This window comes from Argiope bruennichi, chromosome 9 (genome assembly GCF_947563725.1).
Source record: "Argiope bruennichi chromosome 9, qqArgBrue1.1, whole genome shotgun sequence".
NCBI lineage: Eukaryota > Metazoa > Arthropoda > Arachnida > Araneae > Araneidae > Argiope > Argiope bruennichi.
The window spans coordinates 6,403,265-6,547,443 of NC_079159.1; the positions used below are offsets into that span (position 1 = coordinate 6,403,265).

Below are 144,179 nucleotides of genomic sequence, written 5' to 3' on the forward strand. Positions count from 1 at the left end.
TCCCAAAGAAAAAACACCAAATCATTGGACAGTATTGTACAATATGGTATAATATTAAATATTATTCGAAATATTGCATAATATTGTTGAATACTGAATAATATAACATCACACAAAATTGTTTAATATTGAATAACAGAATATCGCACAATAGTGTTCGATATTGTGCGACATTTTGTGCTACTTGGGTACGGAAGGAGTTGATGCCTGAGTCAGTGATGTCCAACAGCAAGACTCAATAAAAGCTGAATTCATTAATTTAGCGATAAGGTCTTATATGCTGAATCCATTCAGATGACTCAAGTGCCAACATGCCGGTCACTCAAAGGCTAACAGCAGCGGAATCTTATTTGCAAACACTGAATAGTAGCAAGCTACGAAAGCATTGAATGCTTTTCAAAGTGAAAATGCAAAGTCAATCATATCTTTTTCTCATGTTCCTACGTTAAATTGAAACTTGAGAGGAAGAAAGAATGAAAAAAAGTAATAAATGTTTCATTTAATGAGGCACAACGCCTTGTGAAAGCTAAACAGGAAAGCCGTGCCTCTGTGTCAGAAACAACATTTAGAGACCCAGATGAAAAAACTGTCGTTGTTTTAATCACCAATTCTGAATCGGGTCCTATTTCCTCCAATAATGCCAATATAATAACATGTATCCGAAATTAAGAAAATTCAAGAAAAGGTAATTTATGAAGCCCCGTCCTCTCAGGTTATTATTATAGCAACCCAATCATAATGGCTCCAGATGTTAGATAGACAGGGGATATCGTTTGTAATCATCATTCAATATTATTCGCTAGATGAAGTATTTCGACAACGGAGATGACAAGTTTCTATATAAGTATGTTCGCAATTCTCTTGATATTTGCAGTATTAATGGTGTTGGCAGGTTAAAGGATCCCGTCGCTGATGAAGGGATGTATACTTCTTATGTCGGTTTGAATCATATGCCTCTTAAAGAGACCTGGTTTTCATGGTTTAATTATTCACGTTTAATATGGCCATTTACTATTTATGAATGATCACATGACGAGTACGTTGAGAATGCAATATAATTTATAAAACTTGTACAATCGATTGCCCTTTCCCTAATAATGTGCTAGAATTTAGACGGATTGTTGCGACTTGGTGTTAAAGTATCGAATTTAGGACCGCGGGGTTCAAAGCACAAAACACGATTTTACTCCAGAATCGCTGTGTAAGCGTGGCTGATGCCTATTAAACCTGTCAGGATTAAATACTCTCCCGTGAAATTGAAGCAAAAGTTTGGAGAGTACCGGTTTAGGTGACGTCCTTTTCATTTAATCACGGCTCAAATTCAAGAAATTCTAAAACAATCCTCGTATTGCTTCGGAACAGGATGTAAATTTAACTTAATTAAACTTGTGCCCGAATTTGGGAGAACAAGTGTTTTTACCATTAAAAAAGTTACAGCCGTCAAATATCATATTATCTGCAAGCATGTTCATGATGTAAATGGCATGCCTGATAAAAAAAATCCTTCTTATAGTGAAATGTTAACAGAATAAAAAGCATTAAAAAATATGTATGGCTTGTTCTACGTAAAAAATATTTTTAAGCTAAAAGAAATTTTCCAATAAAATATTTTGTAAATTGAGTATATATTGTTGCAGCATAATTTTTAAATTTAATAGCTTCTAGAAAATTTGCAGATCATAGCAAAAGGTTTGTAAAAATTGTTGAAAAATAATCTGTCCTTTTAGATTATTAATAATTTAAAAAAAAAAGATGATACAACGTTTAATTTCCCTATAAGTAGTATAACGAATAAAATTACTTAAAATTTTATGATGTTTTAATTGAATAAGAATAGAAATATTAAAGATAAAACGTTTTACCCAATGCACTGAAACGCAACTATTAATTACCAAAAAAAAATTAAAATTTAATTCATTGTTATGAAAACTTCCATACAACTTTGAAGAAAATCGAATCTGTAGTTTGGATTTCTATAGCTTACAAATTATTTGCGAATTTTCACATTTCTGTTTGTAGATTAATGCAGATTCCTCTTTATTAAAATATTTTATTATTTTAATCTTAGTAGCTCTGAAAATTAAAAATTCAAAAAGGACGCCTATATTATTGGTTTATTATAGATTTGTCCGATAACAGCATTGTAAAGGACAACACTGCAAAAAAAAAAAAAAAAAAAAATTCTAAAAGTAAACATTTTAAGAAAGTAAAAAAGCTGTATTGGAACATATTTCTTTTTTCCTGCCTGCACTTTCCTTGCTGGACTTCCAAACGGATCGCGAAAGTTCTCTCATTAGTGCCATACTCATTATTTGTATAATTATCATTATTATTACTTCCTCCATTGGAATATCATTTCCACCAACATCATCTCGCTCATTACTTAATAACTAAAATATTGTTACTTTCTCGAAAAGGAAGTATGCTTGAAGAGCATATTAAAAGAGTAGAAAAATGTTGAATAATGCCAGCTTGCAGAGTGACACGAGTTTTAGGTAGATACGTATAGGAAGACAGCCTATTGCAATGGTTCTCATGACAAGACTTCGGAAAAATTCCTTCAGTTCTTCGATCATGGTCCTTAGAACCCAAAACCTTTCTTCATTCATTTGGCTTTTAACTGGTTTGGAATATGTTGTTAGAAATGTAAAAATATCTGATGAGTTCGTAAATGACTCATCTAGTTCAAAGGGGGTGAGAGTGGCGGGGGAAGGGGTGGGATAATATTGCATTTCGCTGTATATATAATATAACTTGCTTAATATTAAAGATAGGAAAATAAATTCAATTAGCAATTAGCGCCTTATTAAGAAGAAAAACTTTTGTATTTAAAGTTTTTCGATAACTGCAATATCTTAGAAGTTAGGAGCTGAAAAATGGTTTTCAAGCCCTAATTTTGACTGTTTCTAACATCAACAATTTATGTTGACAGATAGTTACTTAGATGTAGAGCCTTCCTCTACCTTTGCCTTCCAGCTAGCTGAGGCTTTTTTGGGTTTTTTTTTATACATTTCGAATGAATGAAAAAGTGAAAAACAAATATGTGAGAATCAACCCTACTCTGATACACAAAACATACGTCATATCTGTTATCTAATGTATCATACATTTCTATATCGCCATTTCTTTTTATTGCCGTAGATGTATACTGTATTTTGTTTTAGGTGACCGTTAAAATATACTGGTGTGTAATGGGAAAATGGGTGAAATAATAAATATTCTGGATGTAGGTTCAGCATATCTTTGTTGATTTTTCACTAGCAAGAATTGCAGTATAAATCTGTAGTTTTTCAGCCTAAGCCACTTTTTATTGTTTCTACCATTACCTCCTCAGTCGCGTGGTCTCTGGCGTGCTTTCCAGTGAAGTCATAACAAGACCGCCTCCACCCAACGTATACGCAGTCAAAATAGTGTAATTGTTCATGGTGTGTTGTTTAAGCAGCCGTAGGTAGCCGGGCATAAAGAAAGTGGTGGGACGTAGAAGCAAAAGAAAAAAAAAAAAAAAAAAAAAGGAGCTTCTCCTCCGACAAAGAAATTCGAACCCCAGACTGCGGGGCGGCAAGTAGGAAGCAGATGGTAAAGCCTCAAGGTCAAAGAATGCTTGGCTGCAAGTCAAGGATTCTTACCTCAACAATTCTGGAATTCGCATCCGGATGACTGAAAATTGTTTAGTCAAATAAATCGCACCCGATATCCGGTATTAAGTCAATGGGGCTTCCTAGTGCGGTTGTTTGGAAATTGCAAAAAATCGAAATATCACATTTTCGTTCAAAAATTTAAAAAGAAAATTGTAATGTAGAGTTGTAGAAAAACAGCTAGACCGTTTTTTTTTTTTTATAAAGTTTATATTTTTATATTTACATGTTTTTCTTAACCTTTTCACTGACATTTTGTCACAACATATGAACTTCCTCTTGAATTTTTCTGGATTTAAATTTGCGAAATATCCTTTTAACACTATTCTCCATTATGCTTATAGTTTGTTTTTGGTTGTTGTATGGTTTTTATATTTGGCCAACGAATTGCTGAAAACATAAAATTCAGACAGTGAATAAGTTAGTAACTTCGCGAAATTGCGAAAACAAAATATAAATAGGTTTTTAATAGTTATTTTAATTATAATTTTTCCTTCGCATTTAGAATTAATTGAAAATATGCTTGTATGTAGTAGACATGTATAAGTGGACATGAACAAGTTTCAAATTCATTCAAGTCGAAGCCAAATAGGGAAAGAGGGAGGCCACCGCGAAGCAACCAACCGGTAAGAAAGCAACAAACAAAATCTATGATGGACAAAATCGAGGATCGGTAATCAGCTCATTTGTATTAAAGCCATTCTGAATAGGTGTTCATAAAACTTTACAAGTTTTTATAAGTTCACACACACACACACACACACACACACACACACACACACACACACACACACACATATATATATATATATTTATATATTGTTGTTGTATTATATTAATATTATTTATTTACTTTGTTATTATTCCTAGTAGTATATACATATATAATTTCTAATCAAGTTTAAAAAATAACTTATCACTTGAATTCCGGCTTTACTTTAACTTCTCAGTTCCGCGGGCATTGATTTTCCCACAGTGATCAACACTCGGTATCAGCGAATTTCTTTCCAAAATTGTGTTTATTTAAAGTACTTTCTCACTCAATTCTTCCTTCTTATACGGTACGCTGTACCGTCCCCATTATGGATTTGAGAAGGAATTTTGATTAGAGATGAAATTTGAATTATTTCCTTAAAATTATGATGAATAAATATTGTTAAAGAGAGCTACGCAAGTTTCTCCAAAGAATATTTTATATATGTATTTATATGTTGCTAGTTCATTTACTTCCCTTTTGATAGGTTAGTTTGTACATACTGATATTTTATATCAGTACATACAAACTTTGCAGCCTGGGAAATGAAAGAGAAAATCCTTAGAAATGTCATACAGAGGAACAAAATCAAAGACAATAAAAATAGAAAATGGAAAAAAAAGAAAAAAAAGGAAAGATAGTAAAATTAGAAAAAGAATGTTCATAATTATCATTGAGTAAATATCGTTAAATCTTTGATCAATAGTTTCTCAACAATCAAAAGGAAGAATATTTGACAAGTTCGAATTTTGATAAGATTTTGATTTTGATATGATTTTATTTGATTTTATACATTTGATACATTTAGAAGACCATTATACACTTTGATCATACCAAAGCTCATAATAATTGTAATTATAGCGATAATAATTAATTATGTGATGAAGTGTGCTCTTTCATAATACCATACGGAATCTCATCCATTGCTTTCTCAGTACCACATGTATCATCTTTGCTAAAAAATCTAACCTGGCGAGTTTTAAAAGCGCCAAGGTCATTGAGAATTTGGTTAAAACTTTTGCTTCAGAAATTCTCCATCGGTCTGCCTTTTGTGAATCTTGCCATCCACACAACCGCATCGCAGTTCCATTTTGAATTGTCTACATATTTTAGAATGCACACCGCTGAAAAAATTCATTTACAATACCCATGACAAAATAAACTCAGATAAAAATAATATATGAAATACACACGAATAAAAATATATATAAAAATCAAGAATAATGAATTATAAAATAAGCATATGAGTATCAAATAAAATAACAAATCAATCGTTAATGAATTTAAAAATTTAAAAAAAATAACATTTAACCTTAAAGAACTTTCAAAAACATAAAGAAAACGTCAAGATCAGAATATTTATAAAATTTTCGTAAGGAAAAGTGATCAATATGATTAAATTTAATAAAAACATTTAGGACTGGCAATGAGTTTCTGTTGGATATGGCAATACAAACACAGTGGTGTGTTTCAGGGTATCAAATCATTTCATTAATAATTGGCGATACCATATGGTGTTGCCCATGAGATGAAGAATGTCGACAAAATCGAAACCACAAAGACATCCAATAAAACTATCATAATAAAGTAAAAAATAATATCTTTTTACGTTTTTTTTTCTGTCGTAACAGTAATATAGTCTGATGAATTATCAAAGATAAAAATCAAGACAAATAACTGAAAATGAAGATGCGCTGAAATGAAAGAGAGAGAGAGAGAGAACGAGAAAGGCGATGAAATTAAAAATGAAATGCTGCAATTAGAAGCTATTCAGATTTAAATTATATGAAACCAGCTGGAGTGGTCTCCACAAAACGTTCTCACATATTCTCTAATAAAGATGAACGATTTGCATGGCATTGGCGCACAATAATGAAGAAATATCAACCTTTGGCGAGAATTTAGCACTTTTACTGAATTTATTATGCGATCCTTGGCGAGTGTTTTGGCGATGAATGCTTGTGGCATGAGATCAAAAGTATCCAAAAATTGAATTGGGTTTCAGAAATGTTCTTTATAACCGAATGAAACAAAATATGATATAAAACTACACTTAAAGTCACAAAATTACGTGTCAAATGTGATATATTGAGTAATCGCGTTTACATGCTTCTGAAAGTACAGACCTACAAACTGTCAGCCGGTGTTTGGTTTTCGATCAAAATTTAATAGGCGTATTTAATAAAAATGTTAAATCTGTATGCTGAATTTTATCGATCTACCACTCTTCGTTTTGTAATTATTATGCTAACTTATATTTGAACGGCCGGACAGACAGACTTATTCTGAACAGATTTTGCACAAAATTTTATGGAAATCTACAAATTTAGCTTAAAGCCTGCATACGAAATTTCAAACGTCAAGATCAAAGCGTTTTAGAGCTTTCTTTGTCGCTGGCAGACAGATGAACATTATCCAAAAAATGTGTTTTTCGAACTCAAGGAAATCTATTAAGAGGGAGATTCGTCAAAAGCTCGAGTTTGAATTTTTTGACAATTACTATACTTTCTTTGTATTTCATAAAGATTCGAGAAAGTAAAAAATTCCTAATTCTTTGTGTCGTAATTTGACTCTATGCAACTCAGCAAAGAGACTTCAACCCAAGGAGTGTATGTTTTCGGCCGCAGATCTGCGAAGCGAATCTTTGAATAAATCAAAATAATAATAATAATTAATTAATTAAAAATCGATGAATGAGGCATATTTGCATGAATGATATTTCTTGTTTTAAATCAAGGAAAAACATTCGGAAAATATCCTCAAAAAATTTGGTGACGATAAAAGAATTCAAATATCAGATGCAGGAATTTTAGGTTTAATTCATAAAAATTCTTCGAAAAAAGGATTAATAAAATTTTTTTTCACAATTCAGAAATTAGCTGAAAGGTGCAAAACAAATTTTTTGAACGATATTTGTTAGTTCTCTTTGATGGCGAACAAAGTATTTTGCACAATCATTTGAAGCAATATTACATTCAAATATACGTAAAAATCGTAAAAAACAACCCAAAACATTAAATAAAAGTTTTCTACATTAAATTTGAAAATTCAGGTGTATAAAATCCCCATTAGGATTATCTGAACTGAACTATAAACTTACTTGAACTATGTACTGTATTCTGAGTTTCATGACTGTAATGAATTTACTTGAAACTGCAGATACTCAAGTGCCGAAACATTCCTTTTTATTAATATAGATTTTTATAGAAAAAATACAGATTAGTTCAAATTACATCGATCTTTATTCTACGATAGCTTTCAAATTTTTGAAACAGAGTAGTAAAAACGAACGGAATTTGTAAAATGCCACCGAGAAAAATTCTTGCGCCAAGAGGTCAGCAACCGTTGATCCAACAAAGAAAGGGAATGAACAAAATCCCCCCTCTAATCTCGGATCAGAATCTTTTCGCGAAAACTGGAGCAAGAATTCATTGTTCGGGGAGAGCCCTTTAGCAGGGGCGGTCCCTCGGATGCAGATCGCCCAGATCTAAGCCACCCACGATGACAATGGAAGCTTAAAAGTGAAGAAAACCCGTAATTACTCCAAATTCAGAACGACTTTCTTTTTACGGATTGGACTTCTTTAGTGGAAAACGAATTGGGTTATGAGGGAATGTGAGATCTTTTACAGTTTGTTGTTAATGCAGTAAAATTTAGTGCTTCTAATTCAGATTATTGGCGAATATGAGATTTAAGAATAAATTGAAATTGACCAGAGCATGTTTCAGGTTATCATACTGACAATAAGATGTTTCCAGAGCATGTACTTTGATTATGAAGATGAATATGTGCAGAGCATTCTAAAATTAAGGAACACATTTTAAGAGTAGGTAATATATTTAGACTCAAATCATTTTTACAATCCCTACTAATAATAAACATGGATGAGTTTAGTTTAGTTAGATTAACGTCCCGTTTGAAGCAACACAAGGACTATTTTGGGACGGACCTCGTCATTTTGAACCGCGGTCAGATGACGAGGACGACACCTGAGCTGGCACCCCCGCTCCGCACCACACCACACCAGCGGGAGGACGTTTGGTCATGACGGATTTAACGTGCAACAGACCCCCTTACACGACGGCTCTTCGGCGGAATAGGGTCTCGAACCTGAAACCCTCCGGCTCCGAGCCGAGACCTTACCACCAGACCACCGCGGCCCAAACATGGATGAGAGTGTTTCTTGACGATCTACAGAACTTAAATATTTGGTCTACAACTGCCAAATTGGGGACATATATACCTTGGAAGGCAGGAATGGGTGCATGAGAGTGATTTATTTTTGAAAATTTGATTGTGATTTTAATTCATTAAGAATTTAACCAGGGTTTTGGTGTTTTTCCAATATAACTTTCAAAAATAAATTTTACACCACTTATAAATTTTTAAAAATTGTCTTTTTACTGATACCAATTTAATAATCGTATAAATTTTTCTGGATTTTGACTTTTTTAAAAAAAATATTTAATTGCCAATAGTAGATTACATCGTTGCCTTGAAATTCAAATCATTTTCATTGTTTCATCAAATAGGAATCATGTGATTTTCTCCTGCTGTTGAAAAAAATGAAAGTTTAATTTAGTTATATTAACGTACCGTTTCAAAGCAACATTAGGGCTGTTTTGGGACGGACCTCGCAATTCTGAACCACAGTCAGATGACAAGCTGACATCCACTCTCCAAACTTCCACACCGTACCAACGGGAGGAGATTTGACCCTGACAGATGTAACATGAACCAGATCTCCTTACACGGCTGTTTTTCGGTGGAATCAGGTCACGAACCTGAAACCGAGACCTTACAACCAGGTCACCGTGGCCAAACTGAAAAAGAAGGAATCTGATTAATATCTGTGTAGTTTGCAAGACGAATAAAAAAGTGAAGTTACAATACCATGAAATTTAGTAGATACATGAACAAAATATTTACGTTTCTAAAAGTGCTATGATGTCATGGAGCTTATATACGGAGTCTCCATTATAAAAATTCCTTCTGCGAAATTCAGAAGAGAGATGAGATGCGCTCACTTTTACATTTTTAATAGTGCTATGGTACCTTGGTACCCGGTTTCAATTAGAAAGGTTCATGTACAGCATAGGCAATTAAATGAACATAGTTGTAATGTCAAAAAAATTGGATGGAATCATTTACATAAAATTATATCCAAACAATTAAAATGAAATTAAGTACAACCAATATTCTCGGCGAACTAGCTGATCCTCAAGGGCGACTCATCTTCACTAATAATAATGAATCTCTGTGTATGCTGCTATTCTATTGAACAAACTTTTTTACTTGAAGTTACTGTAAAGTCTCGATCCAATAACAGGTAGCGTTATGATCAAATTCTTTATTTATAGCTTTATTACATAAAAACAACTCTTTCTCATCTAGGTTAAATGAATGATGCTATTTATAGCACGAAATTTAAACAAGAACAGTTCCTCGAACAAATTTGGAGAAAACGCCTTCACAAGAACAGCTAACAGGCGGTTGGCGTCTCAGGCTACTCCAGGGTTAGCTCTAGGAATCCACCGAATTTCCTTCGGGTTGAATTTTTCTCAGAAGTCCACTTCATACCAAGCTCCTCTCTCCCCCTTCTTCCCAAAAATCTCACCTTTTATCTTTCTCTCAGACTCCACCTTTCCTGTCCACACCCTGTTACCCAATCACTGTTCAGAACAACCTGAATCGTCTCTGGTCACCCGTGCTAAATGTCCATTGATGATCCACCCTCCACAATGGGAAAAATGAAGGACATCTGGAGTGTTTGACACTCTCGCCTTTCGAAGACACGATTTATTTCCCTGGGAAACGCACGTGTGGTTCTTTATCTGGATTAGCACTAATTGGCCAGACGACCGTACTTAAAAGGAGGGTCTTCCATTTGGCAATCTGGAGGAACTTAACACTGTGGGAGTTTCGTTGATGAAGAATGGCCCGGAATGTAAATTATCGAGTGTGGGAAAAAGGAATGTCACAGTGGTCACCCATGGAAGAAGCTGAATCATTACACTACCAAACTTCGTATTGAAATACCTTGGAGGGTTGAAATAGTATCTTTTTATTATTTTTTGTAATTCTAATTAGAATTTTAATGAATTAAAAATTAAGTCAGATTTTGATATTTTCCTTCATTAATTCCCAAAAGTATTTTTGTTCAAAACTAATATTTAGCCATTTTGAAATTTAAAAAATTGTCATTTTAACGATACCAATTTAATTGTTGTGCGGAATTTTCCTGAATTATGACAATTTTTGAAAATATTTTCTGCATATTTTTAATAATAAATTATATTTTTGTTTTGAAATTCAAATTGTTTTCACTGTTCTCTCAAATATTTAATCGCGTGATTTACTTCTATTCTAAAAAATAGGGAAGAAAGATTCTTTTTAATATCTCTGTGGTTTACAAGAGGAATTAGAAAGTGATGTTTCAATATCTTGAATGTTAGAAGATGGATGAATAACATTTACGTTTTTAATATTACTTCATTACTTCTCAATGAACAGAACAAATGTAAGGCTTTTAAAATAACGCGGCTCTAATGTATATCACAGCTTAATACTTCAATTTTTTTTTTGACAGAAATATCAGCATCAAGTAAGAGATTTAAATGAAAATGAATATAATCAATATTCCCTACTGGCCAGCTGGTCGCCAGTGATGGCTATTATAATGTAAGTTTTCTAAAGGAAATGGTAAACCTATACTAAGCTCTTTACTAGTAAATTTAATTAAATTTAATATAAGAAAAGGATGACGAAGCAAAATCCACAATGTAAACTTAATGAAACATGAATTCACAATAACTTAACTGCCCAAAAAAGAAACACCACTGAAAGCTCATAAGCAAAAGAAAGGTGAAATTTCAAATAAAATACAATATAAACAACAAATCTACGGAGTACTATAAATACTATGTAAAACATGAACGAGGGACGCTTCATACGTTAATATTCTTCTGAAAATGCAGTAAGTTATAACTGCATTTTCAGACGTGCGTCAATTCAAATCTTTCAGTTATTAAAACAAGAGGAGATATATAAATGAGCAAAATGATTTAAATTATTATTTTATTTAACGAAAAAAATTTCAGTTTGATTATAGATTCTGGGGACAAAAATCAGACAAAAAATAATTCATCTAGAACTAAATGGCAGGAGAAATTCTAGATCCAGCATCAAATATTAAGAATGATTCTAAACAAGAATGATTCCGGATGCCGAAATGTGTATTTAAGGAGATAATTTACATTTTCGGTTGTGCTGTAGATCCTGTAACTGAAAAATAAAATTATTTTATATGATGTTTAACAATCCAAGTAAGGCAGCGGTATCCTTATATTAAGGTCGTGATTGTAGAATCCCAGGTTCGAGATCCAAATCCACCTGCTGATAAGTAGGCTCAGTGCACGTTTAAACTAACTACGAGGGCAAAACGCCCTCTTCGAGAGAGGAGCACCATGTATTGATTCATCATTTACCCAGGTTTCAGAATGACGAGTTTCATTCCCAAACAGTCCTTGCGATCCTTCAAAATGAGACTTTAATTTAATTAAACTAAAGTAGCTTACTTCTTCCAATTTGGCCAACTTTGATTTGTAATACTTTGAATAATCCATGTCAAAGTTTCACTCTATCACTTTGTCTAGTAAATGCATGAATCAAAACTCACAATAAAAAAATGACCTAAAATGACTCATAATGACTTTTGTAGAACTTGCATAATATCAGATGTATTAGGTTGTATTAGTTTCTAAAAATATGTAGCCTTCCAAAGGCCTTAGTTTCTATGTAGCCTCCCAGAAAAATTTCAGGGAAACTGGCCCAAATTTATACTTAGAGAACTACAAGGAAACTTTGCATTTGCTCTTTCAACACCTACGATAGCCTGCTTAATCCTTTGATTTTTCGAACATTTAATAGGCCTTCTTTATCAAAACATCACAGCAAGAAGGAATTCTCAGCAGCCAGCTTAACCGCAACGCGCAATTATGTGATAAAGCGCTTGTCTGTAGCTCAATAAAAACATTGTGGACTGTAGTTTTTTAAACAATTTATTTTAAACCTCAACAAATATATGCTAATTAAATTAATAAAGTATTAAAATATTGGATCACACCCTCGCTTAACAGAAGGTAAATGTGAACAATAGTAAATCAGAGAATTTCGTCTCCTGCTTAGTAGAGGAGCATCCATCTCTGGGTCCAGCTCGCATGAGAACTGAGGGGTTTTCTCTTTCGCCACACCAAGAGGGGCTGCCCTGCAAGTGAGCTTGAACAGCGCCCTTTGATTAAAAATTCATAAATGTTTAAGAGTACAGCCAAAGAATAAAATAAATAATCTTCATCCTTCTTTCATATTCCTCGGATTCGTCTTGAAGATTTGCAATTTGAGAAATAGAACACGGAGTTCTTAACTCCGGCAGTAACATAGTATTGAAGTTATTTAGCAAGTAGTTGTGCATCAAGAAAGTGACTAGTCATTACATTGGGCAACAATATTAAACTATTAACATATTTCAAGACAAAATAAAAAGGCAAAATTTTATGTAAGAAGTTTTTGGCAAAATCGGTCCAAAATCGTCTTGGCATCTTGAAACTAAATTTGGACTTTTTATACATGGATAAAACAACGAGGTCTCTTGACGTACTTTAGAAACCTGGGGTCGTTCAATTTTTTTAATAGCGATATTGTTACCTCTATCCAATCTATCAAAGAAACTTATTGATAATTTTTTATAAAGATCTTTTAATGTAGCAACTCTGAGATGTTTACGAACTAAGAATAATTTAACGATGGAGACTGTCACTGTTTCTGACAAACCACTGCATGTTACTCATTTATCGAACCGTCACATTTTGTAATCTTTTGTATACTATAATGTGAGTTTTTTGCTGTAGTCACCTAGATAGGTTATACTTAATGCCATTAGGTTTTTGCGACACGATTGTATTGTTTTTAAATGCTTCTTTTCAAAATAAACATCATTTTCAGTTTTTTTATTCAATTGTTTTCGCTCGAATGGCATCTGTAAAAATCGTAAATATATTTTTTTGAATTATTTTGTTGTGTTCCGAAAAGTTAAATATGCAATTTATTTTCTTTCCACAAGGAAGCTTCTTTAAATTTGGAACTATTTTTTAATACTTGTGATGAATTTTACTATATAATCATCGCTTAGATTCTGAAAAAGAAAAAAAGTTAAATATACCAGCTCTATGATGCGCAGAGTGAGGAAGGAAATGAATAGCCGCAGAAATGTTTACCCTTTCCTAACCAACCAATGCGTGTTCCCCGAGCACTGTTTATTATCTATTTGAATAACGAAGATGACTCAGAGTTTTGTGATAGTTATCTATCTCTTAAACTGAAGGTCACCGAACTTTTCAGAAATAGCGAATTTGCCTCTCTGAACAATATAAGCATTCAAGAATTTTCAAATTTAATATAGAAATCTTTTAATTAGAGGTTTTTTTTTTTGATTTTTCTACATATTTGAAAGTAATATCGCTTCAAATGATTGTAGAAAATATTCTATTATTCTAAAATATTCTATTATCAAAGAGAACTAACAAATATCGTTCAAAAAATTTGTTTTGCACTTTTCAGCTAATTTCTGAATTGTGAACAATCAAGAAAAAGCATTTTTTTATGTATATAAGTAAATAAACAATATGATCAAAAAATAAATTTTTATTATATTTTTATTAACATGTGGAAAGCCTTGTTTATTGATTTTAAGTAATTATTTAAAGCAGTGTTTTTTAAAAAAAATTTAGCCGTGTAAACGTTTGTTTCTGAAGCAACACGAAAGCGAACTTCGTAATTTTGAACTGAGATTTGATAATGTTAACCCTTTCAATACAAGTGTTTTCTTTTCCAAAATTAAGATAATTTAGGGCTCTAATGCGTTAAATAAATTCAAAAAGCTATATTCTGCTAAAATAAAAACAAACATTAACCATAGATGCTATTTTAGAGGTGGGGCATATGTATCTCAGTGGTTTTTTAAACTGAGACACGTGTCCCATTGGGGTTGAGGTGACCATATAAAATACGCTGGTTACGGGGAAAAATTGCACTAACACAAGCATGTAATCACAGTAAACCATTAGGAAATGCACTTCAATAAATTCCTCACTTACTTATCCCTTTGGGTGATTTAAAAATATCAGCTCTCTCGGCTTAAAATCGCTAACTTCGTCAGCGAGCTTGTCTATGAAAAGGGCGATTAGAAACCACAACAACATTTACTCTAAATATGTATCAGGTTCATATAGTGACCATTTTTCGTATAATTCTTCTTGTACCCACGATTCTTCGATCGAAACCGAGATTTCGCACGAGGCCTCACTGCAACATTGGCCTTAAAATGCTGTCCAAAGATTCAAATAATTTGTCTAATAAAGTGATTTGTCCGAGGTGGCGGTAGAGATTTGCCGATGGGGGGGGGGCAAGACAAATCCGATAGGGGGACAAACACAATATCTCTAATTTGGCTTAAAAATAACTCATAATCATTAATTTTACATTTAATTAAAGAAAATCAAGTATTATTTAATTCTTTTTTATTCAAATGCTGATCCTTTTTTTCATTGTTAAAACTTTATAAAAGTATTTGTAAAAAAACAGGTTCTCAGTTTCTTCTCAGACTTTTGAGGTTTAATTTCTCTGTGATCTGATTTTAGAAAAAATATAGTCATATTCCATTCTAGATTTTAGTATATAGATAGAAACACAGACTGTGCTAGAATGACGTGTCATGTTAAATGGACAAATGCATAGTCTTATTATTTTATATCAAAAGCTATATAAAATGAATGTTGAAACAAAAAGTTTTATAAAATTAACTGCTTTAGAAATCTAGAATAATAAATAAAAAATATTCGATGTTTTCTCCAAAAACCGATTCTTCTGCTTAGTCCCCTACCTAAAATATTTGTTAAGTGAGGATTGCAACAATCAGCAAGAATTAAGATGTGTTTCAAATCCGAGGAAAATAAGTGCTCGTACTCTTAAGTAAATTCGTATATCAAGGGGTTAATGTGTTATTTATGAATATTCTAAGAATAACTATTTTAATCCTCTTTTTATCGAGACATCTTTATTCAAAGTCTATTAAAATTTTTGGAGCATCTGAAATTATATACTTTTTGCCGATAATAGTAATTGAAAGAAAAGTATATATAAATGATACATTCTCCGATTACATAGTCATAATATTGAATGCAGAGTCTTAAGCATTTAGGTAGTAATTTATTTTAAAAAAATTAGTACATACTTTTTATTGTAGCTAAAAAGCTGCCATACCAAAAATATCTTTTTTCTCGTCAACTGCAGTCGGTAATATTTCTTTAGTGTAATAATTGTAAGATGATAAATTAGATTGCAAAAGAAAACAGATATGTTATTGTTAAATGGATTTAATTTACAATAATACAATTTACTTACTCCTGTGATTTATAATGAATTCACATAATTTGGTTACAGCAAAATAACTCTCACAAGCATGCATACTCACAAGAGTGTCAAAAGAAAATAGCGTTGTTTTTTTAAAATTTAGTTTAACCATTAACTAGATTTCAGTCAGGCAATTCTCATAGTGAAATGAATAAAATAAATTTATCAATTCGTTACCGAGGAAGCCAATTCGAAGTAACAATTATATAAATAAAATGATGATTCATTTTAGAACTTGGATTTGAATTATGAAATATGGAAAACAACTCTATCGTTCTATTCATGAATAATATAAAAGCTTCAATTTCTCTAATAATTCCACTGGCATGTAATCGAAGTGACCGATGAAAACAATATTTTTTTCATAATCTATGATAAAATCTTAGCCGAAGGATAAAGATTAGTCGGAAAAAATGTGACATCGTATTCATTTGCCAGATTATTGACTGTTCAGCTAAACATAGTATAAATTATATGCTGAATGAACATTATGACATTTAAATAAAATGACTCTGAATTGGGACTCGTTGACATCCCTCCGCATTGAATTCTTAGTCAACTGATCAAAATTTTTTGACAAAATGCGACATGTCTTATGCTTTATACACATGTCATCTTCTCGGTTATATTCCCAAAAGTAGTGTAAATTAAAAGCTTGAAAAATTTTCAGACATTTGAATCAAATGTCTGAAAATCTGCAGATTTAACATCTTCGACATTCATCATGTTTAGTTCATAGTGGGCCGCCTAAAAGTTATCGGCAGAATGCGGTGTCTTATTCACTTGTCGGATATATTGCCAAATCTAATGCAAATTATAAGATTCAATCAAATGTCCGAAAATCTGCAGATTTAATATCTTCGGCACTCACCGTATTGAGTTTAGTCGACCGACCAAAAATTGCCAGCAAAATGAGAATATCACCTTGTCAATATCTTATTCACTTGTTATCTTGTCGGTTATATTGTCAAAAGTAGTACAAATTATAAGCTTAATGACAGACATTTGAATCAGATCTCTAAAATGTGCAAACTTAACGTCTGCCACATCCATTGCATTCAGTTCTTAGTTTGGTCCATCAAAAATTGTCTGCAAAATGCGGCATATTGTTGACCTACCTCCCTATCGATTTTTGATCTACCCCCACTTGATTTTGCCAAATATAGCCAAAACACTTTAATCATTACTTGGATATTTCGATTGTTTACAATATATTAACTTTAAGGTGGATTTTAAATAATTATATTCGATAATGCTCAACTCTCTACAACTATTATGAGATGGTGAGCACTTTTGCCGACGAAACTCTGAATTTCTCGCCAACGGGGGAGGGGGGCAAGAGGCTGCCGGCAGGGGGGGGCAATTGTCCCTCTTGCCCCCCTGCTACCGCCGCCTCTGTTGTGATTTGTACAAAAAAAGAGTAAAAACATTCATTTTTTTTGTTTACAAATCACTAAATGTTTTCATTAAATGTAGACAATATTTTGTCACTAAATGTTTTGTCTACAAATCACTAAATGTAAACACTGAAAACGTTTGAGATCGTAGACTACCATATACGATCACAAACATTAAAAAAAAATTGCAACGAAAAGAAGCAGAAGAATGTTTTTTAATTTGTTTACTTCTTCAAACGTAAGGAACTTTTTTTATGTTTATGTTCTTTTTAAACCAAAACTTAATGTCTTTAATGAGCTTTTCTTCCTTTCTTTTCTCTGATACACATATCCTTAGTTTATGTTCTTTTTGAACCAACATTTGATGTCTTTAATATTCTTTTATGCACTGCTCTTTTCTCTGACACAAATTCACATATCCTTAATTTGTTTTTTTTTAACCAACATTTGATGACTTTAATATCCTTTTATGCACTGTTTTTTCTTCCTTTTTTTTTTCTGATACAAGTTCACGTATCCTTAGTTTATGCTCTTTTTTAACCAATATTTGATGTCTTTAATATCCTTTTATGCACTGTTCTTCCTTTCACTGATACAAATTCACATATCCTTAGTTTATGTTCTTTCTGAACCAACATTTGATGTCTTTAATATTCTTTTATGCACTGCTCTTTTCTCTGACACAAATTCACATATCCTTAATTTGTTTTTTTTTAACCAACATTTGATGACTTTAATATCCTTTTATGCACTGTTTTTTCTTCCTTTTTTTTTTCTGATACAAGTTCACGTATCCTTAGTTTATGCTCTTTTTTAACCAATATTTGATGTCTTTAATATCCTTTTATGCACTGTTCTTCCTTTCACTGATACAAATTCACATATCCTTAGTTTATGTTCTTTCTGAACCAACATTTGATGTCTTTAGTATCCTTTTATGCACTGTTTTCTCTTCCTTTTCTCTGATACATGTCCACGTATCCTTAGTTTATACTCTTTTTGATCCAAAATTTTAAATCGTTAATGTCTCTTTATTATGTTTTTTTTTCTTTGGTTTGTTTCAGTTGCAGTTTATCAGTACATTAAGTGACTACTTTCTTGGCTGTTTTTCCGGTTTGAGGAAATGATTTTCTTGATTTGGCGAGTCCAATACAGGCAGCCGTTAGTGAGTAAGCATGATACCATTATGAGAACAATTTTTTATCTGATCGGATTATGTGATTGGACCAGTGAGCTTTAGCTGAATTTCAATTGTTGTCTGAAGAACAATGAGTTTATGGTAAATAAAAAACTAATATAAAATTAGAAAAATACATCAATTTAAGACAATAAATGTGCAGTTATAACACACACTAGCAACCTTACACATTAACTAGCAAAAAAAATGCCAGAAAAAAATTCTAATTATTACCTGAAAGAAATTTGAGTAACTCTCGCAAAAAATTTATTAGACCCATTTTATTTAAAAATAAATTTATACATGACAAATATCTTTATGCCTCTCTAATAATCAGGCATTTGAGAAGTTCTTCGCTACCACTACAAAATAACAGGAGTCGTTTTAATTACTTTTAAGTGAATAATCAACATCAAAACATTTAAATGAAAGATAATCTGGATCACATTTTAAAAGTTTGGCTTCAGAAAATCTGTTCTTTCTGATTTTTATTTCATATAACTAACTGGAGATAATAAAAAAAATGGTTGTATTATATTTTGAGGTTTTGACACAAAAATTTTCTGACTTGGTTTTTTTTTTTTTTTTTTGAAAAAAAGTAGATTTCTAGTTGTAGTATATCTAGTAGTAGCTGTAGTATATCTAATAGTAGTATCTAGTAGTTCTAGTAGTAGTTGTAGTATATCTAATAGTAGTATCTAGTAGTTCTAGTTGTAGTATATCTAGTAGTAGTTGTAGTATATCTAGTAGTAGTTGTAGTATATCTAATAGTAGTATCTAGTAGTTCTAGTAGTAGTTGTAGTATATCTAATAGTAGTATCTAGTAGTTCTAGTAGTAGTTGTAGTATATCTAATAGTAGTATCTAGTAGTTCTAGTTGTAGTATATCTAATAGTAGTATCTAGTAGTTCTAGTTGTAGTATATCTAGTTGTACTATTTCTAGTTGTAGTAGTTGTGTATCTAATTGTAAAATGGTAAGAAATGTTTAGTATAATCGATGATAAACATAGTTTCCCAATAAATGATTTTAATAAAGGAATTTGCCATTTTCTTTCACTTCAATTTACTCTGCAATTAATCTTAGATGAAATCGTTACACATTTTAATGAGAGCTGCGATTTTATTTCTTTCAAAGCATCATAATTTTTCATCTAGTTTGATTGGATCTGATGCAACAAAAGCAACAGTATTCTCATATAAATAATATCATCCAAAGTAAAAAAATTGAAAAATAATAATGCTGGGAATCATTGTTAAACATATATCAATCAAATTCAAAATTCATATGTATTTTTTAAAAATTATTTAAAAAAAACCGTAATTTTTAAATACTATTGGACCTACATCTACCAAATCTGGCACTTAGCAACTTCTTGGTTAGCAAATGCTTCTTAGAAAAATGTTTTTTAAAAATCTTAGTCAAAAATTAATCGAATGCAAGTCTTTTTCGTCAATAACTTTGGTATGATCATTTTTACGTACCCCACTTTAAAATTTTAAGAAATTAGCTTTTCACAGGAACCACTTTTATTTGTGGCAACTTTTTTTTCTCTAATTTTAATAAAGTTAAAAAATATTTCAAGATTTATAACAAAACTTTGCATTATTTTAGTTTCAAATTTTATACGGACATATAGATGATGTTTAATACATTTTTATCCATACATTTAATATATTTTTAATACATTTTTTACATTTACATGCATTAATAATAATACATTTTTATGCATTATGCATGCATTTTATGCATGCATTAATAATAATACATTTTTATTTTATGTTTAATGCATTTTTATGCATTATCTTTTCTATAACTAAAAATAAATTTAATAAATAATATAAAGAGAAATGAATCGAACATAACAACAATATTGTAGCATTTATCTTTAATTGATTTACATATTTGTGTTTTTAGTTTGCTACATCGTCGGAATTGTAATTAATTTAAATACCCGCATTCTTTGTATCAACTATTTTTATGCGTTTTGTTTATAATATACATTTTTAGTAATTTTTATTTTTATTTTTTATAAATGTTATGCTATGAATGGTTGTGATGGTTATTGTACAGTGCTTGTTCTGTTCGTTTCATTTCTTCTTAATTTTATTTAGTTGATTTATTTTAAATATCCATCGCTCGTCGTTTGATATTAGAATGTGGTGCACTATATTTTTCGCCATTTAGTCGTTGTAAATTTATTCTTATGTTTGTGTGCGTTTGTGACTTCTTAATGTAAGGTTTCAATTTATATTTCATGAATCCAGATTAGACTTGGTTATTTTATTTTTTCCAAATAAATTATAATGTACATTCATAATCAATGCTTTTGTTTCGTTGATTTTTGTAATATTTTTAAAACGTTATGAAAATGAACATCATACAATAATAATTTTCTGAGTTATTAAGGGAGAACACCAAAATTTTTAAGTAATTATTACGTAATTTTTAAGTAATTTAAGCTTAATATTTAAGTAATTAACATTCTAATTAAATTTCAAAAATCTCCCAGAGGTGCACATCTCTATCTCCAAGGTATATTTATATCAAATTTGGTAGTTTATTTGGTAACTCATCAAATTTAGCAACCAAAATATAGCCTGTTGAACATTTCCCTTTATTATTAGTAGCGATAAATTAATGTGGGAATTACGACTATATGCTTTTTGCAATGAACCACTACAAATATGTGAAGTAAGAATTTTCACAAATGTATTGCATACAAGACTTTTATCAATTCTAAAGAAAGGAAGGGAAAAAAAAAACTTCTGGGTTTTGCACATTACGGGTAAGACAGCTTTTCACCAAAATAGTTCAGAATTTCCATAGAATTTGCGCGCGAAAACCGAAAGAAAGGGAAATGCGGTGTCACCTTGACAATTTCTGAACTTCCCCACCTGACCTTTGTTCCGCTTTTCTGAACAACACTCTCACATTAGCATGCACGCACGCCAACCCCTTTTTCTTTTCATTTTTTTTTTTTCTTTTTTTCTGATATGATCACGACCTCGCTAAATCTCAAATCCTCGACAGAGCATTTATTATGAAAAAAAAATGATTAAAAAAGAACTATTCCTCTTCCCGTTTTATTAGCATTTATTGTCGGGGTTTCGGCATTCTCGTGGAATTCCTCGCCGGTAATAGAGGGTGGTTTCTTGAATAATTTTCTGTCTGTTCAGTGGGAATATTAGGATAATGAGATGCTTTAGACTTCACATTGAAGGCAGTTTGCTAAAGTGGTTTCTATTTCAATCAGTGAAACGTTTGTATTTTACTTCATCATCACTGGAATTAAAGAATAATTTTGATTCTTGAATATAAAATGTGCATACCCAGTAATAAATATCATCAATATTAGGGCAGTATTAAAGATTTTTTGGAATGAAAATCCATATTTATGAGAAATCGGGAAATCAAAACACAAAAATGTGAGGCAATGTTGGAAATATTCTAATTCCCAACCATCTTTGAAAGCATCCCAGCTTTCTACCACTTTCCTTTTTTATGCATTTTTTCCAAACCGATTGAAGCCAAAATTTGACAGAACTATAATTTCAACTGTGCAAAACCATATACCAAATTTGATATATTTAAATCATTGCATTTTTGAGCTATCGCGGTTACATGCTTCTGAAATCAAAGGCAGATAGACTTTCAATGCCTTGTTGGATATGACTCAAAATTTGGAAGGCGTCTATATTAATGTAAATCTGTGTATCGCATTTTATCTCTCTAGCTCTCTTCGTTTTGTTGTTATTGTGTTAAGTTAAATTTGAGCAGCCAGATAGACATCCTTCCTCTGAATAGATTTTGCTGAAATTTTGATAAAAATCTAGAAATTTAATCTAAAGACATATAGCAAATTTCATTCAGCTCAAAGCATTTTTTAATTATCATTGTCACACAAAGTCATTTTCCAAAAATATGTTTTACGAATTCAGGGAGCTCTAAAACGTGGAGATTCATCAAAACCTCGAGTTCGAATTGTTTGATGATTACAATACTTTCTCTATATTTCATATACGAGAAAGTAAGAACGCTTTGGGCAAAAATATAAATTTGGTATATGGTCTTTACTCTGAACTTTTACATTTCTATCAAATTGTGAGTGGTACCTATTCATAAGAAGTTTGTCTGCACCGACGGAATCCGATAACTACAAAACGTGAAGAGTTAGAAAGGATAAAATTTGATATTCAGTTTTTAGCATCCAAAATGTGGATAACAGATTTGAATAAAATCCGTTAATGGGTAGATCGTCTGTACATTTGCATTTATTTGAACGCAATAACTAAAAAATGCAACATTTCAAATAAATAAATTTTGGTATACAATCTTATTATAAAAATTGCAACCCTGTGGAAAATGTTGGTGTCAATCGGTGAAAAAAAAAAGCTTCCGAAATACACACTCAGTTTACTTGACTCTTCTAGGAAGCCCAAGAAACTCATGCGCAGGACAGAAGAAATAACACTAGTGGCTTTCATGGCTTTGACAATATCCGCACTTTTTATGCAGGGGTGGAGAGGAGGCAGGATAACAGCTTTATATGAGAGGGAGCATTTTATAAAGAGAACGCTCCCTCTTATCTTAATTATTCTATTCAGTCATTACGTTATAATAAAATCTGTATTGTTTGTTTATTGTTCTAGATGAGCTTTTTTTTTTGTATGAACCGAGATACAATGCGCATGGTTAAACTGTGAATATAAAAATAATAAATGTATATATTAAAATAAATGCATTCATTATCTAATACTGTTTTACGTATTTATTCAATTATTTTGAATAACGAAGTAAAATAAATATGATGTATACATGATTTAGATGCTCTGTCTCCACCTCTTTCCCTACGTTTTTTTTTTTCTTAAAATAAGTGAAATATTATGTCACCTCTAGAAGGAAAATCTCATTTTAAGGAAATAACAAAATCTTGTGCACCCTATGTCGTTTCTGGTTTTTCATAATTTAGGAGCCAAAAATGCTATTCTCACTAAATTCTGGCACACAACAAATAATAAATTAGAAAATAACTGTTGCAATTTTTCTTATGTCAAAGCAGAGTCAGATTTATATGCTTTTATTTTTTAAATCTTTAACTCATTTCATTATCATATTTTAGTATGTTTCCGTCCTAAATTAGAGCACTGAACTCGAAAAAGTTTCGAATAAAAAAATGAGTGAGTGCTTAAGATCTGCTCCATTTTCATTCTTTTTTCTCTTAGTTTGTGTCTTGACATATCTTTCAATCGTTTTTAAAAAAATACAAATAAATATTTGTTATTTGAAACATAAATTACGTGTTCTTTGTTTTACCGAATAATTAATTGAACAGCCTTTTATAGTTAGTGGAAATGATATTTGAAATCTTTGAAAAGACAGTGTATTTTAAACACTTAGACAGAATATCAGATAGACGCTCTTAACACAATTTCTACACAGCTCTGATATAAAATCTTGCATTTAAAGTATTTCCAGGGCCAGTGTAAGAACTCCTATCTCCCATAGTAAAAGAAAAATATCATTCCGCTCAGAAATAGAACATTTTCTATCCTCTTAATCAATACACCACTTAAAGAAGAAAATAAAAAATAAGCAAAATCTTCATTCCTTAGTTTTTACCAATGAAAGTAAAACGCAGGATTAAATATTTGTTGAAACAATTGAAACTGCTCGTATTGTATTACAGCAACGATAAACTATTAATGGTAAAACTAAGAAATTGCTTAATTTTTGAGAAAAATTACACAGCAGAATTGCTATCGATGGAAAGAAGTTTTTCAATTATAAGATGATGTAAAAAAAATTTTCTATCTTAATATTTGCTGAATCTTTTGTGAAAAAACGCAAAAATATAACTTTTAATTAATTAAAAATGCTCTCACCCCTCAAATCATAATTATACTAACCAAATTTGTACGAAATACCGAATTTGGTTAGTTTAAGTTCAACGTTTGTCCTGTCCAATAGATACAAATATATGTGTACATACAGATACAGATATATTCGAGGCATATAGACATTTGAATACCATTGTTAAAAATTCGAAAATTACGAGAACAAATTATTGATCTTAAAGCTTCATCAGAAAATACCGGTAACGCTTTTAAAAAGTTATCTTTCATCTATACAATACCTGTCTTACATAATTGTCATTGCTATGGCCGAATTCCCATAATTAAAGCTCGAAAGACTTTTCTTCCGCGTTCGTTTGACAAGCAACCAGTTCTTTCCATCAGTGGAAACAGCTTTTCTGGAAAAAAGGTTTTGTCAGATAAAAATACCTACAGAGAAAAAATTAAAAGGCCATCAAAAATCTAACTTCCATGTTGTTAAAGTGGTTTTCGTACATCGCAGGAAGTTCATTAATAATACTTTGACAGTCGAAACAAAATGCCTTCGTCTCCGTTGAGCATTAGTTGATGAATCAGCATGAAAATTAAAAACAGGCTTTTGTATAATTGATTTCGGTGATGAATAGAAGAGAAGAGAGATAGAGAGAGGAAGGAAAGGGAAAAATTGAACGAAGAAAGTATATCACATATTCTAAAAATAATAAAATAAGAATTAAAGAATAAAAAATTTAAACTGATTGAATGAGCAATTAAAAAGCTATTTAAATACAAAATAAATTTATAAACCTAGGAAAATAGAGCATATAATTGGATATTTCAATTTCAAATGGCGGAAAAAAACCAAACAATCGATAAATACGAAAATAGAATGAATAATAGTATATTTCCATTAAAAATCAAGGAGAAAATCTAAATGTTTTATAAACATGAACAGAGAAATAAAATAATTAAAAAAATGTTCGTTTGGATTTAGAAGATTGAAAGTCCACAAACGATTTTATAAAGAATGTTCGAAATTTGAGTTTATATTTTATTCTTTTTCTTCCAATGTCAAATTTCTATCTATTTAATTTATCTATGCTCACGGTTATATTTTCCGAAACTTCAGACATATTTTATAAAAAGAGAGTTATGTAGAAAGATATTTGCTTTTAAAATTCCAGATGTATGAATCATTTTTTTTTTCCTATTGTCAGAAGAAATTTCAACTTATATTCGTTAAATAAGAAATCAGTATAAGAAACAATTTCGGAAAGGAAACAAAATCAGAACTGGATTCTTATTTTATTCGCTTTGTATTCTTACGAAATTTTAATCACTTAGAAATTGTGATACGAACGCTAAATATTGTTCTAAAAGAATGCTCTTCTTGATATATTTAATGCTAAAAATATTGGAGTAATTTTATTTTCTTAAGGAGATTGCATTAAATAATTATATGCGTTCTGTGCAGTCTGTATTCGAAAAATGTAATCATATCTCTATGCTTTTGAGCATTTATTTTTATATGTCTTATCTAAATTTAACTAAACCGAAAATATATTTTAATGCTAATAATGTAATTAAATTTATCCAATATGTTTTCTATCATTCAACCTCAACTAACGCACACGTTTATTGAGAAAAACAAAATTAAGAGTTAACATTTAATCCTTGGCTCTCAAAAAATAACTAACTTTTCGCGGTTGAATGAATTTTTAATCTTTAAATCGTGAATAAAGTTATTTTTGTCTATTTGTAATATGCCGTCTCTAAAAATTATTAGATTTGTAGCCGTTTGCTTATATCTCGTGATATCAGGATTGTTGTCTTTCAGGTACAGTAACTGCCTTCATTCTAAAATTAAACTAGTTTGATTGAAAATTTGTGACGATGCAAAATACATTTACATAATCCCGTCTGAGACTATCAGATATTTTTAGATTTTGCACACTGTCCATGAGCTTTTACCATTAGGTCATATTTTATCAGATTCTTTCGAATTTAGAACCCTTCCACTGAACAACCACCAGCAAAAATATAGTGTACTTCAAAGATAGTTACGCTTATTTTAAATGTCATCTATTTAATCTTTTAAATAATTGATCTTTTCGACATGCATCTTGGCTTATAACATATTCTTATATAACATATTCCTGAAACAATTGATTCATACAACATCATGGTTGATAAGTTATCTAAAGCTCATCATGCAGTACAAACTAATATAATTTTATAATAACTAGTTGTCATTACTAATTTAAATCTCAGATTGAACATTATCCATTATTCACATTTCGATTTAAATCAACATGAATACAATTACATTATGGCAGCGCCTTATTTGGGACTCTAAGTTATGGGCATTCTTTCTGAAGATGATGTAGAACGCTAAGCCTTATTCCACGACAGAAGTAAAAAAAACACCTATCAAAAACAACTTATTGTGTGGCAGCTTTTATAACCTACCGACAAGACTTATCGATACAAATACGTCCATTAAGAGTCACAGTTTATCTCATAAACATGACAAAGAGCAACATTCTGTTCTTAATATTATAGCTAAGTTTATAAAGGATTAATTCCAAAAATTCTGAATCACGCTTCACCAACAAAAGTTCGCATTCTCTGCGCTAGTGTTCTAATGGCCAACTATATCAGTGACAATATCCATTGTTCTTCAAGCCATTCAACCATGAAGTTCACGCAGTTACTTCGATTATAACAAGAAATTTTATACTGTAGGCACAATTTTCATGTCTTCATCTACCTGATAAGGAAAAATAAAGCACATTAAATGACCGATTTGTGTCATCATGAATATTTTCCTTTCGAGCAACTTGTTCTATACGAACAGGAACAATAAGTAAATGTAAAACCTATTATTGAAGAATAATGATAAAATCATGGTTAGAAGTTTCTTTCTTTCTTTTTTTTTATCTATTTTTAAAATCTGTGAAATTTATGCGAACGGTTTAACTTTTTTGAAACATTTCTCAATCTTTTGTTCGGCAGCCTTTGCGGTGGAGATGAAACAATTTGGAAGTAGCACAGCATTTGTATAGATAAGGTAAGAATTTTGTTTTAAAAATATCGTTTTAAGGCTTTTAGATCAAATATTTCAGCCATCTTTACTAGTTGAAAATTATTAGTTGAGGAACAGTGTTACTAATTCCTTTAAAAATTTTCCCTTTTTCTCTTTTATATTAATGTAGATGATCAGCTATTGAATACAATCTATTTTAAGACTTTTTCGTTATCCATTCATTCGTACATAGGGCACTGATTTACATAATTTATATGGAAATTACTTGTTTAACGTATTCTAACAATCCCAAATACTCATAAAATATCATATATCTGCTTATAATGCTCTTTTATATGTAGTATTAACAGCCTTTAGTAACCATTTGATTGGCCGAGATTAATAGTTATTAAAAATTTCAATTATATATTTTATGTAATTTTGCCTCAATTGGTTCGTCAGCAAAATATTTTTTTAAGGTTTATTGTGCTATGCATTTCCTTAATTTTTTTTGTTTATATCTTTATACATCCAAATATATCAACCAGTATTTAAAAATGTGAGTATTAAATTTTTTAACCATCGCTTGATTTTGAAATGGTACATCTTGATTTTCATGACGATCGCTATTAAAGCGGCACCAAGCTAAAAATTGTTCGCATTTAATATATGGCTTCTATATCTATGGTTGCTCTTAATTTGACTACATTTGGCTGTTTTTTACATGATTTGGCAGTTTATCGCGATCGCCGTAGAAATCTATACCCTGAAATTAAACTTTAATTGTGCATATAACAAATTTTCAAAACTTTTATTAAAAGCATGCTTCGTGCCCAAACCTATTTAGTATCGAATCTTCGTATCTTGATAAACAACGAAGAAAATAATAATTGTTAATAGTACGTACATGCTATTAACAACAATGAATTTGAGTTTCAGTTCAAAGATAAGATTTTTTTTATTATAAAATACTTTTAAGATAAATTTTTTAAATTTATTAAAAATAGAAAAATTATTCCAAAAAGAATTGATACCATTGAGAAGATAATTTTCTTGAATTGTACGATGGTGTAAAAATCATTTTTTGTGTTGTAATATTATATCAAGATATTATCAAAAGCGCCAAAATTTCATTTACATTTTAATTAAATATATACCTAAGAAAAATGTCTTCGCAAAACACATTCCCAGTCTTCATTATATAAATTCGCCAAATTTGGCATCCTTAAGTCAAATTGTCTATTTTTAAACTCCATTTTTTAGGCCTCATAATATTATCAGTATTTTTTAATGAAAGGTGCAACTAAGTATTTCCAAATGTTCAGGAACTAGAAAATACTTACGCAGCACCAAATAACTCGCTACACACACAGCGTCACTTGTTTTTAAGTTTGTTGTTTGAACATGTGTTCTCGTTATTCTGAAAGCAAACCCCTTGCACGAAAGTATTCAATGTCAGATGTATATAAAAATAAAGATACATTTTGTCCAAAATTCCGGCGCTCTGAAAAGTCAGTACAAATGATATCCATACATTATTATTTTTCGTTGAAGAAAACAGATTGATTCAGAAAGAAAGAAAGTCATACTGACTTTAAGAAAAAGAAAGAGAAGAGGAAAAAAGCAGATAAAATCAGAATTTTAAAATCTTCATAGATTTAGAATGGGTTTATCCATTTTGAAAATTGAATTAAAATGCATTTTTTACAAGGTGATAGAGCATGATAATGAATAATAGCAAATAAAATTTAATGGCATATCAAAAGTAATAAGAAAAAAATTATAATAAACAGCAAAATTTATTTCAGAGGTCTTATTTTCTGTGAGTTTTCTGCACATGAAATAAAAATTATTCTTTTGAAGAGTTACTATACTCTTATTAAATTTTCTTTGGGTTAACGCTTCTTTTTTCATATAATACTGAAGAGCAAATGCAGACAAAAAATAAAGAGGAGTGGATTAATTTTCTAAAATTAACCAGACACAATGAAGTAAAATGTATAAATGTTCATTCTAAATTTAAAAAAAAAAAAATACATTCCGTGTTTCGCTAGTTTGAAAATGGCTAATATCCAGAAAAAAAAATAATCTGCCGGCTGTTCTTGTTTCAATTTCATGTTTGCGCTAACGTAATACATTTCTAAAATTTGAAGTAATTTTAATTAATAAAGTTTACAAATGTAACGAAATGTATATGGTGCAATATTATTTAATTTTTTGGAAAATAATCATTTTGCTTATTAATAGATCTGCAGTTTTTATTTGCTACTATCCGCCTTTGGCAACTGACTGGTTCGCCGGAATTAATGTTCGCTAAAATTTTCAATTAAATATAATATGTCACCTTGGTTTCTCAATAGCTTCTTCAATAAATTTTGATAAATTATTACTTTCAAATTTTGATTGTTATATAACTCCTACTATTATAGAAGCCTTACGCTAATCTGTTCATTGTACTATACATCTCTCTAATTTTTTAATGGTATTTGGACATTAAATTGAAGCGGAATTCTACTTACTTCTGTAAGCCTTTTGCTGTACTTTGTGGTGCACAAGGATTGACCTATTATTAATTTTAAAAAAATTGAAGCGGAAATGATTGCACTTCAATTAATACAAAAGCACTTTTGCTGAAACCAAGCAATCGTTGTTTTTTAAAAATATGAGTACAGAAAAACTAATTGTTCAGCATTGCAGAATGCTTTAAAAAACTTATAAACATATCTCAAGAATTATTTTAAAAAAATTGCCCCGATTCAACATAAAATTCAGTTTTTAGTTTTACTTTCAAAAGGATTTACATGATGTAAATAATAATATTTTATTTTGTTTCAGTCAATAAATGCATTTAGAAAAAAAAATTATGAAATCTAAATCTTATACAGTCTTTTATTCCTAAGGAATCATATCTAGAGAAATATTCTTGATGCACCAATTTTTAAATCAAAGAAGTATTTCTATCTTCAGCGACTAAATCTGACCGAGTTATAATGTTTTGAATATCAATATTTTAGGGCAATCAATCAACAATTTCATTATTTTAGGTCAATCAACTTTGCAGAAACTCCGGGCACTGATTGGCATGTTTTCTTTAAGATGATCGATGGAGAAGATAAAAGGGGTTTTATAGAACAGTGATGCTATGTTTTTAATTTATTCTATTTTACCTCTGTTACTTTTATTATATTAATAACATACAAAAACTTTTCGTAATCATAATCTTTATGAATACAAATACAAAAGATTAAACGAATTTAATCTTGTTCGAATCAATTTAATTTTTTAAGATTTTTCAAAGGGTTGTTTAGATATTGTCACTAGTACAATCACTTTAAAATTTGGATATCATTTTGGATGTTTTCAACAAGGCAATATACATTCGCAATGACATATAATGATATTCTTTACTGCTATTTCTAACGTTTTTTTTCTTCTAATACTTCATTTAATACATGATGTCAATCCATTAGACAAATATTTAGAATATTTTTCTCCTGTTGTTTCACGAATTGTCGAATAAGAATGATATTTAAAACATGTGGCGAAAAATGTATTATGCTTCCGATAGTTCCCAAAATTGAATCCACAAAAATTCTCTAAGGGTAACAAAAGATAACTTTTTCCGAGGACAATTTCTTTATGGGATTTTATTATTATTATTATTCCGTAACTTCAATTTTTCCAGTAATAATTTCGGCAGGGAAAATAATTTTATTGCATCTTAAAATTTAAAAAATACATTCAAAGATGCCAGTTTGACTTCTCCGTTATTTTTTCTCTACTTTAACGATTTTATTTAAAAAAATTTTTAATCTTTGTAATAAATTGTAGACTCGAAGAGATCTGAAATTTGAAATTCTTTGAGATATCAACGTCAGAAGTTTCGACGATTAAAATATTTTCGTCAAGTATAGTTCGTCAAACACTAAATTAAAAATTATTTATTTGCCATTATTATTTTTTTTTTATTTTCTAATTTCAATAGGTGTATTTTTATTTACTTCATTTGGCATGCTCCTAGTTCTCAGCTAATAAATGCTCTCTAAAAAGAGCTGATTGAAATTTTAATTTGACTTTTAACTAGGAATTAATCTAATTTTTAACGTTTCTTTTCTCAATAATTTCGAATCATATTATTGTGCAAAAACTATTTTTACATCACTTAAAATTTTAAAGTAAAAATTTTATTCACTTAAAAGTTAGCTTCTCAAAGATGCCAATTGTATATTAATAAAAAAAAATTCTAATATTAATTAATTTTTTTAAAAATTTAAAATATAATTTAGAACAATACTTTTGATTGCTTTGTACTTATGTGGATTTCTGGATTTCTGCTGTTTCTATGTATATGTTACTTTTTTGTAAGCTTATAATCTTTTTTTGTATGCTATATAAGTAAGGGTGAATTTAAAAAATGGAACAAACACATATTTATTCAATCGTAAATATTAGCATATTGCGACGTTTCGGTTTTCGATCTAAAGCTTTGAATGTGTTTAATTTTTTTTCTGGACAAAACTTTAAATAGGAATAATTTACTTACATTTACAAACTTATTTTTTCTCCATCGTTCTCGCTTTTATCAATATTTCTCTTTCCTAATAGCAGCAGACGATTTTTACTCTTTTTACGCGATATTGCCACAAAGGAATTTTATAGATTTTGCATTTTAACTATTCGGCTCATTAAATTATATTCGATATAATATGCTTTTCAAATTCTGAAAATCCACTGAAAACAAACCATTTCTTTCTTCAAATGTTCAAGAAAAGCCATCAGCATTAAAGTTTCGTGTTGATCCAAAAGCAATAATTCTTTTTTCTATATTTAGGAGATCCGCTTGAAGACACTGAGAGTCATAAACATTCAAGTTGGTATTGTTTACGAATTCCCAGGTTTGAGGAATTCTACTCTGAAAGTGGTCCAGAAAATGATTCTTCAACTCATCCATGCATACCTCTCTATGACTAAAAGCATGACAACATTTTGGAAAGAATTATTTTTATTCTTTTATTTTTTCCTCAAATTTTTTCAAACTTTTTAATTAGAATTCGTAGAACTGTTTTCAATACATCAAAATCTCGAAAAAACGTTTCGGATATTTAATTTTTTTTTGTTGTTGTTGTTGCTATAAATGGTTTTAAAACGCAAAATTAAAAAAAAAAAAGATGACATTTTCTGCAAATGCAAAAGAATTAACAGCTCCTTATAAATAGTTACTTGTAATGAATTTACAATTTTTTAAATGACTCAATGAAGTGAATTTGAATGAAGCAGATTAAAATTAGTTCATCTTTACTAAATATTTTACAGAACAAATATCAACATCAGTTTTCAGACATTATATTCGTTCTATGACTCAAAAATATTATTCTGACCAAAAGTGCTGATAATTTGTTCCTTTAATCATGTAATTAAAAAATAAGTGTAAACAGTTCAAACATTCATTAAAATAATATTAGAAAGTCAGTAATACTAATTTAAATAAAAAATATCGAAAAGACACTTTTGAATCTAATTTTTACACAAAATTCTTTTTAGCAATTTTTAAATATAAAAGAATTATTTTTTTTCCCTTTGAAAATAACTTTAAAAGAACGATATACTTTTCAAAGATCTAGTAACAAATTTTAGAACTTATAATGAACAATTATTTGAACTTGTTTTTACTTATGGCATTTTACATGTCCGCTGACGAATTGTCAGCGATTTAAGCCGAGTGTGTAGTAGCTTCTGAGGGCAAAGGCCCCTGAGCACCCGAATACAGAAATCTGACTTCTAGCTCATACGAAGATGACACTCACACACTCGCTTGCACAACACCTTTTTACAGAGGGCTCTTTCACACACCTCACAGATAGAATGAAGGATAACCATGTCCGAGCCAGGACTCGAACCCAGGACGCCCAGAGCTCAGTTAAGCCGCGCTATCCATAGACCAGGTCGCCGGCATTAATTGAAATTAAGTTAATGTAATTTCAGTTTGATAAAAAAATTTCCCTGTAACATTTATTTGAACTTCAAAAAGCAATGGAAATAATTCTTTAATATTATTATTATATATGTTTCATTTATTAATCTTCATGAATAACTGAAATGCTACGTTTTCCAATTTACCAAATATTTTTCAATTTGTATTTTATTCTTGACTTAATGAATAACAAAAAATAAATAAAAAAAAATTAAAAAAAAAAATTCACACATGGCTCCTTTCAAAAGACTGTTTCTAAAACTCTCTCTCTCTCTTTTTTTTTTTCTTTCTCCTGCAATTACTGTCAATTAAACCGTTGAAAAACACGAATTCCTAAAAACCGGTGTAAGAATGAAACAAATACTTTTCTTTTGTTCTGATAAATAAATAAAAAGCTTGGCGATTACTTTTGGTTTAATGAGTTAATTCAAGTATGTAAACAAGGGTAATGGATATTATCATGATCGCGAACTAAACACCTGTTACCATTCTAAATGGAATTCCGAATCCGTTTCTACATTTATTCTTTTTGCCATTCTGTGTCCTCCACATTAGTAATTCAGCGGTCGTTTGCTTGTAAAACCCTTCAGCTATAGTTCGTGACGTCACAGAGTTCTTTACGAGCAGGTGACGAGGCCAAACGAGACCTGTTGCTAGGCCAGTTTTCGGTTTCCCGCGATAATTCACAAGGATGAGGAAAACGTGAACGAGTTTTTCTCCATTCGTTGGGAAAAAGATCGCCAGAAACAATCGCCATTGAGATCATCGCTGGACGCCGCTAAAAAAGATGATTCGCAGACGATTCCGTATTTGCAGTCAGTGGGAGCGGGAAAGAAACAACTCATCCCAACCGATGAAACTGAGAATTTGTAGAAAGCATTAAAAGTTGAACTGAATTAGTTTTGTTCTAGAAAAAAAGAATTGGAAAAAAGCAGTGATGCGAACCGGCTAAAGATGAACAGAATAAAAAAAATTTATTCTACCCAAAACAAGAAAATTGTCTGAAATTTTGATGCATTTATGGAAGATTTAAAAATGCCGGAAGACTGGCATTGCTCTTCACGGCTCAGTGTTGAAATTAATAGACATTACTATGTTTTCTTCGATGCTGATTTTCTAACACAAATCCCGAAAGACGTGAGTTACATGAAAAGTAGACTTAAGATGGCAAATCAAGTATAATTTTGGGAAAATGGACTAGTCGAAAAGGTAATTTTTTTATTATTATTTCAGAATAATATAAACCACATGTCTTAATTTTCTACACGCATTTTATTTTTAATGAAAGAAAAATTGTGTTTATAAAACAATAATAATTTTCTTTTGAGTGTATTTAAAAAATTCTAACCTTAAATAATTATCTATTATCATGTAAAAAAATTAAGAATTCGTAAAAGTTCAGTGATTCAATAAATTTTTGAATGAACTCATCAATAAATGCATGAAATATGTATGTGATTTTTTTGGTTATGAATAATCTCATGCCATAGATTTAAAATTTATTGTTTACTTATTCTGAGAGTCATAAATAATGAATATATTTTTAAAATATACTTACATGCTCGAGAACTTTTGTTTCATATGTATAATTTTTTTCAAAGCAGAGTGTTTTTTATTTGTTTTTATTGGATAGATATTTTATATATAGATGCAGAAAATATTAAATTTATACAACAATTCCTATTGCTTAACTTAATATGAGTATTCTTTCTTTCATTTTTTTTTTGAAAAATTAAATAATGAGTCTTTATTTTCAATATGAAAGAAGTTGTTTAAAAAATAGAAGTTATTTTTCTTTTGCCATAGTTTATTTTTTCAAAAAGAGTTTAATTCTTGTTTGACAAATAATAATAGCAACGGATTTTAAATGGAAAAAAATGTACTCTGATTTATATTTTCATAAACAAATCAATGAAATACAACATTTATTGACATTAAGTTTTTTTAGGAGATTAATTCAGTGAAAAATATTTTTGAAATAAATGAATAATATTTAATCAAATTTCATACAATGTGTGTAAAAATAAAATTATAAACCTAGAAAAAATGTTAATAATAAATAAATTGTTTACTTCATTTTGAAACAACAGTTTTTACAATTTCTCATGCATATCAAGCTTTATCTCATTATTTTGAATTGCAATGGAATGGAGTTATTTTTTTTAGAATAAAAGAAATGTTGTCAATCCTAATTCAACAGCAAATTATTTGCTTATTTAATTTAAGCTATTTCAAACAACGTACATTCTTTATAAAAATTTTATATACATTAATTTTTTTTTAATCTGATTTTTAAATTGTATTATGAATAATTTGTTTAACCTTCTTTTAAGGAAATAAAAATCTATGAGAATTTTGTTGTGGTTTTCCTAAAAGGGGATGAGGTTTCTATTAAAAAATCACTCATTGTCATTTATGATTTGCTCATTAGTATTCAACTTTTTATGTTTGATTTTGTAAACTCAAAATAAAAAAAATGAATAAAATTTAATGAATTTTTTATATATATATATTTTTTACTTTGCGATTACAAAAAAAAAAAAAAAAAAGGATTTTACAAGTTCATCAATAATAACAATTTTTAAAAAATTATTTGATTTCATTATTATATGTAAATATAATAAAAGTACAAATATTTATGGTTACTATTAATAGTATTTCTGATACCATTTCAAATTTGAATAGATAACGATGTTTCATAGTTTTATAAATCATGACTTCTGTGCAAGGGCATAAAATTTAAAAGAAAAGCATTGTTTCAAAAAATTAATATAAGGGAGAATTAAAAAAAAAAATTTTGAGAAAATTTTTTTTTAAGAAACAAAGAAACAATTCATTAGGAAGTTTGTTACTACGCCAGTTGAATGAGTCAATTAAATCAAGTAATTCCATTCCACTAGATTTATTATCTTGAGCAACCTTGACAAGTTATTTTTAAATAAAAGAATTCAAAAAGAAAAGGAAAGCTAAAGGCATTTGAATGGATTTTAATTTGCTGATTTATAGTTTTTATGCTATACGTTTGTTTGTTTTCATAATTCTAAAATCAAAAATGGATGATAATGATATAAAAATAAAAGAAAATATATATACTTTCCATTTATATCTAAGAGTAAATCAATTAAATTTTCATTAATTAGAAATTATCATGGAAATAAATCATGGATTCTTGTATAAGTACAATAAATCATTTGTAAGGCAATGGAGTATGATTAAAAATTAAGTGATCACATTCAAACGACACTATAACTTCACACATTGCAGATGAACCAGTTCAACAAAAGTTTGATTTTAGTTTAAAACTTTTTCTAACCATTTATTAATATAAAGTTAATAACTGATTATAAATACCTAATAACTTATCTGCGAAATTTGCTCCAGATTGTGAAATTAAATTAAAATTATTACAAAATTCTCTACAAATAAAAATTTGATTGTATAAAAAAAAACATTTCCATTATTACATTCTCCAGCCTTCTTGTTTTATCTATTCTTTTCTAATATTTTTAATTGTAATGCAAGAAGATGCCTTTGGCAGCTATTATTATACTGCATGTTTATAAAGTTTTACAAAGTTATCGATATATATTTTAATTAAAAAATTATCGATATAAAGTGTTGTTAAAATTATTAACGTATATTAGATTCTTCTACAAGAATACCTACATGAATCCAAGCTATCCATTTTGATTCTTTATTATGTACGTGAATTAACTTCTTGACTTTCGAATTTATTTAACTTCATAATTATATGACTCATTCTATTTGAGGCATTTATTGTTATTTAGATTCCTATAATAATATAGGAGACATTTAAAATATTCAATGATTTTTGCATTTTATATTTACTTAACATTTCATTTCATCCCAGATTTAAAACTAAAAATTCAGTAATTTGATGGCTGTGTCAAATGTAGCATGTACACAATCGATTAATCTGTGACTTTAAAGTAAGCCTACACTTTCCTATATGGTAAGGTAATCAAACGTAAAATTTGATAAGATAGACTCAAAAAATAATGTTATTCTTGAGACATATTAGGTATCTAAAAGTTTCTTAAATTAAATTATTCTTTAATTAATATTTTGATTATATTTCCAATAATAATATCTTAGAAGGATGGAATTAAATTAATTTTTTAAAATTACTTTTTTCGAGTTTTACAAATTTTTGTAATAAAGATTCTTGAAATACTTAGCAAAAAAATTAAAATTAATACAAAGTTAATAAATAAAGAAAAATAAAATACAATACGCTACAAAAATTTTTTTATGTAATAATAAAAGTTTAATGACATATTATTGTTCTCACACTTAAAAGAAACGATAATACTTAAAAGCAAAAGATTTTATTAAAAAATTATTTTTTTTAATTAAATTTAATTTGAAATTAATGTAAGAAGAGGGAATTAATTAAGTGGATTTTTTCCAATATATTCTATACCTGAAATAATATGTATCTGATTATTTTAGGAAATATGACATCATATAAATTCATAAATCATTTAAAAATTCCATTTCGATTTAAAAATGTAAGCATTAAAGATAAAATAATCTGTTCAATTTTGTTTGCATTTCACTTCAATTATAATAATTTTCGACTATTTTAAATGAAACCGCATAGTATTAAATTCCATACAAACTATGCTAAGTGTATGATGATAATCTAGAAATCTATAGTCTTATTGGATTCATTTCTATTTTTACTTAACTCATTAAAAATAAGAAGGATTTATGTAAAAAATGAACGTTTTGGATAAATGGGATTGCTAATTTATGCAAGCCACTGATGGGAAAAAAGATATTCTGATGGAAAACTTGGTCTAGTTTCCACTCCTACGACATAACGGCGTGCTGCTGAAAAAGCACAACAGTATCTAAAGCTAAATTGGTCAGAACAGAAAAAAATAGTGTCTTCCTAAACTCTCTTTTGTTTCTAAAACCGCTTTACAACGGCTCTGACCATTCGACACAATCCCTAAAGTGAGGGGAGAGTTTTTTGTGCATGGTTCACGACACAAGTAACCTCTCATTCATCCACAACCGAAATCGGTTCTCGGACTAAAGGTCACGTGGTCGTGAGACTACACAAGTCAGAACAATAGACCAAAGAACAATAATTTGCTGTGTTCCACCTATTGATTCGCAGTAGTTTTTCATTGTGTGTTTTTTATTATTGTTTCATAATTTTTTTTACTGCCAGCCTTTTGTAATCCGAACACTGCCCTTTTCACAACTACAGCACGATGAGCAAGTTTATTTTCTAAAAATTCTCTGTAAATCCAGACTGACAAAAAAAAAAAAAAAAAAAAAGGAATGTATTTTTAGAAAATTTTGTGCACTGAAAAAATCACCGTTTCATGTAGAGTATTATCAGTAATTTAGGGTATCTTGTTATTTTTGGCAAAGAAAAATGGATTATTTATACTAAATTAGATTTTTTTTAATTCCAAGAAAAGAAATAGCTTCGAATAAGCAAATTTATTAAGTAAACTGAATAGTAGGAAATACTTGATGATACATATTCTAGAAAGCGTACTTTACTCTAAAAAAGGTGTTAGAAAGTAAAACGACACAAAACTGCTTTATATTATAAGATATATTTGTTGTCATTCAAAGCATTAAGATAAAATAAATTTCTCTATCTTTTTTTGTTGAAAAATAATCTTAATTAATTTAATTGCGCATGATAGGATAGGAATCCCAAACGAATTCTGTCTTGCTCTACGCTGTAGCAACATATTCTTTTGCTTTCTACAAAATAAACGTAATGGATTCTAAAATTAAACTAATGCAGCAGATTTAAAACGTATTACGTTATCATAAACTGACGACATTAAAAGACAATAAATCTGCTCATTTAATAAACATCCTCTTTGTTTTTTAAAAATCATTAAGAGAAATCTTACAGAGACCCAAATTTTACAGCCATTTTCATTTATGATTCTCATTCTAAAAGTCAGTGAAATGAATTGGTATTTGATGATGAAAGAATCGCAATATGCAATGTTACGCTTTTAGGAAAACAGAATCTAACGGATGACACTGTAACATTGTCTGTTTTGTCCTATGAAGAGAAAAAGGAATATTAATAATCAACTGTAATGGATGGAGCACTTAAGCAAGTTGAGCGATACAGATGTATTTTTATCGTTTTTCCTGAGTAGTTGGGCTCTTTCAAAATGGCAGTCTCGCAGTCACTTAAGAAGTCAAGTCATTTTTTAAGAAGCATCCAATTTCAGGGTTTTCCGAGGCAGATAAATTCGTAAGTGAAGCTTCGTCTAACATTCTGTATTAAAAGTATTCAATTAGTGAATTGCTATTTAAAAGCGAATTTTAAAAAAATGGGAATTAATGGGTTGTTGATGTGAACTATACTACCAATCATGATTATATATAACTCCTATATTGTCATTCAGATCATTATATATATATTCTTTGCAAATAGTTTACTTTTAATACTTTTGCTAATTTATTCACTAATAACAATACCAAGATGGAGAAGGAAAAGGATATGCAACTCCATGTAATTCATGTATGATAAAATCAGATTTAAATTTTGGTAAGACATGAAGCTGACGTACTTTTTGTTGGCACGACCATGAATTTTTTTAATTAAGTTTAAAATTTTTGACAAAAATTATTAGTTTCTGAGCGCTTGAATTAGCGAATATAATTACGAGATGTCTCTCAGAAAAGCGAAAGTTTATTAGTTTTTGTTGCAAAACCGTCGAAACTTTTGAAATTTTAAAACTTCCGATTTGTTCCATCCCGAGAGGCATAGTTTATATACAAGCAAGAAGCGACAATATACGTCAGTCCACAGCACAAGATAAAAGCAAAAAAGTGAAAAGAACGCAAAATATTTTTTCTCCAGCGATTTTATGCTATGAGATTCTGATAGGGATTCTTTGACACGCATCGATTTAGCTAAGGTAAATATAGGTGTCTTTTATAAGAATTTACTTAGCATGACAAATTTGTATCCCTCTACTTGGAGCATGTAAAAATGCCGATTAAAGCAGTTTTGCAGAACTTATGCAACATTAACTAAATACAAAAGGTGGAATTGGATCAGGAAATTAGAGACCGCTTTAGAATAAAGCTAATATGGATTAAAATAAGATAAAAATTAAGAAATTAATTATATATATATATATATATATATATAAAAGATAATTCTGAAATTTATGAAATACTTAAATCAAAACTTTGATAATAGAACGGAGAATATTGAAGCTGATTTCTGATGATAAGTAAAATATTTTCTTGAGAAAATTCTAAAATACTTATCTCGAGTAAACAGCAGACGATAAAATTTATTGCTTAATTTAGACAAGTTTTTCTTATAATTAAGTTTACGTAGTTTTCATATTTCTTACAGCATTTATTATGTTTTGAGAAGGAATTCATTTGATTTAAATTAGAATTAATTCATTTTCTTTAAATTAGATTAGAGAATAAGATTAAAAGTTGTTAACAGTTTTGTTCGCTTTTTATTTAAATTTCTCTTTATTAACAAATATAGAAAACATTCTTTTGAACTGTCGATATTTCCTAGTGCAGAGAGTTGAGTGAACTTTTCAGGATCGTCAAAGAGAAAGATTTTTTTTTCTCTTGTACGTTATAAAGATGTCAAGTTGTAAATAATAATACGCGCGCTACATTGCTTATACAGATCTAGCTCGTATTGATATGAGTATTAATGTTATTCGATCAACGATGCATACTTAAAAACACCCCGAAGTTGCACTTTCTAGATATACATAAAAGAATATGTGTCTAATGCATGCTGCAGCATTGATTAAATTACAGATTACATTTAACCTCCATGGTTATCAGAGCGAAAAAGCTTTAGTGATGATACACTTGGTAAACAGTTATTGGAAAATGAAGTTAACTGTCACTTTTCCCTTCAGCATAAAATTATTTTGAGGAGGCTTTTCTTTTCTTTTATTAAAATGAGAACTATTTTACTTTCCCTCTTTTCATAAATATCTTTAAAGTTTGATTCATATTTTTTAAAATAATTTTTTATAAAAGGATGAATCTATTTTAGAAAATTTGCTTTTGTAAAACCATCTTTATAGCTTTTAGATGGATTTATTTACAAAAGTATTATTTCTTATAAGATACTCTCATTTTCTTCTCACATTGTTGATACCAGTATGAAGTCATTTTACTTGATATTAAAATATAGGAGTAATGCTCTTATGTATGTCATTATTAAAAAACCCATTGACTTTCGTTGTGTTCCGATGTGACGATTTTTCTTATTTTGTTAAATGTGTAAGGAATTGCGAAATTTAATCCGCTTGACGCATTTGACACATATCACGAATTTATCCCAGCATTCTATGGGCCATGGCGCCTAGTAGTAAGGTTTCGGCTTCGGAACCAGTGACTTTCAGGTTCGAGACCCGATTCCACAGAAGAGCCGTTGTGTAAGCGAGCTTGGCGTACGCTATATCCGTCGGGGCCAAAAGCCCCCCCCCCCTTCCGTTTGCTTTGTGCGGAAGCTTGAATATGGAGATTCCAGCTCAGGTGTCGTTCTCGCCGTCTGACAGCGGTTCAGAAATATGGGGCCCGTCCCAAAATAGTCTAGTGTTGCTTTAAAAACGAGACGCTAATATAACTAAACTAAATTAACCCATTATTCTATCACATGTTTTAGATATAAAAAATTAATATACTAATATTCCTGATCGATTAAAAGAGTCAAAATTGTTATTACATGGTCAGTCAGTATTTATATGAATCATGTGCAAGTTAACAAAATTTTTTTTAACCACATACATAGTGTATTTTCAATTAAAGTTTTTTTTTTTTATTTTAAAATTTAATCCTGAAAAATGTTGTAAATTGCACATAATTGGTATAATTTTATTGATAATTATCACATTCTAAGTTCATTTTTGAAGTTATTTGTAAGAAATTCAACATCCCTTGAGCGAAAATCTGAAATATCTTAATATATTGAAAATAATAATAAAAAGAGGAATTTAAAATGAGAGTTGAGAAAATTGATAAAAAAAAATCCTTATAGGTTTTCTGAATTTAATTCGTATGTTTTAAAATTATTAAATTTATGTATACAAATTTATAATATAATTTAGAAATTAATCATCTTTAGTATTCTTCTGATGAATGAATGAAATGAATTAAAATAAAATATCACATACGAAATATATTTAATTTCAAATACAATAATTTACAAAATTTATTTGAACTGCTAAATTTCTTTTCATAATAATTGGAACTAAATTCAGCTGTTAAAATGAACGTTGTATGTATATTAATTGTAGATGTAGATCTATGTATTTTTATAAAACAATAGTAATCAATATTTAAATGAAAAAGATATTTCATTAATTACGAATGATAATCATATTATGGATAAGAAATATTTATAAAACAAAATTCTTTTCCTGAAGTAGGAAGGAGTTTTTGTTGTTGTTGTTACTTAAGTTCGTTAAGTAACGAACTTAAGTAACAGAACTTAAGTTCGTTAAGTTCAATTTTTTTTTTTTTTTTTTTTTTTGCCTTCAATGAACTGGAATAACCTTTTAAGATGAATCCAAATGCATCTACAAAACAATGCACTCATACTTTTATCAGTTTGTCAGTTTAAAATGAATGGTTGTCAGGAAGATAAAAATATACTATTTCTCATTCTGGAAATGCGGTCAAGGCAAGGTGTGCAGTTTGTAGTTTGGGTAATTCATTTTCTGGATTTATTCACCCTCAAAGTTTGAAAATAAACCAGAAACACGAAGGAAGTACAAGATTATATGCTACGGCAAAAGATAATTTTATTTTGAAATTGCATTTTTTTAAAAAATGGTTTAAAGAAGACCTAATAGATTATGATAAATGTTTCAATTGCTGTAAATGAAATTAAAAAAAAATTTTCTTACACATGCGATGTATCATATTTATATACAGCTTTTATTTGAATCTGAAATATTTGCTGAAATTGATGAGTTCCTTTATTACTGTACACGAATAGAAATTTTCAATAATGGTTTACAAAGGTCTATGATAAATGTTTTATTATTGTTGCTGAAAATATGATGTTATTTATGTATGATTGAGGAAGTACTGTGAAATATTTTTAGTAACGTTTATTTCCATCTAGAACATTTGCCGAAATCATCTATTTATATTAATAAACAAAAATAGATTTAAAAAATAAAACAGTTAAGTAAATAAAATTAAGATTTTTCGACTTTATAGATAAGAATGTAACAATTTGAGAACGATTAATATTTTATTTTCCCCAATATCTTAGTATTTTTCATAGAGTTGATGGATATAGTATTTCCTAGAAAAACTTCTGAAGAGATGTGATTCTGGCTTCTTCTTTGCTTTTTAAGCATTTAAAGGAAAAAAAAAAAGGAATTGTGGTTAAATATAAGCATTTCTTTAAAGTTACCATTCATCAACGGCTGAAATTTTTATAATTAACTAGTTGGTATCCGACGCATTGCTGCCGCAGAAGAAATAATTTTGGAAATATCGTTTGGAATTTGAAATAACTGTCTTGTTTAATTAGGGATGATAGAAAGAAGGAAATTTAATTTTCATGTCGACAATGAATACATTCATTGAAATTGAATGATATATAAAGGAGAAGTATAAATAATATTTATTCTATTTTTATTTTTTTTACTTATTCAAGTATATTTTAAGTAGATAATATATGTTTTTTGTTTTGTTTTATTTTTCCATCTTCAGCAAAAACAAATAAATTTCGTGGCTTTCTGCCTCGTGAGCATCTAACATACAGCCCCCATGTTAAAAACATGGATTTTTTAGGTTCAAAGCAATAAGTTGGCGAAGTTTTATCGCCATCGTACGAACAGTACGGCAGCGCATAAAACACGAACAAACAAAAATTAATTTTTATATATTAGATATAATAATTGTATTGTGTTTATAATCTTCACGCAAGTGCAAGCAATAAGTTTGCAATGTGCCATAGCAATCCGATGAAATACGAATAAACAAAAATCTATTTTTATATATTATTTTTTTTTTAATTTACAGCAGCGTTTTGTTAGCTGAAAGTTTATACTTCAGTAAATTAAGTGCTAACAGCAAAATCGTGTTACTGAGCCCTGAACTCAATTCTGTATTATGTATATGGCAATTTTCTTAATTTTATGCTTTCCGCTTCTACATGATCAGCTGTCGTTGAATTTAAAAAGAATTCAAACTTCGATTTCTAAAAAAAGTATTGGCGATGATGCCTCTCAGAACAATAAAACGAACCGTAGAATGCGGAAGCCAGAATGACCTGTTCCGACAGCTCGCTTCGAGTTCGTTTCGCAACTTTTCAATAGATAGTAGAGATAACTTAAATAAAATTTCGTCTTCAGGCCAGTTTTCTTCTAACCTGCTAAGGTGTTGGCACATGGGTAACAGAAACAACATTGCTTCATCTCGGGAAACAAAGGATTTGCTTTTGAAAGCCTTGTAAACAATCAGGAATAAGCAGTTAATAAAGTGGGTAAGTGTAAATTGTTTTCATTTGCTGACAGTGGGAAAACCAGATTGGAAAATGTTTTACTAACATGACCAAGGTCATGATTTTTTTTTCTGTTGTTGTTGTTGTTGCTTTCTTTCCCCCTCGCAAATTTAACTCTAAATTTTTGCTCATAACTATTTTATTCATAACTAATTTCTGTTGTTTTTCTTTTGCTTGCTGATTTAAGTTAACTTTTACTTATTGATTTAAAATGTATTTTGTGAACTATTATTTTTAAAAATGAAATAAAAAATATATTCGAATGAATGTGGATTCACATACAATACACTCCCGAGTATACGGCCAAATGTGGCGGAAGGATTAGCCGGATAACAAAAATACCGGATAGACCAGAATTCTACGAATTCATTTCTGTGCTCACCAGTGCCAAAAGACAAAATTTTTGTACCAAAACTAACTGTTATAATACGTGTTTTCTCACTTCTTATTGAGTATTAAGTTCTCCATTTATCTCAATGAAGCAGTTGCCGATAAAATGTTGAATTAAAATAGAAAGCTCTGCACTGGTAGTTTATATATGATTATATACTGCACAGCACATTTCAAGAATTAATTAGAGAAAAAGTAAGTTAAAAGATATAAACTGTTCACATTTCAACATAAATTCTTTAATGTTCAACTTAAATTCAATAAACAAACAAAACATTAACGTAATTCGCAGGCTTAATTCTTAAGAAAATGGGCTCAAACTGATTTTATTTTTCACTGATAAATGTTTACACGGATATGAAAAGGTAATCTTAAGACAAGAGTCAAAACTTACAGTTTTTAGGTTTTGAGAAAGTCTTTGATAGATGACTTAATAGACGCCTTGCTTTCGCCATTTAATCACGATAAAAGAAAGCTAGACCGGATAGTAAGGAAGCCGGATAGTCGCGAACCGGATACTCGGGAGTGTACTGTACATAAGGACTTAGAATCATATTTTCAATTCACTTTTTTCAAAAAATTTTTGCTTATTAGATAATTACTTCCTTTTTTAAAACTAATAGGCATTTATTTAATTCATTTGAAACATTTATTCAATTTTCTTAAGACTAGATTATATGTTTTGTAGCAAATAAAAATAGGTTTTAAAGTTATGATTATGTTTTAATCAAAGCTAAAAGGAAGAGTATTTAAAACAGTTAGATCATATTGTATTTTGATTTAATTGTTTCAGCTGTTTTCAAGGATATTATTCTTTCTTTAAAAATCTAATTAAATGCTCTTTAAAATTATTTGAGTAAAAATTATAAAAAAAATACATAACTTAATTTTTTGATGAGTGAATTTTTTAAATTATTCTTTCGAGGGCATGTATCCTATAATGTTCACTGAAAATAAGTAGGACAGGAATTTTCAGTACTGCCTTTCAAATAAAGAAATATACCATTTTCACATAGATCTTGTTTCAGAAAATAATTCTGAGTTTTTAAATAAGTAATAAATTGATAAATTAAAGAAACAAGAAAATCTAATTTCATATTTAGAAATTTTTGTAGGAAAATATTCTATTTAAAGTATAAATCAAATCTTATGGAAATATAAGAATTAGATATTACATATTATTACAAAGTCCGGAATTTTTAAAAAATATGACAAAACTTTGTAGAAATTTAACGATGTTGTTTCTTTTTAAGATATGAATTTTTAATCATTTAATAAGCGTTTTTAAGCTGCTCTAAAGAGTTATAGTTTTTATCCTCCATTTAAACTTTCCGTTTATTTAATTCAATTTATTTCATGCCTTTCTATGAACAGTTTAACCAGAAGCAAGATTATTTTGATAAAATCTAATACTTTAGAGTTATTTCATGCTTGATAGTCCATTTTCTAAAAGTTTTAAATTAATATAATGTGTTTCAGTGTAATTAAAGAAATTATTACATATTGAGCCATTAAATAAATTTCGACTCAAAATAGAATAATTTAGCACTTGATTAATGAGTCTGAAATAACTAACGTTTTAATTCTGTTGCATTTCTTTATAAATGTCATGAAGTTGGAACATGCATTTATTTCATTTCAATAGTTCCTGGAGTCTACACAATTCTGCAAAGAAACAATTTATCTTTGGCTAAGGAAAATTGATTCCTGATAACAAAATTAGATTTTTTTGTTTGTATCTTTTTCATTTAATAATTTCTCAAAATGTCTAGCTGAACCAGGAGATTTCATCTAAATGACAAGCTAATGTGCGGCGGATACAAATAATCCGTCAAGCACTAGTTACCGACCATAAAATGTGCCTGGTTTTAAAAAATGTAATGAATCGTAGTCAATTAAAACACAAAAAGCAAAGAGCCATTCACTTCAGGAACTGCCTAACCACTAGTTATAAGATGTTTTGCCCGATATCCTAAATATGATGTAAACAATATTGCATATTAACATTCATTTTCTAAGCCTGCAGTTAAGATAAGCATTAGAAGCAAATGATCAGTCTTAACTCTCTACTTTTTATTTTATTTTTTAATTTTATAAATCTGATTCTTATGAAGTAAAGTTGAAATAAATTATAAATAAATAATGCAGATAATCTTCTTTCATGATATAATAGATGTTCTTTCGTATATCTGTTTGTTACATCATTTAATTTATAATTTAATGAAGCGCTATTTTTCAATCTCAGTTTGTAATATTGTTTCTGTAACTTCTGTCTCATGGAGATTAAGATTAAATCTATAAACAATCACTTTTATCTTTAAAAATTTTCTTATAGAAAAGAAAAAATAATGAAAATAAATCTAACTCCTGATAAGATTGTAGCAAAAAAGTTATATCTTAATAAGTTTTGAAAAGATTGAAGCACAAGATCAACCTGATAGTCTACTTGTAGTTTCAGAATGAGAAATTATAGGATAATCATTAAATAGCTATAAATTATATTTGATTGCTTCAGTTAAGAAACTTCTCTTGTTACTTAACTGTAGGTATGGATTAACATACCACGTCCTATATGTATGCATTAATATCTGTCATTTATGTGTGACACAGATAAATAGATATCTCATAATTTTACACTAAAAAGATAAAATGATGTCATTTAATAGCTCGATACAATATATTTTTTGTATAGCTCGATACAAAAACAACATATAATCCATTGATGCATGAAAAACTTTGGTCTTTTAATTGGTTTAATAAGTTAGTGTAAAAAACAACATTTAAGGGATGCTGACGGCGTCTTACTAGATTTTTTAAATACTAATTAGTAAACTAAATTTTCTTATAGGATGTTTGAATTTATAAACATTTAATTTTTGCATGACATTTTTGCAAATGTTAAAAAGGGTTTGCAAACACATATTTATAGTATATCAAAAGTTAGAAATTATTATTTTAATTACTTTCTATTTCATAATTTTTTATTTATAAATAATGCATTATTTTAAATATTAGGGGATTTTAATTTCATTTTCCTCATATTTATTATAAAGTGGCTCAAATGATATTGCAATGTAATTAAAATTAATAGATAAATTTATATAATGTAAACACATAATTGTTTTAGCAGATTCGTGGGCAAGAAGTGAGAATACACTTTTGAATTTCTAAACTTCATTTTTTCCGAGAGGCATACTTTATGTACAAGAAATTATGTACAAAAAGAAGCGACGATGAAACTAACGTCCGTTCACATCGCGATACAAATGCAAAAGAGCGAAAGAGACCGAAATATTTTTCCAGTGATTTTATACTATGAGATTCTGATAGGAATTTTGACACGTGTAGACTTAGGAAAGGGAAATATAGGTATCTTTTAAAAGAATTTGCTGAGCTTGACAGAGTTTTATACCTTCACCTGGAGTGTGTGAAAATGATGATTAAAGCATTTTTACAGAGATCGTGTAGCATTAGTTAAATAAAAAAAAAAGGTGGAATTGGATCAGGAAATAAGAGAACCTTTTAGAATGAAGTTAATATGGGTTAAACTAAGATAAAACTTTGGAAATTAATTAGGATTTACATTAGGTTTCAAAATATCATTACACACACACACACACAAATATATATATATATATATATATATATATAATTTATAGATTTTTTTTTACAATAATGTATTGGTATAGCGAATTCATAAGTATGTAATGCTTTAAAATACTAGCAAATCAAAAAGCGAGAGAAAAATGCCTGCAATATTCCATCTTTATAAGCATAGTATAATCCAACTTAATAAAAGTATATCAAAAGATCTGATAACCTTTATATTTTATCCTGTAATTAAGAATTTATTTTGGTAAACAGAAATATCCTCCTTAACTAGCAACTTCTTTTAATTAGTGACCGTTTATCCCGTTATATATACTCCAACAACACATATAAATGACTAATCACAGGTTAGACGGGTGCAAAATCAAAACAATCCATGTAGTATTTTTCCTGTTCAGACGCTCCATGATACGGTCGAGCCGTCTGAAAACCTGAATAAATAAGGAGTGAAACAGCATCTTATTATCTCACACGTTTCTGTGCAGCACGGCGCCTCTTTAACTTCCTCATCACGACGGTACGGCAGGAGGGATGATCGTGAATCACAAGTATTCTTTACTCTGTCGAGGCACGTTTAACAGTTATGCGGCGCACGTTATGTATGTCATATCATACACAATTAAACTAATTATATTTTTTGAATTTTCATTCCGGATGGTGGGTCAAATTTCAACAGAGTGTCCGAAATCAGTATGCACAATCTAATTCGAGCCATCTGGTTGCTTAACAATGACACTAAAATGCTGGTACTGTCTTCATATAATCGAAATCTGAAAAATGTTTGAAGGCACTTTGAAAAAAAAATCTTTATGCACTAAAACTAGTGACCATATTTTATAATAGATCGGAAAAATTCTTCAGTTGTTAGTTTTGTAAAATAAAATATAATTAAAAAATATTTTCTGTGAACTACAGCACACTCCCGAGGATTTGGCCTAAATTGGCAGAAAGACTGGAGGATAACAAAAAAGCTGGATAGACCGGAGTTCTATTAATTCATTTCTTTGCCCACCAATAGCAGAAGACAAGGTTTTTATCCAAAAATTACTGTTATAATACGTAATTTCTCACTTGTTATTGAGTATTAAACCCTCCATTTATCTCAATGTGAACGCAGCCTCGACCGGTGAATCATAGAAGCAGTTGCAGGTAACGTGTCGAGTTAAAATAGAAGGCTCTGTACTGCCAGTTTATATATCTTTCCATACTGCACTTCACGTTTCATGAATTTATAAGAGAAAAAGTAAGTTAAAGGATATAAATTTTTCACGTTTTAACATAACTTCTGTAATGCCCAATTTAAATGCGGGAAACATAAGCAAAACATGAACGTAAATCGTAGGCCTCATTCTTAAGAAAATTGACTCAAACTGATTTTATCTTTCACTGATAAATGATTACACAGATAGGAAAAGGGAACTCTAAGATTAAGAGTCAAAACTGTATTTTCCTATAAATTAAAAAAAATGGGACAACTCTAATATTTAGTATTAACTCGGGACAACTATATATTAACTCGGAATATTTTTCCGGGTTGCAGTGGTCCGATAGGCGAAGTCTTAATTCCGTGACAGAGGAACGCAAGTTCAACATTTACTTTCATAGAAACTCCTCCGTATATATTGCTAATTCAGAATAAGACTTTTCTAGCCGTGTGATACTGAAATTTAGAAAATGGTATTCCGCTCAAGTATAGTCCTCGTTTTTAGATCAATTCAAAATTAGAAATATGATAGCTCGATTATCCCTCGTATAATTCAGTCACAACAAATCTTAACGACACTGCTACGTTCAGTGGCGGCAGGGTGGTCGGCTATACACAAGAAGAAGAAGTCATCGTATAATTTTAAAATGTATTGTCAATCTAATTAAATTAGATTTCTAAGAAAGTCAGAACCCGTGAACATACCCCATAATCTCAGAGGCTAACCCATTTGATAAAAAAGAAAGATTTATTTATTTGAATGCTTTAACCCTTAACTTTAAATTTGCAATGTAATTAAGATTCAAAGGGGCTTTTATCAATCAGTATATGGTTATTATTAAATCCATTGATATCAAGATATCAGTGAATGTTTTTTTATTTCGTTGTATCTTTCTTAAAGAAATCACGGTTGATAAAGCTCAGTCCAAATAACGGTTTGGTCTTTAGATGAATAAATAACTACTTATAATAAGACCTTGACCGCTAATATTATATTTTTCATGTGTCAAGGCTTTAAATCTTGATTTCGGAAGCAAAACAGTTCTGAGAAAATCTTTTTGTCTGCTTTATTTCAGCAGCATCATTTTGCAATCCAGTATGAGAAACAAAATCCATATGCTCAAATTACTAAAAAGACATACTGGATCATATAATGATAATAAAAGTTTTGAAAAGAAAATTCTCTGGAAAAATTTCTCAATGTCGTGAAAAAAATAAATGGGACAAGCGAAATCATTTTTTTTTTTTTTTTTCATTTCCACTTTCAAAATGTCATAATCGCGCAATACTTTTTTTCTTTGAATCTTTCCTTGGACAAGTATTCTTATCAATTAAAATCTTGAACCCTGTCCCTACGCTATTGCTTTCGTTTTAAAAACTTTTTTCGAGTTTAGCATAATGTTTTAGTTTAGATAGTGAATTTTAATTGTATGATCCAGCTTATTGTAATTTTTCTATTTGATTACAAGTCTACATTGTATTTTAGTAAAAAATAAAGTTTCGCACAATTTAGAAATTTAGAAAGAAGAAAACTATTAGAAATTTTATGTTGTGTTAGATTTTTTATTTTATTTTAGATATCTATAATTCTAAAATTTTAAACTGTTTCATACAAATACACATTTTTAATAAAGCATTTTATTTCAAACAGTTCCTTATTATCCTGCAACTAATATTAAAGGTTTTTTTTTTTTAACAAAACGTGATTTACTAGTACATTTAGGAATTTTATGCTGATTTATTTTTGAAGACATTAAAGGATTTTCTTATTTTAGACAAGTTTCCTACCGCAGTTCCGTTCCAAAAATCCATCACTTTCTTTTTTGGGAAAAAGAAAAGCAAAATAAATAAATGAATGAATAAATTACAGGAGGTTAAAGGTCGCAAGAAGGGTAATAGATTCAACAGGCGTTATCAGTATCGCATATAACAATTTATCTCTAACTATACAATCAAAATACTTACTCCTTTCATCCATAGACACTAAATCGCTCATTGATTATCTTATCCATTCGTTTTTATTGTATTCTAAGCCTTGAATCAGGACTTATTACTAATTCACCTCTAACTATAAAATAAAATTACCTATTCATTTACCCATAGACATTAAATCACTCATGATTATTTTATCCATTCGTTTTCATTGTGTTCAAACTCTTGAATCAGGACTCATTACTAAATGTAACAACTCGCCTTACGTAGAATAAAACAGTATGGCTCCCGTCTTCTTCGACATTGTTTCGGTTTTTCTGTTCCATTTACTTCTTTCCAAATTGTGTGAGTTAATAATAAATGAAACTAGAGTACAAGGATACCAAGAACATCATAGAATATTAAAAAATTGATGACCACCCATAGTTCAAGTACATTCCAAGATTTACTCACTACACAACCGAGATAATACACTCTTTAATGGCATTTAAAACTGCTTACCCTGTTTTCCCAGCAATAATAATGGCGAAGTGAAGAGAGTAATTGATCATTTAAGTAGGACCAGATCATCATCGGATGCCTTATTTCATTTGCATAAACTAACAATGAAACCGCTTGCATAAGTAAACAGTTTGTCACTGGAAAAGATGGTGATGCAATGCTTCTTATTGATACAGCAGAGCCGTATTTATGATGCGATTTAATCTGTGGTCAATGGTTGGCTATAAATGCATTATCAAGGAACTTTAAATTGAGAAAATTTCTCGCATTAAACAATAAAAATGCTCAAGGAAAACGAAATTTTAACAAAATGCATTCATATGAAAATGAAATATCGTTATCTTCCTTAATTCTTTATGATAAATCAGTATTATCAATTCTGGAATACAAATGCATTATCAGGAGATAAAAGAATGGATGCTCTATTCTGCTGAATTTTATTTCGGCACATAACGTTGCACACTAAACAATTCTTTTATTACTCTTTCAATTATATATATATAAAAAAACTAATATAAATGAAAGCATGGAATTTACTTTTAGAATTCAAAGGTTTTCGAGATCTGGAAGTCCTATTATATCTATTGCTTTAAACTCAATGTATTCTATATTATTTTCGACTGGAAATAGTAATAATAAAAAAAGATTTCAAAATTTAATTTATTTCATAGGGAGAATTCATCTCATCTATGGAGGCATACTTGTTTAATCACTTTTTTCATTAACTTTGACCAAATCATTAAAAAAATATAAAAAGCATCTCTTCGATATAAACATACGGCCTGGTTGGCTTCGTAAGATCCGTCTTAGGGCTTCAGATTCGAGCTCCGATTCCACCAAAGAACCGTCGTGTAAGCGGTCTGGTGGACGCTAAATCCATCGGGGCCAAACGTCCCCCCGCTGGCGTGAAAGTTTGGGGAAGATGGTACCAGCTCAGATGTCCTTCTCGTCATCTGACCGCAATTCAAAATTAGGAAGTCCGTCTCAAAATAGCCCTAGTGTTGCTTTGAAAAACAAGACGTTAAAAATAACTAAATTAAACTTTATGTAAGCGTAATAAAATACCTTTCACTTTTTCCGGGAGCAAATGAAGAAATACTAAATTAAAATGTGATTACCACTATGGATACACATCTGTTTAGACTACACTGTAAAGGATCATTGATAGACTGTTACTTGTGATCTCAGTAGCTGGGAGGAAAAATCTAGCGTTGGAATCATCGTACCATCTTGCCGCCATCTGAAATTTCGCATTAGATCATCGATATAAAGTTATTAAAAATGCTAAATTAACCTTTTTTATTTTATTTTCTTTTCTGCTGTGCTGTAGTTTTCATCTATCTGACATCTATCTATGTTGCTTACAGAAAAGTTAAATGCTGAAGAGAAATGAAGTATTTCTGAAATTTTATTATGAGCATCATTTATAGTAGAATTGTCAATGTATTAAAACAAAATCAAAGCCTTTATAATGTAAAATACTACGAAGCATCATACTTCGTGAAATAGATAACAAGTTGAGAAGTTAATCGGAGGTAGTTGGGGTCTTTAGAACAGAGTGCTAATTTTGAAGGGCACAAAGATAATCAAATAATTTTGTTCTTATTTCAAATTTTTAAAGCCAAACGCACTTACCTAAAGTGAAATCCCGTTTTGAAGTAAGCGAAGAATGTTTTAGAATGATCGTATGAGGTCAAATGAAACGAATGATAAAATATAAACTCTAAATCTAAATTAAAACCTAATTAATTTCCTAATTTTTTTTCTTAATTTAACCCATATTAACTTCATTCTAAAATGTGCCCTTATTTCCTGATCCAATTCCACCTTTTTTTTTTTTATTTAACTAATGCTTCATGAGTTCTGTGAAACTGCTTGAATCAGCACTTTCACGTGTTCCCGTTGAAGGTATAAAAATCTGTCATTCTAAGCGGATTCTTTTAAAAGATACCTATAATTCCCTTACCTAAACCGACACATGTAAAGAAATCCCTATCAGAATCTCATAATTTAAAACCACTGGAAAAAAAAATATTTCGGTCTGTTTTTCGTTCTTCTGCTCTTGTATCGCTTGTGGATGGATGTCAGTTTCATCATCACTTCTTTCTCGTACATAATTTATGCCTTCCGGAATGGAATAAATCGAGTTTAAAAATTCAAAAGTATCTTGTCTCTTCAGCCACGCAACTGCTTAAAAAATATGTGTGTTTTTGATGACATTCCACACTAGATTTTCCATTGCCTTATTCTTCATCATTTGAGAAAATTTATTAAACCTCAACTAAATATTTCCCGAATTCTATTAAACAATAAATTGATTTTGGAAGCTCGAAATATTTTGGATTTCCTATATCATAATGAAAACAGAATTTTCCAAATTGAACAATAATATATCCTAGTTTGTCAAGCACTGTTAAAAGTCGACAGTATCTAGTGAGTATAAGAAAAAAAATGCAAAAAGAACTCTATCTGGCCTTTTGTTCCTGATCAGGAACTCTACCTTAGTCTGAGCCATTGTATATATTTATTTTTCATTTATTTACTTATTTTTTTATTTGTTTATTTATATTTTTCTCTTTGCTTTTTTTTATTTTCCATATTTTTTTTTCTGTTTTCTAAATTTAAATTGCCCATCTTCGGTAAATTTTATTATTTACAAATTATTTTTCAATGATGCTGTTGGAATATTATGTAGACTCTTCTGCTTGGGCCTTTTTTTTCCTTTGGCTGTTTTAGTTTCTATTACACAAGATTATGAAAAACTTTTTTGAATAGCTATTTTTTTAATATATATATATATATATATATATATATATATATATATATATATATATATATATATATATATATATTTACCGATATCTTCTGAAAAATTCAAACCACACTAATGGTAGAATATTTGACTGCAAAGGATTCCACGGGACTTGCTCACATGGCAAATCTTTAGATGGAAGTGGGTTTGAACCCTTTATCCTCCAGCCCAATAACTGAGGTTTTGATATCAGTCCGACGAAAAAAAATGCTCTGAACGCCTTATTCTCGCAACAACTTTGTACTAAAATTGAAGGGATTATCAATTGAATCTTAAGAACTTCTTGACTAGGAAAAACTTGCACGTCGTAACATTTTATTTAAAAAAAATACAAGTAACAATTACAGGATCAGATCTTCGAAGATTTATTCCTCAGAGATACAATTATGCATTTTTTTTTAAATTCAGGAAGCAATACGGGCCGTTTTATTTCTTGATGCCAACTCAGCTTTCGTTTTTCATTCTTCTTCCACACTCGAAAGCCTCTTATTAAAAGCGACTTGTACAAAAATAGATTCGCCAGTGTCTAACCACCGTGAAATAACATAAACTATCACTCGAATATTGTTAGCATTGGTGGCAGCAACTAGTTTGTCCCTTTTTTCGCTCGCGATGCAAAACATGGGACAATGGGAGCGGCGAAGCGGTCCCCAAAACAAAAGATGTCACGGTCTCGAACGCACCTCCAGAGAAAAAGGGTTTCTGAAACGACTGACCCACATTGATCCAGAAATCATGTCAGATGACCAAGGGATGTCTGTCTGGACTGAGGAGAGAGGAAAAAAAGAATCGATATTGAATTCGTCTGAGAGAGCGTTAACTTTTCTGGTGGGAATTAATTAGGAACCGAGTCTGCTAGTCGATGAATTGGATTAATGAATAGTGGGGAATCGATTAGATGAAAGGCTTTGTTGTATCTCATCCTGTAAATAGGAATTTGCCTTTTTTTATTAATTAAATAGTTTGGTGAAGATGAAACAATTGAATACGTGGATGAAAATGAGAGCAGACCGTATCTGTTATATTTGCGGGGCAACCATCTGGAGTATCTTATCTCACAAATTTACTTTAATCATGAAATCATGAAGGATATTTAACCAATAAAAAGCAGTTCTGATAAAAATGCTTAAAAAAAAGAAGAAATAATTTTAAAAACATTTTTTTATTCTTGTACGTAAATACAGAAAATTATTTTCATCATCAAAAATCTAGAACTAAAAGCAAAAATTGTGAAAACTTTAATATAAATATTCTAAATAAACTGGAATTTCAATCATGTTTAAAATGTATTTTTCTTTTTATCAAATATTTCAAGATTCATCTTTTGTTATTCACTGGGGCTTAGCTTCTTTATGATAATGTTACAAGAGCCTCACACATGTAGAATGTATTTTTGATTAGGCACAAACTAAAATTTTTATTTGAAAAGAAGATTTATTTCTCCTTTTTACCGAGCCGGTAAAAACAGTACCAGTCGTAAATAAGTTGTATGTCTAATTTTTTTTAATTTTTTATACAGTCTTTAATATACTGCATAATTCATCAATATAATTATTCATTAATTAATTTTCAATTCTTCTCAGAATTATCAATTTTTTTTTCAATTTACGACCGGAATATTTTTTCAAAACTGAAGCAATTAACTGAAAATTTAATTTTGAAAATATTCAAATGTTATTTTTTTAATTATCGGCACTCAAATGTAGAAAGTTTTAAAATTCTGGCAATTTTAGAAAGTGATGAAAAATATGAGTTTATAGGATAAAACGAAGAAAATTAAATGAAAGCTATAAAAATGCAATTAGTTTTATAGTTACTTACCCAATGGCCAAAATGTGAAAAAAAAATTGTATCACGCTTATTTTCGATGAAATCATTCGCAACAGTTTTAAACAGACGTTATGGGTGATTACATACATGGTTATAAAAGTACCATGAAGATGATAAATTAAAATTGTGTTTTTGTTTGTCATTTGAAATGTGCTAGTATTTTCTTTTTCATTATTTCCAGAGTTCATGGTTGTTGTATGCAGTGTAGTTAATTTTTTTCTGTGCCATAAACACTGATTGCAGCATGGAATGCAATTTTGTTACACCTCTATGCATTTAGATGTAAGTAATGCTTGCAACACCAAATACTATTTTTTACTACGACGAAGCTAATTACGATTTACATGCAATGGACAGATTTATATAATATTATTCGTCGTTATGATATAAAATGTGATGTAATTCCCTCTTCCGTTTTTTTATGCAAGTCTAATTCGAATATTTTTTAAAATACATGTTTCAGAACATTTATTTAAATACAGCAAATAATGAATATGTTCCATCTGTTAGGAACTCAGCAATAATCAGCCTTTTGCATATTTTGTTAAAGTTAGGTATAATATATTTATAGAACATGAATAATAATATCAAAGAAATTAGCAAAATTAAAAGAAAGCAAAATATACCAATGAAATAAAAAAAATTTTACGGTCGAATCCATTCTATTGAATACCAAAGTTTTAAATATTATATAATATTTTAAACCACCAATTTTGCTTCTTACTACAAAACAAATTGCTTATATTTCCTAACGAATTAATTGCTTAATTTTATCCAATATATTGTGTTGTTAAAGTAGTAGAAAAAGAGGCAAAAAAATAAAGAATTATTTTGGAAAAATGCATTAATTAGTAGATGCTATTTTAAAAAGATGAGTGTCTGTACAGCGGGGATCTTGTTGGGAAATTTTGTTTCAAAGATAACATTCTTACCAAATGCCCTATTTTTTTCTGTGCCAAAAATGAATATCATAAGGAACAAAATTGTAAGTTGACATTTAAAAATTTAAGCATATATTTTTTTATTATTATTTTCTTCTTCTTAAAACGAAAATATTTGTTGGAATAAAATGAAAAGTTGTTGTTTTTTTTTTAGCTTCTAAAAATCAGTTCAAGTTGTTTGTTTTCTCATTACGAATGGTGTCTAAATCTCAGTTTATTTATACCTTTCGATGCTTAATTATTTTTATAAAATCTATATTATTTTTCAGAAAAAAATATATTAAGCTTTTAGCTTTGAATAAAAATCAATTTTTTACTTAAATTTTTCCAGGAAGCAACTAATAGTGACGCATGAGAAATAGAAACAGTTTAACATCAAAAAGTTCTTATTATTTTTATAAAACTGTTTTTTTTTTCCCCTTCTTATACTGATCAAGTATAAAAGTTTCCTACTAAACTCACAATTATTCTACAACTTGTTTACTTAAAATAAGTTTATAACCTATTTTGCTCCCCATATTCATTGAAATAGGACTTATTAGGCTTTTTCTCGTATTAATTTCTAACCTGTTTTCCTTACTAATACGATTCCGAGATGGCTTTAAATTTAGAGCTCGATAAGATATTCGCCATCTTTCTGTCTCTCATTAAAGTGCATCTGACCCAACTGTCTTATTTTATTTACTTTTCTAGGTATCTTTTAAGGATGTCATTTTCTCGCATAGCGATCGAGAAAAAAACAATGAAATTATACAAAAACTGAATGAAACAGAAGTGTTCCAATTTTTCATATTAAAAAAAGGGACGGAGTATATTCGTTTAGAGTATTTTAAATTATATATAAAATTATGTTAAAGTAAGAAATCCCGTTAAAAAATATTTGTTTCAGTTCACAAAAGTACAAAATAGTAGAAAATAATGTTTGCTAAAATATTGTGATTATATTAAAGCTTATAGAAGTGTGAAATGCTGATAGAAGTATTGTAATTGGAAATATAATTGAATTTATAATATTTTTTATAAAATTTTACGCATTGAATGTTAATGAATTTCTTCTATTTAATGATATTTAATATATCACGCTTTTAGAATTTTTACCATGTCTTCAGGTTTTTGAATAAAAATAAATTATTTTCTACTCCTTAGTTCACCGATAAACACTACTTTGTTAAATTTTTTTTTATAGGCATTTATCATTTTTTAAATTTTTGGTTTTTAATATATTGACTTCTTAGAATATTTCTAATTTCAAAAAATAAATATCCTAATTTGTTCGCATTCCAATATTCTACTTGAATATTCTATTTCCTTTCAGTAAGTAATATTCTAAGAATAAAATGATAAAAGCTTGTATTTGCTTTTTGAAAGAAAAACTCATTTGTTCTTTCTTGATTAAAACAGAGACTTCAATTAAATTGAAAAATAATTGATAGAATTAAGAAATATAAAATATTTCGTCATCATCGACAACACAAAGCTATTAAAAAGTTCAGGGCTTTTGCACACAAATTTCATCTTTACAAGCAAGAAAAATTTTCAAATTAAACGTATGCTCGTAAAAATGAATAAAGTAACAACTTTTTTTATTAAAACCAAACAAAAAAAGTTGTCAAAATTTTAATAACACCGATTAATACAATAACTAGTGAAAATCTGCTGGTGCATAATTGTACTATTTCTGCAAATAGGTGCTCCAAAATACTAATTGAAATATTTAAAATTATTTAAAAATTGAATAAAGTATTCGTTTGTTTGGGCTTTACTTCTTAGAAACAAATAGAATTAATTTAGGAAAAAATGTTTCAAACTATAATAAGTTGTTGTTCGGCTGTCAATGTAAATTGCACGATATATAAATACATCTGCCAAGTGTTTCGCCGCATAAATACTTCAAAGGTTATTGACCGGAAACGAACGGTTTATGAGTTGCATAGTAGTTGTAGATTGTTTTCTCTGGCCAATGAATTTTTCTCTCCTTATGGCCTCTTTATCTGTTCTTGGATCCTTTAGTTTCTAGTCCACCTTGGGCCTTTTACGATGTGATTCCACAAAAAAAGACTCCAGGGCCATATTGTTTGTAGGAAATTATTGCGCGGTGTGGGTTTTTCGTGATCCATAAATGAGCCACGATATTGCCATTGTAAATAAGCAGATAAATAATTTTTTTTATTAGGGAATCGTTTACAATGCACGACATAAACCTGTTTGGGATTTACAACCATTCGTGTTTGGTTTGGGTTCGATTCGACTGCCTTATTTAAAAGAAAATCTTCTTATGGCTCTGAAAAGTTATTTTATGAACACTACATTGTTACGTTTTGACACAGTGACTGCCTTTGATCATAAGGTTTTTTTATTAATTACTTTTCAAATAAACTACAAGTTTGCATGTTGCAGTCATCATAAATAATCTTCATTATACAAAGAAATAACTTATATATATATATATATATATATATATATATATATATATATATATATGTGTGTGTGTGTGTGTGTGTGTGTGTGTGTATAAAGGACATTTAAAGCTTTTTATTTTATTTTATGTATATAATAATTTTAAAATGCAAACAATGAAATAATATTTTATTTTAAAATGAAAACGTGCATGTTAAGAAATTTTACAATATTAAAGTTTCTTTTTGAAGAGTTTTATCATAAATTCGATAGAAATTTATAATTTTACTGAAATACTATGGACGAATTTCAACCATAAATCTCGGTATATTTTTGAGGGTTTTTTTCGAATATAAATAACGAAATACAATTCCGAAAAAAAATTTCCTCGGAATTTATCAATCATCTTCCTGTTTATCAAAACTTTTAAAACTTGAAACTTCATTCCATGATATGAAAAAGTAAAAAGTCAAAACTTATACCACTTCTAACTTCCTGCCCATTTGTGATTTAAGCTTAAATAAAGCATACACCTGCGCGGGTACTCTCGGCGGATTGTAAACAAAAATTGCAATCTGATGTCACAATAAACGTCAAGCATTTACGACGCATTCCTCGAATTTTCTCTGCACTTACTTTAAATGATGCAATTTTAGAGATGATAAACGGACAGAGAAAAAATTATCTACGCATTCCAGTTATGAATTATTACGAATTAATATAAAAAATAAATGTTTTCTTATGCAACTTCATATGAAAGAAATTCGACTGTTGTAATTTTTTATCAGGAACATTAAATGATTATATTAAGATCTACTGAGTACGTATAAAACGAATAGAACATTCTATTTAGCCTGTATTTCATTTTAAATCGTTATGCTTCATTTTTTTCCTTTTAACATGATAGCGTTGATAAGTTGATACTGTCTGTAAATCATATGCTGTCTATAGTTTACTGTCTGTAAACCATATGATGTCTAGAGTTTACTGTCTGTAAACCATATGATGTCTAGAGTTTACTGTCTGTAAACCATATGATGTCTAGAGATTACTGTCTGTAAACCATATAATGTTTAGGGTTTACTGTTTGTAAACCATATGATGTCTAAGGTTAACTGCTTGTCAAACATATGATGCCTACAAACCATATGATCATATGGTTTATAGGCATCTGTAAACCTTATGATGTCTGTAAACCTTCGGATGTTTGTAAACCATACGATAATATGGCTTACTCTCTGTAAACCATATGATGTCTGTGGTTTACTGTCTATAAACTATATGATAATATGGTTTACTATCTGTAAACCATATGATCATATGATTTACTGTCTGTAAACCATATAATGTCTAAGGTTTACTGTCTGCAAATCATATGATGTCTATAAACCATATGATCATATGGTTTACTGTCTGTAAACTATATGATGCGTTCAATCTAATTCAAAATGCTCAACAGCAGCGAATTGATGGTTAGCGAACTATGGTTAGCGAAAATTAATGCATCCAGAATTGACAAAAATCTAATCTTGGGTTAAAACTCTAATTCATAACATTAGAAATATTTTTTGTAAAATATTAAACTTTTTTTTCATTCATAAAATTTTCTTTTTGACCAATAAAATCTCTTACGGAAAAAAGATATGCTGTTCTCTCGGGAAAAATTCAGTGCGCGAGTGTGATGTGGGTCACAAAAGATTCGGTTTCTGAAAAGTCTGTTGCAGAGTTTAAAAGTGGAGGAACTCCTGCTCTCTGTGGTGAACCTCAGGACCTAAAGTTACAAAATTTGCTATGTGATTATTTTTTGAATAAAAGGCGTTGACTAAGAAATGGTTTTTGAAGATATTAATTGTACTTTTGATTAATTAAAAATTAATCGAATTGTTAACGTTCTTTTTTAACAACTTTCATGGCATATAATTGTATAAAAGCTATCTTTAAATTATTATTTTAAAAAATTGTCATCGCTTTGATTTCAATTTGTATATTTAAATTTTTTACAAGTTTTAATAAATTTTAAAAAGTATATTAAAATATATTTTACAATAATTATTTTTAATAATTATTTGTTATTTTATTCATACATACTCGCATGGCGATGATCTTAGATACATTTTTTGTGCATAATTGTCGCTATATAAATGAAAGTAAATTAGTAAAAATAATACAAAGATCGACGGATCAACCCTAAAATATTATTTACAATGTTTGGGGTTAAAGACTCGAATCTTCTTTTTCTTCATATGAGAAAAATGGATTTTCATTATTCGAAATGCTTATTCGATTCTCCTCATTTCCGTAAGAAAAATGAAAGCTCTCCGTTTTGTGAAAATGTAAGAGAAAAGACGAGGGGAGAAACTTCATGATTATTCCTTCAGCAAATGTGACTTTTAAGACGAGGTCATTTGAATTTGTTTGAAATAACGCAGAACGTATATCCTGATATAGAAGTTTGATATAGACTTCTGAAGCGCAGAAAATGTTACCCTTTTATATTATCCATTCCAATTAGAATTCATTATTTATCTCATTCCATCGAATAAAAACAAGTTTCTTCACCCATAAGTCGCCCACCTGTTTGTGTATGCAAATTTCTGTTCAATCTAATGAGGGGCATTAAACGCGCATTTATGAATTCGGCTGCATATCAGATGATCTGAATAAATAGGCACGTTCTTTTTCAACCTGCTATTCCCAGATCGGGACGCCAAGGGCAATGTCTTCGAAATTTGCACTCCGATCACGTTGAAAATTATGAATGGTGCGTCCTTTTTAAATTGTCGCTTGCGTTAATGGAGCGACGGTCTGTCAACAAGTGGTTCTGTGGAGTAAAAGCTGGATTCGATGAGTGAAGAATTTCGTACCGAAAATCATGCTTAAAGTCAAATATTTCACAATATATAGTGGCCGGATTTCTCAAATGAACCGGGATGGCTTCGATTTTCAATTTTTTTTCTTTGACTTTAAAAGTGCACCTAATGGGTTTCGAAGTTGAAATAAATGCCACAGATCACTCGACTTTTTACTTATAAATAAACAATTATCATTGAAAAATGAATAATCATGTTTGATTCTGAAAGTGGTCATTTCTAGTATTTAAAAAAGATAGAATAGGGTCATTCAATGAAGACAAATGTGGATTCTTTAGTTTGAAAAAAATAATTAAAGTAAAAACAAAATTTATTATTTGTGGTTCTTTATGTCTCATTCATCCTTCTTTTTTGAATTTCTTTTTGAAATTAAACATTTGATTATACATGAATTGTTAGATATATTTTATGACCTAGTCCAGCTGCACGTTCTGCTCTCTATCATCATTCTTTTCTTCTTGTTATTTTTTTCAATTTCTTCTTGTTATTTTTAATATACAAAAAATTGTTCATTATAAAAAATTTTCAAATGATGAATTTAATTTAACTATAAATGACTAATTTCTGAAGACTTTTTTTCTTACTTTTTGAGAAAGTGGGCACTCATCCAATTCATATTCTTTCAAATTTTACTGAACACAAACAGTACAAACACATTCTACAGTAAACTTTTTTTAGAAAATGGGCTTAGTTCTATTTCACAATTCTTCTGATTATTTAATTCCATGAGTAAACTTTGCTTTATTTTCATTTTAAAGATAGCCGATGTGCCGGAACATTTCTTTTTTTCAATTAAGTTCCTTTGTTTGGTGACATTGTTCCTTTCCAATATCCACAGATGTCCAGAAAATCTCAGTCTCAAATTTATCAAAAGTATATTATTTCAAAATTTATCAAAAATACCATTTAAACAAAAAACAATCCCCATTTTTAGAATTTCCGGCTATTACTAACGGAAAAGATTCCATCAAATCCTTATATCGCTTTGGAACAAATTAAGCACCGTAATATCAATCATATTCATTCTTTCCATTCAGCTTTTTCTGTACTCATCGCCTCGACATTTTCAACGTTCTCTTCCTTTTTTTAATTAACTCTTACACTCCATTCGCCATCAGATAAAGTGTCCAGCGTATATCATATAATAGGTGTCGTCCATTGTCATGAAAGGACTGAATGGTTATTTACAATTTAAATAGGGCTAATGGATCCCAAAAGAGAACTGGGAGTGGTTTCTTGACACTTAACGGAATTGCAGTCGACTCCCAACTTTCAGTTAGAACAGTTTAATTTCTTTTTGTAAGCTCCACTAAATGGTGCATTTCTTTCCACGCGAGAAAGAAAGCGAGGCGAAATCATAGAATTTTTGCAATTACTTCCACAATCAGAGAAAGGTAAGTCAGAATTATGAAAATAAAATTGATTTTTCATCTCCACTTTAAATTCTTGAACGTCTATTCTTGCCGAATTTTAATATTTTAAATTAATGCATATATGATTTTTTCCCATTGTTTTGTTAAAATAAATTTTTAATGAATTATTCCTAAACTGTGTCTTGCACATAGAATTCCCCAGTTAAATTAGATTTTTCATGTTTTCTGTCGTAATGTTTGTGATCAACATTTGCTCAACCTTTATTCAGTGTTTCATAATTGAAAGACATCTTTGTTCTACATTAAAGCGAGGTTTTAGTTATGAAATAGGGCTGATCAAAGAAGTATTTAACTAATTGAAATTGTTTGTGTTTCCTTATAAATGAAACTATAGGTGTGTTTTTTATCCTAATTTATTCTATGATTACAATTTTAAACTTCAAATAAAATTAATTTTTTCAATGTTTGTTGTTATTAAAGTATCTGACTAGGTTGTAAAGATGCTTTTTCCAGAAAAATTCGGAGTTTTTTTATGACCTGAAAATAAAGTCCAAACTTTGTAGATTCTCAAACAGATTTTGTTTTTAATAGATGTAAGGTAGAACTATAGATACAGCAGTTTCAATAATACACAACAAATGAAATAAAATCGGAAACTGTGGTATTTTTAACCGAAAATGAGAAATTTATTTTATTTTTAATGTAAAATTCTCCCAAATAATGTTTGATATGTTTATACTAACTCTCTACCTACTCAACCATAGTTTGCTTATTTCTGTTATAAAAGCGTGAAAACTAAATTTGTTAACAACGCATTGGGATGAACTAAATTACAAGCACAACATTTAAAAGCATTTTCTGAAAAAGGAATATTTCAGTGTGATTGATTCACGGAAAACATGATATCAAATCAATTCAACGAAATTTCGTATGCATGCATCCGAAACTTTTGAGAGTGTGATAGACCGTAGATTTTAAGATAGCTTTATTTAGGCATGTTTTACAGACACTTTAAGTGCAAAACATAGATCAAATTTTGACAAAAAAAAATCATTAATGGCAACTTAAAATGCATACAAAATTTTTACTTATTAAAGTAAGTTTTACCTTGTAGTCTGTTAAATTTTATGTAGTTTGAGCTATGCATAGGTGAAATAAAAATTAAATATTTCCATTATTTTTTTTAACTTGCTCTGTTTTTCCTAACATTGAAAATTTTGCTAAATTTTCAGCAGTTTTCTTTTTTTTCTTTTTTTTTTTTTTCAAAAACTAAAAGCAATGAATGTATTTTTTTCCTTCTAATAGTGACCTTTCAAGTCTGTTTTATCTATTTGGTACAATAAAAAATATTTATGTATCCTTTTTTTAAAAAAAATTCGTCTCCTAACCTAGTCGAACAGCTTAAATTCTTAAAGAAAACGAACGTTTTTAATTTAAGTACATTTGAAAAATTCACCGGGGGTTTGTTTATTAATAGATGGTTATTTATACATTTTTTAGAGTAAAACGAATGTCTCCATTTGAACACATGAGACATTCATGTGAAGAAATTTATATTCCCATTAGTGAAAAAAAAATTATTTGACTTATATTTGTGTATTTAAATGCAAAGAATTACAATCTCTGCCATCTTTACAGAAATTACTTGAAAAATTAATATCTTGATGAAATATTTGCCATTTACATTTATGTAAATAAGATTCAGCAAGGAATTCGCATATACTATTGAGTGAACATTCACATTTCTTTTTTTTAATTAGCTATTCTTTGTTTATAAAAATTCCATCGTTTTATGCTTAATCATAAATATAATTTACAAAATAATAAGAAAAACTTTATTGAAGGAACAGAAAAAATCTTTAAATTAAAATGTTTTTCTGTATCTGTATTTTTGTGACACTTTTTGCGACTATCTCAATCTTCTAATTTATTTTTTTAACAATCAAATCGGAATTTTACTTGTTCGTATCATTTATAACTCCCCTTTTATTATTGTAGTTTTTATCTGGTGATCTTATTTTCTTGGACAGATTTTTGCATAATGTGTGTTTCGACTGAACGGCAATTTTTTTTATCGCAAGTCTTTTAGTTTCGATATTTGTCAGCAATTTACTTTTCGCTATTTTTCTTCGAAGTGATTCATATTTTCACACAATAATTCTGGCGTAGTTATTCCAAATCTACCTTTTATTATTTTTTTAAATAGAAATTTTAATCTTATTTTTGAAAATATTTTGAAGAAAACTGCGAAGCTATCGAATGTTTTTTACGTTCATTTATATCGACTCTATTACATTTTTGCACAGTAGCTGCTACGGGAATGCTTAAATTTCGGAGAAATAAAACAATTGCAATTCAGTCGAAACACACGAGAACAAATAAGCGAGCATTTTACTGTTTATGAACGTCATTCTTTTAAGAAATCTTACTATCGTTCAATAACCACCAGAAAAGGGAAGAAAATATGTTTGTAGTAAGATAACGTCATTTTAAGAAATATGGTAGAATAGTTTATGAGCAAGATTTAAAACTGATGTTTTATTCATAAGTTACACATTAGTAAACATATCTTTTACCTTAATGATATTAAATATAAAATAATATCTAAATTTACAACAACAGCAAAAAAAAAAAAAAAAAAAAAAAAAAACTGAAACCACTTATTTGTAGTCATTTTTTTTAGTTTAATAAGTCTGTTATTTTATTTAAAATTTACAATGGATTATGCAATGATATCGTTCATATTTTTCCAAAAGCAAGTAAAGGTTTTTCTGGATAACTTCAGTATTTTACCCTAATAATATTAATATATTTTCCTTTTCCCATCATTTTTCTAACCAAGCAAAAATTTCAAACGTTAGGCAACTATTTTCATCAAGATAAGTAAAACTACGGCAAAGAAATGATAAAATAAGAATATTAATTCTAAATTCACAACCGAAAAGAACTATACAAAAAAATTTATGTAAGCATACATACAAATTTCATTGCTTTATTGATCCTTGAAAAATAAAATTAACAGTTATCTTTCGATTCATTTTTTATCTTTCCGGCATTTTAAAGAGAAATTGATATCCAAAATATTCTTTGAAAAAATTTCACTACAATTAAAATATTATTCTCAGATGTTATTTTGGTTAATGATTTGAAGATCGAATCCAATAAAGTACTTTATTCATTCACAGATTTTCATAAAAATAAACTAAAAATAGAACATGGACTCTTTACGTCAGAAAACGATCATCACAGCACAACCCTTCTCTTTTCTTTTTTGCTCTTTGAAAATCACCACTGACCCATCCGTCAAAAACTTATTAATAGCAGAGTCTTAAAGGGTGACTGAAACACTTTTTATTTTTTCTGTATTGCAGGTCGGGCACAATCAGAAGGCATTCATCGAACCTTACAAAAGTCTGCGCCCGTGAGTGTACATCTCCACCGTGCGCAACGAACCAAACGAAAAGGAACATAAATCCACATCAGAAAACAAAACAACCAACAAAGAAAAGAAACATTTTTTCCCCCAAATATATTCTGAAAAATCCATTCTACCTGACTTCCCGTCTCTTACCAGCTCAAGAGAGAGAAGATAATTTTTTTTATCCGATTCCAAAACTTGTGGCGCAACCGGTTCCTCCACGTCCAAGTCTCCTGATTGGCTGAGAGCACCCGGTAATGGGGGAAGGTGTGACGAACCCTGTCAGGGGAGCGGCATCATCGAGTTCAGTACATTCGACGGCAGAGGTGGTCATAACGTCGCTGCTGAGCGCCGAACGATTTGAGGATTGCCTCCACTTGGTCGTCCTTGTCAGCTTGGCGTGTGTATTTGCCGCGCATTGGATGATCACGAAACGGAAAGACTGGTCCCGAACCACTACTGAATTAACCCATTCTCAATCTGAGGATACTCTTCCAGAACATTCCTCGCGTTCTTGCTCAGTGGAATCCAGTGGGGGTGTACTTGCCACCGGTTTGACCAGAAAAAGTGAACCACACCTACGCCGGTCAGAGATCGTTTGTAAAACAGGCCGCACTGTGTCCTCGTTAGATAACTTCTCCAACGGCGAGAGCACTTCTGATTCACCAACTCTAAGCATTTCATCAGACGTTTCCGAATTGGATATATGTGCCCTTAGCGAGCCTTCCAATACCATGGATACTTCAGGTGATGTGCCTCAACAGCCGGATTCTTTTTTCACTTGGGATAGTGGCGGTAGCAGTGGCGAATACTCTTTCGTTCATACTGCAGTTGAACTTCCCAAATACCCTGATGGTGCTATAACAGAGGAAGAGAAACAAATGCTTTTACTTTACATGCAGACGGGTCATCCAGAGCTTTTGCTGAGTTCTTCCCAGGTTGGTCCAGTCCAAAGTGCATCGGACAATCTAATATGTGATCCAGCTGCAGTGGCTAGAGGGTTTCTGGAAACCATTGTAGAAGAAACTTCTGATGATTTGAGAAGTCCCAGTGAATGCGACGAAGCTTCAGTTGGATGGGGTTCTTGGGATGAATCCGATGATGAAGACAGGTTGACAGTCGTGGAGATGGTGACATCGGCAAATCATCGTTCGGAAGTGTCGCCTGGACCTGTGTATACATCCGCTGATATGTCAAATCAAAAAGGAGGGTTCAGTGATCAATTATCTAGTGTGAGTTCGAATTCTGACCAACTTCTATCGCTCGGTACTATTGAGGACCTTCTACCAAATTGTGACATTTCTACTGATCATCGTAAAGATGACAATAACACGGATATATCATTCTTTGAAACAAGTAATTACCATTCAACTAATAACGGTGGTGTTAATGATATGGATAACGTAACGTCACAGCAGTGCGATGATGTGTTTCAAGAAATAAACAGTGAAGGAATTCCAGGTAATATGAATGCAACCCGTCAACTAGGGGTAAGTCCTGATTTAGATTCTTTAATTGAATCAAATGTCAATAGTTCTTTTGATACGCTATGGATAACAGCAAATGGTCTAGAAAGTCCTTCAGAGACATTAAATCCTTGGATAGTTAATAGATTTTTAGACCCCAAAGATCATTCTTTATCTGATCAAAATAATTTAGATTTTACTGTTAATAGACAAACTGCAAAATGTGAAGAATCTTTGTTGTTTCTTGAATCTGATGATATATGCCTCGTCCCATCATCTCAAAATACTAAAGAAACCGAATCAGAGACTCTAATGTTTAGTGACAATTTTAAAGATTACTTTTTACCTTCTGAAAATTATGTACCGGGATTTAGTAAAGATGATCTTATTGATCCAAATGAAATGCCTAGTGAGTGTTTACCGACTGATTCGCCCCAAAAGAAAGGCATGCGCTGTTTCAGAATTGGCTTCGAGGCCGCTCCAACAGAGCAATTCTCTGTTTCCCACTTAGATCAATCTATGATTTGTGAGGACACTGACCAAAAACCATGCCTTGATTACAGTGATTCAGATTCAGAAGCGTCTAAAACTAAGCGCGAATTGCAAGATACTATGTTTTCTCCCGTCGAGGGAGACATAGTTTACGGTTCCAGCTGGGTGAGCAGCCGACCGCTGAAAGAACCGGAAAAGATTTCATCGGGAGCGGAAGTTCATTGCTCAACAGCGCAAACAGAAGTCCGACAGAGTCCCACAATGCAATCAGAGTCCCTTTCCCCGGACAATAACCGTAGGTCACCCGAACTATGCGCCAGCGACGACGACACACCAGTAGTCCCAAATTCTCTCAGCAGATGGCGGCACCACACAGACTTAATGCATCTACAAGAAGCGACGAGTCCAATCGCTAGATGGCAGCACGAGTCAGATTTACAGAATACTGCTTCCAAATGTAAACAAACATATTCTTCGGACGAAAGCGACGATGGACTTCCGCCTCAACTGAAGGAAATATACAGTTCTTTTAAAATGAAAGATAATAAAATGGGTCGCATCAGAATTAAAGAGGACAAAAATAATAATTTTAAAAGATTAGGCTTGTGGGATAATGAATCAAAAGTGACACTTCCACCTTTCAATTTAATAAATAATGACGCAGAAAAAATCGCTCCGAAACAAAAAGAGCAAAGTTCTTCTCGTGAAGACTTAGATGATTTAGATATTGACATGTTCACTGTCGCCAAATCAAGTAGTGGTTCGAAATTGGCGGATAAAGGTGACTCGGATGTTGATGATGCATTAAGAAGTTTTAATCATCTCGATGATTACACTTCAGATGAAAATAGCGAAAATGAAAATAACTATCCAGTCAACGTCAGGGACAAATTAGAAAATGTCGAATCGGAACCAATTTCAATTGATGAGGACTTAAAAAATACAAACTTAGAAATTATTCCTTCGGAAAAAAATCACTCAAGCCTTGAGAACCCTTGCTCGGATAACTCAGATAATTGTCCTTTATGCACAGATCCCAGTTTTAAGAAATCACATATCAATGATTTGTTTTCTTTGAAAACCAGTGAGAATGCAGAAAATGACGTTCAGTCACTTCTGCAGAAGACATATCCAAAAATGGTGCGACTGTCCCAGTCCAATCTAAGCGATCCAGAAATTCACGAGCTAACCACAGAACCAAACAAAGCAGCTGATTCAGTATCTACCCTTACATCTTCAGATAGCGATGAGGGTAACAGAAAAGTAAAAGAGATTAAGAAAAGAATAAAAAAACGACCGAAAGAAAGCGCAAACGCTGAGCTTAAGCATGATGACTCAGGTTACGTTGAGGATGACGAAGACGACGACGAGGAAGATAGCCTGGGGGAGAAAAAAGATATGTCTATTTGTTCATCGAACCCAGACATAACTCGAAAGTCTCTTTCTACCGCCTTCTATGAATCGAAACTCTTAAAATCAGAGAGTAACAATGAAGAATCCAGCAGTTATTCGATCCCAGAAACCTTTCAGGAATTTTCCAAACAATTGCAACAGTCGATGAACACCGATGAAATGAAGGCGGAATTTCTTGAAGCAGAAAAATGGAATATTCCAGAAAATTTGTCACAATTTTCAGCATGGCTTCTGGATAAGGAATTAATGAAAATTAGTAACAGAGAAGAAATGGAGAAGCTGTTTGTAGATGATATTATGAGTCTTCGCGAACAAACTATAGCCAAATTTTTGAAAAATTCATATTCAGCCGATGATGCAATTAATTTAAAATCTTCAGATACGAAAGGAATCGAAGCATGCGTTGAAAAAGAGAATGCAATTTCTCCCGATGATGTGTTTAATTCAGTTCAATCTCTGCCGAATAAAAATACTGAATTAAATGAGCAGAATCCGGAATCGAATAAAAATAATACAACTTTAAAGTCAGAATATTCAGATTTACCAGAATGGGATTTTAATATTGAAACGCCAACTAATTTCGAATCTTCAACGGACGGAAACGATAATCAAGATAAAATTTTAGACGTAAGTTTATGCTGTGAGACCAAAAATTCAGAAACTCATATTGACAGTCAAGCTAGTGACGATAGTTCCTCGTCATTTAAAAATAAAACCGATTCTGATAACGAATTATCGGAAGAATATTATAACTATAATTTCAACAAAAAAGTTAATAATGTTTTCGGTGAATATAATCTCGATCAAATGATCGGCACTTCTAAAAATTCTCCTGGACAGTTTATTTCCAGTACGATAGAAAAGAACATCGAATTCCCCCAAACAACTATCGAATCCGAAGCGGAAATTGCGACCATTCAACAACCCCCTGAATTGGTTGCCCAACAAATCAATATATCTGATACGGAAGCCACGGTATTGGGAGAACTTGGCACAACATGTTACAATAATTACAAACCTGACAGTACCGATAATGAATGCAATAACTCAGCTGATGCTGAAACTGACAACTCTGAAGCAAAACCACTGACGGATAACGCGGAGTTATTGTCTTCCCTTCAACCAGAGGCGTCAATCATATATCACCCTTCCGCTTCAGAAGATACGACAAAAATACTATCCAAGGTCAACGATACTACCATTCAGCTGCAGCCAGTGACTGAAAACGAAGAAAAGGCGTTACCCGAATTAATTTCCTCAGATTGTCCTGAGGTAATGCCATCTGCCGGGTCAATACCTAATCAAAACATCACTTCGGAACTGGAATGCGGTAACAATGTGGCGCCATCTACTGAAGAAAGTAGTAACAACCTTGACGGAAGTAGAGAATTGGCGGGCGCCGATTTTGACCTAATGACACAGGGAGTAGTAGTAAGCGGGGAAAAGGGTGCGTTCGAAGGTTGTGCGGAGAAAGAAGCAGATGATATCAGTTCGCTCGAGGCATTAGTTGTCAGTCGAGAGTCGGATCGTGAAACGCACGTGCAAGAAAATACTTGTCACGCCCACCGCCAAGATGGTACGGCGCCTCTGATTTTGGATAATTCTGACAGTTTCCACGTTTGCGGTGTGCTAGATTCTTGCTTGGTAAACATAGACAATAGTGATTTGAATTCTGATAGTGTTATTGGAGATAGCGTCCGAATCAGTGATAACGTAAACATTGTGAGCGAGGGAGAGGAATGTTGTGTACCTGAAGGCGTTGCGTCAGTGCCTGAAGAACGCAGTCATCAAGCCAGTGCTGCTGAATTTACGACTTTCAATTGTTTTGCTGCTGCTGCTGACATAAAAGATTGTGTCACTGCCGCAAAAGAAATTACGATTGACGTAGGCGATTGTTCATTCGAAGCTGTTCATTCAGAAGTAGAAGAGGTAAGTGGACAGTGCTCTTCTGATGATTCAAAAATTTTGATCAGTGATGTGACATGTTCTGAACTTATCATTAATGATATCCCGGGAAATAATGACTTATCTGAAATTAATTATGGTTCTGTATTAAACGATGAATTAATTATTAGTGAAGATATCAATCATTTAGAGAATGTAGACAATTCGCCTTCTGTGGAAATTAGTGATAATCGAATTGAATCTAATAAGCCAGACGTTGTTTCTTGTTGTGAAAAGGTTATTTCTAGTGGACCGTCTAGTCCTGAAATTCCCATTTATAGAATTGAATACAAACGAAGCAATTCTCTTGGTCGTGAACCAGAAGAACATTTTGAACCTATCAGTTCACAATCTAAAAGCACTCCAGATCTCAGGCGGTGCCACGAGCAACAGCTTCGCTCCACCCAACCTCTTTCAGCCCTCCTTAGCAAGAGCGTCAGCCAACGTATCCAAGATTATCTTGGATCCAGCTCAAGGGGCGATCGACTCCTTAGATCTCTGCCTCCTAACGAAAGATCACGACACTATCGTCGCATTTGCGTCAGCACGGAGACGGTTGTTGAAAGAGCTGCCCGTTTTGAAGCCAGGAGCCAGAGCAGCAGACCTCCTCCAAGGGACGAATCACCATTTAAGATCAGATCTGGATCTTGTCCTCCCTCCAGCATGAAGAACAATACATCTTGGATATCTGAAAGGAACTACAGCAAGCCAACTGCCACTGTTAGACCGACTATTGATACATACAGAAATGGAATCCACAAATTATCCAATGGAGATGCATTCCATAGGAATATCTTTTTAGATCAGATAGCTGGATATTCCAAATCGAAACACAAGAATGGAGAGACCGAACAGATGCTATCTAATGGTCAGACTGACCCAACTAAGAAAGAAGATTTCATGGAACTCATTACTGGATATACTAAGGCGACAAAGGTCACTCACAAACCCCCTGTCGCCCCATCCAGCAACCACTCCTCAATGAAAACGGCACGACTCAAAGGCAAATTGGCCACTGCACGCAAACAGTTTTTTGAAAGAATCAGTAGCAATCAGGAGCTGTCTATCAGCACCGACAGCATCCAGAAGGATCAGTCGGATGACGAGGATCCTTCCACGTGTGGCCTGAGTCGCTTCAATGAGTTCAGGCGCTCTGCCAGGGCGGAGCGTGCTCGCCTCGCCGCCAGCCATCCTGACCTAGGGGCGCTCGAGGCGGCCGTCCGGTCTTCGAAACGTCGGATCGATCAGCTGAAGAAGAGGAACAACAAAAAGTCGGAACCGCCCCACGAGCAGATAGCCCCGATGCCGTCCACGAAGGAGCAGCCGCTCCTGCCTTACCGGCGGTGCACGGGCGAGATCGCCTGGGCCTCGTGCGCCCAGCGCGTCCGCGAGGCGGCCGAGCGTCGAAAGCAGCTGCAGCAGCTGGAGATCGTGGACCAGCGCGATTTTCCAGAAGAGGCGGCGTTGCGCGCGCACAGCAGCGCGGCGGAGGAGGACGACGAGAGCACGCACTCGGCCATTGCTGGAGGGGCCCTCGAGTTCCTGGGCAGCCGGGCCCGAAGCATGGACTTTCTGCTGGACGCCGACAATCGGGAGAGGGCCCTGCCCCCTGAAAATCGTCTGGCGACGAGTGGTGGGGGGGCCCGGGTCAAGTCCGAGCACGAGCTGAGGATAGAGAGGTCCCTGCAGAACCTGACCATTCCTGACTGGTACAAGCAGTCCGCATGGAGCAAGAAGCCGAAGGAGGGATTCATCCTGAGAAGGGGCAGCGAAGGTGAGTTTTATTACTTCCTTTACACACCTGCACTGTTCTCGTTCATTTAATCTAGTTAGTGGTGCGCGCAATCTCATATTCCCCCTTTCCTATTTCATCAGAATGTTTTCATGCATACTAACATTTTCCTGATTGCATTATCTGCACAACACATGTGAACCAACTAAATGCAGTTCATTATGGTTGGTTTTTGTTTAATTAATTCCTCATGATTTCTAAATTTTCGATTGCATTAAAAAATCAATATCCTCTTTGTATAGAAAAGTATTTTTTCTCATGCATGCATGCACGCTAGGTAATGCTATCATGTGTGTATTAAATGTTGTCACTTACCGAACACTAATATATCTTCAATATTTAAATTAAAATATAGATTGGTTTTTTATTTAAATGCTCCATTTTTTTTCAAAATAAAAAAAAAAATTCATCGAAGTTTCTTTAATGAATCAATATATTCTTCAATAAATTTGTGTGAAAAACTATGGCGTTGCAGAAAATTAACTCAAAACTAAGTGAATAGTGCATAGCATGAATTTTTGAGTTTCTTGTCTACAATTGTGCATATCGGTTTTAATTGCGTATTAAGTTAATAATAGTCTGCACAAATGTTTAACGTTTGATGCCTGCTTTGCAGATTTTGATTGCTATATGTTATACATTTTGTAACAACAATCAGTTTTTTTTAAAAATCTAAGAATTTCCATCTTGAAACTATGATACAAATATGAAATAATGCGCAAATGAAATATCATCCATTAAATTATAAATAATTCAAAAATTTGCCTATTTATTAATTTCCTTCAAAAATGTGTATTTCAAAATTAAGCTCTTAAAATTGTAATATTAAGCATTATTTATTTACAAAAAATTGTTAATATTGAATGAAATGCAAAAGTAGATCCCTCTAATCGATTGAGGGGTGGTCAAAACATTATTTTCCGGTCTGCTAACGATTTTGGGATACCTTGATTAGGTCATTCGACTGCAAACTATTTATTAAAATTCATGGTATTAAAAAAGAACATAAAACCAATTGAATTGTTATTTTCTCACAGCTTTGTATTAATTTCAGATGAAAATTCAGTATTTTAACTAAAAGTACTTTATCCAAAATTCTTTTTTTATGATGCACGACATCATTTAAAACTGGAATTAGTCTCCTATTTATTCAGAATAAAAGCTAAAAAACTACAGATAAACAATTATTCTTTTTTCTTATCAGAAAAACTCCCTAATTTGAAATTCAACAGAAGCGAATATCGGTTATTATTCATATTTTTATTCTCATTTTTTCCCCCAGCTATTATGCTATCTTCTAAAAGCAGTGGGTATACATTATGCATGTTTATTTTGTAACAATATTTTCCCAGCCAGATCATTATTTCTTTTTTTAATGATTTGACGTGGACGTATTGCATTCTCTTATCTCTATCGGCGACTGCGTCATTTTCTGTTTTCTTTTTTCCTCATGTAAATGGATAAAATTGCTCGTGATTTGTTTCATTTATTTTTCAACATATTTCCTCGAATTGTTTTCTTTGAAAAAGTTTTTATTGTAAATATTTAGCAGCATTCAGTGAGAAAAAATAATATGCTAACCTATAATGAAAGCCGAGGATATTTGGTTGACTTTCTACAAGAAAATTCTTTTACTTTCTTTCATTTCATTCATTCATTCATGTACTCGCAGAATAAGAATAACTTTCCGGTTGCTTGTGAAGCCACATTATTCTGTCGGAATCAATTCAGAGATTGTTTTAATCCTCTTTTCGTCGGGCGATGAGCAAATTACGTTTCAGAATTTCCATAAAGTTTTGTGAGCTACATCAAAATAAATAATATTGCATTAAAAATCATGTATAAATAACTATTCCCTTCATTGCAAAAGTATGTAGGCATGCTTTCAAGTTTATAAATGGCAGTTAAATTTACCCCAGCTTTAGAAAAATTAAGAATATATAAGATTCAAACATAATAAAAAATATTTTTAATCAGAGAATACTTAATGAAATGAACATTGTTAGTTTAAAAAAAAAAAAGTAAACAGATGTTCGTTTTGGAACTGTATCAGAGAATCAAACTGAATATAGAATTTACTTTAAAAATTTTATTAATGTTGATTAGTAATGATGATCTATTTATTTGTCGATTTGAGTGTAATGTTCAAACTAAGACTTGCTATATGGGCTGTTTAAAATTTGTTACTGTGAGGAATGTTTACAGAGTGTTTTTCATTATATTTCAATTGCTGGGAAATTTGTTATAATCATCGAAATTATAATAAGAATGTGCTTTTACTAGTGTGGTATGGAATTTTGGAGATGAGTGCATTGGATAAAGTGTCATTCTTTTCTCGTCATCTCTCGTACAATTTTCATTTATGATGCCTTTTCAAAACTTGAAATCGTTTTCTTTCAAAACGGTGAACAATTTCATTCATTCATTCATTTTTTAATGAATTAAACCAAAACCGTTTTGCGATAAATAGATTATTTGTTAAGTTGCAAAATTTCAAAATGTTCGTTTATTAATATTATACTTGTTATAAATTTAATTAGTTTGACATAAACGGCGCTTCGGATTTAAAAATATGAACTGTTTGAAATAAAAAGCTAAAGTTTTCAGTGAGCTAAGGTGTTAAAGATTTCTGCAGTTTTTACCATGTCATATATATCATTATGCACCATTACTCCTTTTACACAATGAGTAACGAATTTCAGACTAGACTAAAGCCGCTGTACTGAAGGGAGAGCGTCACAGGCAGGCCGATTTAAAAGTGTTAATAGCCTAATTGCCAAGTGAATAGAATTTGTAAAAAATACAAATTCTGTGAAATATGATACATATATTATAAAATGTATCTTAAAATAATTATTAAATATCTGGAGAATAGTAGCCCTTCCTCAAGTCTAATTGGTTAGACTCATTTCTAATGAATTAAGTTCGTTTAGTAATTGGAGCATTTATAAGCACTAGTTGCCCGATTCAATATAATTGGATATAAAGGAGGATGCCACTCAATTGAGATTCGTAATAAATAAATAATCAATTTGTAATAAGTAAAAAATAAATAATTCATAATAGATAGTAGTTTTGTGGGAATGCAAATTATATTAAGATGAAAGTGTGTTGAAACGGGATTTTAATTTTATTAAAAGAGGGTTCTCTTGACATGCCTTGCCTAGGGCCTCAAAATGCCTAAATTCTCCTCAGCCCTGTTATATAAAAATAAGTAGGAATTCCTTGAAATAAGCAACTTTTGAACGTAATAAATTACGTAACGTAATTTAAGTACTTTGTGGCAAAATCAAATAACGCTCATTTTAAATTTGGAAATGAATGCAAGATTTTATTGTCCAGAATCACACTTGCTGTTACTGACTGCTGGTACATTTGTTTCGTAGTTTTTTAAACAGCAAATTGTGCTAAAATACTTGATCATGAAGATAACAGAAGATTAATTTTAGCTTCATGCAATTTTGAATGGCTTTCTATTAGAAATAAAATATATAAATAGGTAAATCAAATGAATGCTTAAATACAATATTCTTTGAAAAATATCATAGCTCCTTCTATTTATTTATTCATTTGTATCTGTAATATAAATGTGAACTTAAAAATAGCACAAATTTCTCAAAAATAACATTATTTTAAAGGATCTCAACACCGCCTCCCTTGTATTCTTTCAATTCGTAATGCTGCATAAACAAAAGAGAAAAATAATATGCATTATTTTAATATGTAGATTTTGGTGCATAGATAATAAAATGTTAAGAAAGATAGCTGTACCTTTTGTGTGGTTAGCATAATGGATATCTACATAAGAATTATAAAAGTTTTGTTTAATGAACTATACAAATTGTTTTATATTTATGTGTATAATCTTTTACGTAGTTTAATAACTATTCATCTTGTAAATCACATATATATAAGTATAGGCAGTGTTTGAAATGAAAAATGTCAATTCTGTGTTATATTTTATTTCTTGCGTTTATATCAGTTAATTGGTGAAACTCTATTTTGAACAAAATGAGTTGTTTCGAATGGGCAAAATCGAAAATAAATGCTCCTTAATTAATTTCGAAATAATCGAGGTCATATTTTAATCTTGATTTTTGAAAAGCTTTGCTCTTATATTTTCAAAATGAGATGATTTTGGATTCTAATTATTCCATTCTAGTTGTTCTTTAAAGTGAATTGTTTGTTCTCCATATTGCTGTTTGTGAAAGTCTTTTTCCAATATTTCTTTCCATTAAATATTCGTATATTTTATCCTATTGAAATACATAAATATCTTTTGATACCTATGTGCTGTCATTAATTTTCAACAAATAATCATTGTTATTAAAACAATCTTATAATTCTAATTTGGTAATTTTTTAATTGTAAAAATAGTGATAGAAACAAATCTATGAATTCTTTTGTATCGATTAATATTATGAACAGCACTATAATTTATTAAATTAAGTATACTAATCTGATATGTTCTTCTGTGTATTTTGTATTTTAGCTGTGTATATATGCATGTGAAAACGTTAGAATTTTTTTAGAAAAAAAAAATGTAATTTTTTTTTTTTTTTTTTTAAAGTTTTGACTACTATAGTAATCTTTTTGTTCATTCGAACATTAATATGAAAAAGTAACTTTCGCTGAATTTCTTTTCTGGTTTTAACTCAAATGTTACTTCTAAGGATACAGTGATAACTCAAAGTATCAGTATAGAGAAAAGCTTTAGATCTAGCTTTATCAGTTAAACAATCTCTCATATGTTTCCAAAGTATTTAAAAGTGATTGACACAATTGTATTTTAAACACTATAATCGATATTCCGTATATTGCAATTCTATATTTTAATTGAATGATGTGATTTCATGGAGTTTGTTTTCTGTATACGCAGCTACTCAGCAATGATACAGTACGTCGTAATTAAATGCTATTAACTTGAGTTTCTGCTGACTTTATTAGCAGATCTTTTGTACCATTAAAATAAGCTACTTGGCCATGAATACTTGTCGACACTTGCTATCTCCGAACAAATAAGGACAGAAAAGAAGTCTTTTCGAGATGAGTGAGCGGCGGTCATAATCCCTTTCGGGCTACCCCTGCTAATTCTTTCTGCCAAGACTCCACGAAATTCCGATCGAACTGGATCATGGCATGCCTGGCTGCTTCACATCCTCCCCCTCCCCTTCAACCATGCGCCTTTGACCCCTCTGACATGGAGAGAGGCTCCCCTCCCTCTCTTCAAGTAGGGAATAGATGTCGAAAAAATGCGGTTAGAAAGTGTTGGTTTTATCGGCTGACGTTGCAGAGGGTATTTATTCGCCCTAAAAATAGATCTATTGTTTAGATTAAGAGCGCTGTCTTTTTCACTCGTGCTCAAGAAGGTCCAGGTTTGGGGATCTATGCATTTTTCTTTTCGGTTTGATTTTTATCTTGAAAGGTAAAAGCTGGAGTAAAGCAAATATTTTATTATAGACGTTAATGTTTATCTTGGAAAAATTTCGTTTATAGAAAAACAGCAGAAAACAAAAAGACGATATTGCAAGCTCGAAATTTCCATTTTGTTGTGCGACTAAATTTACTTTGATTTATATAACATCAAATAAGAATGATTTAAATGTGCTCTAACAGACAAAATTATCTAATCATTTGATATATATTGCTTCATCTTAGATAAATATAAGATTTCAATTATTTATTTTAAGAAATGAAATACAGATTTTACGGATAAACTATATAAAAACAACAACAACCATAAATATATTTGATAGGTATAGAGATACTTGGAAGTTTTCACAAGTATCTCTATACCATAATTTGGAATTGAGAAATTTATTTTGTAAGTAAGTCGTGAAAATCGGAATAAGTAAATTTGATCAGTTTCTTAAAATAATTTTGCTAATGAATGACTCAAGTGATTCTCTTAAAATAATTTTGACAGTGAATGATTATTAAAAAGTTTGAGGGAGAACAAATCTGGGAGAAAAGAATTCTAGTAAAGTTCATTATTTTTGCCATAAATGTTGAGGATTGACTGAATTCCTAATATATTGAAATCGAAAGAATTTGCGAGAAAGGAAAATAAAACTGTTGAAATTTGAGTGGCTAATGGCTTTTTACTTCTTCAAATGCGGTATTAATTATTAAAAAAAAAAAAAAAAAAACTCGTACTCGGGGGTTTTGTGACCCACATTTTAGATCCCTCTGATTTTGGGAAGCAAATTTTTGGAATTATGTCTTGTCTATCGGTGATTCAATGACCCAGAGCCTAAAGAACTAAAATTTGGATATGTTTTTGTTTGTTTATCATTAGTATTATTAGGAATACCATGAATTAATATTTCGTAAGGAGAAAAAAAATGGGAGAAATCCTGATATTAAGAGATATTTGTCAATATTAGTGAAGTTACAGCAGTAAAGAACTTGACTGAAAGCCTGAAATGGACGATGCGATGTCATCTTTAAAAGCGATCAATAGTTTTAAAAAAATGGTGGTGAAAATGTTAGTTTAGTTTGAGTGATATTCATTTTGATAAAAGAAAATAGTGCTAATAACAAATATATTGTTTGGAAAAAAATATTCCGTTAAAGTTACATTTGTTTACCACGAAATAAATATTTCAGCTTCAAAAATAAATAATTATCTCTTGTATTAATCCAATATAAAATAAATAATTATTTCTTGGTGCCCATCATTATGTCTATAGCCTATCTCTTTCAGCATCTTTTAAACGGAATGCACTGTTTTTACCTTATTCTCTCATTAACTGGTAAAATTAGGAATATGATTAGTGAATTTTTTACAATTATTAAAAAGTTAATAATATGGAACTATAATACGAAAATTGTTCATCTTTAATGACATCAGATCTAAAAGAAAGAACTGATACAAAATGTTTTAAGTTAAATAAACCCTCCTTTTGAATGCGTTTTTTTTAGATTTGATTTTTTTAATCAATTAAAAAGTTTTAAATAATAAAAAAACTTTTTTGAGTGCCTTTTTTTTTTTAAATCTCAAGTCTAATAACAACTACTAAAATTCTTAAATTTCTATGCACTACATTATTTAGTTATAATATGTTTGCTCTGCTACCTTTCAATAGCTCCATTAAGGATCGGAGATCATAGGCAGACCGCCCAGGCTCTCCGTATAAATACTCCTATTCTGGTAGATCTCAAGTCATTAAGGAGTCACTTTCGAAATATAGTTCCATATATCAATGTATGCGTTATTTAAATACTATTAACTGCATATTTAAACAGAATTATTTATATTTCCCAAAGAGGAGCGGGTTACTTTCTTTGCTTTCTGTTATTTAGCAGGTTTATTCTCAGGTCAATTTCAGATCTCCTGATCTATTCCTTTTGAGGCTAGAAATTCCTCTCCCTTTGTTCGAAACCAATGCCGTTTCATTCCATATCGCGAAAGGGAATAAACGTTTCGAGGAAGAAGGAAGCCATAACGAGAAAGTCATCCTTCCCACTTTTTTCCAGCTACTTTCTTCAGAGTTCCGGGAGTCAGAATGGAAGACTGGAAAGCACGAAAATAAAGAAAAAAGAAAAGGGCGTTCGGAGTCGTTCGAGCAAACATAAACAATGCTCCACGGAACACGGCCATCCGGTCTTCCGGGTAATAGCGTTCCACTTTTTATTTCTCTCTGAGAAAAAAAAAAAAAAAAATATTTAAATTACTTTCATCTCGTATTTCCACTCTTTTTCGAATTGGAACTACCATCCTCGGTCCCACGCGCCCTCCAGACTGAGAATAAAGTGGAGGGATACTTGCCCTGGTTGTCAGGATTAAAAGATTCGTCTCCAGTCTCGCCGATTACCTGATTAGTTTTCGAGCGAAAGGCAAATGGTGAGAACTATATTCGGATTATTGACGGGGACGGATGATCGAATTTTTTCCATTATTATAATCTTTAATTCTGCAAATTCGCTTCTTTAAAAAAAACAACTTTTTTAAAAATCCAAATTGTGAATATTCGATTATATATTAATAATTAACTAGCTGCCTCCGGTGATCAATTATTCGCCTATTATTTAATTATCTAAAGTAATTGATAAAGTCAAAGTACCATTCTCCCAGCCATAAATACTGTACTGATTTCGTCAATTTATTTCATATGAAATAAATAACACTAACGGTCATATATAATATATTTCATGATGCCTTTCTCTCAACACTGTCCATTTCTGAGAAAAATTTCAGAAGCATTACTTCACTGCACATTTTCTGCGATAGAAAACCCTACAAGGTTTGTCAGTCACAGTCACTAAAATAAAATATCTAAAATATCGATTTCGCCAATTTTTTATTTCGTATGAAAGCCCACGACTCCCAGATATATCATCCTCTAAATTATCAAAATTATAGAAAATATATCAAAGTATCTAATATATATATATATATATATGTAACAAATTCGAATCCTGTCGGCTTTTTAATATGTAATATTATTTGTTGTGGAGCATGATGCAGTTTGAAGACAGTGAAGAGACTTATTATCTTTTAAAATTCTTTTTAATCCATCGGGTAAGCATAATTATTTACAAGCAGAGACGCGGACAAGACGTCCGTCACAGCGCAGTGTAAAAGCCAGAGTGGGGAAAAAAAGGGTCGAAATAAATTATCCCTCGCCTTATATAACCTTAGATTTTGATAGGGAAAATATCTGTCCACAGTGCTAATATATTATTAAGATTCTGATAGGGATTTCTGATGCATGTCAATCACATGTAAGGGAAACACAGGGATCTTTTAAGAAAGAATGTGCTTACTGGACATTTTTACCCCTTCATGCCGAGCGTGTGAAAGTATCGGCTTTTAGCTGACTAAGTAATTTTATGAAGCTTCTCTTGAATTAATTAAGTAGAGAAAGTGGAATTGGATCACGAAATAAGAGAATATTTTTAGAATGAAGTTACTATGAGCTAAATTAAGATAAAATCTTGGAAATTAATTAAATTGAAATTAAAAGTTTAAAATATCATTACATATATATATAAATTAATATAGTTAATATTATAGAATATAATATATATTGTATATTTTTAAAGATAAGAATATTATAGAATATTATTATTGCAAAATAAAACTCTAGTGTGCTCCTAACCACAACTGCCGTACCGATTTCGCCTATTTTCTTCCAAATGAATTCGACTGTGTGCAAGCATAGTTAAACAATGAGAGTGCTCTATCACCATTATGCAGTCATAATTTAATACAGTACTTTCTTTTGATTTCATAAGCTATATTTCATCAAAATGTCCGATAGGTCATTCATCTAACCGTCAGAAAGAACACGGACAGTATTAATAAAATGAATTCATGCCGGTCAACTTTAATGAATTTCATCCTATTACAATCAAAGTATACAATTGCAATTATATAATGGAGCATTCTGATTATAACGACGCATAATAATGTTTGAGCATTCTGATTATAATGGTGCATGATAATGATGGAACATTCTGATCCCTTAGCTATATTTTGAAGTAACAAAAGTGTCGAGTTTGCGACTAAAATGAGTGAAATATTTCCAGTTATTGAATCTGAGGTCAATATCAAAGTCTATATTTTGCAATGTCTTCCGAAATGGCGAGAAAGGAGATAAATGACTGTTAAAGATATATCGAATAATCATAAGCATTCATATGGAACAAAATTTTTCGAAATTGGTTCAGTGGTTGTTGCTGTTATTGAGTGGAGTTTTTCTATTCACAGATTATTTACAATGAGGTGATGTGTTTCCAGTTTTTCTCAAAAGAAGTGTACGGCCAGAAGCAAACTAACTTTGATGACATACATAGGGTTCTTAAGTTTTTCATAGCACATTTTGAAATGGGTCCATTAGTTAAGAACTGAGGAACTCTGTTGCGAGATTTCTCAATAAATCAATGTAATGAAATTTTCCCTTTCTCTCTTAAAATTGAAAGGTAGTAGAAGACAGGCGACCCTTAGTAACATATTTAGAAATCATGATTTTACTATTTTAAATTTATAGATATTTGGCTCTTTGTTCAGATCAAAAGCTGATAATTCGTATTTGTATATTTTTTAAAACATTGATGAATATACTGTTCTTGCTTAATTTTTTAAGATTTCAAGTAAAATAATTTTTTTAATATTTAGAATTAATTTTTTCGTACTTGAAAATTCTATGATCAAAATAATTAGACGCTTGTAGGGTTAATATTTAGTTAAATATTTGGCTATTATCAGTTTATGATAAAGGTCGTTAATCTCGTATGGATTATATGCAAAGACAGATAAATTGAACTCTGTTGCTTTCCTAAGATTTAAAATTCTATAAAACCATATTTTGAACTTTTTTTTTTGAAAAGCTAGTTAGAAAGTATGGCTAAAAAAATTAAGACATATTTACATGTTAATTTAAATTAACCTCTTAACAGGTGGCGCAAGAATGTGGTTTCGCACCAAATTATCGCAATTTTGTAATCTAAAAATTTGGCTTTCCAAAACGTTGTAATTCAATACAAAAACGAGCAGTGATTCTTAAACATTTCAGATGCTCTGCGGACACTTAGTTGAATCAAAACGACATTTCCAGAAAAGAAAATCTAATAAGAAAGAATCATCTAATTAAATAGTAAAGAGAGTGACAAAGGTATTAGATTAACGACATTTTAACCATAACGTCCGAGAGTCGCTCGTGCATCGTATAATCATATTTCCCATATAGACAGTGGGCGCCGCTTCAAACGATCATTTTGGTTCCAAGCCAAAAGTGATCACTGCACTCGAGTGGTCAGTACATTCATAATTCTTTAAAGATGCTTATCCATAAGTATAAAAGGGCGGCAAAAGAAAAAAAAAATAACAATCACATAATATTATTTGTATTATTTATTCGTTTTAATTAGAAGCAGAAAAATCGATACAACAAACATAAAATTGAAAAATATTCATGCATATTTAACCGTTTGCACCCGGAAAAGGATTTCGATGCATAGTTAATTCACCTAATACAAAGATTTGTTTATTGCTTCGAAATATATAATTGTTTTAGGTTGAGTTCTCCCGTTTAATTAATTTGCATCTTCTTACTACTCTGCAGGTATTTTTAACAATAAAAATTATATAAATGTAACGTAAAAATGACGCACCGTCTTGAATGGTGAGCGAGAGTCGCCATCCAAGTGCAAAGGTTTTTTTTTTTTTTTTTTTTTTTTAACTTTCTTAAAAAGTTTTTGAGACTATTCAGTTATCAAGCAATTTTTTTTTTTTTTTTTTTTTTTTGCATTAGTTTTTCATATGAATAATGATCAGCAAAAGATTAAGTGCGGTATTGGATCGGTCTTCTTAAGGATCGAAGGGCTTGCAGAATTTTGTGTACAACTGGTGATTTCTCATCTAGCTTTTCGTCATTGTCCTTTTTACACTGTTCGCTGTCCTCTCCTCGTTTCAACCGTGTCTGACAAATTGTTTCTTCCGTAACTTTTTAAGATGTCTCTTAGGCGTCACAATCTTCGTAAGGATGCAAGATAACATATGTATATGTGGGGGAATAGGCTCAGTCCTGCTCTGAACAGAATGTGTCGAACTAAAAGAAATTAGACGAAGACTCCTTATGAATAATAATTTTAACACAATATTACAATACCCTGGAAATTTGAAAATATTAAAAGAAATGATGGAGAAGATTTCTATCAATTTACCAACAATTTGGAGATTCTTTGAACTTTTGTTGGCCGTTGTTTTCTTATGCAAAAATGTGGATAGTTAATGAGCATAACAGCCAGTCACAATGATTCCCGGTTTATACGGCTTAATTCTTTGGTAACGGGGTGACTGGCTGTGATTTAAAAAAAGGCGTCATAATCGTCTTCGATTTATTGAAAAGGTCTGCTAACTTTTCAATAAATCAGGATCATTCTCTTGATTGGTCCTAATAAAATCTACATCCGAACCACCTGAACATCGAAATGGTTGCGATCCAAGTTGATTATTAAAATCAACAGATTTTCTGTGTATTTAGATATGGAAATTCTGTTTTTCGCTATTTTGACCAATACAGCTGATTGATCGTTACTACTCTGGCCATTACTACTGTAATATTTTGTCTTCCACAAGCATAAAATTCAGTCATTGGTAAATTTCTATGAAAGACGAATACACAGATAATAACCCTTTGCATTCGGATGATGCCTCTCAGGCACTATTCAAGACGGTGCGTCATTTTGTCGTTTTATTTATTTATTTATTTCATTTTTGATTGTTAAAAATACCTACAGAATGGTAAAAAGATGTAAATTAATTTCAAATTCAACTTGAAGCAATTATATATATTTATTTTTCGGAATAATAAATAAGTCCGTACATTAGAAGAATAATTTTGCATCGAATTACTTTTCCGAGTGGAAAGGTTTAATTCACAAGATATTTTCTCGGGTTCTAAAAGGTCTAAAAATATACAAAATGGTGGGTTTTTTTTACTTTTCTTTTTATTATGTGAGAACATGATGTTGTTTTGGCTTGAGATTTTTGAAGGCAACACATTGTTGAAGCCTCAAAATGCGTAGGCAATAATTTGGCGATTTATCCCTTTTTTTTTTTTTTTTTTTTTGGAGTCGGTTTTTACAGTATAGCCTTTGAAATATCTATCGTCTACTAATGTAGTTTTATTTTGGAGTCGGCTTTCACCGTATAACTTTTGAATTCTATCGTTTACTGTTGTAGTATTTACCTTGGAAATCAGTGTTATTGTTTAACTCGCGCAACTTTTTTTAAAAATAAACCAAACAAGTTAAAATATTGTTTGTTTAATCGATAAAGATTGTTGGTTCAGGGATAATTTCAACTTATTAAAATAAGGTTATTAGAAAATAATGCAGAAGATTGTCACATTTGGCGATTTATCGCCAACTGAAGTTACAACTTGATTTTTAAATTATACATTTTCTGAATTCTTATGAATTGTCTTAATTAATTTAAGTCATTAACCAGTTTAAACCGGTTTGAAACAATCATGAGACTATCAGATTATGCATGCGTCGATATTTAGAAAAATGATGGGATTTTTTTCATCTCAAAATCGGTCGAGCTCCAAAACTTTGTTTGCCATCTAGAAAAATTGAAAATGAAAATTTAAAAAAAATTATTATTATATATAGAGAGAGAGGGGGGGGGAGAATAGAGAAGACTCGTAATTGTTTCAAACCGGTTTAAACTGGTTAATGACTTAAATTAATTAAGACAAATAATAACTTAAAAATAATAATGCTCTTACCTGATAACTTGAAATTTGCGATAGATTTCTTCTTTTTTTTTAAAAAAAAAATTCTTTTCTTTTAACTTTCTTATTTTCTTTCTTATTATTATAGTTTAATTTTTTTATTAAATTATCAATTAATTTGTTATGACATTTTCCAATAAATACCTTTTTGTATCGTTTTACATTACCGCAATGAAAATAGATTTAACCAGGTCATCAAATCTTTTAAATATTTTTTTTTTTTTTTTTTGACGTTTAAAGGTTACAATAATATTTCCCCTGTGTTTTTTACCCTAAAAATTAAACTGTTAATTTTAAAAAAAAAGCGTTTTATTTTCTAATCGAAAAATCTTTTAAATACCCCTATAAACATTCTGATCTGAATCTCGGTCAGAGGATAAAAGATAACGGAGAACCTAGATAAAGTTTTTCTTGCCCTAACTTTTTAACGCGTTTCTTAATGCAGTTATTTCTTGAATTCATCAGCTTTGCTTTTCTTGCCACCTCTCAGAAACCTTAAACCAAGATGTTTTTACATCCTTGCCTTTTCAAATAAGAGGTGTTCCCCCTTTTGTTTACCGAAGAGGAGTTGTTGAACCTTTTGCGAGCGTTCCTTTCATTCCTGGGAGAAAGCAACAGCTGAAGCGAAAAGGCGGGAAAAGGAAATGAAAGCACGTCACTGTTAAAATTTGTGAAACATTTCTTTTTCGATCGTCTGATTTCATTCGTACATCAGAGAACGTCAATTAAAATATATTTCCGGGCATATGGGTCCACGTTTTCACTGTCAAATTTGTTAACATTACAAAATTTGAACTTTTCTTAGTTGTTTAATTTTATACCATTACAAATAAAATCGAATGTTTCTTATAAGGAATCGATTTAGTCAAAAATTATATTAAATATTTTACAACGGAGTTTTTATTTATTTTTCATTCTTTTAACAGATTCTTTATACTTCCCTCAATCATTCACAATTTTATATGTTTCTTTTATCATTAAGTTACTTTGTACATGCTAATTAATCAGATGATTTTATTGAGGATGAAATGTGCGATCATTTGGGTATTGTAATGCAAAGGAGGATGCCCCACTAAAATGTTTTTCAACTTATTACTTAATATTTTGTATTTTTTATTAAAAACTCCAACTAGTAAAATTTGAATAGAAATTTTGAACCATATATTTGATTTTGTACTATGCGGTTTCTGAAGGTTTTCCTAGTGTATGTGTTTGCTAACTGATTAAAAAAAAAACTTATTTAATTTTACTAAATTTATAATATTTTAAAAATTGAGCAAACGCCAGTAGAATTTAGATTAATAATACTATCGAATTAGAATGATTCTATTGCAAATGAGCTAACAATCCCCTCCTCTTCTTAATATTATTCTAATTTAAGAACAAGAACCATACTTTATAGAAATGAGCAATTATATGTACAGTTTCAATTGCAAAAAATATTCAAATCCAAGTGTAAATTGGCGAGGCGTATTTGGCATGTGATGTGCGATCAAGTTTCTTCTGAATGTAAGGATTTTATCTTATTTATGCACAATTAATGGTCTCTTGTTTGTTGCAATATCTTATAGATATGAAACTAATAGATGCAATTTGCATTTATAAGTTGCTTTAGCGCATTACGATTTAAATTCTCATAATACTCATTTACATTCTTATTAGGATTATTTATTACAGCTATAAAGGAAAATGTATCAAAACCTAAAAAACATATAGAATAAATTTCAATTTCTTGGACGTACATACGACAATTCGAGCATGGATAGTACTATCACTAATGCAATGTTAAAATATTTTACTTTAGCTAAAAATCTACATGTCTTGTTATCGAAATACTGTATTTCTATTTTAAGCAAATAGTATATGCATTCTATTCGAGGAACTTCTCTTTTTTAAAAGGAATATGGATTAAATATTAAATATCGATTTGAACTTTTTTTTCTTCTGCATTTGTTTCTGTAAACTTTTCTCTTGCTTTCTATGCATTTCATTACATCTGTGTCTCTACATTTTTAAAACTTCATGGCATACACCATTTGAAGTAACGAGAAGAGATTTGGGGTTTAAATATCTAATCGCATATGCTTTAAATTTTAAAATATGAATGGCGTGTGTGCGTGTTCTTCAGCTCTGAATTTCAGTCTCCGAGTTTCTTCTAAAGAAAATATTTTCATTTTAGAAAGAGAAAATCTGGATTCTCATGAAGTATTCATTGTTTTTCGTGAATCTTTGATATTCTTCATAACATTTCACTCGGCCATTTTGTTCTATGCATTTTATAGCTGTTTATATGCGAGAATCCGCTTAAACTGTAGATTTGGGTTCTCCTCATTTTAGAATTGAACTGTGATATTTTAAAATTCTATTTGTGTTTCAGTTTTAAAATTGACTGTACACTGTTAATCTGTAAATGCAAAAAGAAATCAAATTCGTTACAATCTGACTTCTGCCAAGATTTTTATCTTTATTAAAATATTCATCAATGCTTTTAATATCCATCTTTATCTTTAATATTTATCTGAAAGTTATTTTCTTATGATTAGTATCTTTTGCCTTTCAAACTCTCTTCATTTTCAAGATGTCTCCATTTTATTTCAGTTTTTTAATTTCTTTAAAAATGAATGAAAAATATTTATTATAGTTGTCATAATTTTATTAATTTTTGGTAGAGCTAATATTTTTATGTTTGATATGAATTGAATAAATAATATATATTATTTAGTTACATTGTTTATTATATATATTTAAAATTTATCTATTCTTGTAATGCTCTAGGGTAAAATTCTGGTATCTCAATTTGGAAGCCTACCACGACACGAGCTAAAAAATTTTATCTTTGGTTTCTATGATGATAATTTTGTAAAAAAAGAATAGATAAAATGGTTCGTGATAAGGAAATTTTACTATCTTTTATTTAGACGGAAAAGTTTATGACAAAGGAATTTCTGACTCATTTTTTGTAGCTTAAAATGCTATAATTTATCTTTTAGTACGCCATTGTATTCTTGTTCTGAACTAACCAAAAAAATGAACCCTTTGCATTCGGACGTCTGCTCTCGTGCACCATTCAAGACGCTGCATCATTGCCACATTTTATTTATTTATTAATTTTGATTGTTTAAAATACCTACATATTGGTAAGAAGATGAAGATTAATTTTTCTGAGAAATTCAACTTAAAACAGATATATATATATATATATATATATTGTAACAATAAACAACTCCTTGTAAGAAGTGAATAATTTTGCATCGAATTCCTTTTCCGAGTGCAAAGGGGTGAAATTTGTTTACCGGGTAGCATTGAAATTAATTGCAATTTTTCTCGATCCTAGTGTGCTCAGACGCATGCTGTGCGATCAGGATATTTTTTTTTAAGTGTGAAAACAACTTCGATGGGAAATAAGGATTATAAAAATGAAATATGGCAAACAAAAACCTAATTTAACTGTGCAAAATAAAGTGAGATTGTTTAAATGTTATGTTTAGTAATGAAGAAATGCCGATGAGGAATTTGAGATTTTATTCCACAAAAGGCGTAGGACCGTGGTGACCTGATGGTAAGGTCTTGGCTACGGAGCCGCAGGTCTTCAGGTTCGATACCCGATTTTATCGAAGAACCATCGTGTAAGCTGTTCTGGTGCACGTTAAATCCGTCGGGGGAAAACGTCCTGTTACTGGTGTGGTGTGGAAGTTTGGAGAGGCAGGTGTGGTCAGATGACGAGGTATCATCCTCGTCATCTAACTGCGATTCAAAATGACGAGGTCCGTTCCAAAATAGCCCTAGTATTGCTTTAAAACTTGACGTTAATACAACTATACTAGACTACGAAGGTTGCGTCTTGTGTCTGAGTCTGAGGCATGTTAAAGCCTTTGGGGTTAAATATCTTTCCGTTGATAGGGTGTATAAGAGTGGAAAAAAGTGGCTCTCTCGTCTGTCTAAGTGTCGCTCTCGTCATCGGACTATGTTTGAGTTTCAACACGTCGATCTGTTTCTTGCTATTTAGACACTAAAATAAAACAGCCAAAAACCATAGATTTAAAATAAGTATATAAAATTGTGTTAGACAATCAAATGTAAAAGTAGGCTTGCAATATGGATAACGTAAATGATAATATTTTTGTGGTTAAAAATAAGGACCCCCCCATATAACAGATATCTTTATAACTGAACGAATATTATCCTTATAATATCCATATGACTGAAAACATATAGGAGAAGTGATTATTGTTCAAAATAGTGTGAGTTTCTGATCAATCAAGGAAGTAATATCTCAAAGTGAACTTTTACACAATTTCTTATTGAGACGCAATGTAATTGAAATCTTCGTGTCACTATAAATGAGGTAATGTAGAATAATTTTTTGTAAAGCACCTAAAGCAATTAAGTGATTTTCGGAATTCGCTTTACCATACGATTTCCCCACTAGACAATAAACGGGTAATTTTCTTTATCCAGTAAGTACTATTACGAAGAGTGCTTAGCGTTGAACAGAAGAAAGAAATAATGGGGATAGGCACTGAATTGTAACGATTTTTTTAGATGTCATATTTCTGAATACACGTTTTCGATATTTTAGCCATTCTTTTGATTTTTATCTAGAAATTATTTGAAAATAAGTCATATCGATGGAAAGAATTGCAGACTTCCAAAAGGATGTGTGCATGTGTGCTTTATTGATAAGGTTTGTCAAGTAAAAAGTTCGATAAGCTATTTTTCAAAGATACGGCTAAAGCCTTTATGTGTTTTGCTGAATAATCACAATTTTCAGAAATACCTCTACTGTCTTTCTGTTGTTAAACGTTGTTGTACTATAAAACTATACATGAATGTTTGAATCGAGGGTTAACAGACCAGTTTGAAAATGCTTGAGAACAATGATGTATATAACATAATACATTTCTTTAAAAATGAACCCAAAACTAGAGATAAGAGACATCTGACATGGTGATTACTTCTCGCTTTCCTGTTGTGTAAAATACTGATGTGGGTTCGACTACCTCCCATACCACTGGCTGGATATACCTATATCAGAATGGGTTGTACTGTGGCCGGTGATATCCGGTTGATATCCAGTTAACTTAGTTCCCACCAGAATAATAGTGCGACGATGCCGGTCATTTAGTTTACCCCAAACGCTACGGTAGGACAGAGGTAGTTTTTTTTTTTCATGTTATCTTAAAAGTTAATGTCATAAACTTTAAATATTAAACATAGAGTTTATTTGGACACAGATATTTAATCAAGAATTTGTTACCATTTTAAGTGTACGATTTATTCTGTAAAACTAGATCAACTGCAATTTGTTGCGCTGCAAATTATTTACAATGCAATATATAATCTTTTGAAAAATACAACATTAACTACGAAAATATATTTTTATGGAATATTAAATCAGTGGCAAAAGAAATGTTATCCATTGTTTAATTATAGATACATTCGCAAACAAAATGGCGTTTTTAATTCAGATCTGATTGTTTTAATCGAATAAATGCTTTTTAGGTATTTGTTTTTAAGGCTTTTTTTAAAGATTTTTTTAGCTTGTTAAAGAAATTATTGAAATAAAGCCATTTATCACTCTCGTTGAGACAAGAAAAGGAAATCTTTGAAAATTCCCAAAATTCCAAACTTTCTCTCTGGGAATTAAGAACGTATAAAAAAAAAATGGGAGAAAGAAACTCCCATTATGCAGTTATGCTAACCATTTTAGTTGAGGAAGGAAAAAAAAAAGTAATAATAATAATAATAACAGAGAGAGGGGTGGGTGGAGGGCCAGAAAACTATCTCACTTTTAAGGCCGCAAAATTCCGAAGTTGAAAAGCGCCTTAAACAAAACCCAATCACTAGCGAGGCGTACGATAAATGGGGGGTTGCTATGGCAACGGGCTGATTAAGCTTCTTTTAAAAACATTTCTTCCTTTTAAAAGGCGGACGGAAAAGAGAATGAAAAAAAGAAAGAAAAGAAAAAAGGAACCTTGGCGGTGCTCGCAAGGTTCGAATTCTTAACCACATTAAAAGACCACCTAGTAGAGATTATACCGAGTCTTATCAATATGACATCCCTCTAAAAGGAATGAATGCGCAGAAGCGGCTGCCGGGTATTTTTGACAGATTGTTGCTCGTGTGATCACTCGTTCGTGGATCAATGATCGCGCTATTATTCGCCGTCACAGACACCTGAGCTCGGCTCACTGTAACCGGTCAGGAATGGCAGTTTTTTAGGATTTCGCTAAATACTAGGTTGTTTATTTGAAAGATTGAATAATGTAACCCACGGGTTCTTTAACCTTTCTCCATTTCATTTCGGTGCGAAACGTATTCCTATCTCTGGGCAAAAATATTTCTCACCTCTCCCCAAGTATGCATATATATATAAAAGAACAGATTATTAATTAGACAGTGAGGGTACTACAATTTTGAGGGACCCCGATACCACTAGATTTTTTATTTTATTTTGAAAGTTATTCATTTTTGTGTTTTCATTCAACTATAAAAACCGTGCAACTGGGCATTTAAATTTAAATTAACTGTTATTTAAATTTTAGAAAATTATTCTAATAGCATTCCTACTTAATAAAAACTTGCAAGTTTTGCATTACGTTATTTTAAAATTCTAAAAAAAAAAAAAAAAATGACGCTTCATTTTAGAAAATGTCTGATCTTACTATTAACTATTAGATTGTGTTAAGAAAAGGTTCGTCTTTTTTTTTTTCTTACTCTTTTGTTTTAAATTTCTGTTGTGCTTTTTTTATATATATAAAATACTTAGAAATAGCTTAAATAGCTATACTTAGAAACCAAATTTTAGAAAGTGATCTGCAATTGTGCATTTTGCTTTTTCAGTTTACATTTACTATTCATTTGCCGGACGAATCGTTTTTATCATTTTTTTTTTTCCTCTCTGTCTCCTTTCTTTCTCTCCTTTTTTATTATTTGTTTCCACGTACATTTAAATGCATAACATAAAATGTTACCATTTTTCGCTTCTTTGTAATTTTTTTAGCATGGATAATTTTCATATCGTTTTTAATCTTTCTAAAGGAAGGGAAATTCCAGCTGTCGTGTAGTATTTTTGTGGGTGTTGGCTGGCTAATTAGAGGTGGGAATACTTAGTTTATATCGGGCGAAAATCCGAAATATTCCTTGAATGTTGCTCCCTCCCCCCTTTCGATTTTTGCTTCGAATGTTCCAGCAGGTTCTGCTTCATAAATTATATGCAAGCAACATTCTGTCCTGGGAATCTAAGACGTCTGCATGCATGTAGCAATCAAATAGCAAGAGTTTATTGAAAAGAAATAAAAGTAGAACAAAAACAACAAAAATGTAGCTTTACTAGTTATTAACCTTTATAGAATTTTTTTTAAGTGGTTTCGCTACGATTTTGAAATCTGTTTTTATTCATAATTCTTAAATTCTGTTCCAAATTGATTTCAAAATTCGAAAATTTTTCATGATTATTTTTTGGGTTGAATCTAAAATCGAAGAAATTCGTGTAGTAAACTTACTTCTAAGATTTTGCACAGTCTAGAGTACTGATTTTTTTTTATTTTTATGTTTATGTTCCGTCTTGGGAAATTATTGGGATAAAAGAAAATTTTACATTGTTATAAAAGTTGCTTTGCTTCTTACCTGTAAGTTCGGTCGATTTCCGATTAGTTGGTTATAAGTTTCTGCGTAAAATTTGTATTGTGCTGAAAGCAAGCCTGTATGATAAAAGAAACACAAATAACTGTTAACAGGAAAAAAAATGCGATTTTAAATAACTTGCTGAACAACAACAATAACAAAAGGAATCATTAAAATCCGTGTAGGATTTCTGTAAGAAAAGAAAATTCTACTCCTCTCCCCTGGTATTATAAAAAAAATAGGAATTTTTTACTTTGGAAATATTTTGATAAATTGGGTGATATATTTTATCAAAATGTTGAGAATCCCCAAAGCTCTATTATAACAATATTGCAGATGGTACTTTCAAGTAGTGTTGCATATAAACGATTTTTTTTAAATAGCTGTGGGTAGCGAGGATAACAAGGTACATTTTTAAAAAAAATCATCTGTCTTTAATTGTATTTAACCAAATTTTTTTTGTAAGCAACTTTATTTTTTATTTTAATTAAAGTATAAAGCAATACTATCATTATATCGTGTAGCATTACTGGCGCGATGTAAATACTGATCTATTTATTGGTGTGATAATTTTGAAAAAATTTATCATTGTTTGTAAATGATTTTAGAGTTTCTATACGTTTTTCACTGTCAATTGATATAATTTCGACCATCAATACCATCCAGCGTTACTGATATCCATGTGAAGTAAATGGTAATATTTTCCTTGATCTAAATTATTCATCACAATAATATTTTTCAATAAACACGTTACAAAGGGATGGTTCAAAGGTTCTAAGTGTAATGCAAATGGTATTATTTTTACTGTGGCAGATGAGAATTTCACAAGTGTTCCTTAAATTGTGATTAAAATTTATATATCATTTAAAGTATTTTTTTTTTGAAAAATAATCGTTTTATTGTACTTTTCTCTCTTTATCTAGGTTCTGCCGGCGAATCCCGGAAACGGTGGCAGGGCTTCAGTTCCTCGCGCACTCCTTCCGCGACCAGCCTGACGACGACCCCAACATCTTACTCTCAGCGCAACATCGTAGTTCCAAAGAGGGTCACCCCGACATCCGACTGGCGGTCACTAGTCTCGTCGAGGGAGAGCCTCACCCCTGCATCTCCTGCTTCCTTAAGCCCTCGAGAGGGCACCTTTCACTACACCCTCAGCACCTCTTCACTCTCCAGATGGAGTAGTTCTAGGTAAGAGGTTCTTTAATCCCTCGCTCATTTTTAAAACGAGATGCAATGAATTATCGAAATCTGCCTTAGATGGCGCGTCAGTCGTAGACAATCTTCATAGTAAATAATATAAAAATACTTTGGAATGACTTTTATTTAGAGTATTAGCATAATTATAACTTAATAAACAGTGGATTCTATAGTACCGAATTTATTGGTTTACTCTTTCACAAAAAAGTCTTCATTTTGTGTTAAACACTTTTTTTTTTTTTAATTTGTCGTATACAAATTATGTAAAAAGTATTTGAGATTTTGACAAATATCTTTGTTTTAGACTTCCCTGAATTTGAAAAACAAGTTTTTTGGCGTTATGTCTATCTTTCTTTTTATATGTAAATATAATAATTCAAAAATGTTTTAAAGAGAATTAAAGAATTGTGAAATTTGGTATATAGAGACATTTGACCAAATTTCAAGATTTCTATCATATTTTGAACGAAATCTATTATGTGCTGGTCTTTCTATACAACTATAGAAAGACTACCCACACACACAATAACTACAAAATGTAAAGAACTAGATGGATAAAATTTGGGTACACAAGTTTAGTATTTAAAATACAAAAGCATTTGAAATTCTGGTTCGTGCCTGTGAAATAGTCTCATCATCTGTCTGTCTGTACTTTTACGTGTATGTAAACGCAATAACTCAAAAATGAATGGCTTAAATAAATGAAATAGTTAGTCTGTATCACTGCTGTATTCACGTCCTGCTTTCAATCAGTTAGAAAAAAAAAGACATTTAAGATACATATTCATCAATAAAAATGTTAGATTCACGTCAAAGATATGTATTTTGTTATTATTGTTTGCCAAAGCCATGCAAGCCTTTTTTTTTTTTTTTTTTTTTTTTGCTTTTACCCCAAAGTTAACAAATTTATGAAGGAGGGGGAGGAGAATAACATTTTTACTGAACAGTATATGAGAAAATTTCGGGGAAATCATCCCGCTAGTTTTATTTGTAATGGAAGGGTTTTTTTTTTTTTTTTTTTTTTTTTTTTCCCAACGGCATGAACAAGCGTCGGTAATCGAAAATTGATTATAATACGTTAAAAACACACCAAACTAGAAATGTGAAATGCATTTTAAGCCAGAGCTAATTAAAATGTTTTTACTGTCGTGATTTCTTTTGTTTTCTTATATATATACCTGCTTGACATAACATAGCTAAATAGGACTCTTCCACCAGTAAACTATAACATCAAATTGAATCCTTATTTTATTATAGAAAAATGTCGAGATTTTATCAGTTTGCTTATAACATAGAAAATTTCTGACGACGAATTAATGACTGACAATCCTAAAGATAATGAATAGACGAGTTTTTTGGCCTCTTTTTTGCGGAATTTTCTATTTTAATTATGAGAAAAATCTGTCTGTACTACTGAAATGAAAGAGTTTATCTATTAGAGTTTCGAACTCCATTTAAGATATCTAACCAATAAACATTAAAAAGACGTAAAACGGTAATGAATGGAGTGCGATGATACGGAAGTCATATACAACTGCAGTCGGCAGATTATTGCTGTTAAAGACTTTTTGTTGATTTCATGTAATATTTTATTTATCATGTGAATACAAAAGTGACGAATTATTTCTTTTTAAATAATTATTGAAGAAAACTTCCTATTTTGTTGTTTAAGCTCTTTTGTATTTTTTTTCGTAATGGTACGAAACCTTTCCATTCTGAGAGCATTGTAGTCACACACGTTATGGAGAAAGCTAAGAATGATTGGCTCACCTGCGTTTCATATTATTCATATTTCTATATACCTTAGTGCTGCAGAAAGATCATTTTAAGATAGACAAGGTTTTAACTATAATATTACTTTAATTATAATTAAAATATACTAACTATTAAGTTTATATATAAAACAATACTTTTTCGTTTTTAAGGCTAAATGTTACTCTAAAAATTCAAATCACTTATCGTCATACTTGTAACGTATTGAACACTGTTTAAGTGGCCATAATGGTACGTCTTTTGAATTCCTCTGGATTCTGTAATTCGATTGCTTTTGAATACGACTTCGTTAGTGCTAAAGATGGCCTCTCTCTGCGCAGGTTAAGCACCAGCAGTGCACCGTTGACAGCCTTAAGTGTGCACCGCTCGTTCAGACAACCTTACCTCGGTTGGAGGGCGGCGGCCGCCTCTAGTAGCGGAGGTGCCTCGAGATCCAGCCCCGGCATCAGCCCCGTCAACGCGACCACTCCGTTGCAGGGCAGCAGGCCGGGTTCCCCAAGGAGGGGCTCTCAAGAACACCCCTTTGTCTATGGTCTGCAACAAAACCAGGTGAGTTCTTTGTTTCATTCTTTATTTTCAAAACCAGTGGAGAGACATTTCCACAGCCCTCATTAGAACCTATCAATTCTTGATCTTGATTGTCATGAGCATAGAATATGAAAGTAACTTGCAATGAACTTGGACAATGGTAGGATTGAAAGAACCGAGGAATTATATTATAAGCATTGTATGGAAAGGTCATTAGCAAGGAAATTGTGCCATTGTCCACATTTCATGGTGATAGAATTACATTATTTCAATGCCACAGTTGAATTATATATTGATATTGCTTCTATGTAGAGTAATTTTTGATACTGGAATATGTGCATTTTTTGGCTTTAAAATTGTTTTCCACTATCCATAGGACTTTCTTTGTTGTTCCCGGATGGGTTTCAAATTGCAAATCCTGTATGACTCTCTTACTAATTTTGTATTATTTGATCGTGAAACCCAAAAGAGTACATATGTTATAAACTTTGAAACTATATGTGAAAGCTGCATAATCAGGATTAAAGAAATTTTTCATAAAATGTCTTCAGCATTTTATTTTGCTCTATTTTTTTAGTAAAAGAAAATCCATTTGTGGCAAACAAGATCCATTCAAACGTTAGTCTATACTTATATAAAGCTCAATGTGTATGTGTGTGTGTGTTGGCCCTCTACAGGCCAGACCTACAGCTACCAAATTTGGCACATGCATACCTTGGAGGTCGGGAATGTGCATCTGGGGTCCCTTTTTTTTGGAATTTTTAATTAGAATTTTAATTATTAATTAAAAACTTACTTTCCCGCCAAAAAAATCTTTTCATTTCTCCACCGCCAAATGAGTAAGGCTTCAGTTTTTTTCCCCCACGCTAAAGAGAATAGGCTTAAGAAATTTTCGACAGATTATTTCAGAGGATTCTGTTTATTTTCTTAATGTTTGATGCATTTAAAACTAAACATTGTTAATGAATCGATCGTTCAGATTCATTCGGAAGTACTTTTGAATTAAACTAAAACAGAATAAAGTAAAGTAAAAATTTCTAATCTGCATAGCGTTACCCCAACTGGAGTAGAAAATTCACGCATTTGCGGTACCATAATTGGCGTTGAAAATTCACGCATGCGCATTGTGTTCTGATTGTTGACAAGTATTTTCAACGGATACGGACTTGGTTTTGAAGGCTTAGTATATTTTTGACAGATTATTTCAAACGATTCTGTTTATTTTTTTAGTGTTTGATGCATTTAAAACTAAACATTGTTAATGAATCGATCTGTTCATGATGAACCTGAGAAAATTTTGTTGAAAACTTCTTGAGATATTATATAAATTAAGAAAAATATTCTTTAGTGCTCATAAGGTTTAAATACTCAGCGACTCTGTTTTCAGTACTCATATTTAAAAAAAAAATGCTTCGTTTCAGTAAAAAACATATTATATTTATTGCAGTTTAATCATTTCCAGAGAGTTAATCACTTGTGCTAGCAATACAGTCCAGTATAACTCCCACTAGGGCACACAAAATATCCGATGTCTTGTAACAATCGGAAAAAGATTTATTTCTTAATGAATTAATTTTCGACTTTCGACTGTGTTCTTGTAACCTGTGCTCGGGGAAACGGTCTCAGTCGTGAACACTGTAATAATTGCCTGCCGACGTCTACAACATGGCGATTTTGTGTTACAAAAGTATTTCGACGTGTGTCGTACGTCTTCTCAGCGCAAGTGTTATAAATACATGATTGTACAGCTAAAGGTGTCATTGGTTAATATTAATGCCATTGTTACAATTTCAGTTAACGCTAATTTTAATGTCATTGTTACATAATCTAAAGGTAACGTCGTTCTTAAAATTTCTTCTCATAGATCACAAGTGCGGCCACTCTCCGACCGGATGGAAGCGAATCGGCTGACACCAGCCGTATCTCTCCCCTCGCCCTCAACACCACCAACGTCTTCTTCAACAGTAACGTCGAAGGGCCCGACACCTTCGACACTGCCCCCTCTAACAGATTCGCCACCGCAGAGATGCGACGCGACAGGTACTCGTACACCCAATCTTTGTACAGCGGAACTGTGATAGTGTCCCCGGGAACAACCGACGATGACAGGAGGAACTACAATCTGGACCAGATCATCGACGAGAACGGTGCCACCGCCGACGAGAGGTTTGGGACCGCCAGGTCGCCCCAACCTCCTCCGAGGATATGGATGGAATCTTCTTTCGTCGGAACCAAAAAGGACGGTTCGGAACCCATCCCGAACACCAGGTCCATCAGGATCGTTCCCAGTGACAGTGCGCGCGTTGGGGGCGACCGGTTTGGGGCTTCCACGACCGGCACGAGAGGTGGCACCTGCGCGACGCAAACGGCAATGGGTGAGTACGTCTTGAGGGACTTTCGTAGATTTGGAATCACTCTGTGAGTGATTGCCCTAATCGTGTGAATGTTTGTGTCTTTTGAAAGTGATCGTGACTGCCTTCTTTTAAAGCTGGTTGCGCTGAACTGTATATAGGTGCAAAAGTGGTTGTAAAAACTGTAGGAAAGGCGAGACCACCGCAATGGACCTACTGGTCAGTTACGGACAGTGAAGTTTCTAAACAAGAGTATGGTAACTTATACCTGTAATGGTAATCAATCCATTTTCTACTTACTGACGAGATAGTAAGTTCGTAGTAAGAGTGTTAACCAAATCTACCAGGTGTGAGATATCTCGTAGCTGGTAGTTTTGGACTCAAGGCTAAACGCTCTGAATTTTACTGGGATTGAAAGTGTTACGATTAACGACTTTTTAAATGATCTGTTTCTGGCAACTTCACTGTCCGGTAATTGATAGTTTACCCATTATTTCTTGACGACGAAAACTGTTTCAGATTTACTGGAGATTTTATTGTTAGCGGCCTCGTTGAATACTTCTATAAGCAAAACGGAAGTGCAATATTGAATTGTGAGAAATTTTAATCTTAGACTCCTAATTGTTATTTAAATTGACCCGTTTGACTAAATAAGACCATTTGCTTTAGTTTACAGACAAAAGCATAACTGCACTATTGTTTGGAGAAAAAAAATGACACTTGCCTTAAGATGCATGTCTGCTCTCTATTTTTTTTTTATCGTATTTGTATGATTTTATATGTTCATGTTCACGTTGTTCCCACTCATACAATTTCTTATGTCACGGAAATGGTCATTTATGTCATGAATCTAACAAAATATAACCAGACTAAATAACCTAAATAATTTCGATCATCACTTTTTTTTTCTATTATTACCTCATTTTCAATGTTGATTTTGAGTGTCAATGGAAATTTACATTGAATCACCCATCATTGTCAGCCTGCTTGAAAACGAAATGGATTCTCGGCCGCCTAAAGTAGAGTTAGGCTTAGGCTTGAGCAATTAAAAAAAATAAAAGATGCATGAGGATTTTTCTTGGTTTTAGTTTAGAAGAGAATACATGAAAAATGAGGATAAAAACACTTGTTTAATTTTCTTTTCCTTTTCCCTAATTAACCTGTGTGACACCAATTCTAGTTGAGGTACTAGAATCGGTGTCTTCTTTAGGGGTGGCTGATGGTACCACTTTTTCAGAACTTCGCCCATCCATCTTTTGCTCTTTCATTACATATTAACTAAAAAAATGCATACATTTATTGGTAACAATATATTTAATGTTTATTTCTATAAATTTAAGTTATTATTCTTTGAACATTCGCATTTTCTTTCTTCCATGTGACATAATTCTAACTAAAAAAAAAAGAAAGAAAAAACTTCTTTTGTCACCTAAATTATAACGTTATTTGAAGAAAGCAATGACTTTCTTTTCTGTCTTTCAACGAATCATTTCCACATTAGCACAGAAAAAATATGTTCTATTATGCCTTGCTTTAAATCATGCATTTTACGTACAAAGCAAAAGTTCAACTGAAAGATTGTATTCCCAAGATCATTTAAAAACGTTCTTTCTTCTAAGAATGTATTTGTTGGAATCTAAAATGAATCTTGAAAAGTTATTAACCTCTTTTATGAAAACAGCACTGCAAAGAAGAAAAAAAAGTTACAGTTTTATTATCCTGTCATTTATCTACAGCCTTTCTAAATTACTTATTCTGAAAACAATGGCTCATAAACCCGAACTATTTCACGTATTGAAGCAGTGTTACAAATTCTTACGAAATATATTGTCTTATTAATAAATATTTTTCTATTTATTGTTAAAATTCCCTATTTCTTTGCTGTAGACTATGCTGTGATTTAGTAAGCGACTTAGTTTCATTTCAACCAGATTTGATTTTAATGACTTTTTACACTCATCTGTCGCAGTTTGAGTTTTATTCTGTTAAATGTCCCATTTTTATTATTTAAAAAATGGAAAATGCTTCTGCGATAATTATGATATAAAGATATAAAGATGTGATAATAATAATTATTTTAAATACAATTTTTATTTGTCACGAAATATGATTGCATTTATTAAAGATTCTGTTTTTGGCATTTTTTTTAATGAAACTTTTCTCCCTATAACTTGAAGCAATTTTAATTTGGTTTGGTCATATGGTTTAGCAAAATTTAGAAATGTTCTGTAATATTTTTAGAAACTGTCCCATTATTTGAAATTTATGTTAGTCCTATAACATCATATTTTTCATTACTATATACTGTACAACGAAATTCGTCAATCAGGGATTAAAATAAATTTCTGCAAAGTTATTTTTTAAAATTATTTTTGACCCTTCTTGTTTTACAAAAGCACAATATTTAAATTCGACATAATAATTTTAAACATGTTTATGTAAATAAAATGGAGATATTATCGAAAATGCTTTCAAATTTGAGAACGAATAGCATTGTTTTAGAGTTTTTATTATTGTATTTCACTATTCATCTTTAGAGGATATAAATTATAATTTTTTGTGACATAAATGACCATTTGGAACAGATCTCGCAATTTTCCATTCCAGTACATCTGTAAATAAGCATGCCGTATGTAGCTGGGAACTATTATTTCCATTGTTCATTTCTGCATTATTTTCATTGTCTTTTGTTCCTATTGCAGATTAAATATATATTTTATAAGGGTAATATAATTTTTGTTTTCATTAGGAAAAAAATTGATTTTCTTTTATTGAAAATAAAAGCTTTATATTTTAAGTTGTTTTGTTTCTTTATTTTGTTTTTGTTCCTTTTTCTTATATTTTTACTTTTATCTTTTTTTTTCTATGTCAAACTGGGTACGGGAGAATCTGTTTCACTAAACTATTTAAAAAATTTATTTTGATTAATCAGCTTTAAGTTAATTTTTTAATTTATCCACTTCATTATTTTTAAAAATTACTGATGAAAATAAGTCTGAGAAATCGGTTAATAAGCGTTTCAGTAAGTAATATGAAATAAATTAATTTTATTTGTATTTCCAATTTGTTATTTTATGTCAATATGAAGTGTGTTGAAATTTTGTTGCATTTTGAATTTTAAAAAGCTGTAATCGATACCACACGGGAAAGTTACGTCATTTAAGTCATTTCAAACTAATAATTGGGTACAAAATATTGAGATTTGTTTAAGACATTATTTTTTTACCAGCTATTTATTAAAAATTATAAATTATTAATCAAAATGAATTATTGAATGTGTTGTTAGTTGAGCATTGCTTATTAGAAAAAAAAAAAAAAAACATTATTTAAGTAACACTATGGAATAACAATCGCCACTTGGATGATTTACATGTGATCATTATTAATTGAATCTCTTGCTCTATTTCTGTAAATAGAATAAGAGATTCAATTAATAATGAATCCCTTGTTCTATTTACTGAATTTTAATATTCATTTTTAATCATTTGTCATTCGACAAGATCACGCAGTTTTCAAATTTCTTATCATTGTCGCAAATAAACTGGTTTACCCCACTGTAATGTCTCGTTTTCATTAGGATAATGATGCATCCATTAAAAGTTGCATGACCTCATCAAAATAGTGTGAATATCAATAAAGTATCGAATTTTCAACTATTGTTGATTCTCGGATTCGGAACCTTTTGCGCATGCGTCAGAAGTCCTTTATTTCGTTAAAAAAAGGGGTGGGGTGGTAAAGAAAAATGAAAGGAGGAGATGTTTACATTTAGCAATACAGTGGAATTCAGATAATTCATGAAATTAGGCTTAACAGCCGCTCATCTTCTTGCGTTCTACTCGTTCCGTCCACTAGCCATCTACTATTACTACTCGTTCCGTCCACTAGCCATCTACTATTACTACTCGTTCCATCCACTAGCCATCTACTATTACTACTCGTTCCATCTACTAGCATTTAGCGAAGTATAATCCTCGAAAGGTACTGATTTTAGGATCCTAAAGCGAACAGCATGCTATCACTTTCTCATTTTAAAAGGGCTTTAGAATTGGCGTAGGGTGTAGTATTTTCGATTAAGACCGAGTTTATAGTATGACGAATGCAGTGTCGTGTTCCTTAAAGCCAAATTTGAAATTCTTTGATAAGATCATAATGCATTTGATACATTAACTCCAAATACAAGACTACTGGTGATGTCCTCGTAAAAAGAATGCGGCAATGTACCTATCAAAAATGATTGGTATCGCAACTTTTTGTAAATTTGTTAACTTGAGTTAACAGAACTTATAATAAAAATATCTTCGAGTAACCGTGCAATATTTATCGAATTAAACGAATTCTGGATCGCCAACGTTTCAGAATTTACCCCTTCCCTTAACTTGAAATTGAAATTTCCTAAGGTGAAAAATATGCAAGAAAAAAACAACCTCAGTTATTTTCCCACCATATATTCTCATCTGAGCTGACGTTTTCGCGAGGCATGGCTCAGAAGGTGATGCGTAAATTACATGACATCATCGAATCCAACCAGTCTGATGAGAAATTCTTAAAGCATGCGCAATTTAGAAGTAAAAAGTTTGGCAGAAAGGATAAAGCTTCCTCATTTAAAAAATATTCTTAATAACTACATAACAGTGATTATATTACTCGAAACACTTCACTTCAATAACACTTGTATTTTTTTCCTCGCCTCCTTCTGTCTTTCCAATGTACGCCATCATTGAAATTCTGGAAAAATGTAAAAATACCATGTTTTGTTATTATTTCACAGTGTCCGTTGGTTATTGAAAATTCTGAATTTGAATATAGACCGCAAAAAAATTACAAATTTTCATTGAAGCTCATTTTTACCATACCATATGCCACAGTAATAATTCTGTAGATTCAATAATTCAATAGAAGTTAAAATTTCGATAATTCTGTAGAAATTAAAGGTGGGAAAAAGCAAAATAACGATTTAAAAAAAAAAAATACGCAACTAAAATTCAATAATACGTGATATTTTTTTTTTTTTTTTTTTTTTAGTTGTGAGCCTTGTCTTTGATTTAATTAACTAATCATTGAATTTACTGTTTTTAAATATGCCTTGTATTCTTTGTGTTTTGATATAAATTAAGTAAATAAGTGCACATATGTTTGAATTTGGGAAGCACATTTTTTTATCGTACAAAAATAAACTTTACATTACTTTAGTATTAAAAAATATATTTTAATAATATCAGATGGATAGCGCAATTTTTTAGTTTTAAAAGTTTTTACAATTATATTTTACATAATTTTCAACTATTTTTTCTATTATTGCTTTGATATTCAAATCGATTTTTATCATTTCATCCAATATTTAATTGCTTGAATTTACTAAAATTATTTAAATATTTTTCTTTCACTGTTGAAACTAAAGAAAAAAGACTTTATTTGTTATCTGCGCTACCACGGAAGACAAAATGTGTAATGTCAATATGATAAATCCAACAAGTATTATGTCATGGGCTCCACTTCATTAGGAAAGTTCATGTGCGCACTGAATAGAATAAATGTAAGGTTAATAAAATAACACGGTTTTAAGGGTTCTCATAATTAGATGCACAAATATACTTTGTGGAGAGAATCGTGAACATCATGTAACAAGTGATTCAAATGACATTAAACACATCCAATCCACAGCAAACCAGTTGCTCACCAAAAGCGGCTATTGATATTATAAAATAACGCATTCTCAACAAGTTAATAAGCCATGTCCTCAACTTTATTGTTTGTTTAATGTTGAATTCCGCAGTACATTCTGCTTAATTAATTGATTGTATTAAAACATTAATCAATATTCACTGCATTTCCTATAATGTATTACATTCCGTTTGCAATATATTTATTAAGCTATTTTTCGTGACCTTTAAAAAAAGGATATTTTTGGGCAATATAAGTTAATGTAGTGTCCTTCATCAATGTTAGGCAAATAGAATCGTCCAATTCCTTTTTCTTCCATAAATAGATTTTTAAAAAGGTAATAAGCAGTTGCAATTTTAAACATTGAAAAAAGGATTAATTTGGCGGTTCTCTGGGGTCGTGGTGGCCTGGTGGTAAGGACTCGTCTTCGGAACCGGTGGGTTCCACCGAAAATACACCGTATAAGCAGATCTGGTGCACGTTAAATCCGTCGAGGCGAAATGTTCTCCCGTCGTTGTAGCGTGGAAATTTGGAGAGGGTGGCGCTAGCTCAGGTGTCGTCCTCGTCATCTGACCGTTGTTCAAAATGACGAGGTCCGTCCCAAAATAGCCCTAGTGTTGCTTTAAAACGGGACGTTAATAAATATTTTTACTAAACTGGCGGTTCTCTGCCACTATGTACGTGAAGCTGATCGAGAAGGAATGTATTTTGTAAAAAGTTAAAAGTTTGATGAGTAACGAACCCACTCTCCTCACTGGACGAGATTCCTTTCTTCGACACATATTTGATTTTCTTCGAAAAATATATCATCGAGTTTTCTATTTTAATGCTTTTTCGATGTTATTGTCATCTAAGGGATAATCAAACTATCCACAATCTTAAAATTAATTATTTTCTCTTTGTTTGAATTAAAATTTTCTTAATTTCTGTGGTTACCATTGTAGCTGGGTGTATGTGTTTAATCCAAGGAAAGATGCTTTCTTGTCTTTTTCTTATTTATTTTCGCACACAATTCTTATTAACTTTACCAGCTTTACAATTATTTATAAATCTAATACAAAAACATGGTACAACCATTTTCAGGGTCATATTTTTGTGACATAAACTGACTAACGTTAAGCTGCAGTATCACATGAAAAGCAGGTGCCTAAAATGAATGCTCATCTAGATTTAGGGAAATAACCTCTTGAAGCTAATATAAGCTCTGAGCGTTTTTATGTACTCCCATTTTTTCCTTGTTACCTGGTCGAATGATTAACGAAACATTTTTAATAGTGTTTTTGGTTAAAAATGCTGCCATCTAAAGAGAATTTCCTCACTTTTTTTTTTAATCAGAAGCAATAAATCATACATATGATCTGTTCCAAAAGAAGTGGAAGGAGCATTTATTTCCCTATACACTGTCCCTAGACGTATATATATCCATTACAGTATAATTTCATTAAATAATAGACAATTGGGGGAAAACATTTTGGTTTAAGAAAGATTATATGTTCAAAAGCTCTTCTTACTTTCTGCCTTTCTTATCGGTACTCTGCGCTTCTCACATCGTGACTTTCCAGAAGAAATCTTTATAAAAGATAAAATTTGAACTATTTCTTTAAAATAGTCAAAGAACTCTACACCTGCTTCTCCCTAAATCAAAGAATATTCTTTTCGCATATGTTAATATTCCGAATAGTGGAAATGTTAAATGCATTTATTTTTCTTGCTTGTTATTGTGGGAAAAATTGAAAAAAAAATGAAATTTTAAGCTATTAAAAAAATAGCACGGCGATAAGCAAAATATAATTAAATGAAAATTTTTTGTGATGATGAAAAAAGGGTCTTCCGCTGACAATCATTTCCGAAGTCATCGTCGAAAATCTTAAGTTCCAGAAACTTAAATTTAAGAAATCAAAATCAAACATGACGTAAAAAAGCAACTTTGAATATTTGTAGAAGGTTTTTCAGGAAATGAACAGGGAACGTTTGTTTGCCTAAGATTAAATGAAAGAAAATTTGAACCCACGTTATGTCGACATTCCGTTTTATGTGCACTCTAAAAAAAGGTTGTGAGGAACATTTTCTTATACCTCCTCTATTTTTATTTTAATATTCTTTTGGGGCTTGTAAGACAAAAGAAAAAAAAAGCGGCAACGAAATTAGATTGAATGAAATGTTGGTGTCTTAAAAAAATGGGAAAATCAGATGCTATGTTTCATTTATTTCGAAGAGTTGACATCGATTTAAATTTTATAACTTTGAAAGACGATGCCAGGGAGGAGAGGAGGCAGAAACGATATTACAGCCTTTCGACGTTCTGTCTGCCTCGAATGTTTATATTTTCATGGCAAAAATTCGATCCTATTATAGTAGTCTGGAACTTCTGAAAAATTTTGTTCATTTATGGTTTTTTGTTCATACTAAAATCAAATGAAATGAGAGCAAAATTCTTGATCCGGCTTAAAATGTCATACCTGTGAATGATTCTTACAGTGCTTATATGTGCCGCAAAATCCGTATTGAGAAAAATATTAACATTTTTATTTTATTGCATACGCAGTACTGAAAACTTATTGTAATCTTCAAAAAAATTCCAGTTTTAGATTTTAACAGATCAAACGTTTCGGACCTTCCCTGAATCCAAAGACATTTTTGGAATTGTATCTGTGAATACGACAACTCAAACACGTTTTGAGCTAGGTGGATGAAATTTAGTAAACGAATTTTACACCAGATTTGTTGACTTTTATAAAAATCCATTTAGAGGAGGTTGGTTGTCAGAATATATGGGAACACATTTTCTACAAAAGGTAAAGAGCTAGACGGATAACAATTAGATTCATAGTTTTAGCATCTAAAAGGCGGACTCGTATCAGTTTTAGCCAAATCCTCCCAGGGATTGGCCATCTGACGGACTGCACTTTCAGATGCCTGTAAACAACTCAAAAACGCAGTGATTTAAACCACATTTTGTGCATAGTCTTATAACTACAATTGTAGTTCTGTGTCGAATGTTGATATCAATTGTATGGAAAAAAGCTGTTAATGTGTATTAATATGGGCCAGCGATGAGTGCCAAAGATATCACGCAAAATTTATATTTAGTAACAGTTGTTCATCACTGCTGTTCAAGACATTTCCGACTTTGACCAAGATCCGCAGTTTTCTGTGGGTGGGGGATAATACCTCCGTGACAGAATATGCTGAAAACTTTGGGGACATCCACTGATTTCCGTTGTTATCAAAAGTGTTAATGGAATTTTTTACGGATGCTTCAGTAAGTGAATTCGATTGATGAATTCTAAATAGACTTCAGTTTAATAGTTTAGGAGCTATTTTGCAGAAAAAAATATTTTTCTGAAAAAAAATGTAAACATAAATATAACATAGATTAAAAATATGCATTCATTCTAAAAAAATATACATTTTTGAACTGAGTAGTCTTTTTTATTAGATTTTAAAATGATAGAGTTCAAAGACTGGATTTTTTTTAAATGTAAATTGCATGATGCGGTTTTCAAAAATCGTTCAAGTTACCAAACCGATGAACTTAGAGCTTCTAAATTTAACACGTTGTTACTTTTTGTTAGTAGGCTTTCCTATGAAAGGAATTCCCAAAACTTCAAAAAGATTTTTAGTGAGTTAAAAATTAATTAAAATGTTCGAATTTTCCTGAATAACTTCGAAGAATATTATTGCACAAAATCCATTATTACACCGTGTAAATATTTTTTTAAAAATTAGCTTTACAATGATATCAGTTCTTTTGCCGTACAATTAATTTTTTTCTCTAATTTTAATAAAATTTTCCATATTAGTTTCAAACTGTTTTAAAGCAATGCTTTTACTTTGTAATAACCTCTTGTTAAAAATAGCGGAATTGTGCATAATCACTGTGAATATTTAATTGCTGTCTTGCAATTAAGGAAAAAAATCAATTTATTCCATTTAATAGATACATTTAACATATTTCAAAAACACTTTTCTCTTAATATTTTTTGACTTTTATTCTTTCTGTAATGAGAGTAATGTAAAAATTTCAAAGTGTACAGTAGTTGCTGCAATATAGACGAAGCCTAAAACATTACCATACTAGGAAGTTTTTGACCTGAGATTCGAATCTCCTTTATCTCTCTTAGGAAGTTTTGCAATTTCACATCAGATATTGTTTGATGAACTAAAATTACATCTGTACAATTTTGTTTCTAGCTAAATTTTATAGTTGTTCATTTTGTTATAAAATGTTTTCATAATTCTAAAATTATGAAGCTTAATATTTTTAAAGACTCGTAGAATAGAATGCGACCAGGAAGTTCTTATCACAATTTATACATAGTCAAATTTATATAATATATAGTCAACCCAACACATTTTTTTTTTTTACTTTCTCGTGTACAAGTGTACAGAAAGTATTATAATCATAAAAAAATATCGAACTCGAGATTTTGACTATTTTCCACATTTTAGATTGAGATGCCATAAAATTTCGAAAAAAGATTCGGAAAACTTTGTGTCTTTCTAAAACAAAGCTCCTTCAAATTGTATATGATGTAAAAATATTTTACATCGGCGCACTACAGAAAAAAAGAAAAGAATATTTCATGTTTTTCTGTTGAGAATGTCTTTAAAACTAACCATTCATCACGGAACATTTGTTAGTCTGCATGCCCAAAGAACATATGACGCATTTCTCATACTGCATACTACATGCATGCTTTGTGATTTTCTTTTTCAACTAGGATTCCTGTTTTCCAGGAACACGATAAATAATGCTATCTTACAAAAAAACTTTTACAAAATAATACTAGTGAGGTTGAATAAAAAGGTTTGGACACGTTCCCGGAACACGCTACATTAAGAATACCATTTTTAAAAATCAAATAAATGTTCTCTTCTGAAGGAGCTTAAAAAACTTTTGAAGTGCTTTCGTAAATGATGATACACTTCGAGATAAGAGTCGCTTCAAATATTTCCACTCCGTTATCAAAAGAAAGTGCGGTTTTTATGCTGCCAGACTTATATTTATAATTGAGTTTAAAAGAAAGCAGCACTTTTGAAATGTGTGAAAGGTTACAGGCGGCTCGATTGATAAGGCACACGCTTTGTGTGCAATTTAAGATTGCGTTTTTTTTTTGTTTTTTTTTTTATCGATATACACAAAAATATAGATCAGTTTTTAGCACAGAGTGTTATGGATGCTGTGTGTTTGGTTTCATTGAGTAAACAAAAACATCGGCTGATTTAGAACGATTTATATTGAAGGCCATACTATAATACGAGTGTTACATTTATGGATTTTATTTTTATTTCTTGTATAAACATTATGTTATGAACTGTAGAATCTATTTATATATAAGAATCGATTATTAATCCAATACTGACCGATCTATTTGATCCTATTCAAAATTGGAAATAAATAAGAAACTCGTCTGTTATAAATGCCATAGAAATAGTTAACCCTTTGAGGGAATGGATTAACCCTTTGCACTGGGAAAAGTAATTCGATGCATAAATATTCACCAAATACAAAGATTTGTTTATTGCTCCAATATATATATATGTGTGTGTGTGTGTAAAAATATCATTAATCTAATTTAAATTCTAATTAATCCCCTTAATTTAACCCATATTAACTTCATTCTAAAATGTTCTCTTATTTCCTGATCCAATTCCACTTTTTATTTATTTACTTTTAACATGCGCTCTAGAAAACAGATGAATTCAGCAGGTTCTCACGCTCCGAGTGAAGGGATAAAAATCCCTAATGCTTGCAACATTCGTTTAACGATGTCTACATTTCTCTTTTCTAAGTCTACACATGTCAAAAAAATCCCTCTCGAAATCTCACAGTAAAACCACTGAAGTTCAAAAATTTTGGTCCCTTCTGTTCTTGTGTCGTGATGTAGACTGACGTATCTCGTCGTGTCTTCCTTGTACATAATATCCCTCCCATGATGAAATAAATGAAGTTATAAAATTATTTATATATATATATATATATATATATATATATATATATATATATATATATATATATATATATATATATATATATATATATATATATATATATATATATATATCCAACGATACACCGTGCATACCCGAGTGTAAAGGGTAAACAATTCTTTGGTTCCCGCTTCATCAAAAGCAGTTTTGATTTCATTGGAGATTATTAAATTGTTGAATATTAAATAAATCTAATTTCGTATAGCTCCACATAAATTAGTTTTATAGAAAAATTAATCACTTTCGACGATCAGCTGTTGGTCTACAATATTTATAGCAGTCTCTTAATATTGGCATCCAACTTTGAAGAATTTCATTTTATTATACCAAATGAAAATACTATTTTCAATTATACGTATCAAGCGTGGAGCATTCCGATTCATTTGGTATGCACTCAAAAGGTCGAAATCGGTCTAATTGTTTTGGCTTGGGGACGAGGAGAGGAAAAAAAATTTTTTTCTCGTTATGTCTAGAAAATGATGAGCGGAAGTGTGTAGTTGACCATTGGTGACATATCTAAGGGTCATTAGCTTACAAAAGAATTAAAAATTGATGAAATCCGTAAAGAAATTGGAACTGATGGGCCCCTGTCGTATTTCCCCGCATACAGAATGTTTAGTCAAATATAATAAAGTATTGTTTTGAAATTTCTGTTGAAAATGTGAAATGGTAGATTTCCAGCGACCCTTTATGATTTATCTAGTTTCATGAGCTTTCTCAAAAAATGAAAATGGACGAACTGGGACTCGTGGATGGAGCTGAGGAATTCATTCTTTTGCTTCTTATTATTTTAAATATATATGTATTTCAATGTAATCTCTGCCAAATCATCCATACGAATTTCAAATTGAATTAACAATTGTTAAATATAGTTCTCACTTAATGAACAAATTTAAAATGTTATATATTTATGACATTTACAGCTTTTTTAACATTTATGAGTAGCAGTCATAAATTATACAAATCATAGCACTAGAATTAAAGTCAAAGTTAGTTAGTTATATTCCTGTAAAAATACCACTTTGCGATGGACTTATTAATCTTGTAGTCGGCTTATAAAAATCTATTTGTTGGAACTGGATCTCAAACTATTAATGCTAAAACACTTAGCTAAAAAATTTTTAAATCTGAAAAGCGTATTTTAGGCGAGACGAACTGCTTAAAATCTAATCAATAAACACATATTCACCCGAAATTTTCATGTTTTGAGTGATGTTACTCTTTTAAGATACCCTACTTTTGGACCCATCTGTTGCTGCTTCCTATAGAGGGTTCAGAGCTTGCTGCTTTGTATAGGTGTGAAGAGGATTCTTGTTCTCAGTGCTTCTTAATTCCCTTCATGGGTTTGACTGTAAAATAATTGACATTGTAAATTAAAAGTTACTTGTTCTGTATCGAAATAAATTTTATCCTTCCAAGAACAAAAATTTCAAAGAAGATTAGGTATATGAAATTAAATATAACAGTGCTTATATTCCATTTCTTAGATAGGTTTTAAATGACAGATTTTTACCGTCTATTTCAATTCGCTTTGAGCTAATCAGCTGTGGACAGATAAACAATGCTTTAGATACGATAATATTATTAAAGGCCCATATCTGAGAAATATCTCGACTCACAACAAGGTGGTTTCAGAGTATTCTCATTTCTAGCCATTGAAGCGCGCTCAGAAGACTACCATAAATAAATCTCAAACAACAGGTAATAAACTAACTAGGTACTTAACCAAGGCATAAAAGTCGCCCTTTAAAAAAAGGTTTATAACCACATTCTGAATGGCCTTCGAGACCCACATTCAGAAAAAGAATGAACTTTTTAATTAGATTAAGGATTCCTCTCGGAACAAAAGATGGAAACAGTTCTTCCCGAAACCAGTTCGATTGTTTGGATTCGAAAGGATGAACTCGATCCTATCGGTGTATCGCCTTGCACGAGAAGCTCGCTCAATTGCGTTAACTGAACTGAGAACGGGACCTTGGCCTTTTAACAGGTGGATGGGGCACTTCTCAAAGCACGCCACAACCTATTTTCTGTTTGAAAGGCTCAAGAGCTTCTTTCTCTTTTTATGTTAATGACGAAAGTTAGGGTTTATATTGGATTAACTTCGGATTTAAGCTGGTTTTCAATGGAATAATGAGGGTTTAACCTGGGGAGAAGTTGTAATACAATAGCGGAAGATAAGAGATAAGGTTTTCATTCCAAATCAACCGGAATCGAATGAGTTCGTGGGGTTGTTGCCATATTTTTGGGCAGAAGAGTTTTTAGTACCAGATCACTGCAAACTTTTTTTCAGATCTATTAATAATTTTTCCTTTCTCGTACACGAAATACAAAACTGCACAATCTTTAAAAAAAAAATATTGTTTTAGACTACCCTGAATGCGTTAAACATATTTTTGGAATTACATCTACTAATCTTTGAACAGCAACTGTCTATGAATTACCTAATGATAAAGGACTTCAATGTCAATGGACATTGTGACCTAATGATAAAAACTCGGTTTCAGGGTCGAAAGTCCCAGTTTCAAAACCTGATGACTCATAACATCTGTCGTGTACGAGTACCTGAAGAACATTAAATGTAATGTCGGGGGGCAAACGACATCCCATTGGTGTAAAGCGGAAGCCTGGGACAAGATGTGCTAGCTCAGATATCGTCCTCATTATCTGATTGCATTTCAAAATGATGAGATCCATCCCACAATAGACCTCATAATACTTCAGTGGGAACGTTAATATAATGAAGTAAAATTTTGTCGAAACCTGTATACATCTGCCTGTTTACCGATTCGGACACTTTAAATAGCCAAGATAGTTAGATGTATGAATAGTTAGATATGAAATGTAATAAATTTTTCATTTACACCTTTGATCTAAGTCACATTTTGAACCCAGTCCGTCAAAGGGTAGACCGTCTTTAGGTCTCTTCTATTTTATTGGCCGCACGTCTACGCAGTCAAAAGTCGTTAGGATTTGCCAATATTTTTGAAGCATTAATTTGGAAAAGCTTTATGTCATTTCATGGAACATGTGCAAACATTCGTCTAAAATAATCCAATGGGAGTGGTCACCCTGGAAAAAAAAAGAAAAATATAGTTATATGCAAATTTTATTTTTCCTCTCATATTCAGTATTAAAGTGTTACGAGTTAAATGTTGTTATTTAGGAAAACCAGAAGGAACGGTCTTCCTAAAACTTTCTCGGTTACTCTCTAATGGAGGTGAGTTTGTGCTTTCCCAACCGTCTGAAACCAAAATTATGCGAAACTACAATTGCAATCACAAAATCACACACAAAATTTGATATATTTGCGTTTTTGAGTTGACATGCTTCCGAAAATACAGACTGATAGACCTCTTCCCCTCGTTGAATTTGGCTTAAAATTTGACAGAGGTCTATCTGCATTATAGATGTAAAATCAGTGCACCGAATTTATCCATCTAGCTCCCTTCATTCTGTAGGTAACGCGTTATATTATATTCGAACTGCCGGGCAGACTTCCTGTGAATAGATTTTGCTCAAAATTCATAGAAATCCACAAACTTGCCGACTTGATGGAAATCTATACATTTGATTTTATACACAAAATTTAATTCGTATGGCTCAAAACGTTTTAGAGTTTTTTTACCTATGATAAGGACAGACAGAATGCGTAAAACGTTTTCGAACTCTGGAAGGTCTGAAACATGGTGAAACGTCAAAATCTCGAGTTTGAATGTTTTTGGCTATTGCAATGCTTTTTCTGTACTTCGTAGGAGGCCGCGGTGGCCTGATAGTAAAGTCTCGGTTTCGAAACCGGAGGGATTCAGGTTCGAGACCCGATTCCTACGTCGAATCGTCGTGTACGCGGGTCTGGTGCACGTTAAATACGTCGGACTAAACGTCCTTCCGCTGGTGTGGTGTGGAAGTTAGGAGAGGGGTGTACCAGCTAAGGTGTCGTCCTCGTCATCTGACCGAAGTTCGAAATGACTAGGTCCGTCCTAAAATAACCTTAGTGTTGCTTTAAAACGGGACGTTAATGTAACTAAACTAAACTGAGGAGTCAGAAAAAAGCATCACACTCATGTTGTGTGAGAAATCACTAACAGTTGTTCCTCACACAAACACACACGTTTTGTATGAGGGGCCATTTAAATGTTAATTTCGAGTATGTGAATGCAATCACTCAAAAATGCAAGGATTTAAACGTTAGAAAATCAATGCTACGCCATCATCTCATCAGCTTCGAATCTGTAAACGTGTATAAACTTTTGAAGTCCATCAACAGAAAGATAAACAATCCATATTCAGTTTTCTCCACTCTACTACGATGCACGAAACGCGACACATCGTATGAACATGCTAAAGAATCGAACGCAGACAACCCCCGCTGGTTCCATTAGGAGATATTTACGGCTTGGCTCCTAACCTTTCAACTATCAACAGAATCCATATCTGCTTCAACTAAATAGCTTTAAGAAATCCTTTTTCATCGGGACTGAATTCCCACGATTCTAAAACTTTCAGCCGTGCCTTATTTTCTCTTACCCCGAGACCAACATCTCGCGGAGCAAAAAGGGAGGGGGGGGGAGGAAGAATCGACTGAAAAGCTGAGGGGAGGAGAAACAGCAACGTTCGGAAGAATTCTCTCCACCGTGGAAGGGTGAGCCATTCTTTTGACAAAAGAAAGCAAAAAGATCTTTCAGGGAGAGAAAACGTGGACCCCGCTCGAATTCGAATCTTTGCTCTTCGTCAACTGTCAAGACCCGATCGAAAGAGGAAAAGCTGTACGAAAGCGCATGCTCACGGAATGGCGACATAGGAATACAACTTAATAGTTTATTTCCTTCTAAATCATGAGATTTTTCATTATTATTTCTTTATTTATTTGCCTTGATTAAGAAGCCATTTCAATAATAATCGCATACTTTTGTTTAATCTTTTCATCTTTGTACAGATTAAATTTTAATCGATTTTTCGCTCATTTTCTGACATTCTGCAGTTTGAAATTTTGGACAATTATGTGTTTTTAATGATTTCAGGCTATTTTAATATTGTTTAAACTTATTACGCTATTTAAGGGGGACACGGTATCCAAAAAATTATCAAAATGTCGATTTTTTTTTTTTTTTTTTTGTTGGCTTATTTGTTTGCTTATACCCTTCTTCACATTTCACTAAGATATTAAAGCTGCATCTGTGTTATTTCGAAGGTTATTAAAGTTTTGATTCGCAATGACGCGGATTTAAAAGGACCTGAACATTTGAAACTGGCCTTTAAAGACTCGGAATTTCCAAATTATTATTCACAACTCAAAGAAATATTGAATTATTTTGCTCTTTTTAGTAGAGAATCACGCCCTACTGGTAAATATTCTTGATGCTTTTATCAGGAAGCTTTGGCCAATGTTAAAACACCAGGTTCACATAAAACACATACAAAAACACGAGTAAATGAGAAATGTGTCCCCAAAATGATGCCAATGTATCAACGACTGGCATCAGGTGAGCTTCTTCAACCTTGCACAAGATGTTTGACACAGAATTCTTCATAGTTCCATATGCAGTAAGTGCTCAAACGAAATGTCTGCTTCACTGTGTCGAGTCCGAATGGCAGTTGCAGATGCCGTTTCTGAATGCAATGTAGGGATATCTAAATCGTTAGAAAGTGTTCAAGTTGAAAATGACATTCCTATGAACAAACAATTTAGACATTTAGCCATGTGGAGGGATTATAGGTGTGTATATCAGAGAAAACGCAAGAAATCTGCTGTGTATGAGTCATTTGAGAAAAAAATTAAACGTTCTTGTGAAAGCACAGAATACTATAATCTATACTTATAATAAAGCTCAATGTGTGTGTGTGTGTGTGTTGGCGCTCTACAGGCCAGACCGTTTGACATACAGCTACCAAATTTGGTACATGTATACCTTGGAGGTTGGGAATGTGCACCTGGGGTTTCTTTTTTCGAATTTTTAATTAGAATTTTAATTATTAATTAAAAACTAACTTTCCCGCCAAAAAAATCTTTCATTTTCCCCACCGCCAACTTTTCCGCCAAAAAAATCTTCCATTATATCCAGCGCCAAACGAGAAAGGCTTCAGTTTTTTTTTTCTCCCAACAGTAATGAGGCTAGGGTTAAAATTTTTCGGCGGATTATTTCAATCGGTTCTGTTTATTTTCTTAATGTTTGATGCATTTAAAATTGAACATTGTTAATTAATCCATGTTTCAGATTCATTCTGAAGTACTTTTGAATTAAAATAAAACAGAATAAAGGAAATTAAAAATTTCTAATCCGCATAGCGTTACCCCAACTGGCGTAGAAAAAATCACGTATTTGCGTTACGTAACCGGCGAAGAAAATTCACGCATGCGCATTCTGTTCTGATGGTTGCCATGACAACGTTATCAATGGATGATTTAAATTATTTTTGGGTTAGTTCCATGCTTTTGTAAGTAAATTGTATTTATGTTAGTTATACATTTTTTGTATATGCTTATAGTTTTAAGTACATCGTTTTTTAAGTAGTTTTTTTAAAACCTGTTTTCAACCGTTTATTTTAAACGATTCGTTTTATTTTCTTGGTGTTTGATGCATTTAAATGTAAACATTGTTAATGAATCGATCTGCTCATAATGAATCTAAGAAAATTTTGTTCACCAACTCTTGAGATATTACATGAATTTAAAAAGATATTCTTTAGTGCCCATAAAGTTTAAACGCTGAGTGACTCTATTTTCAGTAATCAGATTATAAAAAAAGGCTTTGTTTCAGTAAAAAATATTATTATATTAATTGAAGATAAATTCTTTCCACTTTAATTTAAAGCATAAATTCTACCGTTTTCAACCGTTTATTTTAAACGATTCGTTTTATTTTCTTAGTGTTTGATGCATTTAAATTTAAACATTGTTAATGAATCGATCTGCTCATAATGAATCTAAGAAAATTTTGTTGACCAACTCTTGAGATATTGCATAAATTTAAAAAGATATTCTTTAGTGCCCATAAAGTTTAAATGCTGAGTGTCTCTATTTTCAGTAATCAGATTATAAAAAAATGCTTTGTTTCAGTAAAAAATATTATTATATCAATTGAAGATAAATTCTTTCCACTTTAATTTAAAGCATAAATTCTACGGGTGCTAACAGAAAATGAGAGAGATACATATTACGTTATGACTGAAGGCCTTTGTAATATTATGAATGAATTATATGATAATGAAAATTTGAAGTTTTAAAATATTTTGATGAAGAAGCTATTAAAGTAGAAATTGCATAAAATATTTAATTATTAAAATTTTAACGAACATTAAGATTGGCGAACCGGCTGGTCGCCAAAGGCGGCTAGTTTAAAAAAAAAGAAAGATTAGCATACAAAACTGGATGTTTTTGAAAACCACTAGGTATGTTAATTTATTAAAAAAAGTCTAGGCAATTTTGTCGGTTTCATACAGCTGTTTTGCTGGACCAGGTTTCTTTTTATTGCAATAATGGGTATTTAAATCCTTACAAAATATTTTGTATTGAATATACGTGTTTTAAATTTTGATTGATAAATTTGATAAATTCACTTGATTAGTTTTTAAGATATCAGAGTTAAAATGAGGTGCCGCTAAATTTCCCTATTTTTCACCATATATAACAGTAAAAATTTATATTAAAATAAGTACTGAATATATCTTGTAATCCATGCATATATTGAAATATATTTTAGAGAATCTATAAAAAAAGTGTGAAGCAAAAATACTCATATTTAAAAAAGTAGTAGCAAATTTTAAAAAATTGACATTTTTTAAATATAAATTGAAATTTCATCTAAGCACGTAGATTAAAATTGGTTTTTTTTTTTTTTTTTTTTCTTCTTTTTTCTTTTCAGAGAGTTTTTATCTCAATCTCAACATCCACTACTATGAAACTTTTTTGCTTAATGCTTAAAATTAAAAAAAAAGTTTGAAGGTACCGTGTCTTCTTATTATTGTTAAACTATTACACTATTGTTTAAACATATAACATTATTTTAATATTGTTAAAAGTTATTAGTTATTTGATTAATATAATTAAAATTTGATTTCGTAATTGTAACGCCATCTGGTACTATACTAAGGAAATTATCGATTTCAACGTTTCATAATATTTATAATAATGGGTAAGATATTAAAGTTTAAAATGTAGATAACGGTTGAAATAAAAAAAGATTTTACTTTTTAGTAAATTCAATAAAAATGTGTTTAAAAACTGATTTTATTAAATTAAAATCTTAGTTTACTTCTAAGTGTTGTTAAGGCTCATCAGACAGTTCTAACTGGTACAGGTACACAGTAATTGGCAATTAATCTCAATCAGTAAAACCAATCAGTTTCAACTAAATATAAGAAAAAAATAGATATAAATGATATCACTCAGAGGTTTGTTAATGATTGTTGAATCAGTGGATAACGCAGGACACAAAAATATTTTCATCATTCTTCGGTAAAGTTGAAGCACATCACCTTGGAAATATATGGTAAAAGAAGTCCAATGCCCTTTTCTCCTGACAAGGTGTGAAGTCACTAGAATTTTCCTGAAGAATCTCTAGGTCTTGGTTCCTGATAAAGCCGTATTTCTTTCCTTTTTTTTTTTTTAAATCATTTTGTTTTCGTCACAAGGACAGGAATTATGGAAGCATTCATTCGACATACGTTTAGAATATCTATAAATCTCTTTCATACTATAAAACTCACATTGCAGGAAAGCAATATTAAAAATTCACATAAGTAACTTAGAATTTTCAGAATCTAGTACTAGCTTCAAATGCACAATCGCAGGCTTTGCTGCCTTAATTCTGCCAATAAATCTTTATAAAATTTTATTATAGTTTTATTATCAGTAAAGTCATTAGAAAAAATAATAGTTGCTGAAAAAATGAAGAAATTATATGGACAAAATACTTTAAGAATATTGTAAAATGAAATATGATTTGCGCTGTTTTTAATGCACATATTAAGTAAAATACAATTTGAGCTGGTATCCGAAACTGAAGTTACTATTAGGGGATAGACAAAAATAGAATAAGGGAATACAAGAAGTGAAACTTCATTCCATTGGCGGATCAATACCTAATGTTTCCGTCTGGTCGACACGAAGAGTGACCATCCCACCTGACACCACAAGTTGCAGAGCGAGTACTGAAAATGCGTCTGCAGATATTCGATGATTCTTCTAACATTCATTATTTTAAGCACTCAGTGTGTTTTCCTAGAGAGTGCCAGATATATTTCGTTGGATTTAAAATTCGGCGACTTCGAACAAAATAATATCGAAATCTTGAAATTATCCACGGACTTTATTATTCTTTCATATTTTTCTGCATTTATAAGTAAAAACAACTATGAAATAAGTATTAACTTGAAATGTATCTTGAATATTTTCAAAAGGATTTTTTCATAGAATTTCCATATAGTTATTACTTAGTTCCACATTTTCTTACTTGTTTTCCAATCGTGTAGAAACGATATAATTTTTTTAAATGGAAGTAGAGATCATGAAAATTTATAACAGAAAAAGAAAAAGAAGTATGACGAATAGAATTAGTATTAGTTATGGAAATAATAGTTCCAACTTAGTTGTTGTTTTTAAGTCTTATTATCCGTTTGATTTATAATGAAGACCAAGTTCTACTTAGGTCAACAAGTAGAACAATATTTTTAGAAAATAATCTCTCAACAATTCGAAGTCTAAATTATAGTCATATGAAATTTTTATCAGTTGTTCTAGTTCAGTTTCAGTACACATATCGCCTTTTTTTAGTGTTTAGAAAGATCTTGCTTTTAAATCGGTAAATGAATAACGACTTTTATATTGCCCAATAGTACCCGATGATGAGAATATATGTTTTGCTCCTTTCTGAACCACTGCACTCGGGCCACTTTATTTGATAGCTAAAGTCACAACTTTTTAGAACATTGATTCTAAAATACTATGACTTGTAAACAAAAATAACTGTTTGTTTTCCAAATGAATAACGTTTTGGTTTGCGCCTAATATTTTGGGGCTTTTTTGTTTCTATATTTTTTCAACGAGTCGCTTATGTGTTTTCAACAAGATAACTGAATGGCATCAGGCTTTTAAATAAACTACTATGACCGCTTCAGATCCTTGAATAATCTGACGTTTCCAGAAGGACCGTTCGGAAGCATTAAAAGAAAAAGATACTGTATATTGGTGTCAGTGATTGGAGTAAGATATAAAAAGTAACCCAATGATGAGATTTTATAATACTTATTAAATTGATTGTAATATTCATTAAACAGAGAGTCATTTTCCTTTCTCTTTTTATAATTTGTGCATTAAACGATGTTATACTATTAAAATGCATTTAAAAAAATGAATTTCCACTCATCTGCTCCGATATTTGTCAGTTTACTGAGAAGATATTGGAAGTAAAATAAAATAAAACATGTCTGTCTTAGAAATTAATTCTCTAATAATTTAAATTTTCTGAATTTTGTTATTTTAATAGTGACAATTTAGTCTCCAGCCTGTTAACCCTTTAAAACCCTTTTTTTCTAGTCATGGTATATTAAAATACTTTTAGGATTGATATTGGCTTAAGAAAAGTGATTCATTCACTTTATTAGATAAATTTAATTTGATTATTTAATTAATTTGGTTAATTAATAATTAAATAACATATTAAGACACACCATTTTGTGTGGCAAAAGGAACTGAAGCATCTAAGTTGAAATCCTATTGGAAAAATGTGTCAGCACTTATGTCAACCATCATTACTCCATACAATGATTGATTAATTTGGTGTGAAGCATACTTCCCATGGCCATAGCAAGGATTAAAAGGGGAAGATAGAAGACGATGTTATGACAACTTGTCATTATATATGAATTCTCAACAGATAAAATTGCATGACTGATGGCTATTCCTTACATCTATGTGTGACTGAAATTGCCCATATTCCTCCAGAACTTGGTAGAATGTTTTTGAAATTTTATTTATAAAATCTATGAAATTAAGAATGAGTAGCGGCTCCAAACACATTTAGCCTATGCATAAAGGACTCAGAATGGCTCGGAAATTTGATATCTTCTCGTGATCAAATGCGAACCAAAATTGTCCAAAATCTCACTCGAGCCCGGTGCGTTTTTGATAAGTCAATCTCTTGGACGGAGCGTATGGCATTGATGATAGGTGGGTGGTACATAAATGCGAAATTGCTATGTCGAAAAAGTCATCAGAGCACGTTTTGCTTAATAATTTCCCAAATACCCGTCCCTTTGGCTCTCTTGTATTAATGGTAATAAGGTATCTTCCTGGAGGATTTTCAGGTGTCCCTGACCTACGGCGCTGAATTTTTATTAGATTTGGAAAAGAACATGGAAAACTTCCAATAACAGGCCCGACCGTTGGCGAGTCATTCCTTACTAATAACTTCCTTTTTAAATATTGTTGTTAAGCATACAATCAGAGAATAGAACTCTTAACCTTTTTAGAGCTTACAGACGTTGAGTAACGTTTTTAATTCCAACATGCTATCCGGCTTTAGAGATGGAATACGGTGAAATGCTTTTCAGTACTTTGTTTGGTTTGAGATTTTATGGTGTAAGAAACAATATGAAGGTCATACTACGCCAAACAAAGTTTATTTCTAGTTCAAAGTTTAACAAAAACAGTTTCTATTAAAATGATACAAAAATAACCATAGATGAAATGACGAGAAACTACAAAAAGTCTTGACAAAACTATGATAATGAGTTCAAATTAAAGAATAAAATCTTATAGGGTTTAAAAAAACAAAAAAAAATTTAATGTGGCTCTCTTCCAAGTAACAATAGCAAATCGCTGCTGTTGTTTTGAAGTAAAACAAGCACTAGGCATTAAAATATGGACACTCAATTAGGATATGATAACTTTTGATCCACAGTCACAATGTGGGCATTTAATAACAGATAATTATGTGTGAATCTAGTGTGATCAATTCTCAGACGAGTTAAAACTGTGCGTAAAATCTCCTTTAATAAATACTTTGCATTGATTAAAGGCAATTTCCTTTGCAGTTTTCCTTACTATATATCAGAAGGCGCACTATGGGCTTAGAACAAACCGAATTAGAAACAAATATTAAGTTTAAATGCAAAAAAGGAACCAAAAAGAAAGAAATGATGAATCCGGTCTGAAGGTTTTTATAGGGGTCACTCTCAGGCAGGGATTCAAAACAGGAATTTTTTCTGTGAGGCAACTTTCAATATATCTAAAATATTGATATATTGAAATATTGCCAAGAAATTGAGATTTTGGAAATAAAATTAGTATCAGAAAATTAAGGACAATAAATTACACAATAACAAGCAAAATATTATTTCCAAATTTTCTAAATCTAAGCAAGACCACAGTAAAATGGAATAAAACCAAACTACAAAAAGACCATTTAATCATAAAACCAAAAAATATCATTAAAATATGAATTGGAGTTTTACTTTCAACTTGTATTAGCTTTGCTTAAATATCTTAATGATATTTTTTGGTTTTCTGATCAAATGGTGTTTTTGTAGTTTGGTTTTATTCCATTTTGCTGTGGTCTTGCTTAGATTTAGAAAATTTGGAAATAATATTTTGCTTGTTATTGTGTAATTTATTGTCTTTAATTTTCTGATACTAATTTTATCTTCAAAACCTCAATTTGTACATTGTATATCTCTCCAAAATTCAATCAACACATTGTATATCTCTCCAAAAAATGTGAAAACATTCTTAAAGGACTAAATCGTGTCTCCTGCAACACCTTTGAATTGAAATCCAATGTTATTGGTATGATTTATAAAGAGGGAATCGTACCTTTTGTCTGCTATGCTTCTAGAGTTTGGGGTAATGCTTTGAAAAAAAAAGATCAACTGCCGTTATCTACGTGGAATTCAAAGAAGAATTTTACTCAGAAATATACGTGGCTACAGAAATGTAAGTTACGAAGCCTGCTTTGTCATTGCGGGGTTTCCTCCAATTGACCTTTTCGTCCTGCAAAATAAAGATTTCAAAGATAATATTGTAATGTTGTTTACCCAAAATTCCAAAGTTTTTTTTTTTTTTTTTTTTTTTTAAATCTTCCACTTCCTGGTGAACGTTTTCCTGTCGAAATTATTGATTATGATGAAAATGTTCTTATCAATTTTCCTGTAGTGTGTTTTACTGATGGCAGTAAACTCAACTATCGTGTTGGACTTGCTTTTGTTGTGTTTCAAGACGCCGCCAAAATAGAACATTTTATGTTTAGAATTCCTGATGAGTGTAGTGTATTCCAAGCAGAATTGCTGTGCCTCAGTAACTCTCTCAAATGCATCGTGAACCACTGTACTGTGTCATCCAGGTTTCTTATTTGTACTGATTCTCTTTCGTCCTTATTTTTGCTCAGTAATATTTATTCCTGCAACAAAATTGCAGTGAATTTTCACGATGCATTTGAGACAGAACGAACTTAACGAACTTTACTTTACGAACTTAAACCTAGAGGACTTAATGTCTGTTTTTCACATGTCCGAGGTCATTCTGGCATTTTAGGGAATGAAACAGCCGATTACCTTGAAAAGCAAGCTACAAAGCTAAACATCATTGATCCTGTGAGCATCCCCAAATTTCACATTCGCAATGAGAATCACAAAATGACCATTCTCTTATGGAATGAGCTGCACCAGAATTCATCAACTGCCTTTCTTAACTAAATTATTTTTCCCACAATTTCTGAAAAGTTAAATAAAATTTCTTCAGTCATTTTCACTTAATAAAATTTCTCACTGGCTACGATAATTTCATTTACTATCTCAAGAAATCTGGATTATCGGACACTGATCTGTGCTCTTGCAGCGTGGGTGGAGTTCAAAATGTCGAACACGTGTTTTTTGACTACTCCAAACTTACTGAAGGGAGAAGGGATTTTATTGTGGATCTCGTTGCCTGTAATATTGTTTCCGCCTCCGCTTCATGTTTTGGTCGACCACAAAATGACATGTTTCTTTTGCTTTGTTTTTTCCTGTTGTTTTTTATTTTAATCTGTTTTTATCTATGTATGTAGTTGTTTCTACTTTTTGTAAGCCTTGTGCTGTACTTTGTGGTGCCAAAGGATTGACTTAGTACTAATATTAAAAAAATCTCAATTTCCTGGGATTTTCGGGTCAGGAAATGTCAATATTTTTGGACGATAGTCAGACCACTCAGAGAAAGAAATCCCTGGTTCGAATCCTGAGGTGATCCTTGAAAAAGTTTTCAGGTCGGATTCATCATTTCTTTCTTTTTGATTCCTTTTTTTTGCATTGAAACTTAATATTTATTTCTTATTTGATTCAGTTCATTTGTGTTTTAGTTGTAGCAGCATTAGCGCTCTTTAAATACAATATATCTTTTATTAGTTTGGTTCAGGATATATTTATTTTTAACTGAATTTCATAATGATTGCTTTTTTGATTGATAGTTTCTTATGGACTTATAAATTAGGACTTATACAGACACTTCAGGTTGCTGAGCGATATTGAGAACCGCATTTCGTCCACCGAGATATTTGTGCGAGCATGCGCTTTGGAACAATAGTTCCTCCGTGTCAGTCTCTCCCCGGTCGATCGATGGCCAAGAGAAGGAGGCATTCTTCACCAGCAGATTTGCTGATGTAACTCGTTTAAGGTCTTAACAGCCGGAGCGTGTGTAGGAGAGAGAGGTCTGGAGCGGGGAATTCAAAATTGGATTTGCTGCTGCACTTTAGTTGAAGAGCCGGCTCTCTTAATGGGCGAGGCTTTGCTACCCCGCTTCTCCTGAGAATTTTGAAGGTGTAAAAATGGTGGCTGGCAATTCCTCGAGGATTTTTGTTCTCGGAATTCCTTGATGATTTGCGTCACAGGAATTTGCTTGATTCCTTCAAGTCTCTTTCAAAAATTTATATTAATTTGAAATGATTAGTTATTCAGTTTCGATAAAAAGAAAAATGAGTTAAAAGCTATCTAAAGTGAGGATGAGAGAAAAAGTATATGGGGAGCGGAAATGATCGGAGACCTTTCTTTCCTCCAGAATTTGAATAAGAAAAAAATGCTTCATAATTAAAAGATTATTAAAATACACTAAATTCAATTCCTTTAAGTTTATCATGGATAAATGCCTTATATTAGACCCACAATAAAATGAGCGCAGACAGAATTTGAGTAAGATTTTTTTTTGTTTGTTTCTCTCCAGATATGAGTATCTCGTAAAATAAGTTAACAATGACTAGCGATATAGATGTCGTGGCAGAATTTTTTTTCATTTTACGTACCATTTTTAATGCCTCAGTTTTGCGTTAAATATATAATTGAGATGCATCAAATAAATGATCTACAATAGCATTCAGTGCAGAAGTGTTTAAAATGATTCGCAAATATTGCAAAGGAACAGCGATTAAATGTAACCCACATACGATTTTAAGACAACATGAATGTTTAATTTGTTCATGATCAGATCAAACGAATGTCAAAAAAATTGCAATCCCAGTTCTCTGAATATGTGGGTCTGGTGCACATTCAATCTATCGTCATGCATCAAACATTATCATGTTAGTGTGGCGTGGGAGCTTCGAAGATGGAGTGGCAACTGAGGTTGGGTTCTAAGGATCTCGCCATGACACAAAATGACACCGTCTGTCCAAGAACAGATCTCGCACAGCTTCGAAACTTTAGCTCAACATTTGACATACTAATTCATTTTAATGTATAATTAAACAGTACAACCTATTTAGGACATCAACTGATATTTCAATGTTTACACAAACGTAAAGAAGACTTTTGATACTTAAACTATCCAAATGATTTTTTCTTTTAAAATGTTTGCCAATTTGACTCAATTGCAAACTTAAATATCAAAGATATATCTTTGTAAGCCCACGAATGAATCTCACCAAAGTAATTTGAATGAAATGTAGAAGAAACGCGTTGAAAGCCGAATAATTAATTGACTCAAAAAAGAGCGGCTGGGATTTTCCAACCAAGCAGGCAAGTCGAATAAATGGATATTATTAGCCAAATAAATCATTTTGTAAAGAAATACTAATTCGCATTCTTAACTTGTCATTCCACTTTTAATTCGTTCTATAAACTACATAAATATTAAACAGGATTTTCCTTTAGCTTTCAACAATGGAAGAAAATCAGACAAACAGGTATTTAATGAAATACCAAAAACGATTTCGGCTTCATTCATAGCAATGAAAATAGTGTTGCGAAATACATGTTTAAAAGTTCATTTAACTCTAGACTAAAGAATTTAACAGCAACTAAATGACATCATTGAAAAGACAATTCTTTGGACTTTAAAATGGTTTGCGAGACTCTTTTTGGAAGTTATATCGGGAAAAATAAAACATCGAAATCCAACTTACTTTTTAATTAATCAAAGTTCCAATTAAAATTTCAAAAAAGTGTCCCGAAGTGCATATTTTCATCCTAAAAAGTACTCATGGACCAAATTTGGAAGCTAGAGTGCCAACACACACGCAGACATATTCATCTTTATTATTAGTATAGATGTAGATGAGATGTAAAGAAAATATAATTTTTTTTTCTCAAGTATAATGGGTCTGTTTCATATATCTACTCTGTTATTGCAGTACTTATAAACGCCGAGCATTTGTTTAAAAGGTTATGTACAAACTTAGATGCTGCGCAAATGTAAGTCATAAAAAATAATAACATATACAATTTCACTAAGTCCCTAAAATAAAATAAGAACCTCAAATAAATCATTTTCATGTTCAGTAAGTTAAAAATATACTGAAATGTGGAACAAAATGAATCAATTTATTAAAAGAAGGACATCGTAATGCGCACGCACTGCATAGAACTTCAAAATCCCTATCAGAATAAAAACACTGATTCAATGTCATTATTTACACCTTTTTCTGAATCATTTTCAAATAAAAACAATATTTTCGTTCATATTAGAACTATTTGGTAACTATTGACTCTTCCAGAATAAATAGCTTCATTCTTCTGTAATAAATTTTTAAAAAAATCTTTGCAATTTTTATTTGCAACAGTCATTTGCGCTTTTGGAAATGCAGAGAAAATGGTTAGTCAGTTTTTTAAAAAAATTGGAACAAGTTTGTTTTTATTGGCATGCAATAGCTTTATCCCGAAACAAGTTTTTCACTAAGTAGCATTACATATTAGACAGGAAAAAGTAAATGAGGGCAGCGCAGCATATTCGATAGCTTTTAGATTGCAATTTAATGCCATTGAATGGCAGTTTAAATCTATTTACTTTTAATATTTAAATTATAGTTTAAGTGGGTCCATAACTGTACACCAACTATCTGAATAAAATTTATCTTCTATTTTCGCATTAGTAGCATGTAAATGAAGGTGACTGTACCAGTGACCGACGGTAGCAGCTTAAAATCACCGAAAGTTAAAAACAAGCATTGATAGACTAAGCGATAGTTTTCTTGTTTTTGCATGGTTATAATGTGGTGCTGTGACATGCTTTATGATTTTGCCTTAAAAAGAATTAAAACTTGTATTTAAAAAAATAGTTTCTGTTAGTTTTTATTTGTATTATAATATTTTAATTTAATTTTGTCAATTTTGAAGTATTTAAAAAATATCCCATTTTATAATTTAGCATTTCATTTATTTGCAATATATGATAACAAACTGGTTGGAAAGTACAGATTTATAATAAGCTCCATACGGTTATGCCTAAATTAGATCTCCGGCCATCTTATCTAATTGAAAATGACACACCATTTTAACAGGATGAGAATTGACCACACTCGATTCACCCACGAATATCTATTACTAAGCGAACCATTTTGCTTGATTTCCAATTGTTCTATATCTGTCTTACATTTTCTTGTAAAGTGTTTAAGATTTTCTTAACAGCTTCTAATATTTTTTCAGATGTCTCATTTTGAAGTGGGTGATTTGCTTTCCAAAAATCGTGTTAACCTTTTCAGTTTTATAAAAAATATGTTTATTTAAATCATTTTATTTTGTTGAGATGAAACGAGAATAGCATTTTTCTAAAATATCTTTATGTGGATAAATTATCTGCGTGATTATGCCCCCTTCTTTCTTCATTTCAGTAATTCACACACTCTCTTTCTCCCTGCAATCTTTTGAAGATATAGTTGTATGCTTATGATATTAAACTGGAGCTGAGTGTGATCTTTTATTTGTCTTTATTTTATATATGTTTGTGTGTGTGTAATAAATAACCATGGCCAGGATTGTATTGAAAAACAACAACAAACATTGGTCAAACTTTCTAATATTGTACCATACGGTGAATCATTATTGATCAGTTTTTCTCATCACAGTGGTTCCTAAATTTTTAGACATTCAGATTCAAGTCTTAATACTTTCTTGAATGTGGCCTCATCTTGTTAATTATGGCTTCCATTTCATAAAACACAAACAAAAACAATAGTTAAGGAATTTAGTTTGTCTTGAATTTTTCTGTCGCAAAAGACATAATGCTAATCATGCTACGCCAAACAAAAGGTAAAATCCTATCTATGTAAAACAGTAAATGCCAAAAGGACTCTAAAATCTTAAAGTCAGTTTAAATGAGTGGATAAAATTTAAAGGACTTTAAAACAAATGCAAAAAAAAAAAAATGAACACGATATAATTTATTTAGTAAGGAAAATAAGGAAATTATCAGGATTGATAATGACATCAATGTCAGCATTAAAAATGAAATGGAATACAGGCCGCCTGAAGTAGATTTAGGCTTAGGCTTGAATTAAAGAAAATAAAAGATGCAACGAGGATTTTAAATTGATTTTAGTTCAGAAGAGGGGAATACTTGATAAATGAGAACCATGACTTTGACCTCGATACCAGAAGGCAACTGGCACGAAATCCTGCAAGTTATATGGCAGATATGCCATATATGTCAGAATGGTGCAGATTATGTCTAACACCGAATATCAACTACTGCTGTGGTACAAATATTCGGTGAGGATGGTTACAGATTCGAGTCTCGTACTCATCCTTTGACTCCCGGATTCAGAATTACGAGATTGGTCTCAAAATAGCAGTCGTATTGTTTCATGAAGGGATGTGAATTTAACTAAACAAACAAATTGCCATGGCTAACCAAACGCCAGTAAAAACAATTTTTCTATGCAACTCAATAATAGATACATTGTTTTATCCACATCGTGATATATAAAAAAGCCTTTTTCCAGCTCGCTGATGAGCTTATTTTCCCTACAATCTTCGCATCTTGTGTTCCCCATCCTGCACGCGAGTGATACCCAGTGACCAATCACTTAAGAATTCCAAGGCGTTCATGAATCTTTAGTGAGTTAATCAGTCCGAGAGCACCGCCGCCTCGTCTTCCTGTTGTTTTCTGGGGAGAATTCATATTGATGCTGCTATTGGTAAAGCATCTTAGTGTGATATGCTTTTAGTCAGCTCTTTGTATTGTATCTTAGCATCACATAATTCGGGCAGATAAATGATGCATGATCTGTCTCTTGTAGTTGCAGGTGTGATTTATGAAAAGAGAGAGGATAAATGATCTGATTTCTTCCTCTACTTATTGGCAGTGATTAGAAAACAGTAACAATGAACAATTAAACAACAGTTAACAATTCAAAAATAAACAGCACTATAAGAAGGCAACAAGCAATAACAATCACATTAAATAATTTTAATAAAATCTTAAAAATAAAATTTAAGCTTTAAAATTGTCTAGCTTTAATAATCAAAGGCTTTTTTTAACAAAGTTAAAAGACGGAAATCCTTTCAAATTGTTATGTAGTGTTCTAAAAGATTGTATATTTATAATGCTCTTGATGGCGGATTTGTGCATTTTGCACATTAAGAGTCCTTCTGTTAAAAAGTGGACACTTAGTTCGGCATTTCATAACTTTTTAATTTAATCAGAATTATAATGACTTATTTTAATAAATTATTTTTATCTTAGTATAACTTTGTTAATGTAGTGTTTTTATTCATTTATTTTTTATTATGTATATTGCGGGAAAACTTAAAAATTGAATTTTTAAAATATTAATTAAAATAACATTTTATTAATATTAATTAATGATTTCCTTGCATGCAAAAATAAACATTTAATCCTTCGCACGCAGAAAAGTAATCCGAGGCATAATTATTCACCTAATACAAGGGCTTGTTTATTGTTCTGAAAAATGAATGTATATAATTGTTTTCAGCTGTTTCCCAGAAAAATTAATTTCATTTACGTTGATTTGATCATTTTATTTTACCATTCTATAGGTACTTTTAACAATCAAAATTAAAAAATAGACAAATAAAACGTCAAAATGATGCACCGTCTTGAATGGCGCTTGAAAGACACCACCCGAGTGCAAAGAGTTAAATATTATGAAAGATTATAAAGAAATAATACATTTCAAACTTACATCGCATTAAAAATGATTATTTTATGGGTCCTGTCAAATGAAATATGACGTAATCAGTTAAATAACTAATTAATAATGCAATACAATATAATAACTTATTATTTATACTTTAATTAATGATTTTAATAATTCAATGTGTATACACACTGGAAATGTAGTATTTTATAATTTAAAAAAGACTCTACTTCTTGTAAAAGATTTCTTTTTTTTTTTTTTTTTTTTATTCAATGACAACTTAGGTAAAGACATTTTTTATGGTTCTCTCTGTGCTCCTGCCCGCAAATGAAGGCAGAAACCTAGGTATTGGTTATACTCCAAAGCATCGTTAGTAGTAAACATTGATAATAACATCTGACCTCCCCTCACATCAGTGTTCTAAACAGGAATAAGTTAATTCTTATTATCCGTTGTGCAACAGCCCAGTTCACATGAAACTTAATGAATCAATTCGTAACAAATTTTGAATGAAAAAGCGCGGATTTGTTTTATTTAGACTTCGAATGGAAACTCTTTCATTTATGTATCAAAGTAAGACAAATGCCCTTTTGATTGGTCATTAGATTAAATGGTCTAATTCACACCGCGGCCACGCATTGTTGTCCATTCCAATGAGTGACCCGGAAGACTGCCGTTCGAAATGCACGCTCCCCTTAATTGCCTCAGGCGTGAACGCTTCGACGGTTGCGTCATTAAAATCTGAGGGCTTCATACTGTCTTGAATGTGGGAAAAAGGTTATCAGTACCGTCAGTGGAAATTTCCTCGATGCCCAAGGATATACTCAAGAAATCAGATTTATGTATTTGAGCTTTGTATTGTCCAAATTGTTTTTTCTAATATTTAAAAAAAAATAATAAAACAGAAAAAAGCGTGCTCGAATGTAATAGTTTCTTTTGAAAATGTGAGCTATTTCATATTTAACAGTACGCAAAAGCATGGTCCACTGATAACTTATGATGTTATAGCTTCATTACCAAAATAAAATTTTGCATTTCATTAATGGATATTTAAAAGATAGATTTATACATATCTCGCTCTTTTAACTTTCTTGAATATGAAGTATAGAGTAGATATTGGAGTCATAAAGAAATTTGAGATTTTGACGAATCTTTACTTTTCAGAATAATAATAATAATAAACATTTTTAGCCATTATAAAATGCAATCAGTGACTGTGAACACGATAACTCAAAAATACTTTGAACTAGATGGCTGAAATTTGGTATATGGAATTACGAATAAATTCGTAGATTTTTATCACATTTTGAACAAAATTTATTCAGTGGAAGTCAATTTGTTCGAATATAAGTGAACTTGATCCTTTCAAAACGCAAAGAGCTCGGTAGATAAAATTTGGTTCATTGGTTCAGCATCTAAAATATAGATATTTATCAAATTTTGTGCCAAATTCACCAAAAATTTAAATGTGTATCGATTTACTTTTGCCGCATGCAAATGTAATAGCTCATAAAAGCAATGATTTTAATGAATGAAATCATGATGTTATCTTGTGACTACAGCTGCAGTTTTGATTCAAATTTTGGCGCCAATCTGTTGGAATAAAGGAGTTGAAAATGCGCAGTCTCACGATCATTTCAGTAAAAATCCTCTCGTTCACGCTTCTACTTCCCTTGATAGTCTTAAATCGGTATTGTTAATGCAATCGGTGGGAGTGCTCTCTTTATCTTTCGCTCACGTTTATCAAAATGTGCTGAGTTTTGCTTTATCTTTATAGCACAGTGAGATAAAAAATTGAGAATAAATTTTGAACTTTTTTTTGTTTGATAGATTAGATAAAAAAATGTAATTAATTTTTTTGAGATTTTAAATGTTAATTTCAAAACCACTTAATAATATTATATACCTAAATCGTTACATTATTGGAGTTATCAAAATTTCCAGTTCCAGACAAAAATTTTGAAAAGAAAATTACAAGCATTACCTAATTATTTAAAAGTAAAATATATGAAAAGAGGATTCAATAAAAATTGTTCATTTCTTGAATAACAAATTTGGAAAGAAAAAGATTTGAACTAAAAAAAATTCGGCACCAAAAAAAGCAATCTTCAGTAGTCAAAGAATAGATAAAGGTCATGTACTTGCTGAGTCATGTGTTTGTGGAACTCCTCAACGCACTAGACAAATATCTCAGTCTGCATAGCTCTGTCTCTGAAAAAAACATGAACGAGAGTCCTGTTTCAATCCCATCATTCTTCCTCGTGCAGCCTGTAAATCTTCTGACTCACAAAACTTTTTATCGATTGTGCTCCTGAAAAAAGAAAGTCAGAGGAAAAAAAGACAATTCCTTTCAAAATCAGGCCTTAAGCAGCCAAATAGACTGTGCAAAAGTTTTTAAAAAGAGAAATGATAAAAAATATTTCATCAGGTTTAAATGTGGTATGCTCATGGAAAATGCGATGAGTCAAAATAAATTCTAACTAAAAGAAGAATTTGAAATAATTATAAATCTTTACATGGAAAGAATAATGTCTGTGGTCAAATATTTCTATTCATAGGCTTTCTTTTGTATTATTAGGTTATCAAATACATAACAGAACACAGTTGTGCAATTTAGAACCCATTTCAATCACTGGTGCTTATATAGTTCGTTTGGTTAATTAGTGAAACCGTTTAATGAGGGCAAATTTCAGAAACCAAACTAATGCATTATTCAAACATTTAATTCAGACAATAATAGATTCATTTTCTTACAATGTCCGCCATTATGAATTCACACTCATCGTCTACCTTATTGAGTACAAAACTGAAATCTAAGAGGCTGCATGGAATTCGATTATAAATTCACATTTATCGCTTTCCTTGTAGAGTTCCCGTGTCACATATGGTCTATTCGATTATAAAATTATGCGTAACTGATGCCGTATGTGAAAATGATGATTATGTTCCATTTATTTTTTACTGTTCTCTGTCAATTCTTCTGTTTATCTTATATGGCTCATTCAAAGCCGAGCTGACGACTAACTTTCGATCTCAGAAAAATACATTTGTTAAAAGGGATAAAAACATAAAACAGACTGCGGAACATAGAAAAGTAATAAATATGATTGTATTGAATTTGTTCCACTTTGTCTTTCTACTTCTTATTGATATTAAGTTGAATCTTATAAAATAGCTAAACGCACCTTGATCTGATAAACTTTAATTCTATCTCCTCACTGATCAAAGTAGACTCGTCTCATATCACGCAATTTTGCCGTCACATTCGTCAACTCATCAGAGCCAGTCAGTTTTCTTTCGTTGCTCATAGAAGAAGTGAATGTCTTAGTCTATCATTTCCTCTACACCGGTAAATATATGAATATTCGTCGAATTCATAGACCTGCCAAGATATTAAGAAAAGATTTTGCAATTAATTTCATGTAAAATTGCTTCTCTGGATGAAATTAAAAGCCAGCCATTTAATGCGCGACATCCATCCTATGCTCGCAGAGATGAATTGCTGAAGCAAAATCTTCCACAACATGTTTCTCACAATAAGTAATCATTTTGACAGCAGGATTTAGGTATTTTGCGATTCTACGCGTTGCACATTAACAGGCTTCTCATTTAATAAGAGGGTCGACTTAATTTAACATTTCAACACATTTTTACCTTGTTAACGATTTTAATATTATTCTTAAAAATAATATTTTAAATTTTATTAACTTCGTAAATGCATTTATTTTTATTTATCTATTAAGATTCTAAACAGTCCGGTCTTCATGGTTCTATGCAATGTTACTGAAGCAAATTTTTGATTTTATTAGTATTCTAATAATTAAGTGAACGTAATGAAATACAGAAAATCCCGACCAGTTTTAAACAATGTAAATATTATTCTAATATTTTATCATTTAAATAATTTGTATTTCTCACAAACTTGCATGTTTGGTAACTAAAGTATATAGCTTTTTTTTCGCCATATTTCGGGTCCCCACTCATCCTAGTGCCATAGGCAGCTGTTTAATCCACCTTGTTGCAAATCTGCTAATCATCATTTTTTAGAGGAATGGCCATTTCAAAAAGGCCAATCGGGAACTTCATTAGATACTAAAGTCAAAGACTATCTATATCAGTTGTTTACTATAGTCAGGGAGCGAGCAAGACTCATTTTCTTTTAATTTATGTTCATTTTCAATAATTTTATAAAATAGGGAAAAAATTTCTTTTAATTGCAATTTACTTATAGAATTTGTATATTTAAAACAATCATAAATTGGGCCAATCTGTCTTAATTTGAATCAAACGTAATCGAACGTACTTTTTAATTAATTACTGCTCCACTGTCATTAACTGTAACTGTGAGTAATTGTTGCTGAAGTTTAAAGCAAATGCCGTCTGTTATCCAACGAACTAATCAAAGCGAAATAATTAATTCAATGAAAATTCAACATAAGAATTTTTCTGTTTTCCAAAAATATTAATAATTCAAAATGTGTCATTTGGAGTTATCAGCTGCATCTAGTTGTATTTCTATTTTTAAAAATTCAGCACAATATTGTAAACGTAATTCCAGAGTATTCAATTTATAAGAAAAACAAACTACTTGATAGCACGTTTTGAGTTTAGCTTTATCGTATAGTGAAGATAATATCGTACGGACTTCGTAATATTATTTTTCTCTTTGATCGGATTTAAATTCTGATAGTCAAATCATTCATAAAATTTCATCCGTTCAACGATTCTCATTGCGTTTTAAAGCTTCCTGTTTACAGCCATACAGTTGGATAGACAGAATTTCCCTTTGATGGATATCGTTTAAGGCTGTATACAGATGCACTACTTTTGTATGATGACGATGCTCAATATTTGGGTGATGCCAAACTTTTGCCAAATTTCATTCTTCATCTTCCTTTTTTTATTTTTCTTATTTCTTATTTTTATTTTAATTATTTTTTATTTTTTTTAGTCTTTCAATTATCATTCGTTATTATAAATTCTGTTGAGCCTTAAAATCAAATTGTCTTCCAATTTCTCTACTAGTTGGTACCATTTATATGGAATCAAAATTTCATTAAATTGGTCGATTCGTTAACAATTAAATTCTGTAATTATTAAAAAATTACGATATTATCGAGTAAATTTTGGAACTCAAGCAGAACAACAAGTGAATGAAAATTCAAAATTCGTTCTTTACGCACATGAAATAAGCCAATTCAAATAAAGGTGCAAAATGTTTATTTGTTTTAGTATGAAAACTGAACATTTGCATTTGAGTATAGAAACAATAAAAGGCCAAAATGATTTAAGAATGAGCATCCATATTTTTAACCACAGCGATGAAATTAATTCTCAATATCTTACTCCATATTACTTTTCTGATTCAGTCATTAAAAATTAAATGGATTTTTATGTTTTAGAATCTATTGCAAATATTTCGAGCTGGGAAAATAAATTGTAGCACTTCACACTGTAGAATTCTATCTAATTATTCAGAGAGAATCATACATAATAATAAGAAAGCATACTAATTATTCTTCGCGACAATGATACCTTTGCAGTTTTTAAAATCACGATAGAGTAGAAAACGGAATTATTTCATTAGTTCCGGGAGCAGCAGAGAGCCATGTCGATACTAACAAACATTTCGCAACTGGATGAAATAAAAACAAAAATACTCCTGACTAAGCAACGCTCTCGGATTCCTCGCAACTGTGTGCGATGTCTGCACGTGTGCATGCGAAAAAAAGATTCGGCTCTCACTAACTCAGTGATAACAGATTCTCTGCTGGCTTGTGGGAACCGAAATCAATTGTTCGAGGTCTGTTGATTTTTCGGCTTTAGCTCGTTCGATTATTGAGAAGCCACGCCTGGTGAGCTGATGATTCCGCACATTTAATTAAATGGTTCGATAACAATAATTAGTACGGACCTATCTTTAGTATTTTGAAGCCTTAACAATTGCATGAAATAAGGCCGCAATGAAAGCACAGATGAAGCCATGCATTCTCAATAAAAGAAAGGCACAACATTTATTTTTCTAAGTAATATTATTTAACTTGTAACTTTAATTTTGAATATGAGAAAGGCAAAAAAAAATTATTATAATTTTATTTTCTTTGCTTCCAGTTCAGTAAAATTATCAATGGTTTTATTTAATTTTAAATAATTGCATAATTAATTTATTTCCTGTGGAAAGTGATTTTCGAGTGAGATGATCATTTTTATGTCATTTGGATTTTAGATAATTTTATTATTGCAATTATTATTTTAAATTTATGGAAACTTCGTTCGAACTTTGCTTCGATTATAGAAAATGTTAGTAAAATTTAAAAGATTATACTAAAATAGAAAAAAATATATTTTTCATTTAAGAAATTCTTTATAAAGCATGGAGACTCATTTATGCTAGAAATCCATTACATTATACTTTTACGGAAAATGATACAGAATATAGTTAATTCTTTATTACCCACGGAGTAAAATAGAGCAATCATTGAGGATAAGCTAATTTCGCGCATAATCCATAAAATGGTCGATAAGTGCGCTGAACAATTTTTATTTAAATAGGGGTACTGTTGTAACTGTAATCTGTAGATTTTAACTGCAATATTTTAATAAACTGTACTTTTTAATGAAATAAACTCTAGATTTCTGCATTTTAAAAGTTTTGATTCTCTTTTTACGAAAAAGCCACTGATTATTTATTTATTTATTATTATTATTATTGGTATCATAGAATCTCTTCATTTTTTGTGACTGAAATTTTGTAACAACATTTCTTACAACAATCGCAGATAATCCTATCGTTGATAAACATGAGTTGACTGTTGTATGATACAAGATGCCAATGTAATTAAATTCCTTTTTTAAAATTTTCTCAGATTTATTCATTTTAAAATAATTTTTATATTATTTTTAGTTTTTAAAGGATTTGCTCTTTGCACCGTATTTTCTAGGCTAGTGTTATTAATTAATTTATTATAAATATTAATTAACAGTTATTAATTAATATTCTTGTTTTCTGGATTTAACCGCACTGATTTCCGTGAGAAGAATAATATTTTAATGCTAAGTGTAAAATTTTCTTACTTTGTCATTTTCATTAATAATTTAAATTGGGCATATTTTACAAGAATCCAAATCTATATATATATATATATATATAATTACATTTTTGTGTGTTCATTTGAACCTCATACAATTCCACACCCTTTGTACTTAGGAAGAGTAACTGAGCTCTATTAAAAAGTTTGTATGCCCCTCTGAAAAGGGGGGGGGGGGAATAGGGAGGTGAAACGCGGGTGAAACGATAATGCAGATTTTCCTACCATAACTTCTGAACAAGTCACCGCACAAGCAATTATTTTTATACCTCCTTAAAATATTTTTAAAAAATAGATTTATAAAGACATACATTTCATTACTGTACAGAATTTTTTAAATCGATTTAATTTAAACATATCAACTATAAACAGTAGGACTTTCACATTTTTCTATATTTCACATTTTTTATATCTTAATATATATAAATTACGTGTCACGTTGTTTGTCCGCGACGGACTCCTAAACTACTTAACCGATTTTAATCAAATTTGCACACCGTGTGCAGTTTGATCTAATTTAAAAGATAGGATAGCCCTTTTTTTGAATTTTTAATTAGAATTTTAATTATTAATTAAAAACTAACTTTCCCGCCAAAAAAATCTTTTCATTTTCACCACCGCCAAATGGGTACTCCTTAAGTTTTTTTCCCCAACAGTCATGAGGCTAGGCTTAAGATTTTTCGGCTGATTATTTGAAATGATTCTATTTATTTTCTTAATGTTTGATGCATTTAAAATGAAACATTGTTAGTTAATCGATCTTTCAGATTCATTCTTAAGTACTTTTGAATTAAAATAAAACAGAATAAAGGAAATTAAAAATGTCTAATCTGCATAGCGTTACCCCAAATGGCGTAGAAAAATTCACGCATTTGCGTTACCGTAACTGGCGTTGAAAATTCACGCATGCGCATTGTGTTCTGATTGTTGACATGACAACCATTATCAAAGGATGATTTAAATTATTTTTAGGTTAGTTGCATGTTTTTGTAATTAAATTGTATTTATGTTAGTTATATATTTTTTGTATACGCTTATAGTTTTAAGTACATCGTTTTTTAAGAAGTTTTTTTTAACCTGTTTTCAACCGATTATTTTAAACGATTCGTTTTATTTTCTTAGTGTTTGATGCATTTAAAATTAAACATTGTTAATTAATCGTTCTGGTCATGATGAATCTAATAATATTTTGTTGACAAATTCACAAATATTACATAAATTAGGAAAGCTATTCATTAGTGCCCATAAAGTTTAAACGCTCAGTGACTGTTTTCAGTAATCATATTACAAAAAAATACTTTGTTTCAGTAAAAAATATTGTTATATTAATTGCAGATTAATCCTTTCCACTTTAATTTATAATATAAATTCTACGGGACCTAACAGAAAATTAGAGAGATACATATCACGTTATGACTGAAGGCGTTTATAATATTATGAGTGAATTATATATCAAAATTTGAAGTTTTAAAATATTTTGATGAAGAAGCTATTAAAGTAGGAATTGCATAAAATATTTAATTATTAAAATTTTAACGAACATTAAGATTGGCGAACCGGCTGGTCGCCAAAGGCGGCTAGTATACATATAAAACAAATAGACGACACAGACAAATAGATAAGTATAGCGGCTAATTTTCCCTGAATTGAAATGATTCCACAGTTATTTAGTACTTGTGAAAGTGTAACAATTCAGCACCTATTTTTAAATGGATACTTTTAATTATTTCTTTTATGACTCATTACTTCCTGTGTATGGGGATGGAAATGCGGGCAATTAATTGTCCCAGGTGCCATAATTCTATCATTTCTGAGGTATGGATTAAGTAGCTCAGTGAGGACTCCTGTTTGTCTCAGGAGTTTCAACCACACGCCCGAGTGACTGCCATTAAGGTTCGGTACCGGCTTGGTACTGCAATAATCGTCCAACGTCTGTAACGCTGAGCAAAGTTAAAAATATCTCCTCCCTCTATTGGTCTATTATCGGATGCAAAAACTCAACTTCTCTTTTGACATCTAGCAGGCGAGACAGCTGTTTCATGTTTATATTGACTGATTTATAATAAATATGAAGTAAATATATAAATATAAGTGAATAAAACTAAACATGAATAAAAATCATTTAGGCGATCGTCAACTTTAGGTTTTATTGGTATTCGCTTACGTTGGATTATAACAAATGATGATTAATAATATAAGCTTAATCCTTTTTATTATTTTATATATACGCTAACTTATAACCTTTTCACCTTTTTTGATATCAAGATCATATGCTAAAATGTATTGTTTTAATTTGTTGCGTTGTTATTTGTTTTTCATATGTAAATTGATGCACATGGATATAGGATAGTTAACCATTGGACGGGTTTGATAAATTTATAATTGTTACAAATCTACAATTCTAGTAACAAAACCATTAGCAATATTTCATAAACTTAAATCCTTTTGCTAATATATTCACATATATAGAGTCGGACTGTTAAAATAATAGGAATTTCCCCACAAATGTGATGAAGTAGATAATAATATTGTGGTTAAGAACGCATATCAATTTTCATCCATTTGGCTCGCTACAAATGTCTATTATGTCTACAAATGGATGTAATGTCAACCAGCTGGAGTAGACTCCTCCAAAATTTCTAGCACACTCTCTACTAAAGGTGAATTTATGTTTTAAATTCGTTTTTTCCCATCCTATTGAAACCCAAATTTGACACAGAGAGAGAATTGGACAATTGTAGATGCAAAATCACATACCAAATTTGGTACATAAAGTCATTACGTTTTTGAATTATCGCGTTCATTTGCTTCTGAAAATACAGACATTCAACAGCATTCATTGGCTGAGAATTTGCTAGGTTTAGTTATATTAACGCCCCATTTTAAAGCAAAATGAGGGCTATTTTGAGACGGACCTCGTCATTTTGAACCGTGGTCAAATGACGAGGACGACACATGAGCTGGCACCCACCCCTCTCCAAATTTTCACAGCACACCACACCAGCCAGAGGGCAGTTGGCCCTTGCGGATTTAATGTGCAACAGACCCATTAACATGACGGTTCTTCGGTGGAATCGGGTCTCGAACCTGAAACCTTACCACCAGGCCACCGCAACCCTGGAATTTGTTAAGTGTCTATACTATGTTAAATCTGTGTACTGAATATCTATGTGTTATCTATATAGCCCTCCTCATTTTGTAGTTCTCGTG

General features: G+C 30.9%; 1 protein-coding gene across 1 annotated transcript; it reads left to right on the plus strand.

Annotated features, from left to right (window-relative positions):
* The first annotated feature begins 33,992 nt into the window (after positions 1-33,992).
* LOC129983607 (uncharacterized) lies at positions 33,993-104,690 on the plus strand. The gene is made up of 5 exons (XM_056093135.1): positions 33,993-34,466; positions 68,018-75,153; positions 96,968-97,232; positions 99,335-99,563; positions 101,407-104,690. The coding sequence occupies exons 2-5, from the start codon at positions 68,322-68,324 to the stop codon at positions 101,962-101,964; spliced, it is 7,884 nt and encodes a 2,627-aa protein (XP_055949110.1). The 5' UTR covers positions 33,993-34,466; positions 68,018-68,321; the 3' UTR covers positions 101,965-104,690.
* Positions 104,691-144,179: the final 39,489 nt, after the last annotated feature.

Bases quoted from the DNA above. Each gene is read 5' to 3' on its own strand.
- LOC129983607 (XM_056093135.1), top strand. From the start codon at position 68,322: ATGGGGGAAGGTGTGACGAACCCTGTCAGGGGAGCGGCATCATCGAGT. The intron at 75,154-96,967 runs GTGAGTTTTATT...CTCTTTATCTAG, and splicing joins CCTGAGAAGGGGCAGCGAAG to GTTCTGCCGGCGAATCCCGG. The intron at 97,233-99,334 runs GTAAGAGGTTCT...CTCTCTGCGCAG, and splicing joins TCCAGATGGAGTAGTTCTAG to GTTAAGCACCAGCAGTGCAC.